This window comes from Bipolaris maydis, assembly GCF_028858645.1.
Source record: "Bipolaris maydis strain C4 unplaced genomic scaffold PSV08scaffold_4, whole genome shotgun sequence".
NCBI lineage: Eukaryota > Fungi > Ascomycota > Dothideomycetes > Pleosporales > Pleosporaceae > Bipolaris > Bipolaris maydis.
The window spans coordinates 1,465,757-1,605,660 of record NW_027093860.1 but is presented as its reverse complement, the minus strand read 5'-3'; the positions used below and the strand labels follow the sequence as shown (position 1 = coordinate 1,605,660).

The following is a 139,904-nucleotide window of genomic DNA, read 5'->3' as shown; positions in this document are numbered from 1 at the left end:
TTATCTAGTAATAGACTTAGAGGTAACTTTATTAAAGTAGAAGAATAAAGAGTATAGAGAAAGAGAATAGAAAGTAATTATATTATAGTTAACTCTTAATAAAGTACGTTACTTTCTCTTATTTTTCCTTAGTAGGTTTTTCTCTTATCTTTCTTCTACCTAGCTACTCTACTACTATATATATTTATTATTATAGGTTCTAGTTTACTTTAGAGTAGGTTATTAGATTAATTTAAAGTAAGATCGTTAAGTTATTAGAATAATAGTTAATTTAGGTTTAGGTTAATTAAATAGTAATAATTTAGTTTAGAGCAACGTTTATTAAGTAAGGTTAGAGAATAACTAAATAGCTTATCTCTAATAGATTTACTATAGAGAAAAAGAAATAGCTTTCTATTATAAGCGCTATAAGAAGAAGAATCTTTAATACTTTATAGATACTATATCTAGATAGTATACTAGTTATATTACTATAAAGGCTAAGTATAGCTTATTTATAACTAAGAAAAAGTAGAAAATAATTAAGGCTAAGAAGTATTAAAAGTATCTTAACCTTACTTATTTTAAAGAGTAAACTACGCGACTTTATTATAAGCTCTTAGAGTTTAAGAAGTAAAAGAAAGTATATACTTATTATAATTACGCCTTTCTAAGTCTATAGAATTATAAAAAAAAGAAGGCTAAGAGAAATTCTATCTCTAGTATAGGTTTTTAAATAACTAAATTATTACTACTTATATAGTTAACTAACCTAGGCTAGTTATAAGCTAATTATTTCTTCTTCTATAACTCTTTCTTATCTCTTAATTATTATCTTCTCTTTAAGAATCTAGTTTTTACTTTCTTAGATATTTCTAGTAAAAATTATATACTAGTAATTTAATATTTATTAGATTTTCTTTAAGTTTCTAAATATTATAGCTCTTAGGCTATTTTTACTACTTAACTAAGTACTTCTACTAACTACTAATTTTCTATAAGTTCTTAACTTCTTTAATTTTATACTTATTATCTTTAAGTATTATATCTATTACTAGCTTAGTATCTAAAAGTACCTACTCTAAGAGTTTCTTATAAAAGATAGAGTAGATTTATATACTTTATAGAATTTTAACTTATAGTTTACTTTTTTTTATTTTCTCTAGAATATTAAATAGTTCTACCTTAAGGTTATTTAATTTTCTATATAGTTATTTAGTTTCTAAGTTTTATTATAATAAGAAAACTTTATTTCTCTTCTTAAAGATTAGTCTCTTAATTTTTTATTTATTTACTATTTTAAATATTATAAGATTTTATTAAGCTATATCTTACTTAATTCTTTAAATAAATCTTATATAGGCTTTACTTTATTATCTATCTCTACTATAATACTCTTAATATCTTTTAAATTTTAATAAGCTACTAGCTTATATCTATAGTTTGCGTAGTATAGTAAATACTTTATTATTATAAATCTTATACTAATATATACTAATTATATTATTAGTAGTAACTCTACTTAGTTATTATATAATTTATTAGTATATATCTATAAGTATTATTCTAATATCTAGTTTATTCTTTTTATCTAGCTATCCATTTTAAGCAAAAGCTTATTAAAAGCTTCTTTTTAATACTTAACTTCGCTAGAAATATATTTTAGTATTTAAATATAAATAGTTTATTATAATTAGTAATAAACTCTTTAAGTATTCTATACTCTAATACTAATACTAAAGTAACTTTATATATATATATCTTTATTATAATAGTCTCTTTTATAAGTATAAACTTTATTACTTTAGTTAATTAGTTTATTACTACTAATATTATATTATAAAATTAAGCTAATCTTAGTTTTAATAATCTTAGAAGTTTTACTATAAAGTTTATTATTTTATTTATTTATAGTTTAGATAGTAGCTATAAGAGTTATAATAGGCTATAGAGCTTAAATCTCTTAGGCTTAGTTTAGTAATATACTTAATAGTTACTTAATATTTTCTATATCTTTATATATATACGTAGTATTATAAATATTATAAATAGTTATTTAACTATTTCTTTAATTTCTATATATCTATATTGTATAAACTTATATAATTTCTATATAAAACTTAATCTTATATATAGAAGTATATATATTTAATTCTTTAAAACTATATCTTAGTACTCTTACTTATAATTAAATAGTTTATTAGAGCTAACTTTATTAGCCTTAAACTACTAGCTAGCTACTTACTACTACTATTCTTACTATAACGTTTTTACCTACTTAGCTACCTTAGCTACCTTAGCTAGTTCTAGCTAGTTATACTTTAGACTACTATTAAGTATTATCTTATATTAGGCGTTATATAGTTCTTTATAACTCTCTTAATATAAATTAAACTTTTTACTTAAAGTATTTATAGCTTTATTAAGTATTTCTATATAGTATATAATGTTAAAGTTAAAATATATAAAAATCTTAGCTTATTAAACTTATTATTAGTTAAGTTTCTAGTTATTATAAAACTTATTAGGTTCTAATAATTAGAAAAACTCTTAATTATATTAGAGAATTTTAATAAAGATACTTTCTATTATTTAAAAGTATTAATTACTTTAAGTAATTTCTTATTATAAATATTATAGTTAAGTTTTACTTTTAAGAACTTCTATAAATAGTAGAATACTAATCTCTATTTTCTATCTTTATACTACTATAATAATATAGCTGTAAGTATATAGTTAGACGCGTTAGTCTTAACTTTAGTAGGTTAGTAAGAGCTATATATTTTAAGTATAGATACCTCTTAGAATATCTACTTAATTTAATTATAAGCTTCTTAATATTTCTATTCTTATTTCAAACTTATTTCTTTCTTTATTATCTTTATAAGAGGTGCTATAATCTTTAAGTAGTCTTTAATAAACTTTTAATAATAGTTTATAAATTCTAAAAAGAATTAAATATTCTTAACTATATTAGCTTTTAGCTATTTTTATATAGTCTATATCTTCTTTAGATTTATTTTTTCTTCTTTAGTTAAGAAAATAAATTTAAAGAATTTTATTTCTTATATATAAAACTTATACTTTTCTAATTAAAGATATAGCTTATATTTCTTAAGCTTTTATAAAATCTTCTTAATATACTTAATATATTCTTAATCTATATTATTAGAGTATACTAGTATATTATATAGATACGTAGTAATAAACATTCTAAAGTATTTATAGAGTGCGTTATTAATAACTAATTAAAAAGTTACTAGTATATTTATTAACCTAAATAGTATAACTATATACTTAAAGAGTCTATACTTTGTTTTAAATACTATTATCTTATTATTATTAGAGATAAGCTATTTAGTTATTCTCTAACCTTACTTAATAAACGTTACTCTAAACTAAATTATTACTTTTTAACTAACCCTAAACTAAATTAACTGTTATTCTAATATCTTAATAATCTTACTCTAAACTAATCTAATAACCTACTCTAAACTAAACTAGAACCTATAATATTAAATATATATATAGTAGTTAAGTAGCTAGGTCGAAGAAGAATAAGAGAAAAACCTACTAAGGAAAAATAAGAGAAAACAACGCACCTTATTAAGAGTTAATTATAACATAATTACTTTCTATTCTCTTCCTCTATACTTTTTATTTTTTTACTTTAATAAAGTTACCTCTAAGTCTATTACTATATAAGTAGAAAGTAAAGACCTCTACCACTAAGCTACTAGTAGAATAAGTAACTACTTCTACTATCTTCTTTATTTAATTTTAATAAGTTATAAGCCTAAATTATATAATCTATTAAAGATAAGTTTATTTATAAGAGTTAGAGTAATAAGAGTTAAAAGAATAACTATAGTAATAAGCTAAGAAACTCTACTATCTAAAGTTAGATTAGCTAACTTAAATCTATCTACTAAGTAACTAGACAATCTAGTGATTAATTATTTTATTAATTAATTAGCCTATTAACCTATTAGCCTATTAAGTTACTAATTTATTAAATAAATAATTAATCTATTAGTCTATTAAAATAGCTAATAGTATTTTTAAAGTACTAAAGCTTAAAGGAAACTTAAAGGAAGCTTAAACTATAATATATAAGTAATAAGAATTTAATTAATTCTAATCTAATAAGACTGCGGTAATATAGTTATAATAGTAGACTTTCTAGTAAAGAAACGTCTAGAATTATTTAAAAATAATAAGATAAAGGTACTATCTATTTTAAGACTTATTCTTAAAGAAAGACCTCTCTTATAAATAAAAGAAATTAATACTCTAGTTAAGCTATAGAATAATTTTAAAGTGTTATATTTGTAAGAAGGTTTTAGCTTAGATTTTCTTATTTATAAAGATCTTATTAATACTACGCTTTTAAACTACTAAAATAACGTTAAAAACTATCTTTAAAAGCTATTAAGGCTTGCTTTAAACTTAAAAGCTTATAAAATTAAATTACTAAGTAGGTTTATTACTACTCTTATCCTTAATAACCTAAGTTTAGATTTTAACTATCTTATTACCGTGATTACTTAAGATTTTAGATTATTAAATAAAGAAATTAATCTTAAATTAATAAGTAGTTAGATTATTAACGAGACTTAATAGCTTAAATTAATTAAAAATAGTTCTAATAGCTTAATTTAAAGGAATAATATTAAGCCTTACTAAAAGTACTAAAACAATTAAACCTATTAATAAAACTATTGTTTTAACTATTAAGTTACTTATTAGTTAGACTATAAATAAGATTATTAATCTAATTAGTACTATTAATTAAATTAATCTAATTAGTCTAAGGATATTAAAATAATATTACTAACGTAGTAATCTAAAAGCTTAAAATACTATAGTTACTATAAAAGAAATAGGTATCTAGAAGATTAATATTAATAAAAAGATTTAAATAAATACTTAAAATAAAGCTTAACTTCATCTTAAACAGCTCTATTAATAATAGTATTAGTTAACTAAAATATACTAATATTAATACTACTTAATTAGTTAATTTAAGCTTATTAAATAAATCTATTAAATAGATACTAGATAGTAGAGCTAGCGCGCATATCTATTCTAACTAAATACTATTTAGATATATTAGCAGCATTTCTAATACCTATATAAAAAAAGGTAATATAGAAATGCTTTTACTAGTAATTAGAAAAATAGAAGTACTAATTACTTTTACTAGCACTAATTAATTAGTTATACTTAAAGAAGTACTTCTTATACTAGAGTTTTATATTAATCTACTTAGTCTCTATTAAGTAGTCTAAAAAGAAGCTAAATTCTAATTTATTAAAGACTATAATTTTATTACCTAATATAGTTAAGTACTAGCTAAAGGCTACTATAATTAAAAAATTGTAATCTTTTATATAATAAGCGATACTTATCTAAATAATTAGATCTATACTAAAATTAATAACTTAATACTACTAATAGAATAGTCTATACTATCTAAATAATTATTAAATTGTAAGTTATAGAATAATTTTTATATTATTTTATTTATTATAATAGCTATAATAGGTATAGCGTTATATAAATAACTTAGTAATTACTTCTATAACTTATTCATTATTTATTATTTTAAAGCTATTTCTTACTAGCTGTTTTAAGCTCATTATTAATTACTAATAAGCTACTTAATAACTCTCCTTAACTGCTGTTAACCTTGTTCAACGGCAGTTAACTACTAATAACCTTATTGTTAATGAAAGATAACTACTAAGAAATTAATTAGTAGAAGTTAACTACCAATTTCTTAGTATTAACACTGGATTGCTGATAGTTATCTTATTGGTAGTAGTTAACTACCGATAAACTAAGTTGTTAAGAGGGGTTAACAACTGATTAACTGCTAGATAGTTGATTGGTAGTTGGTAACTACCGACAAATAAGCTAGTAGTAGTAGTTAACTACTTAATAGTTGATTGGTAGTAGTTAACTACCGGTAAGTTAGCTGTTAACGGCAGTTAACTACTTGTTATTTCATTGGTAGGAGTAGTTAACGGTAGATAACTGCCGATTATATTAAGTTTTTGTTATATCGGACGAAATTGAAAGTTTTAGTCCGTAAGCTTTCTATAAAAGAAGCTTAAGTTCTATAGTTATATCGTTACCTAGCTACAATTATATCTTCTTATACCTATTATTATCTTTATTAATTAGCAATTACAAGTCTAATTACTAAGCACTTACTAAGCTTGATTACTAAGCTATTACTAATCGATTTTCTATAATCGTTAGTAAGCAATTACGTAATTGCTATATTAGTAATATATTACGTAACCTTATTCTTATAAAATTCTTATATAAGGTATTCTTTATTTTAATAAAGAAAGTATTATATCCTCCCTACAATACTTTCTTTACAAATATATTACTATTAAACCTTATTACTAGTAAACTTCTTTAGATAGTGCTCAGTAAGAATAGAGTCCTTTATCTAAATAGTAACCCTCTTAGTATAAATAGCGTTTAAGTTATAGTCTATTAAGGTTAGATTCTATAATAATATAATAAATATTTATAATAAATACCTTTAAAGTAACTAATAAAAAATACTTTACCTAATTCTTAAAGTATATTAAGAGCCTACTATTAAAAATATAGTTTTAGTTTAAGATTTTTAGTAATCTCTTATATAAGGTATAAAAATAGTAGCTTTAGTTATAATAGGTTACCCTTTATCTACTACCTTTTAATTTTATATAGTATAATAGCTACTATCTATAAGTTAAGTGCTATAATAAGATACTATAATAACTTACTACTAGGTTTCTAGCGTTGCTTCTTACGTGTAGGTTCTACTAAATCTTTACTAGCTTTTTTATTACCTAGTACTATCTTCCTTATAGTACTTTTTATACGTTAATATTTAGCTTATTTTTTAATACGCGCTATAATAAAATATAATAAAGTAAAGTAGTAGTAGTTAGCTAGGTTATAAGTTAGATAGATAGATAGTTAGTTAGGTTATTTATATATTTTAAAAAGGTTAAAGCTCTAGGCTATAGTATAGTAAAAATTAAAGTCTAGTAAGACTCTACTAATAAATACCTTAATAACTAGCCTAATCTATAATAAAAAACTATAATACTCTATAGTTAGATACTACTTAAATTACTAATTTAAATAGTACTAGTTACTTCTATACCTTCTTAATAGAATAATAATTAAACTTAACTTTAAGTTTCTACGCTAGCTCTAGCGCTAGTAGCTTAGTAGAGTCTATAGTTTAGAGCGTACTATAAAGATTTCTCTAATTATACTTCTAGTCTACTATAATAAAGCTATAATAAAAAGCTATAATAATCTACTCTAAGATAGCCCTTAATAAGTATTATTAGCTAATACTAAAATTATAAATTTTAGACTTTTTTTAAAACTAAAAATAAAAGTATAAGCTAATATACTAGCTAGACGCTAGCTACTATACTAGCGTGCACTAAGTATAAGAAAATATTATAAAGTATCTAACTATAACCTACTCTACCTAACTATAGTACTAGTTTTAAATACTTTTTATAAACTATTATTATAGTAAGCTATAGAGTAGATTAAGCTAGAGCCTAATAATAATAAAATACTAAAAGAGTTAGTTATACTCTACTTTATTAAACTACCTAATAGCTTTACGTAAGAAGAGTAGAAGGTTCTTACTAAAGTATTTACTATATTCTATTATTATAGTAGCTATTAACTAGTATAAGGTTTTAACTATAAGTAAGAAAAGATTAATAATATTATTATAGAACGCAGCTCTAGTAGCTTATAAAAAGAACACTTTGCTAATTTTAGCACTTTATATAAGGGCTAGCTAAGTAGTAGTTTACGCGCTACTATATAAAGAGATTATACTACTATAAGAACTTAAGAAAAAGTAGCTCTTAAGAAAGCTAATAATTTAAACTATAGTATAAAATACTATTTATATAAGAAGGTTAAAGTATCTAAAAACTATAATAAGCTTCTAAAGATAGCTAAAGCTTAGTATCTAGTTAATAAAAAAAAGAAACTTTTTTAATAGCGCTTTAATAATAAGCGTAGTAGTTAGTTATTATAAGAATTTATTATAGGCTTATACTAATAATACTTAGCTAAGTAGCTTAAATAAGCTCTTTAGGTAGCCTATAAGAAGTAGTCTAAGATTAAAAATAAGATTAATAAAAAATAGTATAAAGATATCTTTAGCTGCGCTTAAGAGGCTAGTAAGAGCTCTTTAGCTAAACTATCCTAGTCTTATTCTTCTACCTACCTATTCTTATTATATAGTATTTTAAAGAAGCTTCTTTATAATAAATACTAAAGTAGATTAAAAGAGCTTAAAAATAACTTATTTAAAAGTAAATAAGAGAAGAATAAGTAGTATAAGTTTATTAAAGGTCTATCTCTAAATAAGCTAGCTCTTATTACTAATACTAAATAAGAGTAAGTTATAATAGATAATTATTACGTTTTATTACTAATAGCGCTAGAAAATGCGAGCCTATACTAATCTATAACTAGTTTAACCTAGATATAATACTAAATAATAATAAGCTCTATATTAAGAGCTATAATAGCGATAAGTATAAAGAGAAAGTAAATAATAAAGATAATAAGGATATTAATAACACTAGTAATTATATTACTAATAAGTAGTATAAAACTACTAAAGCTTAAGAACTTAATAGACAAGGTAGTAAAGATAATAATAATAGGTTTTAGAATTAGGACGACCTTAAGTCTAAGTTTAAGAGATTTACTAATAATAATAAGGTATAAGCTATAGTATAACTAGCTAATAGAGGATTAGTAGTTTATTAAGTTCTTATTATAGCTAATTATTACGTAGAAGGCCTATCTAGTCTATTTTATAATCTACTTAGTATACTAATCTAATCTTATTATAATAAAACTTTAAACTACTCTATTTAATAGTATTAACTTAATTCTTTAAAGTATCTAGTTCTTTACTACTCTTTCTATTAATTATAAATATTTTAAGTTACTAAATATTAATAAAATAAGAATGCTTTATTCTTAATAAATTTTATATTTTTTTTATATTTTAGACTTATTATAAATCTTTATTATATTTTATAATTTTTATAAATATTATAATAGCTAAATAATAACCTAGTATCTTAGAGATTATCTAGCTATTTTAGATAATTACCTATTAGATATTTAAAAGTAGTAGCTATATAATAATAATACTTTTAAAGTATCTAGTCTTTACTAAGAGACTAAGTAACTAAGAGAAAGAGATTATCTTAGCGTAGAAAGACTAGTAAAGGGGAATAGCCTAGGCTAAGTCTTTACTAAGTAAATAGCTATAGTAGAGATCTACTTATTATACTAGCTAAATTTAGAATAGTTTTAGTAAGATAGTAGTTATTATTAGAATATTACTACTTAGGTAGCGAAAGTAGCTACTTATTCTACTAGTAGCTTAGAGGTAGAGGTCTCTACCTTCTACTTATTTAGTAATAGACTTAGAGGCAGCTTATTAAAGGTTCTAGTAAAGAGAGATAAATAAGAGATATAGAGATATTACTAGAGGAGAGAGAATAGTTAAATTACCTTCTTAAGGTAGTCTATAGGATTCGCTTTACTCTTCTCTACTTTTTATTTACTAACTCTTCTACTACTTATATATTTATTGTCTTAGATTTTAGAAAAGTCTTCTTAGTAGTAGCTTACGTAATCTATAGCGTAATAGATAGATATTACTAAATAATAGTATAATAGCTTCTAGTAATAGATTAATTAACGTGTCTTAATTAAAGGTTAAGTACTTAGTTTTATTAGAGATTAGCTAGTAAGCTTATATCTCTAACACACCCCCTTAAGCTAGATAGCTAAGATCTAATAGATCTACTAGTTTTAATTAGCTTACTTATTTCGATAAGCTTAGGCTAATACATTTAATTAATCTAATAGGTTAGATTGTTTTAATAGATTAGTTTAATGGATTAGTTTAATAGATTAGTTAATTAGACTATAGTCTCTTATAAACTTAAATTTAGCTCCTTTTTTAACTACTTAATAGAGACTAAGTAGGTTAACGCGAAACTCTAGTATAAGAAGTACTTCTTTTAGCACAACTAATTAATTAGTGCTAGTAAAAGTAATTAGTACTTCTCCTTTACTAATTACTAGTAATAGTGTTCCTATATTACTCTATTTAATATAGGTGTTAGAAATACTACTAATATTTCTAAACAGCGTTTAGTTAGAACAGATATACGCACTAGCTCTACTATCTAGTATCTATTTAATAGATTTATTTATTTTAACTAAATAAGTTATATTAATATTAGCAATAGTTTAGTTAAATAATACTATTATTAATAGAGCTATTTTAGATCTATTAGATCCTTAGTTAGGGCGTTTACTTAGATCTTTCTACTAATATTAATTAATTATATGCTAATTTTTTCTATAGAAGCTATAAGTTTTTAAGCTTTTATATTATTAGGTTAGTAAGGTTATTTTAATATTCTTTAGCTACTAGTTTTAATAGGATTAATTAGATCGATAGTATTAATTAGATTAATAGGTTAGATCTAATTAATAATTAGATTAATAATTAAATTAATAATCTAGTTAATAATCAGATTAATAAGCTAGTTAATAGATTTAATTCCTTTAGTAAGGTTTTGTATCGCTCCTTTAAATTAAGCTATTAGAGCTATTTTTAATTAATTTAAGCTATTAAGCTTTATTAATTATCTAACTACTTATTATTTTAAGATTAATTTCTTTATTTAATCTAAAGTCTTAAGTAATTATAGTAACTAAATAGTAAAAATCTAAACTTAAGTTATTAAGTATCAGCGCAGCAATAAACCTACTTAGTAGTTTAATACTTTAAGCTTTAAGGCTAAAAGTAAGCCTTAATAGCTTTTAAAGATAGTTTTTAACATTGTTTTAGCAGTTTATAATAATAGTGTTAATAAGCTCTTTATAAATAAGAAAGTCTAAGCTAAAACCTTCTTATATATATAGAGCTTTAAGGTTATTCTATAGCTCTACTAGAGTATTAATTTCTTTTATTTATAGAAGAGGTCTATCTTTAAAACTAAGTCTTATAGTAGATAATACTTTTATCTTATTATTTTTAAACAATTCTAGACGTTTTTCTAGTATAAGGTTAGCTATTACAGCTATATCGCTGCAATCTTATTAAATTAGAATTAATTTAATCCTTATAGCTTATATATTATAATTTAAGCTTCCTTTAAGCTTTAGTACTTTAAAAATACTATTAGCTATTTTAATAGACTAATAGATTAATTACTTAGATTAAGCTTATACTAATACTATTATAGTTACTATCCTTACTATAAAGAACTCTAGCTATAGAATATTAGCTTAATAAATTAAAAAAACTAATTATTTAATCAATTTATTAATAAATTAATAGGTTAAAAAATTAATAGATTAATAGATTAATAGATTAGTAGGTTTAGTAGGCTAATAAGTTAATTAATTAATAGATTAATTAATCGCTAGATTGTTTAATTAATTAATAGATACTTCTAGTCAGCTAATCTAACTTTAGATAATAGAGTTTCTTAGCTCTTTGCCGTAGTTATCCTCTTAACCCTTATTACTCTAGCTCTTACTAAGAATCTAACCTAGATAAGTATAGTTCTTATATTAATAGCGCTCATTATAATAAATTATAATAAACGTATAATACTAAAAGCTTTAATAGATCGCGAAGTCTAGGCTTATAACGTATTAGAATATTACTACTTAAGTAGCGAAAGTAGCTACTTATTCTACTAGTAGCTTAGAGGTAAAGGTCTCTACCTTCTACTTATCTAGTAATAGACTTAGAGGTAGCTTATTAAAAGTTCTAGTAAAGAGAGATAAATAAGAAATAAAGAGATATTACTATAGGAGAGAGAATAATTAAATTGCCTTTCTAAAGTAGTCTGTAGGATTTACTCTACTCTTCTCTACTTTCTATTTACTAACTCTTCTACTACTTATATATTTGTTATCTTAGATTCTAGAAGTGTCTTCTTAGTAGTATTTTATATAATCTATAGTGTAATAGATAGATATTACTAGATAATAGTATAATAGGTTCTAGTAATAGATTAATTAACGTGTCTTAGTTAAAGGTTAAGTACTTAGTTTTATTAGAGATTAGCTAGTGAGCTTATATCTCTAACAGTTATATATAGTAGAGACCTAGTTATTTTCTTTCTTAACTATAGTCTAGTCCTCTAGTATCTAACGTAAGGTAATATTAGCACTACTTATCTCTATAACTATCTCTAAATCTAGACTTATTAATCTATAATATCTCTATTATATAAATAAGACTCTTCTATACTAATTATACTACCCTAGCGTTAACTCTAAGCTTTAAATAGCTTAGTCTAGTTATACTCTACTTAGGCCTTTAAATAGGAACTTATATATATAGTAATTAATAATAACTAGTTATTTTTAGCAATTAAGTAGCTATTATTTTAGCATTTTATCTACTTTCTCTAGCCTAATGCTATAATAACTAACTATTATAAATTTAGGAAATTATTCTAAAAGTAATACTCTAAGGCTATAGAGAATCTATTATTAGATTTAAGTAAAAATACTAAGCTATCTATTACTCTTAATATATAGTTAGTAACTAACTACCTTTTTTTTCTTGCAATTAAAGAATACTATATTAATACTTAATAAAAGCTCTAAGAGAAACTTCTAAATTTTATCCCTATTCGTAGTAGCTATACTAGAAAATCTATAGTAAAAGAAGTACTTAGAGTTCTTTCTAAAACTAATACTATATAAAGATTACTATATATTACTTATAATAATATAAGTAATAATAGTACTCTTACTTAGTTAATTAAATAGAGCTATGCTAGAGGTAGACTAAGTAGAGCTAAAATAAGAAATTAATCTCTTATCTAGCCTATATTATTAACCTTATTATTTAGGATATTATCTAATACCTTAAACTATTAAGTCTAGAAAATAATAGTAATAAGAGGGTATTATAATAATACTATATCTAAAATATTACTTAGTAGACCTCTATACTAAATTTACTATAAAAAGTATTATTAATTATTATAGATATTTATTATATACTTACTTTATACTAGTTATAAGCTATCTATATTACTTTTAATATATTACTATAGCGTTTTAAGTAATTTCTTACTACTTAATAATACTTTTTACTAAAGGAACGTCTATCTATAATCTAGGACGTTAAAACTTAATAGAACTCTACCTTTAATATATATAAGCGTGCGATTAAGCTTTAATTATATATTAATAATTAGCTAAAATAAGAGATTACGCTCTAAGTACTAGTTAACTAAGAAAGTATCTTAAATAAGATAGAAGTATTATTTTAAGATTTTAAATAACTCTAACTTAGTTTAGCTAAATAGTATTATCTTAAGATACTTATATAAATATTATATTATTTTAAAACTACTATAAACTATCTAAGTAAAAAAAAGCTATAGATCTAATATATCTAGTTAATATATAATAGACTTTTTAATTTTCTAGATTAAATAACTAATAACTTTAGTAAGAATATAAATAATTAAGAGAATATTAACTAGCTAGTAATTATAAGAGATATAGTAAAGAAAGGTTAAGTAAAGTTAAATAAATACTACTCTAAGACTAATTATAAAAGAGAGTATATTTTTAACTATATAAGTATACTTAATCTTATATAAAAACTTATAGTCTATAAGGTACTTTTATTATAGTTATTTATTATAGTAAGATATTAACTAAATAACTAGGATAATATATAAGATTAGAATAATAAGTATATTTACTAAGAATAGTTTCTTAACTATATTAGCTACTATAATAGCTAAGAGCGCTAATAGTTAAGTATAAGCTCTTAAACTTAGAGGTTATAAAGCTTTAAGTAGTTTTATAAACTCTCTATATTTTAACTATAATCTAGTAGCTTATCTAGCTCTAGCTAAAACTCTATTACTTAGAAAATAAATAAAGAGAAAGGTCTAACCTACTAAGAGAGTAAACTATATCTTAGTAATCTATATATTAGAGAAGATAAAAGTTTTAATCTTTTAGACTAGTAGAGAGTAAACTTATTAACTTATTCTAACCTTACTAAGGTTACTTATAATATCTTTACTATACCTATTACTTAAGTTAGTATAAAGTAAGTTTTTAATATTATAAAGAATATTATTAGAGATTAAAGACATCGTCTTAGCGCTTAAATAATCTAGTAGATAATAGTTTTAAAGCTAGCTATTACTAAAGAATCTAATTAGTCTCTTAATATATCTTATTAGAATAAGCTACTACTAGATAAGGTTAGTAATCTTTTTACTCTTCTAGCTAATATAGAAGAGGTAGAAAGTAAGAATAAAGTAGTTATAGATAATATTATAGAGAATTACATAGAGGACTCTAAAATAGTATAGCTAGCTTAAAAGCGTCTTTGCTTAGCGCGTAACTATAATTAATAAATATAATAAACTCTACCTCTTAGTTATTACGAACCTAAGAAAGGGATAGCTAGAAGATAAAGAAAAAATAAAGAAGGAAGCCTATATTAAGGCTCTATAAAGTAATAAGAATATATAGACTAAAAATATATAAGCGCCCCGCGTCTTATAGTCTTAGTAGAACACTACTATAAAATAAGTTATATATATCTTATAGATTCTATAATATCTTATAAAGTACTATATATAGGATAATATAATATATATAGAATAATATAGAATATAGAATATTCCCTTAGTATATAGTATAGGTATTTGTTATACGGGGTTTGGTGCTAATACTTCTCTAAGCTCGATCTAGGTTAGAGCGAGTAAGATAGTGTAAAAAACGCCATAAGGTATTTGTCTAGCGATATAGTGGAGTAGGCGTGCTTAGGTAGAAAGTAATAATAGGTTAATAATTCCTAATCTATATTAAATAGACTAATAAGTATTAATCTTATAAAGTTAAGTAACTAGTAAGAAAGTATAATTTAAGTTAACTATAATAAGAGTAAATAATAAAATCTATCTATCCTTATATCCTTATTGCTTCTAGTCCTGCTATTAGAATATTAACTTACTATTACTAATAGTTATCTTTACTTCTAATGGCTGCCATTATATATAGGTCCTGCTATTACTAATAGTACTATCTTAGCGTAATAGTATATTACGTAACTTAGCCCTATAATGTCTATCCTTCCTATTAGGATCCTAAGTAGTTTCTTAACTAACTATCATTATACCTAGAGAGTGAATCCTTCTATTTATTACTTATAATATTACCTCCCCCCTTAAGGCTATTATCTTAATACCTTAAGTTAACGTTTTCTTATACTGCGTGTTGAAGCGCCGGCTATATATAAGGTCTTAGTACGCCTATTGTATTATACGCTCGTTTTCTCTTATACTTTCCTAACTATACCTAAGGTTCTATCCTCTTATTATATTTATATCTAGGGTCTAACTTTTAAGCGCTACGCTCGTGTTAACTATATAAAAAAGTAAGGGAATAAAATAACTTTCTATTATAAGCGTTATAAGGAGAAGAATCTTCGTTATTTTATAGATACTACTACTAGGCGTTATACTAGTTATATTTTTATTACTATATTATATAGTCTTTTTATATCTAAAGATAAGTAAGAGAAAGTTTAGGCTAAAAAGCGCGTAAAGCGTCTAGAGGTTACGTAGTTAAAGGCTTAGCTAGCTTAAAGTAAATTAGAACTTCTAGAGGCTAAGGCGCGAGAGCAAGAATTTACTAATTAAGATCTTACTATCTTAAATCTTTAAGATCACGCGAAAGAGCAGGCTAAGGGGAACTCCGCCCCTAGTACGGACCTTCCTATTACTATATTATCGCTATCTAGACTAACAGCTAATCTAGGCTAGTTATAGGCTAACTTCTTTAATCCTTTATCTCTTAATTACTTCCTTTCTCTTAAGGACCTAGTCCTCTCTTCTCTAGGTATTACTAATAATACGCTTATATTAATTCCTTATAGTTTGTTAAATTTTCTTCTAGTTCCTAAGTATTCTAGCTATCTAGCTATCCTTACTATTTAACTAAGTATTTCTACTAATAACTAATTTTCTATAAGTCCTTAACCGCTTTAACTATATACTTATCGTTCTTAAGTTTAATATCTTCTACTAGTTTAGCGTTCTAGGGTACTAGTTCTAAAAGCTTCTTATAGAATATAGGGTGTACTTTTATACCTAGTAGTAGCTATAGTTTATAGTTTACTAGCCCTATTTTCTCTAAGATCTTAAATAGTTCTACTTAGAGATTATCTAGTTTCTTATATAGTCTTTTAGTTTTTAGGTTCTATCTTAATAGGAAAACTTTATTCCCTTTCTTAAAAGTTAGTCCCTTAATCTTTAGCCTATTTACTACTTTAGATATCGTAAGGTTCCTCTAAGTAATATACTTACTTAGTTCTTTATATAATTCTTATAAAAGGCGTGCCTTCTCGTTTATATTATTAGTAATACTTTTAATATCCTTTAGATCTTAATAAGCTACTAGCTTATATCTATAGTTTATATAGTATAGTAACTACCTTATTATTACTAATTTCATGCTATTATAAGCTAGTTGCGCTGCTAGTAAGTACTTAACCTAGTTATTCTATAACTTATTAATATATATCTATAGATACTGCTCTAATATCTAATTTATTTATTCTATCTAGCTATCTATTTCTAGGTAGAAGCTCGTCGAAAGCTTCTTCTTTATACCTAATTTTACTAGGAATATTGTCTAATATAGAGACGTAAATAGCTTATCTCTATCTATAATAAATTCTTTAGGTATTCTATACTTTAATACTAGTGCCTTATAAACCTTATACGCGTATTCTTTTACTATAATTATTTCTTTTATAGGTATAAACTTTACTCCTTTAGTTAATTAATATATAATAACTAAGACTATATTATATAATTATTTAGATCCTAGTTCTTATAATTTTAGGAGCTTTATTATAAAGTCTATTATTATACTTATCTATAGTCTAGATAGTGGCTATAAGAGCTATAATAGGCTATAGGGCTTATATCTCTTAGGCTTATTCTAGTAATATATTAAATAGTTACTTAGTATTTCCTATATCTTCGTACATATACGTAGTATAGCGAATATCTTTAATAATTATCTAACTATTTCTTTAATTCCTATATATCTATACTTAGGGGACTTATATAATTCCTTAATAAAATCTAGTCTTATATATAGAGGTATATATATTTAATCTTTTAAAACTATATATTAGTACTCTTATTTATCTCGTAATAGTCTATTAGAGCTCTTAGGCTCGAACTACTAGCTATTAGCTTTCTCTTACTACTACTATTAAAGCGTTATTACTTAGTAAACTACTATAGTTACTATCTTAGCTAGCTCTAGCTAATTATATTTAAGACTGCTATTAGGTATCTATATTAGCATTACTTTATAGAGTTCCTTATAATCTTCTTCTTATAAGTTATTTTATTAACTAAGGGTATTTACTACTCTATTAAGCGTTCTAGCCCTATAAGTAATTTTAAAGTTAAACTAGGCTAGTATCTCTACCTATTATACTTATTATTAATTAAGTTTCTTTATCGTTATAAAACTTATTAAATTCTAGTAATTAGTAAAAACTTTAATTATATTAGAGAGTTCTAATAAGTATATCTTCTATTATTTAAAGGTATTAACTACTCCTAGTAGTTTCTTATTATAAATATTGTAATTAAGTTCTACTCTTAAAAACTTTTATAAATAGTAGAACACTAGTCTCTATTTCTTATCTATATACTACTATAATAATATAGCTCTAAGTGCGTAGTTAGATATATTAGTCTTAACTCTAGTAGGTCGCTAAAGGCTATATATCTTAAGTACTAGCGCCTTTAGGAATATCTACTTAATTTAATTAAAAGCCTCCTAATATTCCTATTTCTATTTAAAACCTATTTTCTTCTTTATTATCTCTATAAGGGGTGCTATAATCTTTAAGTAATCTTTAATAAACTTTTAATAATAGTTTATAAATCCTAGAAAAGATTTAATATCCTTAACTATATTAGGTTTTAGCTATTCTTATATAGTTTATATCTTCTTAAGGTTTATTTTTACTCCTTTAGTTAAGATAATAAATCTAAGGAATTCTATTTCTTATATATAAAACTTATACTTTCCTAGTTAAAGGTATAGCTTATATTTCTTAAGCTTTTATAAAACCTTCTTAATATACTTAATATATTCTTCGCGTATACTACTAGAGTATACTAGTATATTATTTAGATACGTAGTAATAAAGATTCTAAGGTATTTATAGAGCGCGTTATTAATAGCTAATTAAAAGGTTGCTAGCGTATTTATTAATCTAAATAGTATAACTATATACTTAAAGAGTCTATACTTTGTCTTAAATGCTATTATCTACTTATAACCTTCCTTAATTCTAATTTAGTAAAATCTTTTCTAAACGTTAAACTTTATAAACTACTTTACTTCTTAGAGTTAGTTTATAAGCTCTATAATTAGTAGTAAGAGATATTAATTTTTCTAAATAATGCTATTTAACCTTCTATAGTTAACGTATAGTTACTACTTTTTATTAGGCTTCTTTATAAATAATATAGGCGAGGCTATTAGGCCTAATCCTAGTTAGATAAATCTCTTTTTTAAGTTCTTCTAGAGGTAATCCTATAGCTTAGTATTATACTTAGGCGCTATAAGGTATATTTCTTCTAGGCTTAACTTTGCTCTCTCCTCTAAGATAATCTTATAATCTTAATTCTAGTATTCTACTAAGTCTATTACTTTATTTTCCTTAAATAGTTTCTTAAACTCTAATATTTAGTATTCTACTAGAATTACTAGTAGTAGTTTGTTATAAATAGATATAACTTATAGTACTAGGCCTTTTTTTATAGTCGCGATCTACTATATCTAGATAACTTCTACTTTCTAAGGGTTCTTTATATAGATTCTTGCAATCTTATATAGTAAAATTACACTAAATCTTCTATCTAGGTACGTACGTTAATTTATTAAGTGTATTTCTTATTATATACTAGCAACTTTATATATAGGTTCTTAGCTATATATTAATTTCTTTTACTAGTTAATAGTAGAGTTATACTCTAATAACTAGTTATAGCTAATTATTATCTTAGTCTTACTAAGATCTATAATACTAATCTTTATTTAGCTCTCTTAACTAGCTAGGCGTAATAATACTACCTTAGTCTTAAGTTAAATCTAGCTATTCCTATATATTATAGAACTATTATTAGCTAATACTACTTATATTAGCACCTTCTTAGTCTAATAAGATATATTATTCTTCTCTACTACTTAGAGTAAGATAATAGTTTGTGCAGCCCTACTATCTATAAGCGCCGTTACCTTATATCTATCTATAAGTACTATAGCCTATAGCTATAAATTTTACGCTCTTAGTTCGCGTACTTCCTTAAAAGTTATTTTAGAACTACTTTTACTAGCGTAACCTTATCTTTAGTAGTATCCTAGTTTTTTACCTACTTATCTTTCCTCTACTTAGGAAAGTAGCCTTCGCTATTCTTAGTAGAATAGTATATTATATACTAATTGTTATAATAGGAGCTCTAATAGGTATTCTAGTATAGTATATTTTCCTTTATAAACCTCTTTATTAGACTTAGCTTCTTTATTTTATAAATTAGGTATCTATCTACCTTATAGATATTTACTAATAGGGTACTATAGAGATAATTATTTATTTCTTAAGTATTTTTAAACTATTATTAGTAAAAAGTATATCCCTTTCTATAATACGTCTATAAGAGTTATTTATAGCTCTTTTCTTTATTAGACTTTCCTAGTTCTTACCTATATACTCTAGTCGTCGCGACTCTTAGTCTTATAGCTCTATATATCCTATAGTTCTTTATATTATACTTCTTAGCGGATATTATACTATAGTAGTAGTTATCTACCTTTTAAGTATTCCGTTATTATTCCTTATAGAACTAGTAATTAGTTATATAATTAATCTAGTATAGCTCTTTATAAGCTTCTTTTTCTTCTAGCTAGTATATCTAATAATACTATACTTAACACTTATTATACTATAAGTTGATATAGTAGTAATTATCCTTATTATTCCTAGTTTCTTCTCGCTTTCTTAAGTAATATTTATATTATCTTAGGTAGTTAACCTAACGTAGGCGCTTATATTACTTTATCTATTTCTTAAATATTTAAGGCGTCTCCTTATTATTAGATTCTTTAAATCTAGGTTATTCTTAGGCAGCCCTATAGGCAATCTTATCTACTTAAGGTCTTATAATTATAATTTATCCTTTAATATTATAATTATTAGCTTAGTACCTAGTATTTTTATAAATCTAGCACTGTTAGTTTCTTAGGCGGCGTAGTACTTCTACCCCTTTAACCTACTAATCTATTAGTAGTAGTTCGTCCTACTTAAAGTCTTAGAGTCTTATTACCCTCTATACTAGCTTAAAGGCCTTATTAGTAGCTTATCTTACTTTATTATATAGGTTTAAGTCGCTAAGAGTCTTATTTAGCTTCTTAGTTAAGTAGAGTATTACTATCTATAGTATCCTAATCTTAACTACTCCTTACTTAACTTTATTCTTTAGGTAATTTCTATAGAAGTATCCTACTTTACTATAGTAGAGGTATACCTTACTATTATAACGCTTTTAGTGTTCTTCCTTAGAAAGACTATTATTAAACTTTCCTCTAGCTTTATTCTTATTCTTAAACTTATCTTATACTTTACTAGTTATATATATATCTTTATTATAATCTTTATTACTCTAATACCTTTAGGTATTAGTAAAGGGTAGCCCTAGTCTATATCCTTTCTAGACTTCTTTTCGTTCCTATAGTTACGTATTAATTCTTATTACTAACTTAATTAATAAGTATAAATCCTTTAGCTTATTATAGTATATAAGTTTGTTCTTAATATTTTCCTTTAGACCTACTTTATATACTATTTAGAGTGCTAAATCGTTCTAATTAATTCGCGCTTATAGTTGCTTAAACTCCACTATATAAGCTAATATAGCTTTAGTCTACTTTAGGTAAGATATTACTTTCTCCGCCTAGCTTTCCGCGTCTACTTCTCTAAAGATACAACCTATTTCTTTCTTAAAGTTAGCCTAACTACTAAATAAGATACGCGTCTTATTCTTAGTTCCTTTATTATTAATATCTACTAAGAAATCCTCTATATAGGGTTGTATCTAACTAGCTGCTTTACCCTTTAGGTATATATTTACTATAAGGATCTTTTCTTTATTATTTAGTATATTATTATAGCTATAGTATAATTTAATAGTAGTAAGGAATATTTATAACCCTTCTTAGTTACTATTATATTTATTTAGAGTTGCTATCTTAGGTTTCTTAATAGGCCTTTTATTTAGTATAGCTATTAGCTAACTTATAAGCTAATTAATTATTACTTATATCTTAGCTATCTATTATATATAGATCTTAGCCTATCGCCTAAGACTATAAATTACTTATCTAGGGTTATCTATTATCTCCTCCTTATTATTACTAGAAGTTAATATCTTATTATTAATTGCTAGGTTGTGTACTAGTCTAGAACTCTAGACTAGTTCACTAGTACTAGCCTATAACTAAGAGTAATTATAAAATATTATAAGTCTTAATTAGGCGTTCTAATATTAATCTTTCTAAGTCTACTAAATCTATAGGTAGTTAAAGTATTATATAGGGTTTAGTGCTAATACTTCTCTAAGCTTAATCTAGGTTAGGGTAAGTAAGATAGTGTAAAAAGCGCTATAAGGTATTTATCTAGTAATATAGTAGAGTAGGCGTGCTTAGGTAGAAAGTAATAATAGGTTAATAATTCCTAATCTATATTAAATAGACTAATAAGTATTAATCTTATAAAGTTAAGTAACTAGTAAGAAAGTATAATTTAAGTTAACTACAACGAGAGTAAATAATAAAATCTATTTATTCTTATATCCTTATTGCTTCTAGTCCTGCTATTAGAATATTAACCTGCTATTACTAATAGTCGTCTCTACTTCTAATAGCTGCTATTATATATAGGTCCTACTATTACTAATAGCACTATCTTAGCGTAATAGTATATTACGTGACTTAACCCTGCGATGTCTATCCTTCCTATTAGGATCCTAAGTGGTTTCCTAACTAACCGTTGTTATACCTAGGGAGTGAATCCTTCTATTTGTTGCTTGTAATAGTATTAAGCCTTTATAGCTTAATATATTTAACTTAAGTTTTAAGTATAAGTATAATATAGAGAGTTATTCTACTTATATATTACTATATACTATATTATACTCTACTACTCTATCTATAAAAACTAACTAATAAGAAGCTTAATACTAGAAGTCTTATATTACTTCTACTTAAGCTATACTCTTAATACTTTAAACACTCTTATAATAAGCGATATTATAATAAATACTTTAGCTACTTCCTAGACTAGAGGAACTATAGCTAATATCTATAAGCCTAACCTTTACTATAGCAACTATAATAAACTTAAAGCCTAGCTCCTCTAGGTTAACTATTACTTCTACTTAGCTAGTAATAAGATTAATAAAAAAGATAAAGTTATCTTAGCTACTAGTTACTACTAAGGTAATATAAAGAAATAGTTTAACTTTATTATAAAATAATATATAGATAACTCTATCAATAATAATAAAAATACTAATCTAGTTAAAGACTAAGATGCTTTTAAAACTAAGATATAATAAAACTTTTTACTTTTTAAAGAATCTTTAATTATAAAATAAAAGATTTAGACCTTACGCTAAACTAGGTCTACTACTAATTATATAACTTAATTTTAGTAGTATATAATAAATATTAAATAGGACGATAACGCTCTTATATATATATACTAATAAGGCCTTAAGCTAATAGTACGTAGAGAACTTATAAGAAGTAGAGCTAACGTTACTAACCTTAATAAACTTATAGTAGAAGCTATTTAACTTAATAATAAGCTATATAAGCTTATATTAGAAGAATAAATATTTAACTAAGGAACGTGTAACTATAATAATAAGAATAATTAGCTTTAATAATAGTATTACTAATATTTATAGCCTAACTAGAGATAATAAAAGAGCTATTAGCTTAGAATATCTAGTATATACGCGACTAATAGATACGAACCTATATACCTTAATAATATAAATTAAGGAAAGGGACCTAGTAAGCCTTACTATAAGAAGAATAAGAATAATAAGAAAAAGATTAACTACTATATATATAGTAAGGAAGGCTATATAGTATATAACTACTTAAGTAAGAATAAGGTTAAATAATACCTTAACGTCCTATACTATAAATTAGAGCTAGATAATAATAAATTATAGAATATTATTACTTAATTAGGGATTATATACTCTCTAGATAATATAGAAGTTATTAGTAAATTAGATAACTTAACTCTAACTATATCTAAGAATATATCTAAAGCTAAACTAGTTAGTAATAAAAAATATAAAACACTAAATAAAGAAGAATAACTCTTCGCGTCTAAATAAAAGAAGATAGTATAATTTTAAAAAGAGAATAGACTATTAATACTTAATATAAAAAGGTAAGATAGTGTAATACTAGATTTACTTAAGACCTATCTAAGAGATAACTTAGTAAAAGTAGATAGATAAATTATTATACTATCTACACTATTTAGATAACCTAATAAAGCTTATAATAATAATAAGATACTACTTAATAAATATAATACGCTATAGTACCTATAATTAGATATTAACTTCTATAAGATTATAATAACCTAATAATTACTAACGTACGTATATATTATAGCTAATATTAAGAGATTAAAATAGAGACTTATACTTTAAGAAGTAATATAAGTATAGAAAATATAAAGATAAAATAACTTCTATAAATTTATATAGTACTAGTATAATATAAGAAATAGAAACTATATAAGTATATAATAAACTATATATATATATTACTACTATCTAACTTACTACTTAGATAAGAGAGAAGCTAGATAGAGCCTATAGTATACTAAGAGTATACTTAAGTATAAATAGCTATAGTATAAATATAAGAATAATAGCTACTTAAGATACTTATAGAATAAGTAAGAAAGAATATACTTTTTAGAATAAGAAGACTCTTAGAATATTATATAGATATAAATAGTATATAAAGTATAGTATCTAGATAGCCTCTTAATAGAATATAGAGAAGACTAATAGTATATATACTTTAGTAATAAATATAAAAAGTATATAGTAGTAATAGACTACTATAAATATTAATAAGAAGAGTCTTTTTTAAGCTAATAATAGGGTAATAAGGCCTCTTTAGAGAACTTAACGTACTAGAACCTTTAGAATTAATAAAGCTTAAAACGAAGCTTAATAGAATATTAATATAAGTACTAGTAGATTTAAGATTATAAGTAAACTATATTTTAGCATACGTAGTAGCCTAAGCTAGACTTAAAGTATAATAGAAATAATAGCTTTACTTACTATACGTAGCTAATAGTAAGCTAATACTAAATAAAAATAAGATTATATATAAAGTTAGAAAAGTAATACTTAGTATTTAAGAGTATATAGAGGAGATTAACCTAGACGTTATTAAACTAGTTTAGGCTGGTAAATCGGGTCTCCACCTCGGGATCGTTTTTCTTCATTATCTCTCTCAATACTTACCCAATTAGGAAGGTTAGTAGCTCATTTTATAGCCATTAATTAGAGCTACATTTTCACCTCATATAGTATTAGACTAACTCTAATAGGTAAGAAGATATTAAAGATCGGAGTAAAATGTGGAGACCCAACTCTTGGCACGACGGGTTGCTAAATATCTTCTTACTTATTAGAGTTAGCCTATTACTATATAAGGTGAAAATATAGCTCTAATTAAGGGCTATAAAATGAGCTACTAACCTTCCTAATTGGGTAAGTATTGGGAGAGATAATGAAGAAAAACGATCCCGAGGTGGAGACCCGATTTACCAGCCTAAACTAGTTACTTATAATATTATTTTAAGACTTTTATAGCTTAGGAAATATAACTTATAAATTAACTAAAAGTTAAAAGTATTTTAATTTAAGTACTATAGAATAGACGTAATTATAAGCTAGCCTACGTATTAGTAGAGTTTAATAGTAAATAAAAGTAATATTACTAAGTAGTATAATAACGTTAAGAAAAGAGTGTACTTAAAAAGTAGTTCTTAGAATAAGAAGCTATACTCTATAGATACTAAAACTAAGCTAATAGATTATAAAGTAAGAAGAAGAGAGAATAGTATAACTTTAGAGTTCCTTAAATAGTATAAGAAATATAAACTTCTATTTTAAAAAGTAGTAAATAAAATAGCGTTACTAGAGTATAAACTCTAGAACTATAAGATAGTTTTATAGAAAGGAAAGATACTAACTTTTAGGCCTATATATTAATTATTAAAAAGAGAGCTTAAGGTACTAAGAAAGTATATTAATAAGAGTCTAGCTAAGAGATATATATAACTATTAAAGTTACTAGTAGAATATCTAATTATATTTATATTAAAGAAAAATAGTATAAATTAACTATATATTAATTATTAGCGACTTAATAATATTATAGTAAAGAATTAATATCTACTACTAAATATTATAGAGCTTAGAGATTAATTATCTTATATAAAGATTTTTATAGCGCTAGATTTCTAAGATAAATACTACTTTATTATAATAAAGAAAGGTAAAAAATAAAAAATAGTATTTAGAACTTAATATAGATATTATAAGTATCTAGTTATACTATTTAGGCTTATAAACGCTCTAGTAATATTTTAGAAACTTATTAATAACGTACTTAGGCTATACTTAAATATATTTATTATTACCTACTTAAATAATATTTTTATTTATTTAAAAAATAAGAAGGATTATATAAGATATATAAAGATAGTACTTAAGACTTTAAGTAAATATAGCCTTAGACTTAAGCTAAAGAAGTATAAATTCTATAAGACTAAGGTTAACTTCTTAGGCTATATAGTAGAAGTTAATAAAGTATAGATAAGTAAAGAGAAGATTTAAGTTATTAAGAACTAGCTAATACTAACTATAGTTATAAAGATCTAATTATTCTTAGAATTTATAAACTTTAACTAATAATTTATTTAGAACTTCTTAAAAATTATAATACTAATAATATAACTTACGCGTAAGAATATACTATTTATATAGAGTAAGAAAGTAAATAAAGCTTTTAATAAGCTTAAGATAGTATATATTATACTACTATACTTTAAGATATTTACTCTAAGCGTACTAATAAAGATTAAAATAAATATATTAGACCTAGCCTTAGAAGGCTATACTAGTATATTTATTAATAATAAATAGCACCTAGTAGTATATTACTTAAGAAAGTTCTTAGAACTAAAAGAATAATATAACGTATATAATAAAGAACTACTAGCTATTATAGTATATATATAGCACTAGAGAGTATATATAAAAAGCTACTTATAACCTATAATCTATATAAATCATAAGAACTTAATATACTTTATAATAATAAAGGTTCTTAACTAAAGATAGTCTAGATAGGCTAAACTACTAGGATAATATAAGTTTAAGATTATCTATACACTAAGAAAAAAAAATAAAAGAGCTAACGCTCTTAGCTAATAGTATAATATTAAAGGAACTAAGATAATAGTTAATAAACTTATACTTAGAACTAATAAAGATAGGACACTAAAACTTATATATAAACTTAATATTATTATAAAAATTAAGAATAATATACCTAAAGAAGTATAATAAATTATTATTAAAGAATATTATAATAATTTTATATATAGATACTTAGAAATTGCTAAAATAATAGAACTTATTTAATAAAATTACTAATTTAAAAGTATAAAAGATAAGGTTATAGTATATATTACTAAATACGTATAATACTAAAGAAATAAGTATAATATATATATACTATATATAGAGATATAAGCTTTAGAACTACTATAAGAACTATAGGTAGATATCTCTATAGACTTTATTATAAGATTACTAGCTTTAAAGGATCTAATAACTAAAGTTACCTATAATATAATACTTATTATAGTAGATTACTTTATAAAGTAAGTAGAGTATATACTATTTAGAAATAACTATATAGTAGTAAACTTAGTATATATTATCTATAACTAAATTATTTAATATTATAGAATACTAAAGTTAATTCTTAGTAATAGAGATAGACTATTTATATCTAACTTTTAAATAATACTACTTATAGTAATTAAAACTAAGAGAAAGCTATTAATAGCTTACTATTTATAAACTAATAGACAGATAGAATAAATAAATTAAATAATAAAGATATATCTTAAGATTTACGCTAATTATTAGTAAGATAATTAGATATAACTATTACTTATAGTATAGATAGTATATAATAATAAAATATTAGAAGTAATAAGTAAAATACTATTTTTTACTAACTATAGATAATATCTAAATCTCTTTACTAAAATATATCTAAGTTTGAAGATAGAAGTAGCTATTATAATAGATAAATAAGTTAGGAAAATTTATAAAGAACTATAAGAGTTACTTAAATAGGCTTAATATAAATATATTTCCTATAAAAATAAAAAAAGAAAAATAGTACCTTAGCTAAAAAAGAGAGATAGAGTATATCTACTTATAAAGAACCTTTGTACTTAATGTCTAAGTAAGAGACTAGACTATATTAAAGTTAGACTATTTTTAATTTTAAAGTAAAATAGACTACTTACTTATATACTTAACTTACTAACTAATATAAAGATACACCTATAATTCTATATATAACTATTAGAACTAGTAGACCTTAAATCGCTACTATAGAAAATATTCTATTATAAACTTAAAGAAGAAAATAAATTTAAAGTTAAAAGAATTATATCTTACTAAATTAAAAATAATAAAACTAAATACTTAGTTAAATAGTTAAGATACCTAGATAGTAAAAATATATAAGAACTAGAGACTAACCTTATAAACTACTACTAGCGCCTAGTATAGTATTACTAATTACCTTTATAAACCTTAGATTACCCTCTAAGAAAGTAGGTATAAAAACACTCTTATCTAAGGTAGAAGTACCTAGTATTAAGCTACCCTCTAAGGTAGATACCTTTTAATTTACCTACTCTATAGCCTCTAAAGCCTTAATATTCTTAATATATTTTCCTAACTTATTAACCTACTATTATTTATAATATTTTAGAATTTTCTTTTATTTATAAAAATAATTTTTCTTTATATATATTACTATTAGCGCTTCTAGAGCTATAGACTCTACTATATTAATCTTAGCCTCTTATTATTTAAGACGCGCTAACTCTTAATCTAACTTTTTAAAATTTAAAACTAGAACCTCTACTAGAATATATAACTTTATATTATTCTAATTATAATTCCTATACTTCTTCTTTAATAATAATATTTAATACTCTAAACCCTACTTAATATAATATTAATAAGAAACTATTATAAGTTCTCTAGTATAGTTAATTTAATTACTAATAGAATAATAATATATAGTACTTTTAGAGACTATAATAAGTTAGGTTATAAAAATATAAAGCTAGAAAGAGGAGAATAGTGTTATAAACCTAAGAAAGAGATAGCTAAAAGATAAAGAAAGAATAAAGAAAGAAGCCTATATTAAGGCCTTATAAGGTAATAAGAATATATAGACTAATAATATATAAGCGCCCCGCGTTCTATAGTCTTAGTAGAACGCTACTATAAGATAAGTTATATAGATTCTATAAATTCTATAATATCCTATAAAGTACTATATATAGAATAATATAATATATATAGGATAATATAGAATATAAAATATTCTCTTAGTATATAGTATAAGTATTAAGCTTTTATAGCTTAATATATTTAACTTAAGTTTTAAGTATAAGTATAATATAGAGAGTTATTCTACTTACACGTTACTATCTACTATATTGCACCCTACCGCTCTATCTACAAAAACTAACTAATAAGAAGCTTAATACTAGAAGTCTTATATTACTTCTACTTAAGCTATACTCTTAACATTAGTATATTAAAATAACTATAACCTAGCTCTAACCCTAAGCCTATATAACTTAACCCTAACCTATATCTATAGTCTATATAACCTAACCCTAATCTACACCTATAGCTTATATAACTTAATTCTAACTTATACTTATAGCCTATGCGACTTAACTCTAACTTATACTTATAGCCTATACAATCTAACTCTAACCTATACTTATAGCCTATATAACCTAACTCTAACTTATACCTATAGCCTATACAACTATAATCTAACCTCTACTTAATACTATAGTAGAGTATACCTATTTACTAGTCTAGTTTTAGTAGAATACTAAATACTAGAGTTAAAGAAACTATTTAAAGAAAACGAAGTAATAGACTTAGTAAAATACTAGGATTAAGATTATAAGATTATCTTAGAGAAAGAAGTAAAGTTAAGTTTAGAAGAAATATACTTTATAGCGCCTAAGTATAATACTAAGCTATAAAATTACCTCTAAAAGAACTTAAAAAAAAATTTATCTAACTAGAATTAGGCCTAATAGCCTCGCTTATATTATTTATAAAGAAGCCTAATAGAAAGTAGTAGCTATTTATTAACTATAAAAGGTTAAATAGTATTATTTAGAAGAATTAATATTCTTTACTACTAATTATAGAGCTTATAAATTAACTTTAAAGAGCTAAGTAGTTTATAAAGTTTAATATTTAAAAAGAATTTTATTAAATTAGAATTAAAGAAAGTTATAAGTAGATAATAGCGTTTAAGACAAAGTATAGACTATTTAAGTATATATTTATACGATTTAGGTTAATAAATACGCTAGTAACCTTTTAATTAGTTATTAATAACGCTGTTATAAGTAATAAGAAGGATTCTCTCCTTAACGCGGAATAACGAGGTTAAAGACTAATTACGTCTACGTTAGAAGGTAACAACTATCGTAGGGCAAGAGGTTACGTAATATATATACTTCTACTAAGAGCTCTACTTCTAGAGTATAGGGGGCCTTAGAAGAATTATACTCCTAATACTTCTATAAAGAAGGGAGAATAGAGAGCACTAGAATAGAAGTAATAAGGATATAAGGATAGATAAATTTTATTATTTACTCTCGTTATAGTCAATTTAAATTATACTTTCTTACTAGTATCTTTACTTAATAAGATTATTACCTATTAGTCTATAGTAATATAGATTAAGTTATCTAACCTTTTATTATCTTTCTATCTAAGTACCTTACTCTACTATCCTGCTAGATAAACTTTATAGAACACTAATGTAAAGCTTATTAGCTATAGTAGTAGACCTAACTAGAGTAGTATAGACCTAAACTTTATATAACACTTTAACTACCTATAGATTTAGTAGACTTAGGAAGACTAATATTAGGACACTTAATTAAGATTTAAAGATATCTTATAACTAGGCTTAGTTATAGGTAGATACTAGTAGACTAGTTTAGAGTCTTAGACTAGTGCCTACTCTAGTAATTAATAATAAGATACTAACTCTAAGTAATAACGAGGTAGATAATAATATATATAACTTATAAGAGTTATAGAATCTTAGATACTAGGCTATAATTTATATATAGTAGATAGCTAAGATATAAGTAATAATTAATTAGCTTATAAGTTAGCTAATAGCTACACTAAATAAAAAGCCTATTAAGAAACCTAAGATAGTAACCCTAGATAAATATAATAGTAACTAAGAAGAGTTATAGACATTCCTTACTAATATTAAGTTATACTATAGCTATAATAATATACTAAATAATAAAGAAAAGATACTTATAGCTAATACTTATATAAAGGGAAAAGTAGTAAGCTAGATATAACCTTATATAGAAGACTTTCTAATAGACATTAATAATAAAGGAATAAAGGACAAGACGCGTATCTTATTTAGTAGTTAGGCTAACTTTAAGGAGGAATTAGAATATATCTTTAGAGAGGTAGATACTAAAAGCTAGGTAGAGAAGGCTATATCTCGCCTAAAGTAGACTAAAGTAGTTTTAGCTTATATAGTAGAGTTTAAGCAGCTATAGGCGTAAATTAATTAGAATAATTTAGCACTCTAGATAGTATATAAAGTAGGTCTAAAGGAAAATATTAAAGATAAACTTATATACTATAATAAGCTAAAGGATTTATACTTATTAATTAAGTTAATAATAAGAATTAATACGTGATTATAGGAATAAAAGGAAGCTTAAAAAGAATATAGACTAGGGCTACTCTTTACTAATACTTAAAGGTATTAGAGTAATAAGAATTATAATAGAGATACGTATATAACTAGTAAAGTATAAAATAAGTATAAGAATAAAAATAAGACTTAAAGAAAGTTTAATAATAGTCTTTTTAAAGAAGAACGCTAGAAGCGTTATAATAGTAAGGTATACCTCTACTATAGTAAAGTAGAATACTTCTATAGAGACTACTTAAAAAATAAAGTTAAGTAAGGAGTAGTTAAGATTAGGATGCTATAGATAGTAATACTATACTTAACTAAGGAGCTAGATGAGACTCTTAGCAACCTAGACCTATATAATAAAGTAAGATAAGCTATTAATAAGACCTTTAAGCTAGTATAGAAGGTAATAAAACTTTAAGACTTTAAGTAAGATAAACTACTACTAATAAATTAGTAGGTTAAAGAGGTAGAGGTACTACGCCGCTTAAGAAACCTATAGTACTAGATTTATAGAAATACTAAGCACTAAGCTAATAATTATAATATTAAAAAATAAATTATAATTATAGGACCTTGCGTAGAGGAAATTACTTATAGGGCTACTTAGGAATAACTTAGATTTAAGGAATCTAATAATAAGGAGACGCCTTAAATATTTAGAGAATAAATAGAGTAATATAAGTACTTACGTTAAGTTAACTACCTAAGATAGTATAATTATTACTTAAAGAAGTAAGAAGAAACTAGAGATAATAAGGATAATTACTACTATATTAACTTATAGCGTAACGAGTATTAAGTATAGTACTACTAAGTATACTAGCTAGAAGAAAAGGAAGCTTATAAAGAGCTATACTAGATTAACTATATAACTAACTACTAGTTCTATAAGGAATAATAATAGAATACTTAAAAGGTAGATAACTACTACTATAGTATAATATCTACTAAGAAATATAATATAAAGAACTATAAAATATATAGAGCTATAAAACTAAAAGTTATAATAACTAAGGTACCTAAGTAGAGTTAGGAAAAGTCTAAGAAAGAAAAGAGCTATAAATAACTCTTATAGATATATTATAAGAAGAGATACGCCTTTTACTAATAATAGTTTAAAGATACTTATAGAGTAAATAATTACCTCTATAGCACTTTATTAGTAAATATCTATAAGGTAGATAGATACTTAATTTATAGAATAAAGAAGCTAGAACTAATAAAGAGGTTTACGAAAGAAGATATACTATATAAAAATACTTATTAGAGCTTCTACTATAATAATTAGTATAAGATATACTATTCTACTAAGAATAGCGAAGGCTACTTTTCTAAGAAGAAGAAAAGTAAGTAGATAAAAAACTAGGATACTACTAAGGATAAAGTTACGCTAATAAAAGTAGTCCTAAAATAACTCTTAAGGAAGTATATAAACTAGAAGTGTAAGATTTATAGCTATAGGCTATAGTACTTATAAATAAATATAAGATAATAGCGCTTATAGATAGTAGAGCTATATAAACTATTATCTTACTCTAAGTAGTAAAGAAGAATAATATACTCTATTAAACTAAGAAGGTGCTAATATAAGTAGTATTAGCTAACAATAGTTCTATAATATATAAGAATAGCTAGATTTAACTTAAAACTAAGGCTATATTATTACGCCTAGCTAGTTAAGAAAGCTAAATAAAGATTAGTATTATAGATCTTAGTAAGACTAAGATAATAATTAGCTATAACTAGTTATTAAAATATAACCTTACTATTAACTAGTAAAAAAAATTAATATATAGCTAAGAACTTATATATAAGGTTACTAGTATATAATAAGAAATATACCTAATAGATTAACGCGTGAACCTAAATAAGAGATTTAGTATAATTTTACTATATAAGATTATAAGAATCTATACAAAGGACTCTTAGAGAGTAAGAGTTATTTAGATATAGTAGGTTATAACTATAAAAGAAGGACTAGTACTATAAGTTACGTCTATTTATAATAAACTATTACTAGTAATTTTAGTAGAATACTAAATACTAGAGTTTAAGGAACTATTTAAGGAAAATAAAGTAATAAACTTAGTAGAATACTAAGATTAGGATTATAAGATTATCTTAGAAGAGGGAGTAAAGTTAAGCCTAGAAAGAATATACCTTATAGCGTCTAAGTATAATACTAAGCTATAAGATTACCTCTAGAAGAACTTAAAAAAGAGATTTATTTAACTAGGATTAGGCTTAATAGCCTTACCTATATTATTTATAAAGAAGCCTAATAGAAAGTAGCAACTATATATTAATTTTAGAAGGTTAAATAGCATTATTTAGAAGAATTAATATTCTTTACTACTAATTATAGAGCTTATAGATTAACTCTAAGGAGCTAAGTAGTTTATAAAGTTTAACATTTAGGAAGGATTTTACTAAATTAAAATTAAAGAAAGTTATAAGTAGATAATAGCGTTTAAGATAAAGTATAGACTATTTAAGTATATAGTTATACTATTTAGGTTAATAAATACGCTAGTAATCTTTTAATTAGTTATTAATAACGCGCTCTATAAATACTTTAGAATCTTTATTATTATATATCTAGATAATATACTAGTATACTCTAGTAGTATACGTAAAGAATATATTAAGTATATTAAGAAAGTCTTATAGAAGCTTAAGGAATATAAGCTATATCTTTAACTAAGGAAGTATAAGTTTTATATATAAAAAATAGAGTTCTTTAAATTTATTATCTTAATTAAAGAAGTAAAAATAAACTCTAAGAAGATATAGACTATATAGAAATAGCTAAAACCTAATATAGTTAAGAATATTTAATCCTTTCTAAGATTTATAAATTATTATTAAAAGTTTATTAAAGATTACTTAAAGATTATAGCACCCCTTATAAAAATAATAAAAAAAGAAATAAGTTTTAAATAGGAATAGAAATATTAAGAGGCTTTTAATTAAATTAAGTAGATATTCCTAGAGGCGCTAGTACTTAAGATATATAGCCCTTAGTAACCTACTAAAGTTAAGACTAACGCGTCTAACTACGCACTTAGAGCTATATTATTATAGTAGTATATAAATAAGAAATAAAGACTAATATTCTACTATTTATAGAAGTTCTTAGGAGTAGAACTTAACTATAATATTTATAATAAGAAACTACTTAAAGTAGTTAATACCTTTAAATAATAGGAGGTATACCTATTAGGACTTCTTAATATAATTAAAGTTTTTACTAATTACTAAAATTTAATAAGTTTTATAATAATAAAGAAACTTAACTAATAATAAGTCTAATAGGCTAAGATACTTACTTAGTTTAACTTTAAGATTACGCACTATATAGAAACGCTTAATAGAGTAGTAGACGCTTTAAGTAGAAAGTCTAATTTACGTAAAGAGGGTTATAAGGAACTATATAACGCCTTACTTAAGATAATACCTAATAGTAGTCTAAAGTATAACTAGCTAGAACTAGCTAAGGTAGCTAAGGTAGCTAAGTAGGTAGAAACGCTATAGTAATAATAGTAGTAGTAGGTAGTTAGCTAGTAGTTTAAGCCTAATAAAGCAGGCTCTAACAAACTATTAAATAATAAGTAAGAGTACTAAGATATAGTTTTAAAGAATTAAATATATATACCCCTATATATAAGATTAAGTCTTATATAGGAACTATATAAGTTTATAAAATATAGATATATAGGAATTAAAGAAATAGTTAGATAACTATCTGTTACAAGTAACAGCAGGAAGGATCCTTTCCCTGGGTATGACGACGAGTAGTTGGGAAGCCACTCGGGATCCCAATGAACAGGATGACCATTGCGGGGCTCGAGGTCACGTGATGTGCCATCCCGCCAAGGCTGGCCATCCGGGATGGCAGTGCATGATGGGATGGCAGCGCCATCACAACCATCCCGCCAAGATGGGATGGACGGGATGGCAGGACTGGAAGCAATAAGGATATAAGGATAGACGGATTTCATTATTTACTCTCGTTGTGGTCAACTTAAATTGTACTTTCTTACTAGTATCTTTACTTAATAAGATTGTTACCTGTTAGTCTATAGCAATATAGATTAAGTTGTCTAACCTTTTGTTACTTTCCTATCCAAGCACACCACTCCACTATCTCGCCAGACAAACTTCACGGAACACTAACGTAAGGCTCATCGGCCATAGTGGCGGACCCGACCAGAGCAGTATAGATCCAAACCCTGTGTAACACTTTAACCACCTACGGATTCAGTGGACTTAGGAAGATTAACATTAGGACGCCCGATCAAGACTTACGATGTCTCACAATCACTCTTAGTCACAGGCTAGTACCGGTGGACCAGTCCAGAGTCCCGGACCAGTACACAACCTAGCAACCGACGACGAGATGTTGACTCCTAGCGACGACGAGGAGAAGACAATGGATAACCCTAGACAAGTGGTTCATAGTCTTAGGCGACAGGCCGAGATCCATGCACGGCAGATGGCCGAGATGCAAGCGATAATCAATCAGCTCACGAGTCAGCTGATGGCCACACCAAACGAAAGGCCTATCAAGAAACCTAAGATGGCAACCCCGGACAAATATGATGGTAACCGAGAAGGGTTACGGACGTTCCTCACCACTATTGAATTATACTGCGGCTACAATGATGTGCTAAACGACGAAGAAAAGATCCTTATGGCAAACACACACCTAAAGGGTAAAGCAGCCAGTTGGATGCAACCCTATGTGGAGGATTTCTTAGTGGATATTAACAACAAAGGAACTAAGGACGAGACGCGTACCTTATTCAGTAGTTGGGCCAACTTCAAGGAAGAAATGGGTCGCATCTTTGGGGAGGTAGACGCGGAAAGCCAGGCGGAGAAAGCGATATCTCGCCTGAAGCAGACCAAAGCTGTATCAGCTTATACGGCGGAGTTCAAGTAACTACAAGCGCGAATTAATTGGGACGATTCGGCACTCCGAACGGTATACGAAGCAGGTCTGAAGGAAAACATTAAGGACGAACTTGTACACTACGACAAGCCGAAGGATTTGTACTCGTTAATCAAGTTGGCAACAAGAATCGACACGCGACTATGGGAACGAAAAGAAGCCCAGAAAGGATATAGACCAGGGCCACCCTTTGCCAACACCCGAAGGTATCGGAGCAACAAGGATCACGACGGAGATACGTACATGACCGGCAAAGTACAAGACAAGTCTAAGGATAAGAACAAAGCTAGAGGAAAGTTTAACGACGGTCTTTCTAAGGAAGAACGCCAGAAGCGTTATGACAGTAAGGCATGCCTCCGCTGCGGCGAAGTAGGACACTTCCGCAGGGATTGCCCGAAGAATGAAGTCAAGCAAGGAGTAGTTAAGATCGGGATGCTACGGATAGCGACACCCTACCCGACTGAGGAGCCAGACGAGACTCTCAGCGACCTAAACCTGTACGACGAAGCAAGACAAGCCACCGACGAGGCCTTCGAGCTAGTACAGAGGGCAATAGGACTCCAAGACTTCAAGTGGGACGAACCACTACCAACGGATTGGCAGGTTGAAGGGGCAGAGGTACTACGCCGCCTAAGAAACCAACAGTGCTGGATTTGCGGAAACACTAAGCACCAAGCCAACGACTGCGATATCGAAGGACGAATTACAGTCACGGGACCCCGCGCAGAGGAAATTGCCTGCAGGGCTGCCCAGGAACAACCCAGATTCAAGGAATCTGATGACGAGGAGACGCCTCGGACATTCAAGGAACGGATGAAGCAACACGAGTGCCTACGTTGGGTTGACTGCCTAAGACAGTGCGAATATCACTTGAGGAAGCGAGAAGAAACCAGGAACAACGAGGACGATTGCTGCCACATCAACTTGTGGCATAACGAGTGTCGAGTACAGCATTGCCAGATGCACCAGCCAGGAGAAAAGGAAGCTCACGAAGAGCTATGCTGGATCAATTGTACGACCAATTGCCAGTTCCACAGGGAACAACGACGGAATGCTCGAAAGGTAGACGACTACTACTATAGCACGATATCCGCTGAGGAGTGCAATGCAAAGAACTGCAGGATGCACAGAGCTGCAAGACCAAGAGTCGCGACGACCAGGGTACATAGGCAGGAACTAGGGAAGTCCAACAAAGAAAAGAGCCACGAACGACTCTTATGGACGCATTGCAGGAAGGGATGCACCTTCCACCGACAACAGTTTGAGGATGCTCGAGGAATAAACGATTATCTCCATAGCACCCTGTCAGCAAATATCTGTGAGGCAGACGGATGCCCGATTCACAGAACGAAGAAGCCGAGTCCAACGAAGGGGTTTGCGAAGGAAGACATACCGCACCAGAATACCCATTGGAGCTCCTGTTACGACGATCAGTGTACGATACACTATTCCGCTAAGGACGGCGAAGGCTACTTTCCTAAGCAGAGGAAAGATAAGCAGGCAAAAAACTAGGATGCCGCCAGGGACAGGGTCACGCTGGTAAAGGCAGTCCTAAAACGACCCTCAAGGAAGTACGCGAACTGGGAGCGTAAGATTTGCGGCTGCAGGCTACGGTACTTATAGACGGACACAAGGTGACGGCGCTCATAGACAGTGGGGCCGCACGAACCGTTATCTCACCCCGAGTGGTGGAGAAGAACAACATACCCTATCGGACCAAGAAGGTGCCGATGCGAGTGGTATTAGCCGATGATAGTCCCACGACATACGGGAACGGCTGGATTTGACTTGAGACCGAGGCAGTATCGTTACGCCTGGCTGGTTAAGAGAGCTGAACAAAGATTAGTATTATGGATCTTGGTGAGACCGAGATGATAATTGGCTACGACTGGTTGTTAGAGTACAACCCTGCCATTGACTGGCAAAAGAAATCGATACACAGCTGAGAACCTGTGCATAAGGTTGCTGGTGTACGACGAGAAATACGCCCGACGGATCAACGCGCGCACCTAGATGGGAGATTTGGTGTGATTTCGCCGCATAAGATCGCGAGAATCTATGCGAAGGACCCTTAGAAAGTAGGAGTCATCTGGATACGGTAGGTCGCGACCACGAAGGAAGGACCGGTACCACAGGTTGCGTCCGTTTATGACGAACTACTGCTGGCGATTCTAGTAGAATACCGAACATCAGAGTTTAAGGAACTGTTCGAGGAAAATGAAGCAACAGACTTAGTAGAACACTAGGATTGGGATTACGAGATCATCTTGGAGGAGGGAGCGAAGTTGAGCCTAGGAGGAATGTACCCTATAGCGCCCGAGCACGATGCTGAGCTGCGGGATTACCTCCAGAAGAACTTGAAAAAGGGATTTATCCGACTAGGATTAGGCCTGATGGCCTCGCCTATATTGTTCGTAAAGAAGCCTAACGGGAAGTGGCGACTGTGCGTCGACTATAGGAGGTTGAACAGCGTTACTCGGAAAAATCGATATCCCTTACCACTGATTACAGAGCTTATGGACCGACTCTAGGGAGCAAAGTGGTTCACGAAGTTCGACGTTCGGGAAGGATTTTACCGAATTAGGATTAAGGAAGGTCACGAGTGGATGACGGCGTTTAAGACGAAGTATGGACTCTTTGAGTATACGGTTATGCTATTCGGGTTGACGAATGCGCCGGCAACCTTTTAATTAGTCATTAATAACGCGCTCTACGAATACCTCGGAATCTTTGTTACCGCGTATTTGGACGATGTACTAGTGTACTCCAGCGGCACACGCGAAGAACATGTCGAGTATGTTAAGAAGGTTTTACGAAAGCTTAAGGAATATAAGCTATACCTTTAACTAGGAAAGTGTGAGTTTCACACGCAGGAAACGGAATTCCTTGGATTTATCATCTCAACCGAAGGAGTGAAAATGAACCCTAAGAAGATACAGACTGTATAGGAATGGCTAAAACCTAACACAGTTAAGGATGTTCAATCCTTTCTAGGATTTGCGAACTATTATTGAAAGTTTATCAAAGATTACTTGAAGATTACGGCACCTCTTACGGAGATAACGAAGAAGGAAATAGGTTTTAAATGGGAACAGGAACATCAGGAGGCTTTTGATCGAATTAAGCAGATATTCCTGGAGGCGCTAGTACTCGAGATGTACAGCCCTTAGCGACCTACTAGAGTCGAGACCGATGCGTCTGACTACGCACTTGGAGCTGTATTGTCATAGCAGTGCATGGATAAGAAATGGAGACTGGTGTTCTACTATTCACGGAAGTTCTTAGGAGCAGAACTTAACTACGATGTTTACGATAAGGAACTACTTGGAGTAGTTGATGCCTTTGAACAATGGGAGGTGTACCTACTAGGACTACCTAACACGATTGAAGTTTTTACCGATTACTAGAATCTGACGAGTTTCATGACGATAAAGAAACTCAATCGACGACAAGTACGATGGGCAGAGATGCTAGCCCAGTTCGACCTTAAGATCACCCACAGGGCCGGAACGCTCAACGGAGCAGCAGATGCCCTTAGTCGACGAAGCGACTTATGAGAAGAAGGTCACAAGGAACTCCACGAAGCAATGCTGAGACGGATGCCCGATGGCAGTCTTAAGTATAATTAGCCGGAACTAGCTAAGATAGTAACCACGGTGGTTCATCAGGTTATGACGCTTCAACAGCAGTGGCAAGAGAAAGCTAATAGCTGGCAGTTCGAGCCCGAGAGCTCCGATGGACTGTTACGAGACGAACAGGAGTACTGATGTATGGTTTCGAAGGATCGAACATATGTACCCCCACACATGAGACCGGATCTCATCAAGGAACTGCATGAGTCCCCAGAGTATGGACATGCAGGAATTGAAGAAATGGTTAGACGACTGTCGAAGGTGTTCGCTATACCACGTATGCGTACGAAGGTGCAGGAAATACTAGGCAACTGTTTGGCATGTCACTAGAACAAGCCTAAGAGACATAAGCCCTACGGCCTGTTGCAACCCTTACAGCCACCATCTAGACTATGGACAAGTGTAACGATGGACTTCATAGTGAAGCTCCCGAGATCGTTGGAACTAGGATCAGCTCGATTTTGCGACACAATACTAGTAATCGTGGACCGATTGACTAAGGCAGCAAAGTTTGTGCCAACGGAAGAGACTATTACGGCAGAAGAATGCGCGTACGAAGTCTAGAAGGCACTGGTGTCAGAGCATGGGATACCTGAAGAATTTATTACGGACAGAGACAAGCTGTTCACGTCCTTGTACTGGACAACATTCCTGGCAAAATTAGGTGTGAAAAAGAAGCTTTCAACAAGCTTTTACCTAGAAATAGATGGCCAGACGGAACGAACAAATCAGACATTGGAGTAGTATCTGCGGATATACGTCAACAAGTTATAGGATAACTGGGTTGAGTACTTGCCGGCAGCGCAACTGGCTTACAATAGCATGAAATCCGCAACGACAAGGCAGTCACCACACTATGCGAACTACGGATATGAGCTGGTAGCTCATCGGGATCTAAAGGATATTGAAAGTTTCGCCGATAGTGTAGATAAGAAAGCACGCCTTTTGCGAGAATTACATGAAGAACTGAGCAAGCGCATCGCTTAGAGGAACCTCACGACATCTAAGGCAGCGAATAGGCTAAGGATTGAGGGACCGACCTTTAAGGAAGGGGACAAAGTTTTCCTGTCGAGACAGAACCTGAAAACTAAAAGACTATGCAAGAAACTGGACAATCTCCGAGTAGGACTATTTGAAATCCTAGAGAAAATAGGGCTGGTAAACTACAAACTACGGCTACCACCAGGCATGAAAGTACACCCTATATTCTATAAGAAGCTTTTGGAACCAGCACCCCAAGACGCCGAACTAGCAGAAGATATCGAACTTGAGAACGACGAGTATATGGTCGAAGCGGTCAAGGACCTACAGAAAATCGGTCGTCAGTGGAAATACTTGGTCAAGTGGCAAGGATGGCCGGATAGCTAGAACACTTGGGAACTAGAAGGAAATTTAACGAACTGCAAGGAATTGATACGAGCGTATCACAGACAGCATCCAGAGAAGAGAGGACCGGGTCCTTGAGGGAAAGGAAGTAGTCAAGGGACAAGGGATCGGAAGAATCAGCCTGTAACCAGCCCGGGTCAGTCGACGGTCCGGATAGCGATGGTCCGGTTAACGGAGGGTCCGTACCAGGGGCTGAGCTCCCCTCGGCCTTCTCTTTCGCACGATCCTGGAACGCAAGAACAGCTAAGTCACGACGAGCAAACGAACGCTCGCGAGATTTCACCTCGAGAAGTTCACGGCGAAGACGCGCGGCGTTCTCTTCAGCCCGAGCAACTTCAAGCTCCTTTTGTTCACGCTCTTGCTGAATACGCTCCCACTCTTCCTCAGAAACAAACAGACTACACTTAGCTTTCACGGAAATACAACCAGCGCAACGGCCAGTTGCAGTGTCCACGAAACAGCGAAGGTTCTTCTCCTCACAACGAGAACAACGATAAGAAGTCATCTCGTTCCCCTGCTCTATTACACGATCAGCACGGGAATAACGCTCTTCGTTCGACTTCTGAGCGCGAACACGGGTACGGGAGGACGGGACCTTGGGCATGGTTAGGAAGGCTGGAGTTGGGAAGGAACGGTTATAATGGCTCGAGGCCTACCGACCTTATATGCAGCCGACGCTTTAACACGCGGCATAGGAAAACGATAACCTAGGGTATCGAGACGATAGCCCTAAAGGGGGAGGTAATGTTACAAGTAACAGCAGGAAGGATCCTTTCCCTGGGTATGACGACGAGTAGTTGGGAAGCCACTCGGGATCCCAATGAACAGGATGACCATTGCGGGGCTCGAGGTCACGTGATGTGCCATCCCGCCAAGGCTGGCCATCCGGGATGGCAGTGCATGATGGGATGGCAGCGCCATCACAACCATCCCGCCAAGATGGGATGGACGGGATGGCAGGACTGGAAGCAATGAGGATATAAGGATGGATGGATTTTATTATTTACTCTCGTTGTGGTCAACTTAAATTGTACTTTCTTACTAGTATCTTTACTTAACAAGATTGTTACCTGTTAGTCTATAGCAATATAGATTAAGTTGTCTAACCTTTTGTTACTTTCCTATCTAAGCACACCACTCCACTGTCTCGCCAGACAAACTTCACGGAACACTAACGTAAGGCTCATCGGCTATAGTGGCGGACCCAACCAGAGCAGTATAGATCCAAACCCCGTGTAACACTATCTAAGGTATTTATAATACTACGTATATATACGAAGGTATAAGAAATACTAGATAACTATTTAGTATATTACTAGAATAAGCCTAAGAGATATAAGCTCTATAGCCTATTACAACCCTTATAGCTACTATCTAAACTATAGATAAGTATAATAATAGACTTTATAGTAAAGTTCCTAAGATTATTAAAACTAAGATTAGCCTAATTTTATAATATAATCCTAGTAATTATAGACTAATTAACTAAAGTAGTAAAGTTTATACCTATAGAAGAGACTATTATAGTAGAAGAGTACGCGTATAAAGTTACTAAAGTATTAGTATTAGAATATAAGATACCTAAAAAGTTTATTACTAATTATAATAAACTATTTATATCTAAGTACTAGAATATATTCCTAGTAAAGTTAGGTATTAAGAAGAAGCTTTTAATAAGCTTTTACCTAGAATTAAATAGCTAAATAGAATAAATAAACTAGATATTAGAATAATACTTATAGATATATACTAATAAATTATAAGATAACTAAGTAGAGTTACTACTAATAGCGTAATTAGCCTATAATAGTATAAAATTTATAATAATAAAGTATTTACTATACTACGCGAACTATAAATATAAGCTAGTAGCTTATTAAGATTTAAAAGATATTAAAAGTATTATAGTAGAGGTAGATAATAAAGTAAAGCTTATATAAGATTTATATAATAAATTAAGTAGGAATATAGCTTAATAAAACTTTATAATATCTAAAGTAGTAAATAAATAAAGAATTAAAAGACTAACCTTTAAGAAGAGAGATAAAGTTTTCTTATTATAATAAAACCTAAAAACTAAATAATTATATAGAAAATTAGATAACCTCTAAGTAAAACTATTTAAGATCCTAGAGAAAATAAAAAAAGTAAACTATAAGTTAAAACTCCTATAAAGTATATAAATCTACTCTATCTTTTATAAGAAACTTCTAGAACTAGTACCTTTAGATACTAAGCTAGTAATAAAAATAAAGCTTAAAGATAATAAGTATAAAGTTAAAGAAGTTAAGGACCTATAGAAAATTAGTAGTTAGTAAAAGTACTTAGTTAAATAGTAAGGATAGCTTAAGAGCTATAATACTTAGGAACTTAAAGAAAATCTAATAAACTATAAGTTACTAATATATAATTTTTACTAGAAATATCTAAAGAAGCGAGAACTAGATTCTTAAAGAGAAGATAATAATTAAGAGATAAGAAAGAGTTAAAAGAAGAGGAATAATTAGCTTATAACTAGCCTAAGTTAGTTAACTATATAAGTAGCGATAGTTTAGTTATTAGAAAAACTATATTAGAGGTAGAGTTCCTCTTAGCCTCCTTTTTCTTATAATTCTAAAGATATAGAAGAGTATAGTTATAATTAGTATATACTTACTCTTATTTCTTAACCTCTAAGAGCTTATAATAAAGTTATATAGTTTATTTCTTAGAATAAGTAAGCTTAAAACGCTTTTAACGCTTTTTAGCTTTAATCTTTTTCTACTCTTCTTTAGTTATAAATAAACTACACTTAGCCTTTATAGTAATATAACTAGCGTACTACTTAGATATAGTATCTATAAAGTAATAAAGGTTCTTCTTCTTATAGCGCTTATAGTAGAAAGATATCTTTTTTCTCTAATAATAGATCTTATTAGACTAAGCCTAGTAATATTAAGTTAAGGTTATTATAGAAGCCTAATAAGAGGAAGATAGGACCTTAAGTATAGTTAGAAAGGCTAGAGTTAGGAAGAGATAGTTATAATAGCTTAAGGCCTACTAATCTTATATATAGCTAATAATTTAATATATAGTATAGTAAAATAATAATCTAAAGTATTAAGATAATACACTTAAGAGGGGGGATAATATTATAAGTAATAAGAAGGATTCTCTCCTTAACGCGGAATAATAAGGTTAAAAACTAACTACGTCTACGTTAGAAGGTAATAACTATCGTGGGGTAAGAGGTTACGTGATATATATACTCCTACTAAAAGCTCTACTCTTAGAGCACGGGGGGCCTTAGAAGAATTATACTCCTAATACTCCTATAAGGAAGGGAGAATAGAGAGTACTAGAACAGAAGTAATAAGGATATAAGAATAGATAGATTTTATTATTTACTCTTATTATAGTTAACTTAAATTGTACTTTCTTACTAGTATCTTTACTTAATAAGATTTTTACCTATTAGTCTATAGCAATATAGATTAAGTTGTTAAACCTTTTATTACCTTTTTATCTAAGCACTCTACTCTACTATCTCGCTAGATAAACTTCACGGAACACTAGCGTAAAGCTTATTAGCTATAGTAGCGGACCTGACTAGAGTAGTATAGACCCAAACCCCGTGTAACATATAGTAGAATATCTAAGTAGACTTTTAAGTAATAAGCTCTATCTCTCTTTATCTAAATTACGTTCTATTATCACTTATAGTAATTAAAATACCATCTCTACTATAAATAACTATAGATAATAACGCTATAGCGTAGGTAGTAATATAGATAGGGATATTATATATAGTAGTAGAGCTTTAGTAGTAGGTATACTATCTCTAAGAGTAACTATATTAGTAGCTAAAGAGTCTAATAAGTATTATAATACGCTAGCTTACGAAAAGCGCTTAGCTTATAATATAATTAGTAATAATATTTATAGAGGAGAATAAGAAGCTAAGTATAGAAATTTAGCACTAGTAATAAAAGTAAAACTAGCCACGTTAATATATTACTTCTAGTAGAGTACTCTAGGTATAGTAGGCTTAGCAGCTCGTAGTAGAGGCAGAAAGGTCACTTATAAGGGGTAGCTAGAACTAGGCTAGTAAGCGACGTCGGCGCGCGCCGCTAACGTGCACGAAGTGCCACGTTAAAGGACATACTCGCACTTCATATAAAGCTAGATAATAAATAATATATTTTAATTTTATATTATTTTATTGCGTTATTGTGGCTCAATTGCGTAAAACGTTACGTCAGGTTGGGTGGGGTGGCCCACTAACTGATCCGGCCCACTTACTGATCCCGCACGTTACTCGGACTTTATGCAGAGCTAAATAAGCAATTACATCTCTAAGTTTTATTTAATTTAATTACGTCGTTATAGCTTAATAGTGCTGAGCGTCGGGTTGAGTTTGGTGGGGTGCGCAGCTCACTGGTGGAGCACGTTAGTAAATATGGTTTATCATCCGAAGAAGTGCCTGATCTTCATTTTACCGCCCCCCCCCCACACACACACACACACATAACTTGTGCCATGTAGCGTTGTAAAACGAGGTGCTGCACAGGAGAGTCCAAGCGGCGCTTGTGGGTGATCGGCACAGGAAATACGGGATGGCAGAACTCCTATTGGCAGCCACATCTTTTGTGTTCCCCACTTTGGCGTTGTATTTTTTTGGTTGGTTGGTGAATAGTATAAATGATGTAAAAAAAACCACACTTTGGGATGGGTGGGAGGGGGCGATTGGGCGTGGAAACATATGTTTCAAATCTTGTGGTTTATACGAGGAAAGCAAGTGTACACTAGGACCAAAAAAAACAGGGTTGGATTGTACCTGACGGGTGGGCTGCAGAACAGGAACGAGCGGTCCGTCTGACGGGCGAGAAATACGGAGGTATATGGGGGAATTGGGGGAAATGTACTCTGCACGTGTGGTATGCAAAACTTTACTCAAGAATGCCGGACTGAAGAGGAAATGAATTAAAAAAAAATCAAACAAAGCCACGATGTGCTAGCATTCACTGTGCCATTCAGGCAGATCATACCATGTGGACCCAAAGGGGACAATACTTCCCTCTTTTTTTCCCTACTCGCACTCGTCTCTGCTCAAACCAATTAGGGGTTTTGTGCCTCCACTAAATTCTCGCCTATCGACATGCCGCGTGCCGGTGTGGATTCCGCTAGGAGCAGCATCAGCCTACTACCAAATCGGAGTAAACAAACTAAGAGTCGGGGTAAGGCAAAAAAAGCCAATGCTTGGGTTCGTCGCTTGAGGCTTATTTAGTTACCATTTAGGTTTGACATGGAGCGATTCATGACATGTCGGCAGTTTATCAGGCCAATCATAGTAGAGTTTTTGTACCGACCAACCATGCGGTGTTCTTCGTTGAGTGTTCCAATAGAAGCCCATGAGCGGCTATTGTCTACCGAGGACTAGATCTGCAGCTAGGCAACAGAGTTTCCAGATGCACAAGGCTAGCCTGTAGCAACTGACCAGCAAACGACTGCACATGACGGGAGGTAACTTTGATGGTTTCTTTGGGTTCATCTATCAGAAGTAAATAAGCTCGATGCTAGAGTACGCTACAAAGGTATCTGCGGACAAAAACGGTAAGGAAAGAGTAGTACAGGAGACGGGAGAGGTATATGCGTATGTACAGACGGCACGACTCTCTTCATGCGCGGGCGACAAAATTGCAGTAACTGCTTTAGAAAGCCATGACAATTTGCAAAACTTTCAGACATCATCTTCACCGATGAACAGATGGACTAGATGTGCGATTTATCCATGCCATCGTCTACACGGTCTCGACATAGTTACTTTTGGAAGTCAGCAAACATACAAGGTTGTAGCGAGCAAAGCCAAGACGTACCTTGGGAAGATGCCTTCCCTATTCCCTATGCGACCTGTCCACCAATCGGTTTCGTTGTCGGTGCGCTTGATAATAGTGATGACTTCACCCTTCTTGAAGCCGAGATCGCCCGGTTGATCAGCATCAAAGGTGAATTTTGCTATGGCTTGGTCGGATTGCAGGTTCGCCTTCTTCTGTCCAGTGGTCTGGCCAAAGACCGGCTTCGGGGCAGAGGGCCTTCCCGGTTTGCGATCACTGTACGAATAGTAGTCATCGCCAAACGTCGAGGCGCGGTTCCGTGAGTCGATGCGATCAAAGGTCTCGGTAGGGTTTGCTCGAGTAGAGTATGAGCGGTTGAGACCACCAGGTGCGGATGATGGCTGTCGGTCGTAGACATCGTCTGCCCAAGAAGAGGTTTGCTGGTGATCTCTGTACTGGTAGTTGTCATGGTGTGAGCCCATTGAGCCAGTACGATCTCGTCGTACACCTTCACCCATGGCAGAGCCGCGGCGGCCCTGCCAAACCACATTGTCGTGTGCATCATCATAAACAGGAATATCGTTGTACATGGCATCATTGGTGACGTTCTGCGCTCCTCCTACACCGGAAAATACCCTGGAGTTGAGGACGCGCAAGAGCGGCTCAGCAGCTGGTGGCGGAGGGACTTGGCCGCTCAGGATTTCCCTGGCAGTCCACCGGCGTCCGTACAGCTTCTCATTGGCGTCTCTACGCTCGATTATACCACTACCCTCAAGACTAACTCCCGCAAACAAGCCTTTTGTCTTGCTGTAGCTGAAAATGCCTGCCACGCCCTTCAAGCTGGCTGCGCCGGCAGCTTCGGCATTGCGACCAACCGGTCCCGCGGCAATGGAGACGTTGCCTCCCAATGTAAGCGAACCAGCCTGAGCAAATGTTCGCACGGCGGAGGCATCGTTGAGGATAAAGACGAAGTCAGTGAGCTCAAAGCCGATCTGTCCGCCAAAGCCGCCTCCAATAGTTCCGATAGCTGTAGGCGCCGACCATGATCCGTCGGCGAGACGTGCGACGACGACGCCGGAACCGAATCGCGCAGTGCCGAGAAAGCCAGCCTTGAAAACGGTGAGGATGGCGAGGCCCTACGGAGCATATTCAGTCAGTACGAGGGGTTGTGCAGCCCAAGCGGCCAAGCGGATCGCATAGCACAGGCGAAACTAGTAGAAGACTTTACCTTTGCATTTGCAAGCACGTTTGGCGGGATGATCTTGTCGGGCCCAAAGGCCTGTCGCGGGTCGACAAAAGAGGCCAGGATCTTTCCCGTCTTGCGACATTCGCCTGTAGAGAAGATTGTATCAGCGACGTCACTAGCCGAAACAGCAACAGAGCCCATGACTTACTGGCCATGGACGATGGCAGCGGGTTGTTGAGACTAAAGCCCATGGCGGCGGTAGTGTGCTCTCTGCGGAGCGGCAGTCAGGAAAAGAGGCGCTGCTAGCGGTGAATGGAGGGTATGTGTGGAAGAGTAGAAGAGAGCGCGCAGTTGATGCGGTGCTGGAGCAGGCGGCAGGAACATGGCGGGTCAGCGCGGGGGACCATGTCATAGTAGTGTGGCTGAGTCGCCATCGTCCGATCCGACATCCGACGCGTCCTCTCTCTGCCTTTGCTTGGCCTGCATCTTCTTCGCCCAATCCATCCTGTCCACCCAACCACCTGAACACTGCGCACACCCAAAAGCCACATGTTTGTATACAGCAGGATGCGCGACGCGCCTCGCTCTAGTTATGCATCCCGTTGCTACCTCGTGGCACCCTGACCTGCATCCCCACCACGCTACCCGCCGATCAACGACGGAGGAGCGCCTTTCGGTAGCATCGCGCGACTATGTCCTCGCCTCTACCACCAAGCAGCCCGCCGACCAGTGCCCGAAATAGTACTACCACCCAGTTGTATTGTGTAGAACCGCCAGCCTGCTGTCCGTGACCATTCTGGAGCTCGAAGAAACCTACTGTAATGCATTGATTTCAGACAACCACCCACTAACAAGCACCACCACTGTCGTCCGTCAGATTCGGCATTCAGCCAGTAGATACAAATGACAGCCGGTCGTTGGGAAAACGCTCCGAGTGCGACTATGAAGCGCCTCTCAACAAAGGCTTCCCGCCCCTGTTGCGCGTAAATATTCCTAGTGGTCCCTTGCAGCCCGACCCGCACGCCACAGTTCACTAGTCTCATCAACTCGCCATGCCATCCTGTCTACTAACCATGTCCATTGTCGCACCAGCATGGCGCGGCACCAGCGTAGAAGACTGGTGCTTTCAAATTGACTCTGGGCTACTGCTAGTGTTTTTGCTCTTCACCTAGACTATGTATATGGCTGGTCACTGTCGCCATGGCCTGCTTTCGACTCGGACATCATCTTTCTCAAACAGCATTCTTTGCCTCTCCCCGACGGCACAGCTATCATTGTCACTATGGAACTGCTGGAAATGCTTGTCAAGTGCCTAGGCGCGGAGCGGCCTGATCCCGCCTGTCCAGCCCTCATGCCGCCAACAGGCGAAATGCCACTCGATCCCAATGCCCCTACCATCTGGCCCTGGGGACTGCCAATTTTCATCGTTTGCTTCGCCCTCACCGGAATCGCCATGATGATCCGCATCTTCACCAGAGCCTATCTCACCAGACTCTTCATCTTCGACGACGCGGTCATGATTGCCGCAGCAGTCACGTACTTTGCTTTTGTTTCCGTCACCCTGGACAGCATCAGTATGGGCTTTGGCAAGCATCAATGGAATGTCACTGTCGGCGAGGCTATGCGTGCTCTACGCCGCGCCTACTGGGTCCAAATCGTCTACTGCATCGCCATGTACACCACAAAGCTGGGTGTGCTTCTTCAGATCAAGTCCACCTTCGACAGCAAGTCGTGAGACTTCATGTTCTGGTCAACTTGGGCTTGCATCGCCTCCTTCAGCTGCGTCTATACCGCAAGCCTGTTCACCTGGATCTTCCCCTGTAATCCCATAAAGAAGAAGTGGGACCCATTCATCCCAGGAACGTGCCTCCCTACTCATGCTGGCCCGAGTCTCCTGAGCGGTATCATCAACCTAGTGACTGACGTTGCTCTTTTGTTCCTTCCCATCTACGCCGTCTCACGCCTACAAATGAGCATCAAGAAGAAGATTGCCGTCTCTGGCATCTTTGGAGCTGCGCTTCTGTAAGTCATTTTCGTCATATGTGAGGAAGTAGTAAAACTAACCATCGCACTAGCGCATGCGTAAGCAGTGCAGTCCGACTCCACTACACCATCCTCCACCTCGACAGCAAAGACAATACATACTGGCTTGCCATTGTCGCAGTCTGCGCCATCATTGAGATTTCCGCACTTCTCCTCTGCGGCGCTTTCCCAACCTTTCCGCATTTCGCAAAATGGCTTGGCTATGGCTTCAAATGGCAGTCGACGGGATATACCGTCACGAACTCTGGAAAAGACTCTCGATCAAATCAATCCGACACGATCAACTTGACAGATCGTCAACAAAAGTCTGTAGACGATCCAGTGTAATCCTTGTTATTCGGCAATGCCGGAAATATACCATATACTTTATCATCATCATTAACGGTCCGACAACACAAATGCTCGTTTCAGATATCCTGCCAACTGTGCGGTCCGCTCTCCCACCTGTCTTCTCTAAAGATTAAACACTTGCGACTTCCATTCTCCTCCGTCCAGGCGCGGAACATGCCGCCGCAATTGTAGTCCTGGACGACTTGTACTCTATTCCCAACAAGCTCGATACCTATGATTCCGCCGACACCTTCGTGGACTCCGTCCCATCGGTTGCCGGCACTTTTTTGGAGTTCACCACCGCGGCCGGCCATCCATGTGGTTGCGTCGCTGAGAGATTGCGAAGAAAAGCGAGATTTGGCCGCTGTTGTTCGAGCGGCAGATGTGCGGAGGAAGGAGTCGCCATTGCCGGTCCCTGAAAGAGCCACGGCATGGCGGATGGGAGTAGGTTCTTTATTGTCTTGACTTGGCATTGGTGCAGTTTGTCTTGAAGAAGACGAGCCAAGTATTGGCAGACAGCCGTCGAGCGCACCGTGCAGGTCGCCTCTGGAGAGCTTGTCTATCGGTGCCACGGCCTGCGAGACAGGCTGATACAGCATCTTTGCAGCAGCAGCAGCAGCAGCAGCATCTTCATACCACTCTTCAGCCCAGAACCCAGCTCCTATGGTTGGTGTGTCGCCAACGCGCCCATCAACCTTGTTTGTCAAGCCCCCTGTAGACGTAGCAGTACAAATAGTCCCATAGCTGTCCACAACAACCGCACCGCAAGTCCCCAGCGGAACATAATGACTCTTCTCCCACTCGCTCGTCCCTTGCACCCCTACACCCCCTGCCATCTTCCCCTCCTTCTCCTCCTCCAACCCCCTCAAATGCTCATCCCACCTCCTCTGCGTAAAAAACCAACTCGGCTCCACCATGTCCAATCCCCATTTCCTTGCCAGCCCCTCGGCCACCTCGCCACTATAAAAACAATGATCCCCCGCTCCACCGCCCCCATCCACCTCCTCCCCACGCACCAGCAGTTTCCGCGCCAGCTTAATCGGATTCCTCACCCGGGTCAACAACGTACATCCCACGCCCTTCTTCCTATACCCATCCGACACCATCACACTAGCCTCAAGTTCGTTCTTGCCTCCGCGCGTAAACACGGCGCCGTGAGCAGAATTATACAACGCATCTTCTTCCAGCAGCGCAACCGCATACGTCGCGACGTCGAGCGCCGTGGCCCCCGGTTCCGCCAGCTTGCGCGCGGCAGCATCTACAATGCGCAGCAGCGAACTGCGGTACTCGTCGTACGCACCGCGTGGCAGGGATGCACGCGTGATGTTTCCTGCGCCGCCGTGCAGAATGATGCGCGGAGGGATTGGTCCGGTAGTGTGGGCCTGTCGCTTCTTTCCTTCCATAGTAGTAGTGGATTGATATAGTAGTAGTGCGAGTTTGGGGAAGGGGGACGAGCGTCGTCTGCGCTGAAAAGCGTCGGGGGCATTGTAGTCGGGATCGTATCGGCGAGCGAAAGCACAAAGATACGCACTCGGCTGCTGATTGGGTGGAGATGGCGCGGGGAAGAAGGGAGAGTCAGGGGTGGGTTCGAGTAAAGTAAGTAAGCGGGCTCCACCGTTTCTTTTTCCGACTATGGCGGGGTGGTGGTGCGCTTAGTGGCGTTTATCAACGTCGCCATTTTGACGTGAGGCTGGGATATGCTTGGTTGCGGGTTCGAAGATGCTGGCTTCCCCGCGTCGATTTTGAGATTTGTTTTGCTGTCTGGCTTATCCTGGTCTGCGAATGACATGCATTGGTGCTCTCTGTTTGCACATGGTAATTTTAGCGGGTTAGAGGGAAGGTCCCGGGAAGGTGGTTCAAGGGCTTGGGATACGATGGCGCGGCGGAGATCGAAAAAATAATATACCCGAGGGGTATTGCACGCGTGGTACCTGCGTTTTTTTGGTCTCCGATGAAGTGACGCATGGACTTGGGGTGATTGAAGGGGTTTGCGGGGTAGAGAAGGGGCAAAAAGCAATATGAGATTGATTTGCCTTGGCGCTTTGGTCTGAACTGTACTTGCTGTGGTGTTTGCTAGGTCATGATGGAGTAAGGTAAACGTCACATGACGTGGGAGATCACCATCGATACAGGCAAAACAACCTGGTACTCATCACAAAGGTAACCGATAATCTCCCCCTTTCAATCTAGTGGTATTGACAGTAGCCCAAATCCTAACTTTTACACTCATCCTCTCACGTTAACGTGTGCCCATTTCCCACCCCAGCACCCGCAGCCGTCTCTTATTTCTCCACGACAGGCTCCTGCTTCTCCTGCCTCACCTCGTCGACTTCCTTTGCCGCCCCCTGATATCCAATCGCCTTGGCCCACTCCGGATCAATATTCTCCAGCTGCAAATACGGACTAACATCGCTGTTGGGAAACCGGGCATTGCACATCGCATACCCCATTCCCAAATGCGCCCAGGGATTCTTATGCAGATACTCAATGTCAAAGTCTTCATACCGCGGCGTCTCGATGACTTCGATGTAGTGATTCGATGAACCGGGCCACACGGCGTTGACGCGGCCAGTGTCGTTGTTCTTGTACCAAGAGCGACACTCGCCTTTCCAGACTGTATGCTTGATCCATTCCTGCGCGTGGTCGTTGAACTGGTCGCTGATGTCTTGACGAGGCACCCATGACTTGATATGTTCGCGCTGCATCTTCTTGATGATTTTCACTGTGTACTCTGTGACGGCGAGTAACGGACCAGTCACTGATCCATTCTCTACAGGCCACGTGGGTCCGATATACATGAGCCAATTGGGCATGTCTGGACATGCGAGGCCGAGGTAGCCTTTTGGTTCGTCTTTCCATTTTTCGGCCAGGTCCACGCCGTTTTTGCCGATGATGGGGAAGCGCGGGCGGTAGGTCACATCAAAGCCTGTTGCGCAGACTATCGTGTCGACTTCTCGCTTGATGCCGTCAGCCCCAATGACACCCTTTTCGGTTATCTCGTCGACGGCTGTGAAGTGTACGTCGACGTTGGGTTCTTGGATGGCTTTCATGTATGGGTCGCCTGGCGTGATTCTGCGGCCTGAAAATTATATTAGCATTCATACGATTCTGTAGGTATCCACCGAGTAACTTACATCCCACCTCGAATTTTGGCGTAAAACCCTTCAACAACCGCTCGTCTTTGATATGCTCCTTCATTCGTTCCCGGAGCATATCCTGCACCTGCTTCTGCAGCTCGTGGCCCGTATAAAAAGTGCCCCAAAGCCCATTGATTTGGTCTTCAATATCCTTAGCATGCGCCACCAGTTTACGTGGGTCCCGGCGAAACTCTTCGCGTTCTTCCTCTGAGTACTCCTTATTCTGACCGAAGTTGTTCGCAATCTGGACGAACCACACGCCTGTGCGGACGAAAACATCCATGTGCTTGACGTGCGGTTGCATGGTGGGTACAGTCTGGACTGACAAAGCACCAGAGCCTATAACAGCCACGCGATCGTTTTTCTATTGTTCGGCCTGGTAGTCCTGCGGCCAAGCCGCCGTATGTGCTATGCGTCCCTTGAAGCTATTGATACCCTTGATACCCGGCCACTTATAGTTATTCAGAATTCCCGAGGCGTACAGCAGGAGATCGCATTCGTCTTCGAATTCTCGCTCCTCGCCCGAAGGGCTCTTCTGTCGCAATCTGACTTTCCACTTTCCAGCTTCGTCCTGCCACTCTGCTCGCACCACTTCGGTATTGAACGTCATATACTTGCGTAGACCGAATACATCACAGACTTTCTCGAGGTACTTGAGGATATCGGGAGCGTAGGAGAAGAAGCGGGGCCAGTCCGTGTTCAGTGCAAAGTTGAGGGTGTAGGCGTGTGAGGGGATGTCGCATGCGCATCCTGCCACAATAATTACTTCCCTGTATACGAGCATTCTCTTCGTGAAGCGTACCTGGATATCTGTTCTCGAGCCATGTGCCTCCAATGCCTGCATTCTTCTCGTAAATTACGTGTTCTACATTTTGCGTCGACTTCTGCAAATGGTACGCCAATTGTATGCCGGCCAGTCCAGCACCAACGGTCAAGACTCTTAACTTGCGCGTTGAGGGGTCCTATTTGCCATCAATATCTTAGTCATTTTGTATGGAAATACACGTTAGACTTACATTGTAGACAATGTCCGGAACGTTGTATCCACTTGATCCCGGGGTTGAGTAGTCCCACCGCGCGCCGTTGGCTACACCATTGAGATCTGGTGCCATTTTCAAATAGTAAGTATGATAAAGCCGCTTCCAGTTTATAAAGGTAATTCTATGTGTCTAAAAACGAATCGGGTGTCTTTTACGTCGGAGATAGGAACGATTCGGTACACCCGAAGCGGAATATAAACTTGATATTCAAATGATACAAAGCACCGGCTACGTAGACCTGCCACTTCCGTGTAATCCGCATTTCAACATGATTTAGGGCAGTATTTATAATGTCCCCTTATCCGATCGACAAGGCACCATCGTCTGGAACATCCGTTAGCCGCACAAATCCCCATACGTATTCCCCGCCTCAGCATCACCACCACGCCGAATTCGGTTCATGCAGTGGGCTAAGTGGATTTTCGGCTTGTAAATGGAGACGCATTGCGTATGGGAAGCGTGAGTTGCCCAATCACGAGGTTTGTAGATCGTGGTACTGCTTGCGGGGTTACTGCGGGGTAGTATTCTTTTCTGAGGGCGCATAGTTTGGACGCCGAGGTTACGCTTGTGTCTGGTGCTGACCACCCATTATCGTAGGGATCAAAATGTAAAAAGAGATGAGTCAGTATTACTATGTCAGGATCGGTTGAATGGAGCTTGTTTCATCTCCATAGGGTCATTGTTTGCTTCCTCGGCATGACGACGTTGTAGGGTCTTGTCGAGATAGGCGCTGGTTCTCATGCTTTATCTAGCATGTGTAGTAAGCACGAGGCCATGTTTTTGATTACTGTAGCTGATATCGAAAGTGGAGATGGACTCATGATTTTCCGCCTGTTTACTTCCCAATAGAGATAACAGCTGCGATGTCGTCTTAAGGATCATGCATCTCTTGTTTCGTCTAGAAAAGAGAATGCGATGAGATGGCCTGTGTACATTTATGTGGGAAAGTTACTTTTATTGAAGAAAAAAGTGATAAATCGGCACTAATAAGTCCAACGACCCGACCCGATACGTGCCGGTCGAATTTGTTATTTCCGGCAGCAAACAGGAAGCCAAGAATGCAAAGATGACTGAGTTACACTGCGTTTAAACGCATTTGCTTTCATCGAAAATCTAGCGATCCAGTGCGATGTGCACGGATCGGATCTGCGCTTTCACGCACTGACTAAGTTACACTACATTTTAAACAAATTTGCTTCCACTTTACACTACATTTTAACTACGTTTTCTTCCATCAAAAACCCGACGAGGACAGTTGTACAAGCAAAAGAAACTCTAGGACATGGTGAAATGCAAACGGGAAAAATCCACATCTCTGTAAACTATGTATCAAAACTGTCAACTTGAAAAAAACCGCCACGACCAGCCACCATAAACCTACCTATTACGTAAGCTGGGTAAGCAGACTATTTGAGTTCGTCCGCGCTCCCAGTTTGACCAAAGTTTGTCACATCTTGCAGATGGATAGCGCAATCTCATGCGTGGGGGTGCGGGAGGACGATACACATATTGTTTTGACTTCACGTGTCCAAGTAAACTAATCCAGTTGAAAAAAAAACTTATTTTTCTTCTAGAAAGCGAATATCACGAATTCAAAGTTCTCTAACTATCGTCAAAGATGCAAACACCCCTCTATGCAAAAAAATGATGATCAATCTTACTCCCCCTCCTTCCTCTCCCCTTCAAGCAAAATCTCATGCCCATCCCCCTCCCTCACCCCCTGCGCAAGCACCCATCCACCCACAGCCACAAGCCCCATACACCACCACGCCAACCCAACCATCCCCCTCTCCAATCCCTTTCCAAACAACCAACTAAAGAAAACCGGCCCAAACGTCCGCGTAAGACTCGACACTGACTGCCCAATCCCATGTACCGTCCCCAACACTGATGGATGCGGACTCGCATTATTAATCAAAATCGCCGTGCATGGCAGCGCAAACGTGCGAGCTAAGACCTGAATCGACAACGCGGCTGTAATCGCGATCCAAATCCACGGTCCGGAGACACCAAGTGGCGGCGGCGTCCAGCTAGGCACCAGACTCAAAAAAGGGGTGACAAAGTACATGAGTGGGAAAAAAGCGGTAAAGATGCGGAACGAGTTTGTAGTGCCAAGCCTGTGGGCGATTTTCGGGTAGACGAAGATTTGAAGGGGGAGACCGATGATGCCGATGATGGCGAGGGCAAGGCCGATGCGCGAGGGAGGCATACCAAGGCCGCCGGTGAAGAAGAGGCCGTGGGGTTTGAAAGATGGGGGGTAAGGATGCTCGGAGTCGAAGCGTGAGGTGGAGAGGTGCAGGGTCCAGAGGCCGTTGAAGGTGCTTACATGCATGGCGAGAGCGCCGTGGGCGAGCATTGTCATGATGAGGTTGGGGGTCCAGATGCGACGGAAGGGAAGTTGCTGGCGAACCTGCTTGCTTGGTTCATCAATTTGATGAACAGTAGGCGATGTAGGTGTTTGCTGTAGTTCCAGGTCATGGCTGGGGATAATGCTGTAGCCTCGCTCAGAAGCGATGTCCTGACGGAATATTGTCCGGCGTATCCAGCGTCCCATTCGAAGCCCAAAATCAGGTCGGTCTTTGCAGAGCTCGCCGGTTTCCTCAAGGAAGAATAGAACTGCTAATGATGAAAAAAATAAAAACATGGCGCTAACAAGATTGGGCAGTGCATACGGATACCGCATCATCCATTGCACGCCATGCTTGCCACCAAACGTAGATTCTGGTCCGAACAGAGATGGATAGTTGGCCACGGGGTCTGCAAGTATACCACCTACTCATGTTAGCAGTGCCATGAAACCCCATTTACACTTCACCTACCCAACACGGGTCCGATCAACACTCCAACATTAAACGTCATAGGCATGAGCAAAAACGCCCTACTCTGAAACTTCTTCTCCTTGATAATCTCACTAATCATGGTCCTCATGACCCCAATATTCCCATTAACTATCCCTCCCAGACTCCGGAAGAACACCGCCATGGCAAAATTATGCGAGAATCCAAAGCCAATGGTACTCAGCATGGTGCCTACTAGACCAAGGTAAATGGTCCGCTTGCGACCGCCATACTCGGAGTCGGAAAAGCGACCCCATAAAATTGCAGTCAAGAACTGAGTGGCGGGAAACGTCGCGCCGATGATTCCTGCTTGGTACGAGAGCGTTGACTCCGAGAGAGAAGGATCAAAGGATTGCAATTGGTAGTAGAGGTATGCACCCAGTGATGTTTGCGTCAAGGGCTCGGAAAATCGTGCCAGGACCAATACGAAAAGCTGATCTTTGCGCGGAAGTGCACTCCATGATACCGGCCTGTTCGCTGATTCGGTTTTGCCTGTGTCGTCGCCATTCTGAGTATCTGTGTCGGTGACGTTTGTGTTGATAGAAAGGTCGTGTGGCCTATTTCTTTGCTTGCTAGAAAGGCCTGCGGCACCTTCCGTGTTGTTCTCTATCGACCTCGATGTGTTTCTGGTGTCTGCTGAGCGGGCAGTTTCCGAGTTGCATCGTGACTCTTGCTCGCCTGAGTCATTTCTGAAACCTGTGCGAGTGGAGCCGTAGCCAGACGCCACTCGAGAGGTGGATGCCCCATTTGAATCTCGAGAGCTAGGTATCATCAGCTCAGCGGGTGTGCTAACAAGACCAGGCACAAACTGTCAGCCAAAAAGAGAAGAAAAGAAAGTCCGGCATTGCAGTGTGGATATCCGGTACCAAGATCGGGTGTCTCGGCCGCGCATAGTAGCGCGCCATCGACAATATCAACATGGACATTTCATTGGTGAAAATTTGACTGATACGTAGTGGTGGGCGCTTCGAGAGCAATCGAGGTTGCCACTCGGCCATTTATTATTTCCGGGCGCCTAAGTCCGGCGTGACTATTATACAAGAGACACGCACTGAATCGCAGTTTCCAAATCGGGAGAAGCGTCAGGGAGGCTAAATGAAAACTGAATCCAAGTATTGCTGCTAGTAAACTGCTCTCTTCATTTCCAGATTCGCATGACTGCAAGTAGATGCACCAAATTCCGCCTTTGATCTAATATCATAAAGACCTAGGCAGCAGATGCCCAAAATGCCATGTCGGCCCTTTCCCTACGCATCAGCAGCTAAAAATAGGCAATCAAAGGACCCAAGCTTGTCGTATCCAGATCGACTGCAATCAAAGGATCATCAGAATCCTTAGCATCAGTATCATCGTAATCATCTGGGTCTGTCACTGTACTGTACTTGTATCCATGACCCACATACCCCCCTCGCCAGCGATGCGCTTCGGGGCCAAGAAGATATAAAAGGCACCAATTAACTACCTGAAAGTTGCCAAACATGTTGCCATCGTGCTGAACTACGATCATGGTCTTGTACTCGCGCTCCGGAGTAATCCCGTAATGCGACGAGGTGCAAATGCCCCCAGATTGGTTTCCAGATACATACTGCGATAGGTCCTCATCGTCCACAACATGAGAGCCGCGTGTGCCCATCATGCGCAGCCAGATGAAGCGTGGATTGAGTTCGTCGACTGGGAAGTAGATGGAACGGAAGTGATTGGGGCTGGGGCGTTCTTGGAAGTCCTGGAAAGTGCTGCAGAGCATGCTGTGCTGCGCGGCATCACGTTGTTGACAGGTGACCGAGCAATACTTCATATTGTCGCATCCAGAGCAAGTGATTGTAGCTCCGTTGGGACAAATCCCGCACAGAGGTGGATCTGTCGCAGTGGCTGAAGCTCGATCAGGCACCGTAGGCATCCTATTGAATCAAGGCAAATTATCCGACGAGTGATGCTGCGGCTCTGAGTGTTGTCGCTGCTGTCGAATAGAGGACCTGTGTGTGGGAAGCAGAAGCAATGTCAGCGTAGTAGTTAGGTGCTTATTATACTCATTTTTGTTATATGGTTTGACAGGGTCTAGTTTTCACTTGTAAGTTCTATCAGAGTGTTTTACCAATCAATATCGTCACATGATGGGCACAACGTAAAGGCACGTGGTGATAGAATGATCTGAAACAGATACGCAGACCAGGTGAGGTGGAAGTAAGTCGCTGAAATAATCCTCTCATTTCGATATCAGCGGCACACATATCTTTACAGCCTCTCTTTCCCATCGGCTTTTCTCCTGGCTTCAGCTCTTATCCTCAGGGCTAAAGTTGATGCTAATACTGTTAACACAATGTCTTTCGTCCTTGGGATTGCCGAATCGCTCGCCCTTGAAAATGTGTCCCAGGTGACCTCCGCAATTGTTGCAGACAATCTCAGTCCGCATCATGCCTAGACTAGGATCCGACTTCTGTCCCACAGCGCCGGGTATGGCGTCCCAGAAGGCGGGCCATCCGCAACCAGAGTCGAATTTGTGGTTTGCTTTGTAAAGAGGCGCGTCGCATCCACCGCAGGTGTAGACGCCGGCGTCGGGGTAGTGCTTGTCGTATTTTCCGGAGCCGGGTGGCTCAGTGCCTTTCTTTCGGAGGATACGAAATTGCTCTGGGAAACGTCAGCATCGTCTAAGCTGTAGTGGAAAGAACCGGGAGCCATACCAGGCGATAGCTGTGCCTGCCATTCGCCCTCAGGCTTCTGCACTGGATAGTTCGTGTTATCGGACATGCTGCTAGAAGATCCGAAAAGAGCGCCCAGGAAGGGAATGTTTGGCATCGAACGGTAGAGAACTACGCGCTGGGGAGTGTTATAAATGGAACGGCCAATACCAGTCGTGGGGCTGGATCGAAGAAAGGCGGTTGTTGTATTTGTTACGGTGTGTATCGTGCGGAGAAATGTAGGAAAGGATGGGAAGCGCATGTAGGGAGAGAATGTGTGAGTAGTTGTCTTGGTGATTTGGGATTGTGTTCCGTCTAACCGCGAGTTGATGACTGAGGGGTGGCGGAGAGCTTCGGCGCCACTGGGGAGCTTCGAGAGTCGCCAATTGCGTCATGAGTTTCGCGCACCATCAACACAATCGCATCACCATCTTGACAGCCATTTCTCACTCAGCTGAACAGAATCATGAACACATATCCTCATGAGGCTACACTGTCTCCAGCTCATGCGTACATACTGTCTTGAGGCTATTATTCCAGCTCTTCGCTTTTCTTCCCCTCATGGTGAAACGAGGTATTCTGAACTGAGCGGGGGCTTGCTTCGAGGCAATGCAGTGATGCCGAACTAGTTAAAATAATGAAAGGTAAACGACATATATGTTTCTCGGATATGAAACAAGGTCAATGTGAATGAAGAAGATGTATGGTGCGTCTGGTGCTGCTCCTATAAACGAAGAAAAGTGCTTGAGCATTAGTGTCAGAACCTTGTTGGACAACCCCAACTCTATTATGCATCCTACCGGCACTCCATCCCCTTGATTTCCATGACCTCGATTTGTATGAATTAGCACTCTTCTCAACTTATTCGTTCCCCTAATAACTGCCCACCACGTTCTCAATCTCAATACTGGGCTGAATATACGGCTTGATCGTCTTCCGAACCATAGTCCTTTGCTCAAACGCATACGCAAAACCAATCAAACTCTCCTCACTCCACAGATTCCCCGCGAAGGATATTCCGAATGGCACATTCGGGGCTGTAGCATTCAAGTCGCCACGCGAGTTTTTGATCACCGTGGTATTGGCGGGGTAGGCTCCTAGAGGGACGGTAACCACTGGACCACCAATAATGGCAGAGATACCAGATGCGACAAGCGAGGGAAGTACAACAGCGTCGAGATTGTAGGTTACCAGTGCGCCGAGGAGACCGCCTTCGCCGCCGAGGTAGAGGTCTTCTTGGTATGCAGCCCAGAACTGTGCATCCGTGTTGCTAAAGTTCTGAGACTGGGCAATGGAGCTGTCAAACTGCGCGGTGTTTCTATTTGGGTAGGCTTCTGCGGGGAAAGTTTGGGTGAAGCTTCTCACCTCTTCCAGGGTCGTGACGTTGTTGGGGTTGTATGTGAGTTGGGAAAGGTAGCTGGCAAGATTGGGCGAGAAATCGCCGTCGAGTACGATGCCTTCGGCGTTGGATTGGAGGTACTGGTCCCATGCGGTGTAGTTTGTTCCTTCTACGACGATGGCGCCGGCAGAACGCAGAACATCAAGAGCGGCTTCAAAAGCGGCATATACTGGTGCGGTAGAGACATCAGGTGTACCGATGGCATTTCGTGGAACACCGATGCGCTTTCCTTCCAAGGCATCCAGTCTACAGGCAGAGACATAATCAGGCACTGTGACATTGGTTGCATTTTTCGCCCAAGGAATCGCTGAAGTATAGTTGTCATACTGATCGGGACCAACAATCGCTTGTAGAATATACGCTGCGTCCTTGACCGTACGAGCGATAGGTCCAACCGTGTCTTGATGTTCTGAAATTGGAATCACAAGTGACCTGCTGGTAAGGCCAACACTGGGCTTTATGCCGACAATGTTGTTCACTTGGCTCGGCGAAATAATTGATCCATCGGTTTCAGTGCCCAATGTCCCAAATGCCAGCCCTATGCTGGCAGCGACACCACTCCCGCTGCTGCTACCGCTGGGGTCTTGTCCAGGGAAATATGCGCCGTATGTCTGACCACCCTGAGCAGACCAGCCATTCGAAGAATTGGATGATCGGTAATTAGCCCATTGAGAAAGATTGGTTTTGCCGAGGATGATAGCGCCTGCTTTGCGGAGCTTTGCGGCAACAGTGGCATCACGTGGGACTTTAGCCCCGATAAGAGACCAAGAGCCAGCCGTGTTGTTCATTTCATCCGCAGTGGCAATATTGTTCTTGATGAGCACTGGGAGGCCATGAAGGGGTCTGTTTGTTATCAACAACGTACAGCGATGTTAGTTGGATTGGAGATGACGAACCCTCTGGACTTGCCTAAAGCGCGTTCTTCATCCAGCTGCTTCGCGATAGACCAAGCATCTGGGTTGATCTCAACGACCATATGAAGTGTTTTGTTGACTTCAATGATCCGTCCCACGTAAGCCTTGCTTCATGTCAGCATCAAGTCCGGTAATGAGCTACAGCAAGTCAGTTCACGAAAACTTACCTGTACAAGATCCAAACTCGTAAACGCTCCAGCATTCAGACCAGCAGCCAAATCATCTGCTGTAGCATCCAGAAGAGAAGGGAAGCCGGCCGTGCCGTTATACTGTGCATATACACTCGGGAGTGGCGGAAAGGCCAGAAAGACCTTGGCCAAGAACCAAGCTGAGACCATGATGCTGGTTGCAACAACTACAGTCTTGGAGGAGAGCTGTACAAGAGGAGATGGTCGAGAGTGTGAATTTACATGATAAGGGGCAGTCTCATGTCTGTTATTATAACCATGTGTATTACAACGACCCGAGGTCGGCTCTTGTGCGGTCCCCATGTCGGACAAGGATCAGCCTGCAAGCGCGTTTCCGGCAGGGCAGGTTCAACACTGATGTACTGTACCTACGTAGTTTCCATGATAAGCACATGGAAATGTCACGGCATGGCTTTGCCACAGGGTATCGTGGGCTTAACAGTAACGGTTTACATGCGCGTATTTCCAAATGGGTTCATAATCGGTCACACTCTGCTCCTTTCAGCCAGTGTTGTACACTTGTGTCACCTGAGCAGAGAATTTTCTGCTCATACTCTGTTTGTGATGTTGCTACGCGAGGCTAGCAAGCGACATAGTAGGATATGTGTCGTGGACGTTTAACAAATGCATCTGCGATTGCGGAAGGTGTTGGCGGCGATCGTTGTCTAACTAGGAAGGTGCTAAGTAGGGCAAACTGAGGAATCAAAAGCTTGATGCCGCGGAAAAAGGAAGAAGCTACCGGTCGCGGGTAGTTATCGATACACTCTACCTAGTGAGCGGTTTTGGTTTGTATGTATGATGCAAGCACGGGATCTTGGGTGCGTTGTAGATGCTGCCGACCTTCCGCATGGGGGCATTTGCATGTCGCTCACACCCATGTTTTCAGATTCGCCGCTCGGTTGAAGACGTTGCCAGTGCTGCGCGTGTGGACTGCATCACTCTAGACTTCAGACCCGGCCAGATATCTATGTATGTACGTGAGTCGGTTGCATGCTGATGAGTGCTTTAGTCTAGTCGAAGTAGCCTGGGAACAACCATTGCAGCTTCTTCTCCGCTTCCTGTCCTCGTCCTTCCTTCTTGGTCATGGCGCCTGCAAACCTCATCTGTCCATCCAGGTGCTTTGCGAGAACTTGGTCAACATGCTCTTCCTTGCTTAGCTCGTTCAGCACGGCGCCCACAAAGCGTCTTGCATTTTCTGCATTTGCCTTCATGTGGGCCATGACCATCTCTACATTGACATCTTCCTCGCCATCACCCCGCCAGCAATCGTAGTCGGTGGCCATGCAGATCATTTGGTAGCCAATCTCGGCCTCGCGCGCAAGCTTAGCTTCGGGGAGAGCAGACATGTTGATGACACTGCCACCCCATGATCTGTAGAGGTTGGACTCTGCGCGAGTGCTGAACTGTGGTCCCTCCATGCAGATGAGGGTGCCATTGTCGTGTAGCGTCACGCCCTCACCCTCGAGCGCATGTCCGCACTGTCTAACAATAGCGGCTAGGCGCTTGTCGAAGGGGTCGCCAAAGCCTACGTGGCCTACCATGCCACCCTCGAAGAAGGTGAATGGGCGGATGCCTTTTGTGCGGTCAATGATCTGGTCGGGCACCAAAAAGTCGCGAGGTCGCACGTGTTCCTGCAGCGAGCCGACAGCAGAAAAAGCAATAATGGTGCGGACGCCGATGTGGCGCAGTGCAGCAATGTTGGCCTGGTTCTTGACTTCATGAGGGGCGAGCTCATGGTATAGGCCGTGCCGTGAAAGAAAGGCTACAGGAATGGGCTTGCCAGTCGTGGGCGACGGATGCTGCAGGATAGAGATTGGCGACGATGGCTTTCCCCATGGCGTGTCGATGTCAAGGGTTGCAGCAAGAGTGAAGCCAGGTAGCGATGAAATGCCAGTACCGCCTATGACGGCGATGTGGACGGGTGCTGCAGAAAAAGTCAGTACGAGGCCAGCCAACGGGAGTGGTGGGAAATGCGCACCGTCATACGTGCTTGGAACGCCAGCCATTCTGCGATAGGGAATTGAGATGTTCCTTGTCCAGATCCTGGTTATGTTATAGAGTTTGAAGGCACCTGGAGCAAGACTGACGCGTGAAAGCATTCAATGAGGGGCAGCCAACACGGGCGCGATAACAATTTCTGCCATGGCGGGGTAGCTCTTGCCGTTGAACCCTGTCAGCACGAACGGTAGACGCCAATCACGTGATCAGCGCTCCGTGGTAATCATCGCCTTCTGATAGAGACCTCTGCGATCTACCGGCTCTTACTCGGCCTTTTATATTTCCCTATTGAGTGTCAGGGAAGAAGTTCTTCCTGTTATATGCAACCGTAGACTTTTGAAGCTTCATATTGCGGCACGATACGCGATTGAGATAGCACAAAGCTGAGATCTAATCGCTACCAAAGAATTGATTGACAAAATTAGCTGTTCATGTGTGAAAGGAAATCACAATATCGACCTGCAGTCTAATCACGTGATGGTTTACCACAATCATCGCCGGTCTCCTTTCGGCCCTTCCTCTAGCCAGTAATTAGTTAAAGTCCTCTTCCGCTGCTGATGACTATTTCTCTGTGACAGATATGGGATGGGTCACTATTGAGAACAATGCTGGATATGTCGATTTTCTATACCGAAAATCTCCTTTCAACCTTTATTACTACGAGTTTACGACGAGCATCTCTGGTTCTTTTAATATTGAGCCATTTTTGATGCCAACACATCTTTTCCAGTGACACCAGGTTGTTTTATGAGCATTTATCAAGGATGTAAGCGAAGTAAGCAAGTAAAAGGTATTGCAACAAAAGCGATGAAGAGGAAGAAATGACTCTTTATACTTGGCAGCAAAGCAGCAGTAAACTTGGACTAGTATATCTTAAGCTAGCCCTAAAAAAAGTAGTCAATGTACCTGGCTCAGACCCGTGCACGTTCGGTCGTATGTGCCGACCCGTAGTAATCATGGCACATCAGGTGACAGCTCCTTGCGCATATAGCCCTCGAAATATTGCTCGCTTCATCATCTGGATTAGGGATCTGACTTATTGGTATTACACGGATATTTCCACTCAATCACCGATGGCCTTCCCCGAAGGATTTACATGCGGTACTGGCATATGACAGTTTCGACTAGTCTTGACTGGTCTCTCGTGTTCGTGATCTTATGTCTAACATGAGAATTTCTCTTGATCTGGAGCTCAATGGATCAAGCCACCAAGGTAATCCTAGAGCAAAGTTTTGTACCGTTCTGCTGATATTCTAAGCGACGACTTTAGTGGGAACTTTATTTGGGGGTTTCGCATACTCGACTTCTTGTACTTAAATATCCAATCTTCACCTGCTGCAGATAATTTCTTTTCAAGCAAAGATTTCTCCGTTTGAGTTGAAAATCTAGTTTTTGTTAGCGATCCTCCGTCTAACCCTGCACTTTCAAGTTAATCATAACTATGAAATGACTGTTCGTGCTCGCTACATCCCTTGGAATGGCCGTGGCATTGCCAGCAGATGCAGTGATACATACGGATCCGTCCCCACATCCGATAGCCACATCGCTGCCACCGGGGACTTGTCCATTTCCTGGTCATAGCACACGAAATTGTCATAAAGGCTGTGGACGTCAGTATACCTCATGCTACTTAAAAAAAAATGTTTTCTAACTTGCACAGAGCCTTGTAATTCTCCTTACGAGTGCGAGAGCGGCGTCTGCATGGCTGGCGACAATGGTGATCTGACTTGCTGCGTGCGAGCGGTAAGTCGCATTTTGAAAGATACCAAAGTGTTGACTACTAAAATCGAAATAGAAGAAGGGCTAAACCCCATAGAGGGGCAATCCAGAAAGGAAAGTTTATGGTTCGTAGTTTAGTACTATACGTACGAATTGGTATTTTGTCGGTAAATAACCTACTGTTGGTGTACAGCTCAAACTCAATGTCATAACCAATCAGGTAGTTAGACACTGTCTTTGACTGTCTGAAACATAGTCTGATAACATATTGCAATCTGGGAAACAATTCAAACGTTCAATAAAAACGGCCTCTTTCGCATTCAGCGCCCTGATGCAGTGCACACTAACACCAGCAGTACGTAGCGCAGCTCTCACATTGGGTTTCGACATTCCATCTTACCATGCTTTCGCTTCTATACATCTATGCGCCAAATGACTCCATGTTTCAGCTAAGCTTGGTGTTTGGGTGAGCAAGTTTTGCGAAATGCGACAGGTCAGTTTGTTTATCCCACATACTTCCCATCTCACTCCCGGTTTAGCCGTGGATGTCCATCCACTCATGTCGCATAGCCTCTCCCACTTTCCAAACTCTCACGTCATCCACTACAAACTTAACCTTGTACTTCTTCATCTTCTCTCTCTGCGCCTCGTTAAAAAGCGTCTCCATCGCCCCCCTGCAATGCTCGTCTCTCTCCTCTTGTGTCTTGGCCTCAGTCACAAATCTAATCACCGCCCGAGCTCCCGTCTTGAGCTCGAAGAGCCCCTCCACTGCCTCCCGCATCCGCTCTGGACTTTTTGGTACTCCGAACATGTATGCACGGAAAGATCCTCGATCATGTGATACGGCGTTGAGGCCTATCTCCACCTTTGCGACCAAGTCTTTGGGAAGTAGCCCCAGGCGCATCTCATCTGTCGTCAGGAACCGTTTCATGACGCCCGGATCGTCGCTGAAGACAAAAGTAGATGTGCGATAGTAGTTTTCCACCAGCTCATTGTATAATGGCTTTGACACGTATTCAGGATTCCAGTAATGCTCCTGGAAATGTTGCTTCTTCCATCGCTCGAAATTATACGAGTACAATCGCGTCAAGGGGTCTAGTGTGGTGCGGAAGTGTTCGCGCTCGATGATTTCGACGTCTCGTGTGCTGAGATGAAGGTAAATCATGTCGCGCACCTCGCGTGGCAATCTGCTCATGATCTGGTTGCTGAGTTCAAGACATTCTCGTCTTGCCAACTGCTCGACCATGTCCTGTGTACTGGGTGCGATGCTGGCAAGATCTGACTCCAGCACAGCAAGCTCTTTTCTCAAAGCCGCTACGCGTGCTTTGCGAGTGATTTCCTCAGATAAAGCTCTGGACCGCTATGTCAGCAGTGGTACCTGCAAGGTCACAGGTATGAGTACCTTAAAGTATGCTTCCGCAGTTGCCCGTCTGCAACACTACCATCACGATGAAAACTTTCCCATGCTTTGGTTACTGACAAATTCAGGTTCATTTTGATAGTGATTTAGAAAACCGAAAAGTCGCATTTCTTGCTCCTACACGCCCCATAATGCTGTTTATCAAGGTGCTGCCGGTTGCTTACTCGGGTGCTCACTCCACACTAATATCTCGACTGTTGATCGGAAAATTACCCTGTTGGGTTATCCCACAACTCAGCGTCGATAACACACCGGCATACTGACCTTGTGTCAACTCTACTTGTCCTCACTGATTGGCTTCCTGCCAGACAGAGAATATTTCCTCTCTGGGCCCTTGAAACAAGGGGCTCTAAGAAAGAAAAAGAAGAGCTCAACCCGTCTTCTCTGCCCCGATTTGGGCTATTTCTAGCCAAGCATCCCCCAACTTCCTTTACATATCGACCAACGGGTGCAGCCAAGGAGACAATCACTGTACGGACGGAGGAGTTTGGATCAATGCCAGACATCACCATCTCCTCGTACCATGACACCTGTAGGTGTCGACATGTGGTCACTGAAAACTTGGGAAATAGACCGTTGATGAAAAGATACTATTCAATCTTATCAGCTCATAAAAGGGGTGCGTGGTTCCCACGGCGATGGTTGTCATTTTAGCGGGGTTGCCTGTCAGGCAACCACCCCCCAAAACGCCAAGTCTCGTCCCGTCACACGTAAGTATAACAACAGCCATGCAACCACCTGTTTGTGTGTACTCCTGTCCTCTCATTGGCAAAATTTCACCAAACAGAATTTTAAGAAATCAAACTAATCAATCACTACGTGCCACCATGGATTCGGACTCGGAATCAGAATTGATGGAGAACCCTCTGGACCTTCCGCAAGTCCTGCAGCAGTGCGCATCTTCCTTTCGATACATTGACACATGAACCTCTCTAACATGCACAGCCTTCTTATGCAACAAATTCAAGAGTACCAAGAAATTCAAGCTAGACAATCAAAGGAACCCGCTCCAGCGGTAAAGGAAAAAACCCCGGCATTTCGTCCGGTGTCACCACGCGAATGTCAATCCCTCTGCACTAGCGTGCATCAGGCCCTGCCTCGCGAGATTAGAGACATGATATACGAATATATACATGCTCACGAAACCATCTACGTTGGACCCGAGTACTTTGGAAAAACAACGGTGCCCTGCGAATCAGACGTAAAAGCACATTACTGGAGTGCCCAGTACATGGGAGCCGAGGTGCAGAGAGAAATGATTGAAAGCTGGTACCGCACAACACTATTTTATTTCTACGACAAGAGAAACAATAACAGAGTCATTGAGAAATTTCTTGTTACCGATAGATGGGGCCACGGCATCAAGCCGCGGGATCTCATCTGCCGTGCTCGTGTCGAACTGAGCGTGGAGGAGCGCTTGCATACCAAGTACAAGGAAAGGCCATGCTGCGTTGTCAAAGATGCAGGAGAGAAACTCACAAGCGTGTTCAAACTTTTCCATCAATTGCCAAATCATGTCGAGTTTTTCATCCGCGTTCAGACGTACGACGCACCCCATACTGGATGCATGAGTGCGTCCGAGTTGCGCGGCGCTATTCATGCTCTAGTCGAGGAACTGGGGACTTTGCATTCTATGGGACATCGAGTTGTTGTTCAATGGCCAGACCTGAACAATGTCGAGCTTTCGTGGAAGAATGGTGCATTCAAGGCGAGTGAGTGGACGAAGCAGCTGGTGCAGGCGGCACCTATGAAACTAAATTGTTAGTAAGAGATGCCGGAATCGAGCACTGGGTATGTGTCGCAGACTACTGAATGATTCGAAAGTCTTGAGATAAGGGTCAGTTGGCAGGGCAACGGGTAGAATTTTAGTACCGGTGAAAGCAAGCACAATCTGACTATGCGTGATCATCATATCCAGTGAATGCCTATTTGATACTAGCGTCATTGGTATGTCATAAGCAGTTAGGTGAAGTGAAGTCTTGCACCACTTACAGAGTGACTCGAACAATCACGACTCCTTTTGCAGCGACTTCAGCAACGGGACAGTATTTTCCATTGATTGTGTGGTTTGAAGTTTTCTTATTGAATCGAGGATCAAATATAAGGTTGACAACATCTCCCACATTCTTCTACAATAACTAACTCCGTATGCCTCAGTCACTCAGAATAAACATCAAACTCGGCACACTGGGTGCAGCTATATTCACCAAGCGTTACCATCTGCTGCTCATCACACAACTGCAACCTTGCCGGCTTGCACTTGATAGAAAACTTTTTTGAGTCAGTTGGTGAAGAAATCAATGTCTCCACCGCGGCACAGTGTCCATCAAAACATAGTTACAGGATACTGACTTCTAGCAGCGTCATGGATATCGACCTAGAAGAAGAATATTCATCCTACCCTATTATTCGCAAGTCAGGCGGCCCGACGGTCATAAATTTCGAGAACAAGCTTGCCACCCAGCAAACCACCGGCACACCCACGCAACGCACTGTCACCTACCGCGATGTAGCAGTGCAAACTGTGCCCCCGAGCAACGCCGAAACATTCCGAAAGATATATAATCGTGAGCCCACGCAAAAGGAGCTATTCAGTGATATCGGCACTGCAGCCATCGGCCGCTACACAGTTGGCGATGCATCCAACCCCTACGAGACCATCATTGGCACGCCAGTTCCTGCCCCAGTTTCTCTAGCAACTGGAAATACGTACTCGAACGCTTCGTTTCAGACCCTCAGTGTCACTGATTGCAAAGTCTCCATAGTACGAGCAAAAGCAAAAGCTTCAGTGTTAGTCGTCAAGCAGCGCCATGCGGCCCAAGCAGCAGGATACAAGATCTGGTGCGAGAAAAAGGACGAGCTGATTGTACATGCGGAGCAGTGTCCTATCCGCATTCGGTTCGATGAAGATGGGAAGGCTACCAATACCGATGTGGATGGAGTCATGTTGCCGAACATCTGCGGTGAAGAGATCGATCCGACTGCCGCGTTGTCGGGGAATGAAAGTGCAGTGCTGTGGGGTAGTAGGACACATCCTGGTGACCGCGCTAACGCATATGCTTCTACAGTAACACCCTTTTCCAAAATCACTGAGCAAGAGGCTGATTTCAGCAACAGCACCACAACCGTATCCCAGAATTAGAGCCGTCCCCAGAACCAACACCACCGGCGCGCAATCGTTGGGATACAGTACCAGCACCTTCGATTCCTATGCCAAAGCAGTACAAAGCTCCAGAACACACCGTGACTACTCATCCTCTAACCTATAGCCAGTGTATGAATCAAGATCTGACTAAAGTACAGAACACCACTCTGCCAATGGACATTGATCCGTCTTTTGAAGTGTCTGGCTTCAACACCTACAACCGTACTAACATGGATGAAGTGCCGTCTCGAACATTCTCGCCGCGTCGAACCTCCAAGAACGAAAACCCTCATCCGTCTGCTCCCAAACACGAGCACAACCGCAACCGGGTCTTCAAGCAGCCAAAAGGCAATCTAACTAGAGCCACAGATACTAGCTTCCAAGACTACGTCTCGCGTATTCGTAACGACGCAGCCGCCAACGCCGCAGCCAGAGACATGTATCAAGACCTACCCAGCGAGAACGAGACATCAGCATGGAACGAAGGGCAAGATTTCGACCCCTATGCCCACGACCGCGCAACCGAAGACGTCCGCCGTGAGACTGCCGCCCAGCAACGCTCCTCGGTATCCTCGCCCGAGTTCTTGTTTTCGGTATACGACAAGTACCGCCCAGGAAAGGGGGCACAAAACTAGTTCTACTGCTAGTTTCTTTGCTGAGCAGGAGAAGGAGGGGAAAGAAAGGAACTGTACGATTCCAGGAAGACACCAGGGAGTCGGAACTAGGTATCAGGGTCGGAGAATAGGGGGAAAGGGGGGTGGTGGTTCAGCTCGAGGGATATTGAAGTATGGGAAATTGTGAATGGAAGCAAAGAAAACAGGGGATGAGCGAATGTTAAAAAAAAGGTGTACGATGTGTAAGGCGGGGAGTTAGGTAATAACTCCAGCGGGAGATATAAAGGGTTCGTGAGAACACACATCAGTCTAATAGGCATAAATCCACTCCCCTCAGATGTTCCATAGTAGAAAAAAGGAAATCCCCCTCCCCCCCAAAAAACGCCATTGACCTCCTCCAAGAAAACAAAAAGGAGAGAGACACCCACGGGGTATCACCATATATCTAATCATAATCAGCCTCGTGAAAATCGAAGAAAAAACGACGTAAAAAGACCCAAAATCACAAATTGCCGATAACAACCATGAACCGCAACTTCCCATCCGTCTTCTTAACCACCGGCGGCGGATTCATCCCACCACCCAACGCATCTTCCCCCTCGCCACTCAGCGTAATCTCATCCAGCATGAGCGTGCTACTCTTCCATCCCCAACTCTGACTAAAATTAAACCGATCGGGCGCACTCTCGTATATACTCAGCATCCTGCCTCCCTTGGAAGGACTATAAATCTTAAAGTATGTTTTGATAGTAGGACGAGCGTCGACGTAAGGGGGCAGAGCGGGTATGAGGGAGCGAGTTTTGCGCTGGGAGCGGGACAAGAGGGAGGGATTTGTATAGGCTGCTGTGTCCGAGTCTTGGTCGGAGTCTGATGTGTCGGATTCGTGTTCGGAGGGCGAGTAAGGGGCGTGGGCGCAGGAGGGGGAGTCGGTTGAGTCGCTGGATTGTGGGAGAGAGGTGTTCATGTTGTGGAAGCCCCATTGGGGAAGGCCGCGCGAGGGGATACGCGACATGTTGCCGCGTGACATGTTGCTGCGTCGTGAGCTGAGCGTGTTGCCAGAGAAGATGGAGTTGTGGAGACCTGGAGAGCCGAGTGCTGGGTCGGGGTCACCGCCGCTGCCAGATGTGTCGTCCTCGGCGGTCGAGTCTACAAAGGGAACGCGGGTGCTGCGTCTCCGGTCGCGTGGATCGCTACGCATGAGCATTTCCCTCTCCAAACGTCCAATACGCTCGTCAACAGTGCCATCATTTTGCTGACTGAGAACACTGGCTTGTACAGTCTCATCTACCTCACGCTCCTTTGCACGATGGAGATACACACCCAGTTGCACATTCTTGGCAGACCGAACCTTTTGAATGTAAATGTTCCAGAGAGATCCAGCGTATGATACCGTGCGAGAGTATACTCGCTTCTTCTCCTTGAGAAAACGCGGATTGGGGAATTCGGCGGAGAAACGGAAAGGAGGGAACTCGGTGTAAGCAATCGGCCTTGGCTGCCCAGCGTTTCCACCGCCGGCGGATATCGGGCGTCGTGGAAAGTCCATGCGTGTATTTGGGTTAGTTAGCGTTGCTGGAGTTGACGCAAAGTCCGTTGCCCATTGAGCATCTTCGGGCTGTAAAGTGGCCGACAGACGCGAGGCATGGCGTTGGAAGGAGCTCGAGGTCGTAACAACAGGTTCAGCTCCATTGCCGAGTACGATATTGCAGTCTGAGCTTGGGATCCAAAATTTGCGCGGTTTCCCATTACCGTCCCAGCTATCTGACTCAGGTATACCATTGTCCGCCGCATTCTCTACCTGCTGGCCCTTTGAGGTCAACTCGCTTCCACTCTTGGTAGCCACATTGAATGCTTCGGGCCCAGGTAGTGACTGCGATAGACCTAGTTCTTGTGCGTTTTCATCCGTGTTGAGTACCCTTTGGCGAAGAGCCAGCTGCTGCCAGAGCGAGCTTGAAATCACACTGTCAGGCATGACAGGGAGACCAAAGACATCGCGGGCACTCTTGATGAACTCGAGCTGCTCAAACTCCATATGAATGTAATGGATGCCTTCATCCAGCAGCACAAGTATGCGTTCAATGTCTGGTAATGTGTACAGTGCCAGCCATTCAGCGTGGGCGTCGGATGATGAGTGAGCGGCAGTTAGAGCATTCTGCCGATAGACGCCGTCGAAACGAACAGCCATGAAGCGCAGGGAGTTGGGAGCTTGCGGTACAGGCTTCTGTCCTCGTTGTATTAATCCAGCATCGATAGCTGCCAGTCGCAGCCGGCGATCAAGCAGGCGCTTTGCGAGCACCCACCGATCCCACTCGCTGTCTACGAAGAAACCATCAGAGCCCACAAGCTCGCGAATAATATCACCCGGCATGTCGTCCCAGTACTTGAGCGGCATCTCCCAGCCGTTCCTACTCAACATAGCCTTGGCCGACTCGAGGATGCGATCGCCGGAGCGGCCGTAGTAATTGGAGGTGACGAGCCGGATGAGGTAGGCAAGCGTTTCGGGAGCCATCTGACGCAGGATGGACTCAATGGCCGAGTCTATGAGATCCTGCATTTCCAGCCAACATCCTGTTGCAAAAAGACCGACGGCTTCGGCATCCATGTCTTTCGAGATGTCGACGCCATAAAGCTTCCGTATGGCAAGCTCAAAGGCTGCTTGGGTGATACTAGAGTCGATCTCTTCGGGGTGCAGAGTGACTTCTTTGGACTGGCTTTCGAGCCATGGCTCAGAAAGGGCAGTGGTGAAGAATGGTGCGCGATCGAGGATCAGTCGGTGCAGAGAATAGCGCTGGCCAAAGGCTATGACAGTAATGTCTGAATGGCGGCCTTCAAGCAGTCCACGGGAATAGAGGTGATCTGGTAGGGGGATTGCTTCGCCAGAGGCTGCCAAGATTAGTTTCACACTGCAGCAGATATAGACGGGCATTACCTCGCAGATACAGGGGGCCCGTTGCGTTGTTGTAGGATGGAGCACGTGAGGCTGAGGCTGCAGCGCTTTCGCTGAAAAGGGTACTTATTTCTGTACGAAAGGCATGCTCTGAACGCATGAGATCCAGGGTGGTGCGTCTTTTACCCGAGTCCTCGAGGGGTGTGTTTGGGTCATCGGCGCTCTTTTGTGCCTGCTCAATCTCCGTCTGCAACTGGACTATGGGCGGGCGCTCTTCTGGGGCCAGTGGTCTTGCCGGCCGCTTTGGCATGCTGGGATGGTTTGCGAGGGAGGGCATGGAGCTGGAGTGACTGAGGATTCTCCTGTGGGCTGTACGGGGCCTTGAGCCTTCACCAACTGAGGCAGATTGGTCAGAAGGAGGGACTGAAGTTATATGGGGCGAAAAGAGGCTGGCGGGTGGAGTGCTACGTAAGCCTGAGCCATTGTCTGTACCCTCAGCATCGCCGGGTGTGCACACCGAGCCATCAACGAGGGTTTGGGCGTCATGATCGTGGATGGTGCTCCCTTGGCCGGCAGGCGGCTGGTGGGCGTTGTCCATTCTAGGTCTGGTACAGGTTGTATATGGAGCACATTGGTTGGCGAGGCTTTGACGGCCGGACACGCGGTGAAGAACAGGCGGGGTAGCAGCAGCAACACGCGGCGTCTGACACGACAGCAGTGTCCAGGACGCTCGAGGAAGAAAAAGAAAACGAAGAGGCACGACAGATTTACAGCGAGGGCGGCGGGGAGGAGAGGACAAGTCACGGGGCCACCAGACCGACTAGGCACATCACGCATCCGCTGGCGAGTGCTGGCAAACGGCGATCTTCGCTGGCTAGGGTCCGGTGATGCAGTTGCGACGGTGCCGAGTGGGGCGCGCCTTCCGCCTGTCAACGCCGCATGCAGGGGTCCAATGCTTGGCGCCGCTTCCGGACCCTTGTACCGCCGAAAATCCGCAGTCGATGACATGACGACCGCCTCTTCCTCTTCTGCTTCTCTCTTGTGGGTTGCCCATTGTCTGTCGCCCGCAATGGCCTCCGTCTTCCAGGCTCTCCCGCAGCTGCGCACCGCTGCTCCCCGTCTGTCCCGCCGACTCTTTTCCTGCAGACAATGCCTCAATTCGCCCATTCGCTCCGCCGTCCCCGCATCCACTCGTTCGACCCGCCCGTCGGTCTTGCAATCGGTCAGATGGAAGTCGACCCAGCCACTTCGCAGCAGCGCCACTATTCAGTCATCGAACCCGAGTACTGCATCGCTTGCTGAAGCTGCAGCTGCAGCAGAGGGAAAGTCGAGCAGCTTCCCCAAGACGACATCCAAAAGTGTCGCATACTGGCTGTTGGGCAGTGCCGCCAGCGTCTTCGGCATAGTCGTCTTTGGTGGGCTGACCCGCCTTACAGAGTCAGGGTAGGCACGACCCTTGTGGCGCCAATTGCACCTGCTAAGTCGCACAGGCTGAGCATCACCGAATGGCGCCCTGTTACCGGCTCCTTGTGGCCCATGAGCGAGGAGGAATGGGCGAGCGAGTTTAACAAGTACAAGGCCTCGCCCGAGTTTGCCCTACTTAACTCTTCCATGGACCTTGCCGACTTTAAGCAAATCTACTTTATGGAGTGGGCCCATCGTCTCTGGGGTCGCGTCATCGGTGTTACCATGGTCTTGCCGACTGCCTACTTCATTGCCCGCCGCAGAGTTACGCCCTCAATGGCTTGGAAGCTTGTCGGCATCTGCGGCATGATCGGCTTCCAGGGTGCCATTGGATGGTGGATGGTCAAGAGCGGCCTCAAGGACGACCTCTTTGAGCCGGGCAGCCACCCCCGCGTTTCCCAGTACCGTCTGACTGCCCATCTTGGCACCGCCTTTGCTGTCTACTGCTCCATGATCCTTACCGGCCTTTCCATTCTGAAGGAACACCGCATGCTCGCAGATCCTGCAAAGGCTGCCGAGACCATTAAGGCACTACAACACCCGGCTCTCCGTGTGTTCAGGGGTTCCGTCGTTGGGCTCACTCTCCTTGTCTTTACCACTGCTATGTCGGGTGCCCTGGTTGCTGGTCTTGATGCGGGGCTGATCTACAATGAATTTCCCTGGATGGGTCTGGGGCTTGCCCCACCTAAGAAGGAGCTCTTTGATCCCTTCTACAGCCACGTCCCAGACCACTCGGATCTCTGGTGGCGCAACATGCTGGAAAACCCTTCGCTGGTCCAACTCGACCACCGCATCCTCGCCACCACCACCTTTACTGCGGTCATGAGTCTTTTTGCCTACACTCGCTTCTCCAAGGGAGTCCGTAGTACGTTGCCCAAGGAGGCCCATAAGGGTGTCCAGGGTCTGGTCCATCTCGTCTCTCTACAGGTTACCCTTGGAATCAGCACTCTTATCTATATGGTACCCACCTGGTTGGCGTCTGCTCACCAAGCTGGAGCGCTGGCCTTGTTGACAGGAGCTGTCGTTCTTTTCAGTAGGATATCCATGCCACGCCGCGCTGTCCTTGGCCAGATTATGAAACCCCAAGTCCCTAGGACAACTGCTACACCTCACATTGCTTCCCGTTTGGAAGCAGCCAAGGTTGCGGACAAGTCATTATAGTTCATGACGCAGTTCCACTTGTAGATCCCTTGTATAGTATCACTGTACACACTCAGCATAGACCAGCTTGTACGATATGTAGGTTACACCACTGTGTGCATAGCACTGTTACTCTCCTCAGATTATTTCCTTATTCCATCTATGCGATCACGCCACCGTTTCACAAATGAATCTGTATCGAACGCCATGTCATGCATGCTTTGAGGTACCGTGCAAATGTTGATATCAATAGTTTGATTTCCATCACGTGCATTCATCACTCATTCTAACCTATCTCTGTAGTACGTACGTAATCTTTTCCATTCTCTGTCCGACGCACGATTACATAATCCCCGACTACCTACATCCACAGGTCTTGGCCGCATAGTACTACAATCCACTCTGTTCCTGCATCCACACGTGCCCGGGTCATGCATAACCCAGCATATCCGTGCACTCCCCCATCTCCAATTTTAGTCCGAAGCCTCAATCCTACCAAGCACAAAAAGCAAAAAAAGAGGGGGCCAAAACACCCTAGGTATCTTTAAACGTCTGGAAAAGGTCAACATGAAAAAAAAAACAAAAAGAGAAACATTAAAACGAAGTCTCCTCCACCCAAAACGCCTTGAGACTGTTGATTAGGTAAAGTGAAATACACTTCAACCGGCGTCTCTGCTCCTCATAAAGCCGACTCAGCGTCTCTGCCGAAAAAGACAAACCACTCGCAAACACACTGCACGAAGCCGGTGCCACTGCGGCAATCTTGGCGCCCAAAAGATCCATAGAAGCGCGCACGTGATACAACTCATCGAGCAACTGCTGAACCGCTTTGGGGTCGCCCTGCAGGACGACCGGCGGCGACACACTCCCGCTGCTACGGTTACTGCGTGCGGAATCCGGGCGGGCCGGGGACGAAAGCACAGAAGGAGAGGAAGAAGAAGAAGAAGCAGATGAGGAGCGCGACTTGCGTCTGTCGTAGTCGGCCGTGCTGGTGGTGGTGGTGGTTGGTGTACCGAGGGTACGGGACGCAGTGACGTATGCGTCTAGGACTTTTGACATTGTGAGGCAGACGACGGCGAGGAAGTAGGCGTCGTGGGAGCTGTCGCCGTGCAGGATGGCGCTGATGGTTGCCGTGGCTTTGCTGCATTTGTCCATGAGACTGCGGAGGCGGAGCGGCGGCGGGCGGGGTGCCCCTCCCATGACCGGCATGGAGTTGGCACTGCTCGTATCGGTCAGACAGCAGAGGTGCTGCATTAGCTGCAGAGCCATGGTGAGGCCCTCGTGCTGCTGCTGCGAGGCTGCGGCGTGGTCCATGGCGGTTTGGTAGTAGGGCGTCTGCATCTCAGAGAGCAGTTGGCCGGTTTGCTCGCCGGTTTGGGTCGGTCCTCCCGGCAGACATGCTGCATCGAGGAGCATACCTAGGTCGGGCTGCTGCGGCGGGTCCCTGGATGAGTGCCCGGCCGCTGCTAGGTTGTTGCCCTGCGTGTATGCTGCATATGCTGCTGTGCCGTGAGGCATGCCGCTGCTGGTGCCGAGCAGCGGTTGGGCCAGCACGTCGGATGCCGCGGCGTCTGTGGCACTGCTTGTATCGTATACCTGGTCCAGTGCCAACGTGTCAACGTCTGGGACGAGAAGCGAGAAGTAGTCGTCGTGGACTGTACTCATCTCAGGAAGCATGCTACCAGCAGTGTCTGCATCAAATGTCTCGAGCCCCGGCTCTATCATGTACATGTCTGCTGCTCCGTCTTGCGCCTCTACACATCCCGACATGTGAATGTCTGGTGTGTCGTACATGCTTGACGACGACGTTGTTGTTGTGGTGGTGGTGTTTGTTGCTGTCGTCGTTGAGCGGCTCAAGCTCTTGCGTCGAACACCCGCATCACTGCTCTGCTCTTTGGCATCGCTGTCTCGCCGCGCCAGGGCCTTCCTGCCCGTCCGCTGTGTGACGAGATATTCACACTTGGTACCCCTCTTGGCGCACCGAGCGCACTGCGGCTTGTCCTTGGAGCACTTGGTTTTGGATGCGGCGCACGATTGGCAGCTATCTCGCAGCCGGATGCCGGTTGGCGGCGGCATGGGTGGTGGGGGAAAATGGGGGAAAGGGTGGTGTGATAGAGTTTAGACTGTGGAGGGGGGGACTCTAACCCGACGAGCAGGTTTGACCAACAGGTGCTGTGCAACCTCTGAGAGGGATGGGTGTCGTCGATCAGATTGTGTTGGGTTGAAGATCCTGTTTGCGCAACGAAAAGAATAAAAAAAGATATAAAGATGCCTGGAGTTTAAAGTATGCAACTCGGTTTCGGGTCTTTCGTAGCCTTTGTACCTCTAGATGCATGGACGTGGGCGTTGGTTTTCTGGGGGATGCTATTGCCAAGTTGGACTTACAGCGGAGGCGGCCCTTTCTCGCAGCGCGAATTGCTCCTATCTATCATTTGCCAAGATACCCTGTGGCCTTATCCCCCGAAGGCTGTAAGAGCTTAATTGTACCCACGTTCTTTGACACCTGTGCATGTTTTTTTTTACCTTTAACCCAGTTTGACTTTTTTGGAAGTCGAGGAAAAGAACTATCACAGTTATGGGATGCAAGCCACATGTGGAGTCTTCGTGAGGGACCAATCATTGCTATTTCTCTGGTTCCAGATGGAATCTTTTCGAAAAAACCTGTCTTTTTTTGTGCGGAATTATGTGTGAGTATCACGTTGCGAAGCGGTGGATTCCGTGTAACAATGGGGTATTGTTTGCCCGTTGGAAAGGATCATGCCGTGTAACGGCGCCTAGTGCCTGTCCCGGTAAACGGTTGCTGAGGGTGCGTCGCGGAGGCGGAAAGGAAAATTCCGCTGACGGTGGTCATTCACATGCAGAAGGCTTGTCGCTTGCCCGGTCGAGGCCATCTCGATCTCAGACGCCAATGGCTTGATCGAGTACGTATGTTCGGATTGCAGATTCCGATGCCGTACAGATCGCCAAGTTATCACAACATATGGGTTGTGTGAAACACGGAGGACAATGACGTTACAATGTCACAATGTTGAGTTTGAAGCACAGGATTCTGATTTTGTGATGCAATTATACATGCGTTGGAGGCCTTAAAGTGCTGGTATCATCACTCCAAGTCTGCTGGCCCTAAAGACACCCCAATCGTGTCACTAACAGGAACGATTTGGCTATGTTTCTTATGGTACTTTGGACATACAATCGAAAGCTAGGGTTCATGCCCGGTGGAATGCTAGGTACGCAAGGCGCTTGTAGGGGTGAACAGTGGGCCGCCGGGGCAACGTAGGCGAACTTTTCCGATCGACGATTGCCAAGAAAACGTCTCTTAATGTGCCAGTGTTCGTCATGCAGTAAAGGGAAAGTCTCGGTGAACTGTATCTGACTGAGAACTATACAGGGTCTACAGACATCTTGGCAAGTAAAAAACCAGCCTCTACTAGCACAGCCTTCCGAAACCAAGCTCAGGGTGTCGCTGTTCTGCAACGGAGCGTGCTGGAAGTCAAAGAAAGTATAGGTTCCCGCGGAACAGTTGCGGGCTAGAAGCACGTAAGTTAAGGTTGGACAAATCGGGCCAGCATGCTCCCATCGAGCTCATGGAGGGAGATCGAGACATTAAGTGCAGAGAGGTATGCAAGGCTTCCCTGCCACTGGCGTGAGGGGACAGGTATATCTGCAGCCTTGTTAATGAACACACAATAAACCGGAGTCAGATACAGCGTTTCTGTTGAGTTACTTCTAGATCAACTGAGTAGGGGTTTTCAAGCCTAGACCATGGGGAGATGCTACTATATGTTGATCCATGGTTGGTGCTCTCAGCGGCCGCATTCGGTTCCAAAAATTAGAGACAACTTTCCTGGCTAGGCAGGTCCAGTCGGGTCGGCTTGCAACGGCACTGTATTAAAATGTTGGTAAATTGCCGTTTACGGAGCACGGGGTTGAGGCTGGTGGCTGAGAGGATCCGTGATGAAAAATCTGCAAGGCCCCCCTTCTCTTATTCTCCCAACCGCTTCCACCTCGAACTACTAGATGCTTCTGCCATGTTCCCCCGGACAGGAGGCTCGTCGCACGGCACGGGCCCCTAGCGTGCTCCGGGTCGGGCCATGTCACCGTGCCGGGGGATGCCAATGCGTAGTAGGTAAATTACACGCATGTCGAATGTCAGTTGACGTAAGCGGCAAGCTGGGCATTGGGGGCCTTGTCCGCGCACTGTCAGCCAGGTGCGTCGTTCAGGTAGTCGTAATTCAACGCACATCACGTCATTTGGGTGCTTTGTAACAGTGTGGGATGATGTGCGGTATTTGGAAATGTGTGCAAGGTAAAGTGGAGCCAGAGTGTCGTCCAGTTGCATTACCATAGCGTGATCGCGAAATAGCGCCGACCAGATGTCAGCGACCTGCAGCACCACGTGTCGCTTACCCAGCCAATCACGCGCTACCATTCATTCACGCGTAGAGGAATGATTGCCTATTTCGGCTTAGATTCATAGCACTAGACCCAGATAGTAGTTGCCCAGGTAGCTCTGCAACAATAAAGAACTTCCTGGACGTTTGCCATAGCCCAAGCCCTCCAAATCTGGGCCTGTCAAACAATCCGTCAGGAACTGCCAAGCGTGTTGCATACTCTCACCACAACCTTCGTCCAGTCAACACATAAACGGAGGGCCTCTCGTTGAGAAAAAGGACACTCCATCGATCCTGAACCTTCTCCAGCTTCCCTGTGCAACATCAGAACACCACATCATGGCCAAAAAACTCATCACTATCCTGGGCATTACTGGAACACAGGTGCGTATGTCAAAATACACACGTCGCAGCTCGTAAACACACTAACGTCACGGGGCTCAGGGTGGTTCTGTAGCCTATCGATTTCTCTCCCACACCGACTGGCGTATACGCGGACTCACGCGCAACCCTGGCTCCCAAAAGGCCAAGGAATGGGCCAACAAGGGTGTCGAAATCGTCAAAGGAGATCACGATGACTTGGACTCCCTCAAAGCTGCCTTCCAAGGTGCTCACGCCATCTTCGCCGTCACAGATTGGGCCGGTTGCTACTCGCGCGTGGCCGGGGACAAGATCCTTCAGAGTGAGGCAGCCAAGGCCGGCCTATCCCTCGAGGAATATGCCGGTCACCTGGAGACACTACAGGGTATCAACCTGGCAACAGCCGCTAGCGACCCCAGCGTCCTTTCCACCCTCGAACGATATGTCTTTTCCACCTTAGCGCCGGTGAAGCAGATCAGCGGCGGCAAGTACAAGCACTCGTACGAGTTTGATTCAAAAGCCGCGACTGAACAGCACATCCGAGACAAGCTTCCGGAACTACGTGCCCGCCTTAGCACCGTCAACATGGGCATCTTCCAGGAAACGTGGAGAGAAATTCCCGCATTCAGGCCCCACAAGAAACCGGACGGCACTTTTGAATATGTCCGTCTCAATTGCGACGGCCCGCACAAGGAAAACCCAGAGGTCGTTGCGTCTCGTGATACTGGTGCATTTGTCGAAGCCCTGGTTCTTCACCACCCGCCCGGCACAGACGTCCTGGGTGCCAGTCAAATCATTTCCAAGCCCGATTACGCTGCTCTCTGGGCTCGTACGCAGGGAGTAGAAGCCACAGTGAGAGATGTCGACGAGGAAGAGTATGTCAAGTATCTTCCAGAGGGGTTCGACAAGACTGTCCTCGACGACTTCCGGTTTTTCGCAGAATACGGGTACGCGGGCGGCAACCCAAAGGTCAAGACACCAGCCGAGCTAGGTATCAAGACGACATCTTTGGAGGATTATTTCCGAAGCGAAGATTGGAGTGCCGTGATGAAAGGAGAGATGTGATGTTGCTCGTCGGCTGGTGTGATTTGATAATTTCCAACTGTTACACTCACAAGACTGCACATCAACTTTCGAAAAATTGACCTAATTATTGATAATGAATACTGACGAACCTGCCTTCCCAGACCAAACATGATAGTAATAATTCATACGTACTTCCTGCGCCCTCGTAATGAAACAATCTTGCTCAAACATCTTGTTGCGCCGTTTTTTAATCCCCATCTTCCAACTCCTCCACGATAAACCCCGGTGTCGGCAGCGGCTTCTCCCCTCTCAAACGCCGCCATCGATTAGTTGAATCAAGAATTTCCGGGCAACCGATCATAAGCCAGGCCCATCTTTCCAAAAACGGCTTACTAACTTCCCAATTCTGCGGGTCCCACGGTTCACCCCAGACCACGAGGCCCGTCCACTCGTGCTTGCCTCGCCCCGAATCCATAATGTCGTCAAACAGCTCTTGCTCTTCTTCTGGCGACAGAAAGTTTTTAGTCGCCAGCAGCAAGTTGTCTCGCATGCGAGGGAGGGGGAACAAATCGAGCCACGGATGGTGCCTAATCGACAGCTGTACCATGGTCGGAACCAGATTAGTCGGCACAGTACCACTTTCCAGCGGCGGCGTCACAGACCTAGCATCGCGTACTGGGCCGTCACGTCCAAACGGCGAGACAGCGGCGCACACGAGCCAGTCGAACTGGTAACCTAGCACGGCAGCGTTTCGGGTGAGACCATTGATGATGTTGAACTGGATGAGCCGGAGCTTGTGGTCCGCACACGGGTCGCCCGTCATGTAACTTCTTAGCGCTTGCTCGGCAAACTGCTCCAGCACCGCGCGCTCCCGGACGACATCTTCTTCTGAGCAGTGGCTGAATGTCGAGGGCACAATCGTGGTAGTGCTGCTGCTTCTGCTGTTGCACAGTAAAGTCCAAGTGTCCGAGACGGTGGTGTCGGGTGTCGTACTAGCCGCTCTGGACGCGGCATCTGACGAGTCGTCTTCATCATGACTTATTTTCCGCTTTTTCCGCTGCCTTGCTGTATGCCGATACAAAAGCCGAGAATTAGACTTGGGTTGAGCAGGTAAACCAGAGTTGTTACATCTGGGTTTGGGTGTCACTCACAAATACGTTTGTTAAGCCTGTTCTGGAGCCTCTTGCGTTCCTTTGGGTTCGTTATGCCCGCCCAGTCTTCGCCCGGTCGCCGTATGTATGCTACATGTGGCATGCGCTGCAACTCAACACAGGGCGCGTATGCCACGGTCATAGTACTGTCATGCTCCATGGTGTGCAGTTGGTGTTTAATGGGTGGGCCTGGGTTCAGACTACGAAGTGGTTGTAGCCCGAACTTCACGTTCCAGCTGGATGTAACCAATCTCACGTGATCAGAGTACTTGGCTGCCTTGGCTGACGGAATTCAATGCACGCCAGCTGAATAAGACCACGCCAAGATCTAGCACGCGATCGAAGGTTCTACCTCAATGGTACATTCACTTCCCATTATGGTCGATAGCGAGATCGGCTTCCGCCTGCACTCTAGCGCAAACGCATCTTTCTATATATTCAGTCTGATCACGTGATATCATACCTTGATATGATTTGGTAGGAGTGGCTATGAGACAATCTCTAAGGCAAATATGGTTGAGCGACAATCAAAGCTACTGTATTGTATATTTCTTTAGGTTGCGCCGCTATAGGGAATATGAAAATTATTTCTACGCCGACTAGGTTCTGCTCACTGTAAGTACTAGTGCTGACAGGGATCAAACCACCAACTTTGGAGATTTTGTCAAAGCAATAGTTTTCTAAGTAAAAATAGCTTTAAATGGATTCTACAAATGAGTATAGGAGGAACCTAGGTACATAGTAAGGTGTCAGGCGCTGACTGTATATACTATCCTGTGCAGAGTATCAGCAAGAATGCTGATTATTCGTACCCTTTTGGTTGTAGTAGCCCAGTGGCACAGGGCTGAGCTTCTAACATAAAGTAGCAAATAGCAAGGAGCAATACTTTAACCCTCCTTTTACACATTGCATAGATCAAAGGAAACAACTTAGATAGTGTAATAGCGCTATGAAAGTGTCTTTTCGTGCGTAGTGCTAGTTATGTTAGGCTGTGGCTGCAGAGTTAGTATCTCGCAATTATGCATAAGAGTCATGAAAATGATAAGCTATTCCATGCTTGATTGCAGCAACTTGACAATGGCCTCATTACCTGCCTTGGCTGCCAATGAGAGCGGCGTTTAATTATCTTCATCCGCCCAGTTGATGTCGACTTTGCCTATGGTCTAGTAGTAGCTTGACTACGTTCTTGTGCCTGTTCTCCCTTGCCAAAAAGAGTGGTGTCCGACCCCAGAAATCCTTTGAGTCAACATCGACTTTGCCCATCTCAAGTAGCAGTAGCTTGACTACAGCAACGTGCCCTGTCTCAGCTGCCCTCGAGAGTGGGGCCCTCTCAAACATATCCTTCGAGTTCACCTCGACCTTGCCTGTCTCAAGTAGCAGCTTGACTACAGCAACGTGCCCTGTCTCAGCTGCCCTCGAGAGTGGGGCCCTCTCAAACATATCCTTCGAGTTCACCTCGACCTTGCCTGTCTCAAGTAGCAGCTTGACTACAGTCTCGTGCCCTCTCTCAGCTGCCCACCAGAGTGGTGTCCGACCCCATACATCCTTTGAGTCGACCTCAACCTTGCCCGTATCGAGTAGTAGCTTAACTGCAGTCTCATGCCCTTTCTCGGCTGCCCAAGAAAGTGACGTTCGATTCGATTGGCCATCTTTCATGTTCGGATCGACGCCATCTTTTGCAAGCAGTAGTTGTAATACAATATCATGCCCATTCTTTGAGGCCCATGATAGCGGCGTCAAATCGTATTCATTTTCCAATTCTTGCGAAGGCTGTATCCCAAATACTGTCTCATAGCGCTTGATTGCCTCTGGAAGTACTTTTAGCGCCTCTTCGGACGCTCTTGCTTCTCCTAATACTCGTGCAACGTTCCATATTCTGGTTGCCCTCTCCAAAGAGCCTCTAAGCTCCGTCGAACATCCGAACATCTCATCGCATCTTTCTGGGTATTGCAACCTGTCTAAAGAAATTTCCCAGTCCCAGATAAGTATCAAGTCGTGGATGAAGGGTATTCCTGATTTTAAAAATGTTGGCCAGTCGGTAGGTCCACTTGACACTAGAATTCTCTCTAGAGGTCTAGCTGCAATAGCTATAACTTCAAAATGATCTTGACGTTGTCTGATGATCGTTGGGTTTGAAGCGCCTTGGAGAAGGCAAATGACGTCTTCATTTTGGACGGATGTTGTTGATGTCTGAAGAGGTAGCCAAGTGCAGATATCTCCATTCTTGAAAATGACATCCACAAACTCTGTCCCATCTTGAATGGTGTCGCTTTAAGAGTTCTTCCCATGAGCCGCTGTAATCAGGTAATAACTTTGCTTTGCTAAGATCATCAGAGCTCATGCCTATCAAAGCAAATACCTTGTCGTGGCGCCGTGTGGCCTCGTGAGTACGATACAGATCTACCAGTTCCCCTAACGGGCATATATCCAGAGAAGATCTGCCTGATCTACTCATTGAGAAGTCAGACCTAAAGATGGATCCCTTTATCAGGTAGGTTACCGAACGGGTTGCACTCTGCAAATCTACACGAGCATCGTCAAACCCTTCAAATAGATCTACGCCCAGGGAGAAGGCGTATCCATCAATCTCCGTAGTTCCACACATGATTAGGATATGACGAGCGGCTGCAACCTCCTGAAGCACCTAGGCCAGCCTGTTAGTAATCTGTAAAATTGAAAGAAAAACACCGTTTTCCCATACCCAGACGCGTCGAAACCACGGTCGTTGAAGTAGCGCAACAATTGCCTGCTGGACCGTTTCGTTGCTTAAAGGAATTTTTGACCTGATACCTCCAGCAACACGTATCCAATGGAGCGCTTCATCGCTGTCTTCTGCTGCCTCCCCAAGCCAAACAATTACACGACTTGCTAACGCGTAGATCTTTGCCATGAACTGAATCTGTTGTTCTTTCTCTCGATCATCTTTTTGATTCATGCAAACAGCGTCAACCCATATGATTCGTTCAAAAAGGGGGTATCGCAGATGTGTCAATGCTGCATGAAGGTTTTCCGTCACGGGTAGGTCGTTCCCGCTCGTGAATCCGTGTCCACTTTTGGATCTATGTTCGCGTATGAAGATAGATTGAGGATTGCCTGAGTGACCCCATACGTAGGATAAAGCTTCATATGGATGCGTTCGTCTGCCTGATTCCTGCAGAGAGTAGTGGAAGAGCTCACATTGAATGGGCGCCGTTTCGTCTTCATTAGGAAGTAGGCGAAGTAAGCGAATGCTGTCTGGCAGCAAAGGTTCGCGATAACAATCAAGATATGAACAGGCAGACATCGTGCTCTAGAATGTGGACCGTATGTACAGTGAATAGTCCTGGTGGGGAGTGTGGTGAACCTAATAAGGCAGCCACCCCCGCTCAATCACGTGAGATACGACCAATGAGTTTAGAGATAAAAATGGCCAGTTGAATGTGCAGGGCTGAGGCTGAATTCGGTATCAACTAGAGCTACATCTGTGCTCTGATACTGGACTTAGAGGAAGGGTAACTTTGAAGGAAATGTCTCGTCGGTAAATCTTAGACCATAGCAACTCACTAATAGTAAACACACTCGCTTACACAATCGGTTTCTAGGCCATGCATCATACAAGGCGCTTTGCCTATGGAATTCCCTGCTTCTCTTTATATTTTTGTTCTCGTTAAAAGTAGCTCCTACAAAGGTACTACTGATGTTCTAAAAGGCCCAAAGCTCACTAACATCTAGATATCCGTATCATGATATTGAACAGAAATGTATACATAGTATATTGTCAAATATAGAAGCAAAGATAGATAGAGCGCTGTTACTGTGAATAATTTCTCACACTAAACATTCCTCTTGTTCAAAAGTGTTCGCCGAATTGTTATTATAATTGGGCTATGCTCCACCCTGGACACCGCTCCTGCATCTAATAGCAGCTGCTTTACCCTCATGGTTATTTCCGCTTATTCAGTTCAACACTGTGAACCCATCCTTGTCTATCGCGCTGACGTTCGCTCCTTTATCTGTCAGTAGCTGTAACATCGCTTCGTACCCTGTCAGGGCTACAGTGTGCAGCACCATCATCCCAGTCTTGCCCTTCGCCTTAAAGGCCGCTCTTCTGTCTAATAGCAGCCGCACTACTACCTCACTCCCTTGATCAACTGCTCTGTGTAGCGCTGTCTTCCCAAACTTGTCCTTCGCCTTGAGGTCCGCTCTTCTGTCTAATAGCAGCCGCACTACTACCTCATTCCCTAGATCAACCGCCCTGTCTAGCGCCGTCCTCCCAATCTTGTCCTTCGCCTCGAGGTCTGCTCCTTTATCTAACAGTAGCCGTACTATTACCTCATTCCCTTGATTAACCGCCCTATGTAGCGCCGTTTTTCCACTTCTATCCTTCATGTTCACTGAAAAGTAGCGAAAAGGTCTCAAGGGTTTTTTTGCCAGCTCCGCCTCTACCCATGGTATAATTTCCAGAGAGCACGCCATATGCAGAAATGGTGGGGCCTCATTTTCGTATTCTCCTATTTCATGAGAATAGTGCCTCCACCAATGATCGTGCAAAAGAGATATTTTTTGGACGAAAAATTCGGACAAGTTCAAGAGAGTTGCTGCCAGTGCGTGACAGCTCTTCGCGTGCTTAGGCCAGTGGAGCGCTGCATATCGCAAGAGTGGAGACACTTGAGAATCTAGCTCAAAGTTTAGGTCAATCATTCTGCATCGCAAGTCGCTCTGCGAGATACAGTCAAGACACTTTTGTGCTAGCTCTAGGTGTGCAATTTCTGAGTTGAATCGAAATGTCTCAAGTACTGGGTTACTATCGCACTCTACGCGGAGCAGGTAGTCTCTCGCTGACTGGTGGACGAGGCTGATAATCTGCTCCTGTGTTTTTAGTAAAGGTCCGCACAGATCAACGGCGTCGCGTGCTACATGTTCCACAGTCATTTGAGAATTAGCCTGAATGCCTACTGCCGCGGCTAGCTCTTTCAGCTGTAGAGGGCGATCGGCCATAGTTACCCACTGCAAGATTGCCCGGCTCAGTTTTATATGTTTTCCTGGGATTCGCAGCAGCATACGACTGTATATCGCCGGAAGGCCGCTTGGCAGATCCTCAAGCGTCTCCAAAATCTCAGTACATGTCTGTTTCTGCAACAGCTCGTAAATTGCGAAGCCTACCCATAGAAATGTTCCTTCGGTGCGTTGGAGAAGAGCATCGTGTACAAACTTGCGAAAATTGTCGTTGAAGCCCTTGATGCTGGACAGCTCCTCTACTCGGGCAGACACAAACCGCTGAATATCACTAGCCACCCTCTCATCGTTATCAGGATCTATCCTCACCCTTGCCGTGCAGCCTTGCAGGCCAGGCAGGTCTCGGCTAAGGATTGCTAGCTTGAAGACACCATTCGTCGAAGATGGCGTTGGATGTGCAAGTAGGCCTACGAGTCCAGGTAACAGTAGTCTCAGCGTGCTGTTCTCGCACTCATCGAGTCCATCAAGCACGCAGAATATAGTCCCGATTTCGATGTTAGTGATGATATTGCTGAAGATAATCCAGAGTGTCTCAAAAGACAACAGCGTCTCCTGTATCCTCTCTGGTGGCTCAAAGTACGGCAGCGCATACTTGACTAATAATGGGCGCTTAACAATGATCTGGTGTACTAGCCCACGCAGTACTCCTGCGGCTGTGTTGCGCCTCTTATCTTCAGCGCTGCAGAAAAAGAACACGAGGTCTGTGTTTTCCATGCGCGCAGTATGTTCCTTTAATTGCTCCGTCAGAAAGACAGACATCATCGTTTTGCCCTTGCCAGGCCCGCCAGAGATCCAAAGCAGGCGCGTATCGCCATTGTAATCTGCATCATTGCTTCTGTCGCTATCGCTCTTGAGCCAGGCGCGATAGGTCTCGTTCTGCGTGATCCACTCGCATGTACCCGCGACTCTCGTTCCTTTCGCGTTAATCACACTCTCGCGGTCGATGTCAGGATCAGTGAGATACAGCGCGTCGCGACATGCGGCGGCCTTTTCCTTCTCGGCGTCTATCGAGTAATCGTATTAGCTACAGGCACCCGAGAAAGTGAAAGTGTGCAAAATCAGTTTCAACTATTCAGGTCGGAAGCGAGACGGATTGACTACCTTTTGAGGTGGAAATGCTCGGTACCTGTAAATCGCCTCGTACATAGGCATTGATTTGCACCCCATTGCCACCTACTTGTCCGCCCGTAATGTCGATCTTTTTTGGGTCGCTTCTCATTGGGATTTTGATCGATGTATCAACGTGCTAGTAACAAGAGTATAGGTAGAAATGTTGTGCAATAGCAATTCTGGGAGAATAAAAAATTATGCGTTAGTAGTGTACAAGTACATGCAGCCCACCGTGGTGGCGGTTGCAGCTTCTTTATATTCACCTCATGTATCGTACTATTCTCAAAGAGTCTACATAGCCTTCGCTAGATGTAAGTAAAAGTGCTCGCAATCCGTAACGCCAGCTAATGCTTGACAGGGAATATACACATGCAGATAGGCGGTTCCAACCAGTATAAGGCTGGGTTGATGGGCCAGACCGTCTTGCATACTGCGGGGAACGCCATGCTACTCACAGCCACGATCTTGGGCAATTATAGCTTGCACCTGGAAGGCCACTAAAACATCACTCACAGATCATCTACATCTGTTTTTGAATGAGCTCCGGAGATACTCAATATTGCACGTATGATTTTTCACAACATCAGCAGTTTAGAAGCGCGTGCGAGAGCGGAGAATATGATCGAGTACTATCAATTGTCTTTTGGGCAAGGATGAGGCAGAAAAAAGGAAGTATAGCATAGCCCGCAAGTACACCTCAATAACGCCACATGCAGGCACTAAGTCTCAGCTTGTGAGTCTCAGCTCCTTGTTAGACTCAGCCCCTCGTTAGTCTGTCACCACACCCGGCGTCTCCATGCTGTACATAATAACAGGTTAGAAGAAGTGTGATAGTAAATGGTTCTCATGTCGATTCTACAAGCCAGTTACTCGCCGAAGAACGGATTTCTTTCACGTCATGGCGGATCCCCTCAGCATGACTGCCAGCGTACTAGCAGTTGTTACTGCTACGATTCAGAGCGTCCAGTTCGTCGTTACAACAATTGATAACATCGAAAGCGTCCCAGAAACGGTTAAGGAAATCAGGAACGAGCTGACAGCTCTTAAGCTGATCCTCCAACATCTACAGCAGCGCCCAGTATCAGCTGCGCAAAATACAGCTCAAGGTCTACTAGCCAGTCCAATTATTACGCGTAGCCTCGAAAACTGCGAAGGCGCATGCAAACGCTTCGGTGAATGGCTCAACCGGACTATGCGACACTCGACTGAGGATAAGATTTCCAAGGTGGACAGGTCAAAGATCGCAATCTTCGGCCGAAGGAAGATCGATGCCTTCAGGGGCCAACTGGATAACTATAAAGCCACACTTCAACTTGCGCTCACGACTGTCGTAATGTAAGTATTGCAAAATCCATTAGTGACACTATTTCATTGTGCAGCTGACTAATGCAAACATGCTAGGCTCTCCAATCCAGCGTTTACGCCAGAAACAATTTCGGAGAAGGCCAAACAGCTAGAAAAACATGAAAAGGATATCGGACAAAAGATTGCTGTGACAAAAGGAATTGAGACCAAGATTGAGGAGGAGATACGACAGCTAAACATAGCTTCAGACATCACAAGCAGCAATGTAGACCAAGCCCAACAAAAGCCCATTCCAGCCTTGGTCGACAACGAGTCCAACGAAGCAATGAAGGAGCTAATCAGCGAGCTGCAGCATCTAAAGTCTTCGAGCCAGACATACTGTCAGCTTAGCGAGGAGGCCCTCAGCGAAACAATGTCCCAGCGTACTGGAACAAATGTGTCGATAAGAGGCGTTACAGTGACAGACCAGGGGCTCACAATCAACGGCGTCATATCAGAAACAGGTGAAGAGTTGAAGATTCAGTTGGACATCTCAGATGTCACTGTTAAAGACCAGGGGATTGCGGTAAACGTGGTTGCAGACAAACTGGACCTCAGTGCAATTCTTGCTGCGCGCAATGAAGCTGTAAGGCTTCATGCAGGAGACAAGAAACCTGTCGAAGGCAAGATGAATGGGCACATTCTTGGTCCTGAAACAACTATAGAAAGGGCTGGAGTGGCTGAGGTCCAGTCGCCTACTGGACAGGTCAGGACTAGCCGCATACTACGCTTCTCTTAGACATGGTAGTTCCTCGGGGTGGGGGGGAAGCAGTGTGCATTCCTTGTTCGAAGCCCAGATGCTGAATTGAATCTATGCCCATATTCCATATTCACATGTGTACATGATGGGAAAAACGAAGTATTACGCACTTTTCTAATTAGTGATGGAAAACACATAGAAGAGCTACTTGGATTGCGATTAACAATACAAAACACCCAAACAAAGGAAAGATAAGCAGCCCCGATCTCTGGTCATTTACCGCCAATAGCCTTGGCCAATCCACCTGCAGCCTGCTTGCCCAGCTCCTCCAACGTACCAAAGCCCAAAAGCTGCAGCACACTAATGTCAAAGCCAAATGTCTGTCTCCACCAGTTACGCAGCTCAATGCCGACGAGCGAGTCGAGACCAAGTTGCTGCACGGGCATCGTGATGTCGAGCTCCTCGTCGTCGGGTCGCAGCAGCAATCGCATGAGCTGCTTTCCGATCTCAGCGCCAAAGTAGGCGGCCGTCTCAGGCTTGGCGAGCACCTCGGCATCGTTCTTGGCCGCGGAGAGGAACGTCTTGAAGCCGTCGTTGCCACTGCCTCTCTTGGCCTCGTCGCCGTCGCTGATGTTGTACCACACGCCCGTGCGGAGGTCTTTCTTCCAAAAGGTGCGGTTTTCGGGGTGGCTGAACGACTTGTCGGAGCCGAAACCAGTGGCGAATGTGTTCTTGTGGGCAAAGGGGCTCTTCTTTGTGTTGATGTTGAGCGAGGGCACGGGGTATGACGCTGCTGCACGGAATGCCTCGATCATCTCAGACTCTGTGACGCCCGAGTAGCCGTTCTTGATGAGTCTCTGCAGCAGCTGCTGATCACGGGCGGCGTAGCCCATGTCGGCGACGGCACCAATGTCGATGGAAGATGCTGGAAGCCCGTTGCTGTTGCGCCACAATGCAAAGGCGTCCAGGAAAGTGTTGGCGCCTGCATAGTTGGCCTGACCAGGCTGGCCGATGATGCCAGACATGGATGACAGGAACACGAAGAAGTCGAGTTCGATACCGGCTCCGACTGTAGCCTCGTGGAGGTACCAAGCACCCTTGACCTTGGGACTGGTAGCTTTGATCCACTGCTCCAGCGTCATGTTGCGGAATGCCTCATCCTGAAGGAACATGGGTGAGTGAAGAATGCCCTTGAGGTTGGGCGATTGCTTGACAGCGCGGAAGACGTCTTCTTTGTTGCTTATGTCGCCCTTGACAAGAACGACTTCGCAGCCCATACTCTCAAGCTCCCGGATAGTGTCAATGTCTTCGGGGCGTGTTCCAGGGTTTCGTGAGAAGCAGACGATACGGCGGGCTCCGTTCTCCACCAGGTGCCTGGCAATGACGGTGCCGATACCACCCAAACCTCCCGCGAGCAGGTATGAGGCTGACTTGTCAACCGTGAACAAGTCATCAGAGACCTTAATCGTGTTGGCGTTAACTTTGAGCTCGCCGTTTGCGTCCCTGAGCTGAAGAATGACCTGGCTCAGTTCCTTTTCCTCTTGTACGTGCTTGATGGCATCCTCGACGCCCGCAGCCCCATATACTGCTCGAGAGCTTAGTGGAGCAATACTGCCTTCTTTCAAGTATTTGACGGTAGACTGGAGAAGTCTGCAAAGAAAACATATCGTTAGCTGTAAAGATCAATGGCACAAAGGTGTGTCGGTATATTCACTCACCCCTTGACAACAGCCGGCTTCTTGGTTACCAGAGCCTCCAAGTTGACACCAGTGTAGCTTCTACCTCCCAAGAAGGCGTTCAGCTCCAACTTACCCGCACCAACAAGATCCGTAGTACCAATTTCAATCATCTTTCCGAACTCAGCAACACACTTCCAAGTGGCGTGCAAGAGGTCGCCAGATAGCGAGTTCAGAGCTAGGTCAACACCCTCTCCACCGGTTGCTTCTAGAACAGCTTGCAAGAAGCTGTCATCCGTGGATGAGAAGATATGTCTCTTTGAAATCCCAAAGTTGTCAACGAGGTATTTGGCTTCGTCCTCAGTCTTGACAGTTGCATATACATCTGCCTTGGACGCCTTCGCGAGTTGCAATGCAGCGAGGCCAACATTGCCAGTGGCGTTGTGGATGAGTACAGACTATTGATTATGTTAGCTCAATCGTTCTCATCTTGCTCCAGTTTGTAAGCAGGGAGAGAGGGGGGTTTTACCTGTCTAATTTGTAGGTTTCCGGTGCTGTGTAGAGCTGCAAGCGCCATTCCGAACGCAGCAGGAAGAGTTGCTGCTTCTTCGAACGAGATGCTATCAGGAATCTTCTCAATCAGTTTCTCCGATACACGCAGATGTGAAGAGAAGCTTCCAGAGCCAAGACCAATTACACGGTCGCCCACGGCGAAACCCTTGACGTTGGGTCCGATGGCACAGATTCTACCAGCGGCGCTCCTGCCGAGACCTCCAGCAGGGTAAGGGCTGTTGCCCATGACTTCGGCGACATCCTGCAAAAGAATTAAGTTTTGTTCGTTGCATAGGTTGAGTATGATAAAGGAAAAGAAAACGTACCTTGGGCGTGAGTTCAGAGTAGAAGACCTCGACGTCGACCTGGTCTCCAACCAGAGGCTCAGTTCGACGCGACACCCAACTTAGAGTGTTTAGACGACCAGGCCTCTCGGCCACCAGAGATACGCGATCATTAGCGGCACGGCTAGAGGTACGCTCGTCACCAAAAGTGAAGGGGTAGAAGCGAGGTACATTGATAGTGTCGTCGATAATCGCGTACTCGTAGTTGGGCCTGAAGAAGTCATCTTCCTTCTGCTTCTGGAAGTGGGTGAAAGCATCGGCGACCAGATCTAGTGATGCGCTCACATCATGAACCTCGCAGGTAGCAAGGTCGATGGTGTCTTCGTGGCGAATTGAGCGGAGGGCACCAACCACGGTCGCATATCGCGGGTCTGCAGACTGCATTTGAGATGGGCGGGTGATCCAGAAGAAGCCCCGGTCACCGATATTGGCAACGAACTTTTGCAAAGTCTGAAAACGATGCTGGTCAATGTCCTCGAAGAAGGGGCTTTCCTCGTCAAGGAGACTGATCACGTATTGAGACTCTTGTGGCAGCTCGTCCCCGAAACTACACTTGCTGACCTTGTAGCCTCGACTCTGGAGCTTCTGGCTGACAGCGTCGACATTCTTGCCATCGTGCTTGTATGCTAGCACAGCTACATGCTTGTTCTCGGCTGGCTTGGTATCTTCTGCAGGTCTAGCGATGATGACAGCGTGTGATTGGTATGGAGCTGGCGAGTCTAGCGCAATGGCTGGAGCAGCGAAGCCAGCGCGCTTCAACTCGGCCTCCCAGCGGTCTGGAGAAACGTAGGGCTCATCGGTGCGCCCGTCGTTTTCGCCAATCCACCATTCATCAAGGAAGCCAAGAACGCAGTTGACCCATTTCATTTGTGTGTTAAGCTCTTGTAAGAGGAGTCTGCCTCCGGGCGCCAAAAGCTTACGGATATTGGTCAGAGAATCGGACAAGCTTGGAGTGGCGTGGACACAGTTTGTTGCGACGATGAGATCATACTTGTCATCTTCCTTGAATCCCTGCTGGACCGGATCCTTGGAGATGTCCAATGTGCGGAAGTCCATGTTTTCGACATCCTGGAACTGCTTCTTGAGTCCTGCGAGAGTGCTTGACTGAGGATCGGTTAACGTGTATCTGTAGTAGAGGGAGACACCATCGGGAAGAGTCAGATCCTTGATGATAGACGAGGCCAATTCTCCCGTGCTGCCACCAAGTTCTAAAACACGAAGACTAGGCCTTGCGTGAGCCAGGCTCCTGAGGAAAGCCGAAATGTCAGTAGTGTTGGCTGCATTGTAGAGTTTTGTGAGTAGATCATCATGTGAGAGGACTTCGAAGATGGTCTTTTCACCGGTCAACAACTCAACAATGTTACCACCGACTTCCAAGATACAGTCAGCGGCGGGAGCAAGCGGTGATCCAGCCAAGCTCTCTCCGATAGCATGGGCTCTTTCAACAATTTTTTCCATACTGAGGGCTTGTGCTGGATGGTTCTTATCCAGTGTCTGGTATTGACGGCGAACCCAGGCTGCGAACCGCTGGATTGTGGGGTTCTCTACCAATTTGACATCGTCGATGCATCTCTGGAAAAAGACGTAGCAGAGCTCGGTCAGCTCTTGGAAGGGAGGTGCCAACTTTGCACCGTCAACCTTGGGTTCGATGAGAGAAGCTACATCGACAAAGTCCACGTGAGGCTGCCAGCTGAGACGTGCGCTGATGGGAAGCTTGTGCATGACATCCTTGTCGCCCTGTTCGATAGGTGTGAATGCTGCCTTGGGCATGTCCATTACTGCCTTGCCGTCTGCAAGGACTTGGAAGCGACCTCGGATTTCACCACTGCCAGGCTGAACATGTGTTAATGCTGATGCAAACATTCCTGCCTCCGGGTTGCTACGGAAGATTGTCACCTCCTCGATCAACGTAGGCATTGCGGCGCAGTTGCTTGCATCAAGCTTGCCAGATCTAGCAGCGACAAGTCCCATTTGGAGAGCGGCATCGATGACTGTCGGGTGAAGGTGATACTTGTTCTCGTCTCCGTTCAAGTTCTTAGTAAGACTGCTCACAGCCCTGGTCTCTAGAGGATCTGCGCTGATCTGGTCCAGACGCTGGAATGCTGGACCGTATTGCATTCCAGATTTTGCGAGAGTGTTAAAGACCTTGAAGGTATCTAACTTCCGAGGAAGCGACTTGACCTCTTCAGCCTGCTTTGGCCCAGTAGATGGAACAGCCGACACTCGGCCGACACAGTGCTTCACCCATGCGTTGCCATTGTAGGAGGCAATTGAAAACTCCCACCACTGGCTGTCTGCAGTATCAGTCAGACGGATAGGGCGGAGATTCGTAACGATCTCGGTATCGACACCCTCCTGCAACATCAGGGCCTGGCTGAGCACCATGTGTGAAAGGCTATAAGCCTCTTCGATGCCGGTGAGTTGTCGAATCGCTTCGCCCGCCATTGCAAAGTAGCCTGCGGCAGGGAATACGATAGCACTCTGAACTTGGTGGTCTCGTAGCCAAGGAGCGTCTTCAATGTTAATGACGTTCCTCCAGCTGGGCTCAAGGCTGGTGCTCTCCAGTTGTTGACGTCCTAGGAGCGGGTGCCTCGGGAACTTGGGGAATCTCCATTCTTTGGACATGCGAGACTCAACCCAGAACTCGCCATCGTAGTGCCATGGGTAACGGGGAAGATCTGGAAGCGTCTCTCCGGCGGGGGCAATGGCCTCATAGTTGAGTGGGACATTTAGCTCAAAGAGCTTGCCGAGAGTTGTCAAATACGATTGTACGCAATCTTCGTTACGAGTCATTACAGAAAGGTATGGAGGAGAAGCGGATGCCTTGGCAAAGATCTGCCGTGCTGGACCGGCCAGAGCTCCATGTGGACCGACTTCAAGGAAGGCTGGGTTCTTGACATGCTTCAGCAGACCTGCCACAGCAGGACTGAAGAGCACAGGGGATTCAAGGTTCTGCTGCCAATATTTGGCATCCAGCTTGCGTTGCTCTGGCTCTCCCGTACCAGTGACGCTAGAGAAGAAGGGCTTGGTGGCCTGCTTGCCCACGAGGTGCGGCTCAATCATAGCATAGTATTCGGCTCCAATCTCACGCATGTGGTATGAGTGGTACGCCTTTTCTACCTTGAGAAGTCGAGCTGTGATGTCTGGGTGTGCTTCTTTGATACGGTTGACAGTGTCTTGTACCGCTTCGGCATCACCCGAGAGGGTGACGCTCTGAGGGGAGTTCTCGCACGCAACGACAACATGAGGTGCATTCAAATACGGCTCGACTTCGTCCCAGCCGAGACCTATAGCTGCCATGGCACCCTTTCTTTTCTGGAGCTTGGCAGCCTGTCCACGTTGGTAGGCTCCAATGATGGCTTCCTTTGCAGTAAGCGCCCCAGCCGCGTACGCACCAGCGAGTTCACCGCTGCTATGACCAACGACTGCTGTGGGCTCGACTCCGACGCTTGCCAAGAGATCAACCAAGCCAATCTGAACGGCAGTACACAGTGGCTGCGAGAGCTCTGCCTTCTGGACTTGCGAAATCTTGGCAGACTTCAAGAGCTCTTGTTCGATCGTCCACTCCGGAGGTTGGGAGATGGATCGAAGGTGCTTGTCTAGAGCCCTGATAGTCTTTTGGAAGACTGAATCATCGCGCAGGAGTAACTCACGACCCATGCGGGGCCATTGTGCTCCCTGGCCCGTGAAAACCATGACGAGGTTGACGGGCTGACCAGGAATCTTCCTACCCTGAGAAGCTGGAGTCTCATTAGCACCCACAACCTTGAAGGACCGATGAGCGAGGTGCTCACGCCTGTTAGCGAGAGTGTAGCTAAGGTCGCTAATCTTTTCGGGTTCATCTGCGTGCTTCTGGACCCAGTCTTCGTAGCGAGTGATAGTCGACTTCAGTGAAGGAGCAGAACCTGCTGAGAACAGAAGCAACTGGGCATCTGGCTCCAAGTCTGCGTCTCGGATCGCCCTCTTGGGAATGTTGAAGCTCCTTGCTGAGTCGACAATGACATGCGCGTTCGACCCACCAAGACCGAAACTGTTTACACTGACACGCTCACAGCGATCCTCGGGGAAAGGTGTTGGCTCAACGGGAACAGTGAGTTTGGCTTCCTTGAAAGGAATCTTCGGGTTTGGAGTAGTGAACTTGATATTTGGTGGGATTGTGCGGTTCTCCAGGGACATGACAGCCTTGATCAACGAGACGAGACCAGAGGCACCCTCGGTGTGACCGACATTGGGCTTCACAGAGGTGATGTGAATACCATTTTCCCCGAACACCCTGGCAACTGCTCCGGTTTCGATAGGATCACCGACGCTTGTGCCAGTTCCATGGCATTCGAAGTATGCCGTCTTGGAGAAGTCCTAAGAAATAATTGTTAGTCACGCTCTCCTGGTGTTATTATAACCTTGCCAGCAGCAACCCAGGACTAATGCCCGTGATGTGATGGCAAGAAGAGTTACTTGAGGATATTTGCTTACCGTAATACCAGCCTGCTTGTATGCCAGTCGAATCATAGCCTCGTGCGCATATCCATTGGGCTGCGTGATACCCTGCGTCTTGCCATCTGAGTTTGCCACTGCTGCTCTAATAACCGCGCGGATTGGGTTTCCATCGCGAATAGCAGCATCTAGGGGCTTTACGAATACTGCAGTGAATGCTTCACCACGTGCATATCCGTCCGCGTCAGCAGAGAAAGTCTTGCAAGAGCCGTTAGGTGACAGAATGCCCTTCTCAGTCATCTGCTGGGTCATTCCAGGTGCCAGGATTAGATTACTACCAGCTACAATGGCGCCCTCACAAATTCCTCGTTGGATGGCGGCAAATGCCTCAGCAAGGCCTGTCAGTGCAGATGAGCAAGCAGTGCGGATAGTCATGCTATACAAAGTCAGTCGCTTCATACACACGAAACTGGGGTGGTGGGGCAAACCTTGGTCCAGTCAATCCGAATTCATAAGAGATACGGTTCGCAAGCATCCAATCTTGGTAACCATCAATCTTATTCGCACCGTGCCAGAGCGGGTCGCGGTTCATCATCTCTCCCCAGTCTTCGCACATGTTGCCGAAGTAGCAACCAATCTTTTTGCCCTAGAATTAATGTTAGCAGGAGTGTATATATTTCTGAGATGAACTCGAATGAGCATACTCTAAAGTTGGCTTCTCCAGCGTCCTCAAGTGCCTCCATAACCACTTCCAATAGGTGTCGCTGCTGAGGGTCAGAAAACTCAACATCGGCACGGCTCATGGAAAACCGACTGGTATCCATGGCACCGAGCTTGACATCTTCGTCAAGGAAGTATCCGTATTCAGTGGCTACAGTCGTAGGCCGCTTTGTAGTTTCGTGGTAGGCTGACACGTTGTAGCGTGACATTGGAACTCGGACCCTTCCGTCACCTTTGTTGATGAGGAACTCCCAGAATTCCTGAGGAGTGGTGTTTCCTCCGGGGAGTCGGAGACCCATACCGCAGATTGCGATGGGGATGGTCTTCTTGTCGGCATCATCCACGTGCAAACCATTCGTGCCGTTGGCATGCGATCCACCATTGATACCGTTCTCGTGCGAACCACCATTGACATAGCCGTTGGTGCCATTGGTACCGCTAACATGACCATTAGTACCATTAGTGTGTCCATTGGTGTGAGAGACACCGTTGCCATTGGTGACGTTCGTTCCGTTTGTGATCGACATTTTTACTGCTGGATAAAGGTTCTTGACGGAAAGATGTCACGAGATTCCCTGTGGATGACTTCTGGGGAGAGATTGTTTGCTGAAAAAGCGTGATGATGATCGCGAATTGCCTGACTTCTAACCTGAGGGACTTTGCATTCTAATTATCCTGCTACAACTCCTCGACATCTTCGGACCATGAAGCCATGAAGGCAACATCGGTTGTCGGAGTGAACGCCAACGGAACTGAGCAAGCAGCATCCATTCTCCCCGGTTGTTGAATCTCGGATTCTAGACCTCATACGAGACTCTATCGGTGCTTGGTAGCAAACGTCACTAGCACTCCGAATCACGATTCAGGCACAACAATCGGTGCGTACGCAGCAGGGCTTGTAGTCAAACTTGAAAGAAACATCAAGCGGTGCGCCCCGAAGGAGCTCATTTTCTGCCACCCCCGATTGGACTGAACGGGCTGCATCATGCGCTTGGCTGACCGTTGTAAGGGTTGCGGCTGAGCACAAAACCCACTCCGATGCATCACGCCAAGATCCCGTAAATCACGTGACTAGCTTGGCCCATGTCAAGAATATTCGTTACTCTAGAAGGTTCTCACTTTCAAAAAAATAAGCCTTTGCCTACGTTAATCTCATACCGGAATATCGGGGTTTTCATTATAGTAAGATATGGCGCTCAGATGAGATTCTGCTGATTTCTAGGTGGTTGTTCAAGATGTGACACAAAACTTGTTAGTGTTTCGCTAGGCCGACACTTCACTGAGATTTTGCGACTCTCGGACACGGTAGAAAATTTCGGCATCCAGCATATTTCGAAATCGTTTGGTGCCCGAGAGGGATCGTCCCGGATCAGGGTCTCATGCACGCGTTTCTCGTGCACCATCGGCCATGAGGTCTATAGGAACTTTCCGTTCATGTTGAGTAGAAGGGCCGTGAAACGGATAGAGGAGTCTCTTTCCCTAAATGGTAACTGCTTTTGCATTTGCCTGGACATACAGCAATATATAAACATAAATTTACATCCCCAATAATACTCAATGATCACAACACAGAATCCTGCCACTCTTTGCGAAGAACTTGGCTACTTCCACGTCAAAGACATCATCCACCAGATCCTTCTTCAACTTCGACAGCTCACTAATCTACTCCCTCGCCATCATGGTAGCCAAGACCGCTGAGGGCACGAAAGATCTCGGGGCCCAGTGGAGAGAAGAATGGGCTGCTGCACAGAAAGTCAAGGCACCGAGCATGAAAAACAGCTCAGTCTTCTACCGCAACATTGAGGAGGAGCTCGACATCCCCCGAAAGCAGGGTCTATCATTCCCCATCCATCTCCCGAGTCACACCGTTGATTTCTCCACTTGCGATGTTCTCGGGATGACCCATACTGGCGCACTGAGGGAAGAGTTCCTCAAAGAACTTGACGCCAACCCGAACTTCTACATGGGTGCAGGTGGCTCGCGGTTGTTGGACGGAACTACGACGTACCAAGATAACTTCGAGAAGGAGTTGGCAGAACTGATGGGTGTCGAGTCGGCGCTGGTAGTTCACTCTGGATACACCGCCAACCAGGCTATCTTCTCGACGGTCCCGCGATCTGGCGACGTGATTGTCTACGACGAGTTGATGCACGCTACGGCTCTTTCCGGCATGAAAATCGCTTTGGCATTAGATCAGAGACCCTTCCGCCACAATGATGTGGATCACTTTATTGAAGTCATGGAAGGCGTCAAAGAGTCAAACCCTCTGGTCAAATCCGGCAAGCGTTGTGTCATTGTCGGTGTCGAGAGCTACTATAGCATGGATGGCGATATTTGCCCTCTGAAGGAGCTCATTGAAGCCGCCAAGGACATTTTCCCTCATGGCAACGCCCAATTCATCGTGGATGAGGCCCACAGCTTCGGTGTTTGTGGCCCCGAAGGAACTGGTTTTGTGAGAGAACAAGGCCTCACCGATGAAGTTGCTGTCACCATGGTCACGTTCACCAAAGCTCTCGGCGGATGTGGCGGTAGGTACACTCGAGATCCTAACTCCATGACTGATGCTAACATCTATCCAAGCGGCCATCTTATCCAACAATACGATTCGCGCACTCCTCACCACTCAAGCTAAAATGTTCATTTGCTCGGTTGCACCTCCGTTCACTCTGGTAGCGTCTTGCCGTGCCGGAATTCGACTCATGCGGTCCCAGAAGTTCCAAGAGGTAAAGTACACATCGTCATGATTGTCTCGTGGTGTTTTCGACTAACTTCCTTCAGGCTCGCGAGTATCTTCACGACCTCACTATATTCTACTTGGATACACTGACCTCGCATCCCATTTACAAGAAGGCCAAGAAGAAGGGTTTGGTCGATATGCCAGTTCATGAGGATGGTGCCTGGCACGAAGTACCAATCACCCACATCGTGCCTCTCTGGGTTCTTCGTAACAAGGCTGCGCTTTACCTTGCCTTCCATCTCACTAGAGACGGGTTTAATGGGTGCAACATCATGTTCCCCATTGTTCCCAAGGGCGAGGACCGAGTGCGCTTGTTCCTTCATGCGCACAACACCAAGGAAGAAGTCAAGGCGTTGATCGACTCCATCACTACCTGGCTCCAGGAAATGATGGACATTGAAGCCAGTGGTGATAAGAACAGGCTTCCGAGTGCAGCACGCCTTGCGTATGATCTCCTCGAAAATGACAAGGAGGCTACCAAGGAGGCTACTGAAGCCGACAAGAATGGTGCTCCTAAGAATACGAAGCCAATGAGCAAGGATAATAGCGGGACCAAGAACCTCATGAACGGTATTAGTTCCTTCAAGAACAGTCAGTTGGTTAGTGGTTTGAAACTTGGGGAGCTACCCACGCGCATGTTCTAGAACGGATGTTTTTATTACATAGTAGAGATCTAGATTACTGCAATTTTGATATTTTACATTCTATCTTTCCTTTCGAATTTTTTACCACGCACTTCCTTTCGATCCCTATGATTTCTTGCTTTCTGAGATGAACTCGACATGATTTGTAAAACAATCTCCTCCCTTTTTCAGGTATTTCTTAGAAAATATGTTTTAGTAAATGAATGAGATTTTTCTTTGGAAGATTACCTGGGATAAATCTTGCGGCCAGCAAGTTATGTTCAGGTCCAGCTGTGCGAAATTAAAGTTTCCGGTATCCGAATCGTGACCGAATTGTGCAGATAAGCATGTTCTCTTGATTGAAATCCTTTTTTCTATTGATTAAAAAGTGGTTCACTGAGAATAATACGCATCTATGAATAGGGAAAATCTCTTCTTTACATTGAATTCTGATGCTTTGTCAGGTTTTCTCTGTTCTAACACCAACTGGCCTCAGTTAGCTTAAACCTTTCACGAGTACTGCAGTTTTTAGTAAACCACCTATCTCCATCCTACTTTGGATAACTACCTCAGCACCTGATACGGAACAATTAAAAATATCTTTTTCTTTTCTTGATATGTCATGGTTATAAATTAGAAAAGAAAAATGATACTGAGATACGAACGTACTTTTATAAGACTATCTTCAAGCGGCGACTAAGACTACGAATTCGAAATTTGTAAGCAGCAAATAGCCATATAATATTCTGCCTTTGATTTTGTTTTGTTTTTGTTTTTCGCCAAAAGACTTATTGTCCGCTTCGAGCAAACCTAAAGGCGAGATATCAAAAGCACAGTTAACATCTTTTGGAGTCAACTCGTGAGGCTAAGGTAACGTAGTAATGCAATAAAGTTACTACCTGATCTATACAGTCGCATATATCAGATAATGCAGTTCTCAGCACATGAAGAAGCCATCACCTAGATGATGGAGGCTCTTAGGTATAGGTTCGCGCAACAGTACATAGTTTCAATCTCCCATAGACTCCAACCCATCAATCTTACCAACCGCTTTCCAATAACACTGCTTTACAATCCCATCAAAGGGTCCCTCTTCTCAATACTACCTCTTTCCTGCCACAAACTAAAGCGTTGTCCATCTCACCAATACGTCTTACCAGCACATCTTTCTTACTTGTTGGGAGTCCACTTATCTCCGTCAGCCCATCGATCCAAGACCAGTCCCGCACTGCCAGGGTTACGATAACCAGCCTCGACCTGCTTCTCGTAACTGATTTGACGAAGTCTTTCTGTTTCTCTGGGCGTCATTCGCAAATACAACTCCACGCCGATCATGTGAAGAAACAGGCAAATCCACAGCTAAATCAAAATCCGTCAGTGGCATGAAGCTCATATCTCAAGTATCACCAGCAGTATCCCGGGTCAAACTCACCATAGTGCTAAAGGGCGCCACAGCACTCGCACCAAACTGCTCCAAGTGATTCGGATCCTCCCTCGCCGCAACCGCAACCCTCTTCCAGCGATTCAGCGATCCATCCGGCAAAATACACTCCGGATAAGTCTCCTTTGGAAACTCCATGCCCAAATTCATATACAGGAAGTTAATCTCATCACACATCCACACAGCCCAGTAATTTCCAATCCTGGTGATAATATCTCTAGCCGCAAAATTAATGACGCGCGCCGTAATTGTAACAGCCATGTAAAACATGGTCCTGAGCATCCACGCACGGTGCTGCTCAATCTGCTTCCGGCGGATATTCCACCAGCCCATGAAAATCCCAATCGTGGTGATGATGCCCATGAGCGTCTCGACGGCGTGGCTGCTAATCCGGTTGCCGCCTTGCTTGTGCCGGATGACGACGAACGCGGCGGCGTTGCTGATCAGACACAGCAGCAAGACGACGTAGCCGTTGAGGCGGTGGAACAGGATCCATTTGTGGCGGATAATCGGCGTGAATTGAAAGGTCATGAGGATTCCTGCCGGGAGGATGGCAGCGAGGTGGATCAGCATGCCGTAGCGGTAGGAGCCGCTGCGGAAGTAGTACCAGTACCCTGGGACGAGGGCGAAGTTGCGCTTGAAGTAGCCGTCGTAGTCGAGGTCGCCGAGGCGGGAGAGGGAGAAACCGAGCATACCGCCTGCGAAGATCACCCCTGGGATGGCATTGTTGGTTTTTTTGTTCTTTCTTGGACAAAGGGGGAAGGGTTCAGAGGGCAGACTTACATAATGGGAAGTTGTATCCTTTGTTGAATCCGAAGAAGCGATATACCTTTCGATATGCAAGTGCATATTTATTCATGTGCTCTTTTGTCTCGGATGCAGAGCTGGTCTCACTGGGGTTCTGGGCGTCTTCTGATTTGGTCATGGCGACGGAATGGGAGAAAGTGAAGGACTTGGGATACCAAACTTGATATTGACAGTGAAACAGAAGAAGATCTTCGAGTACAGGATTGCGTACTTTCAAAGTGAAAAAGAATATTTTAAGTATCGTCGGGGCTCATATACAACAACTACATGGCCATAGCACGAGAAACTTTCCGCTCCAGTACCCGTACCCGCCCTGACCGTCACTGCGTGACACTGCAGCCGCCGATTTCCGACGCTCAGTTAGTAATATTCCAAATATCACTCCATCGGAGACTTGGGGGTCGCTCGAGCCAAGGTTTTGTTCGTGCAGAGATGGGTAGCTTCAGTAATCCGAGATGGTTGTTGCAGCAATGGGAGACCATGCCCACGGGATCCGACTACTCTGCCCGAATACCTCCACCCCGATAGGGGTGCATGCACTTGATGTATTTGAAACTTAAAATCTTTCTGGGAGTGAGGCAATTTGCAAATGTTGCATAACGTCATTGCTCCGATTCCTGCTGCATCACCCGCTGCCCCTCTGCATGCATCCCAAGAAATGCCAAGACCCCGATGGTGGTCGGTGTAACCTGGGATCAAGCTTTCCCATTGGCATATATTCACAAAGGTCGTGGTTCTTCTCCGTCTTGATATTGTATTAGCAATACATAGAGACTATCGCTGTCGCTGACATTTGTCAATGGGAAGAACGTAACATGTAGGGCTGCTGTTCAGTGGCCACGGCTTTGATTGCCGAGCTGTTTCTTAAGAAATCTCAATGAAGGTCAAATAGCTTGTATTTTATGTAATTCAGAAGCATAGAAAGTTTTCTGAGTCATAGAAATCTCAGATAGTGCAGCTTATTCGGACGTCGAATTCATTAAATATCTAAGTTTGACATCCCCGAGAATGGATAGGAGGCCCTTACATGAAATACCCGGCAACAAGGCCTAATTCTGTTATGAATTGATGTCAATATACTGCCTGGGTTGGTTTTTGGAGTGATTTAGATTCAGTCGGTGGATTCTGGATGTGCAACAGTCAAACGGGAGAAATTTCAAGGAAACGTCTCTCGTACCAGAATTCTAGAAACCTTAGCTTGAGTCATGGAAAAATTGTAGAAAGTTTTTTCCTCGATAGGGATGATAGGGAAATCCCTCTCGCTTGTATAGTAAAGTGCCCTGATAGGATGCCACTGAGAATCGAAGGTACTGGATTTGTAAATTTTTAGTCAAGATGTGCATAACTATACTGAATCATATAGCGTATACTATATATCTGAATTGTCACCATTTATTTAAATACTCTCAACTGAATCCTTTTTCTCACATCTCTGACTAACCATATGCCGTAAGCGGCAGTAATTATCGAATTGAAAGGCTGTGGAAACCCCATACAAAACGCTAAGTTCACATGTAGAAAACATCAAACGATTGTTCAAATCAAGCGGAAAAAAGTGAAACTATGCCTTTTCGCCCACCAACCGGCTCAATTCCATTCTCATGTGGGCCTCGTCGCCCAGATTTGACTGCCAATGCATCCTCTTTAGTCGTCTCAAGCCATGGCTGCGACTTGACCACCACCCACTTTGCGGAACTAGAGATATGTCAGCAAACTGTGCTCGATTCAATATCCACGGAGAGTACTTACACCAAGGAATGGCGAGAGAAGAGCTGTGATACCACTGGCAATAATGGTCATAATGTAAACGTTGCTCATTGCATCGTTGATGACGTTCGCAAGGCGAAATTGCACATCTGGGGAGAAACTCTTCCACTCTGGGCTGCTCGAGCCGGCAAGAATGGCACGTGGGTTGCCAGTGAAGTCGGATGGCAGGTACGGAAGGATGACCTGGCGGCCCACATTCTGGAATACGTTGCCGCTGAGAGCGGGGAAGAGGGTAATTCCAATACACTGCATGAGGCTGATGACACCGATGGCGTTGAAAACGTCCTTGGGCTCAACAACGTCCGAGATGCAACCAAAGGCGGCGATCATGTAGCAACCTCCGCCAATACCTAACACGACGCTGTATCCATAGATTGCCGAGACGCTTGTGCCAACGTCGACCGTGTACATGAGTGCACCTCCAACAACGGCCAGAAGCGAGCCAACGAGGAACCAAGGCATGTAGTAGCCCCATTTGGACATGAAGAAACCGTTCATGATGGCCATGAAGGAAACCATGAAGACGAAAGGAAGGAGTTTGACAGCAGCGTCCACGGGAGACTCGCCTTTGGCAAACTGGAAGAAGAGCGGGATGTAGTAGATGGGGATGTACACAGCTGCGGCGGCAGCGAAAGTGGCGAACTGCAGAATTCCCAGCTTGAAATTTCGCAGTAGGTGGCTAGGGTAGAGTCGGTTTTCCACGTCGATGAAGGGGTGGAACCTGTGGGTCAGATAGAAGGCGATTGCGAGAACGCCGACAAAAACCCAAAGGATGATCATGCTGTAAGAGTCCCATTCGAAAAGGGTACCGCCATACGTGACGGCCATGAAGAAGGAAACGCACCAGCCTGTCCATACAAGCAACCCAAGCCAGTCAACCTGGTCTAGCCTCTGCTTGGCGGACTGGCCCTTTGCGAAATCGATGGAAGGCAAGATGAAGACTAGGACAGGTCCAGCCAGTGCGAAAATCAAGAGGTTGATGTAGAAGCCCCATCGCCATCCGAGGCTACTTTCGGCAAATCCTCCGCCGACCTTTGCACATGTAAAGTCAGTCGTGCACATGCGATACATAGCAGGCAAAGTGGAGGTAAATACTTACAATCGGGCCCAGGGCGGTTCCAATTCCCCAAGTTGGAGAGATGAGAGAAATGTAGAGAGGACGCTCCTTGGGCGTAGTCACAACACTGAAGAAGGTCAAGGAGCCAACGTAGATACCGCAGCCGCCAATGCCAGCAATCATGCGCCCAACGATGAGAGAGTTCATGGTTGGAGAAGCCGCAGAAATGGCACTGCCGACCTCGAAGCAGACGACATAGCCAAAGTAGAGCCATTTGATGTCGAAAGCCCCGTACATCTTGGACTGAATGAGGGCAAATGCAGTGGCTGGAAGGGCGTAGGCCGTGGCAAGCCATGGATACTTTTCAAATTCTCCTAGCGATGCAATGACGTTGGGCTGTATGTCTGCCACGACGGTGGTGTCGAGAGCGAAGAGGAAGACGCAGGACAGAACAGCTGCGACGGTCATGACCCACTTGATGCCATGGATCTTACGCTCATACTCTGGTCCTCCGTCCCCTGTTGGCTCGGTCGTCTCTGGCGGCTTCTCATCAAGGACTGGGCTCTGAGAGCGTCTTGGTTGTGTGTCGTTCATTTGAGCGCCGTTGTCAAGCGAACGTTTTGGCGAAGGCGATGTATCGGGACTAGAGGAGGAAGCGTATTTTTCCGATGATGCCGACATGGTCAAAAATGAGTTGATGTCTTTCCCTTGTTTGAGTGCAGTGTCTTTGCGGATGTGTTATTAGAGGCGGCTACTGCCCGCCGCTACACAAACAGGCTTGTAAGTGAAGTCGTTTGTCGTGCTTGCTACTTGGGTGTTTGTCCCGTATGAGGGGTGGAGTGTCGGTAAGTTGCACAGTTGGTAGAATTGGAAGAGGGTTGATGACACAAAATATTGTAGAGTTTTGGGACGTTGAAATGAAGTTTTAATGCTGTAGCTGGGAAGGGAATGGCTTTTGTATGTTGGGTGTGAAACGAACAGGCACGGCCCAGTTGATGTTTGTGAAATAACATGATTGAGGTAGCACGACGAGTGAGTGCCAAGATATGCAGCTGGGTGACCATTGCCAGAAATAAAGGGGGATTGCCTCGAAAACAGTATACATAGTAAGAAGATGAAAAGCAATCAAGAAATGTCAGCCAACAGCGTGAGCACAACAGCCTTGGCTAGAAGATTCCAGCTCAGGAACCGGTGCGGCACAGACTTGGGGATTAGGCAGCCAAGAGAAGTCCAGCGCGGGCCCGAGAGTGAATTGCTCGATCGTATGCGTCGATGCAGTTCTCTAATGGGCGTTCAAGAGCATCCACTCATTATTCAGCAACGTCCGACGACGAGATGCCATGAGACAACACCCCTGCCACGCTAATGCAGCTGGCTGACCCTTTCGCTTGACACCATCACGTGACTGTCTGGCCACTCGGCAGGTACCTGATTGGCTACACCGTCCCCCTCTTACAGGCCAAGGCCTCTACGCTTTCAATCTCCTGACACGCTAATCATGCAGCTGGCTGACCATCTATACCCAAACCACAACATTGTACTACCCTTCTCCCAAACTGTATGGCCCCGCTCGCGCTCTATGAAAGCCCTGCAGGAAACGGCATCTTGGCCTTCTCGCTTTACATGCGGCCCCGAGAGAAGCCAGCCTCATCGGCCTCCGAGCGTGCTTTCTCTCTTCGGTCTGTTTTGGTCTCCGCCTTCAGGAAACATAGTCCCTTTGCACCGAGAAGCGGATGATGCCTGCTACAAGATGACTGCGATACAGTGCGGCATGTCGCCATTACTTATATTTAGCGAGCATAGCTCTACCAGCGTCTTCATGACAACGGATAATCAAGATCATCGCATACTTCCAAGCTGCCTATCGTTAAGAATCATTTCATAGAATATTCTCTTTTATTTCATTTCTCCAAGGCATCTCAGGATCCGCTTCCCTAATCGCAAAAAAATGGCACCCTCACTAGTAGCCTCCTCTTTGCTTTCCGTCAAGAAGTGGGTTGTGGTTGGTGAGTGGCAGAAGCGCCGGATATGGCTGAAGAATCCTCCTCCTAACTGATATGCGTAACCAGTAACTGGTGGAGGCACTGGAATTGGACTGAGTACGGCCACCTCACATAAAGCGCTGCTACCCTTTCGGCGAGGCTTCACCTGCACAGCGCAGCGCCCTCCAATGAATCGGAGTCATTTGCCTACTAACTTATGTGACAAGTGTACGCAAAAGCCTTGGCCACCAACGGAGCGAAAGTTTACATCACCGGAAGACGTCAAGAAGTCTTGGAAAAAAGTGCCAGCATCCACGGATCTACAGACGAGGTTGGCGCTGCTGGGGGTCAAATTGTTCCCCTTGTCATGGATGTAACCAACAAGGATAGCATCAAGCATGCTGTCCAACACATCGAAGAAGCTCACGGCTATATCAATCTGTAAGACCGTCATTCACCCACTTGACGCATACTCAGAAGAGCAGTCCAGCTACTCATGAGTCGATCGCTCCCAGAAACAGGCTAATGCTACAAATAGGCTCGTGAACAATGCTGGTGTGTGGACTACAAAGCCCGAGGCAGGGCCTGAGGACGGACCTGAGAAGTTTGGTAGCTCCATGTTTGACCAGTCTATTGATCTCTGGCAAAAAGGTATGCTATCGCAATAATCCTAGTAGGACTAAACATGAGCTCCACGATACTAAGCATCTTACCTTAGCATTCCTCGTCAATGCTACCTCCGTCTACTTTGTGACAGCAGCTTTTCTACCTCTACTAGCAAAGTCCATCTCTAGCCCTACCGGTAAAATGGGCAGTGTAATCAACACTACCTCCAACAGCGGCCAACTTAGGATGTAAGTTCTCACCTCGCATTCCTCCATTACCAAAAATCAATGCTAAACGTTCCAAGGTCCGAAGCCTCGCAACTAGCCTACAACGTAAGTCCCAACTCACTAGCTACTTCTCTACACCCCTTCTTCAGGCGCTAACCCCCACACCCAGGTCAGCAAAGCCGCAGCCGTCCACATGACCCGCCAACTCGCCTTTGACTTTAGCCACGAAAACATCAAGATCCGCGTCAACGGCATCGCACCAGGTAATACATTCACTCACCGCGCCCCCCCCCCCCTTTCCCCCAATCCTATGCATGCTTTCTGAGTAAACAAAACAAACATCTAACCATGAGTGTGTAACCAGGCTGGTTCCCCTCGGAAATGACCACCGGCGGCTCCGACGACAAAAACGAAAGCACCGCACAGGACGATGCGGCGTTCCAGCAGGAAATGCGGAATGTCGGGGCGCGTGTGCCTCCTGGCCGCATGGGCAAGGCTGAGGACTTGGCTAGTGTACGTTTTACTTACATCCAAGTTGGCTTGTATTGATCTTTGCTGACTGGTTTGGATGATAGGGTCTTCTTACACTCGCTACGAATGATTATATCTGGGGCATGAATCTCGTTGTTGACGGGGGTATCTTGCAGAGTGTTGCTGGAAATATTTAGGGTGGGCTTAATGGGTTGTCTTGCGAGGCGGTTCTTTTGGGTCGGGGAAATAGATGTCTTGGGTTTTTTGGGAGTTAATGCAATGGTTTTTTTTTTAATTTCTCTATTGGACTTGGTTTGTGGAATGGTAAGAAGGGATGAGGTGAGAAATGGGGATCATGCAGATTCGCTTAGGATATGGCGTTAATAAGATTAAGTGAACATCCTAGAGCCTCTTCGGACGTTCCGGGTGAAATCTTTGTTCAAAACAACGGTGCTTTTGCCGCTTTGTATCATTCCCACATTGCCATTACAGAAAGTGTGAGACATGTGGGGCGGGTGGGTCACGTGAGAATGTCGGGGTAAATGTCCTTGAGCTTTGATGTGTGGGGAACTATACAAAAGATGTCGTGCATTTCACACGAACAATCACACACGAAGCAGTCTATGATGTAATCAATTAGAGTACCTGAGAAATGAAAGAACGTTTGTTCAATAATACTACTATTCGCCTATAGTACATCACGCAGCAGCGCTATTCTCAGCCAACACCCCGTTACTCGCTTTCATCTCATCCATGCCCTTTCCTTGGCTCTTCTGTTTGCTCTTAAAGTACTGCGTAAAGTCATGTCGAATGTTGTGGATACTCTCCGCAACACTCTTGCCCCAGACGGGATCGTCGGCAACCTTTTCGCACATCTTCCAGAACTCCTTTCGCTTCTCTTCGTACGCAGGGTCCCAGAGGCGGTGGAAGTTTTCGCGTGACATGGGATCAATCATTTCGCGCCATAACTTGATGCGGATTTCGGAGTAGAGGTCAAGGATGGATTCGTCGAGCTCATCCAGGTGGATCCCGGTGAAGCAGTCGTAGAGAGAGCCGACGTCGGCGAAGCCACCGGTCAGGCCCAGGCCGCCGCTGAGGAGAATTGATTAATGACTTTTCTCTAAGATAGTAGTTGGGCAAACTTACAAGGGGTTGCAGAGATGCGCTGCGTCGGCGACTAACAGGATTCTGCCAACTCGGAAGCTGGGAGCACATCTTTGCTGGAGCTTGTACGGGCTCATGCTAATGAGCTTGTACTCATTGGGCTTTGGATGTCCAATCAGAATCTGCTCAAACCGGGCGGGCTGGCGCTTGACCAATTCGTCTTTTGAAAGGCCCTCCAAGTCACCGTATGTAACTCGCCAAAGGCCATCTGGTGTGATTTTGGCGGCCATGTACCAATCAGTCGGGTGAACCACGAAATTTGAGTCCCACCAGCCATGACGCTCGTCAAAGGGAAGGTAGACCTGGGAACTCAGTGACATGTCTCTCCGTATATCGGTAGTAGACGTACATTGGTAGCAATAATCTGCGCTGGCAGTGTCTCTCCTGGGTATTCTTTCCCAAACAGCGCAGTGCGCACACCACTTGAGGCACCGTCCGCACCAACAAGGTAGTCACCAGAGATCTTCTTTTTTTCTCCCTCAGTCGTCTCTACCACTGCTGTCGCGCTCTTATCATCCTGCTCCACGCCTACGAGCTTATGGCCCCATAGAATCTTGGTGTTGGGATAGCTTTCGAAATGCTGCACGAGTAGGGGACCAAGCTTATCTAGTGGCAAAACGACCATGGCATATTTTGAATCTTCTGGTTCACGGCCCATACCGCCTAGAAAGGTCCCGTCCGGCTCACGCCAACATACACCTTTGGGCGTGAATCCTCTCGCACGGACATCGTCAATGATGCCGGCACGATGGAAGTCGTATACCGCAGAGGGAGCGTAATGAGCGGCCCGGGGATTTCCATTGATCTGGGTGTCAGCATCGAGGATGGTAACCTTGATGCCGAGGTTTTTCGCTAGTAGTATACCTAGTAAAAGACCAGAAGGGCCGGCGCCCACAATAACGACCTGCACTAGTCATTACTAAACACAAAGAGCGCAGAGGGTCGGCAAAACATACGTGGTTAAGCTTCGGCATGGTGGTTACTTGATAACTGGCTGCTGCAAGAGCTGCAGGAGCACATGTTAGAAAACGTGCATTTTTCAATTACACGTCCCTCATGGTGGGGCAAGCAATTCCCCGCGCCCCAGCCCTCTCCATGACTTTCTCCTCGATGTCCCAGTCGTATCGCGGTGCGGGGAAGATCTGAACAGGGCCCCACACACGGACATTCGGCAGCGGTGCATCATGCAGCCGGGTTGCCCAAAGCCACGTGATCTCTTGAGTCAGGGCAGGCCGGCGAGTGGGCCTCGGTGGAGTCAAGAGGCAGGATCGGACATGACGTACGATGGTCACATGACTTGCCTTACATAACACAAGCACAGGCCTTGTCGTCGCAAAACCGCGCGTCATTGTTCGCTGCTATGACTTGGGAACGCGCCCAACCGCTGATGGTCTTGGATTGTCGTTGCTATTCCAAGAACATGTGACAAATGCGTTGACGAAAGATAGCGCCAACGCGTAAGACTGATGCGACGTCAACAGCCGCAACCACAGTGGAGATTGACCCAGAGTCCCAGCAGCCAGCGGCCGCACCGTCACCAAGCCAACATCATCACCGCTCGTCTTATCACGCCTCCTTGACAAGTCGTATCGTCCTCTTCAGCATGTGATGATTATCATCATCGGAGCGAACCCGAAACATCCGCTCAGATCTTCTCGCGTGTGTCGAAATGGTTGGGATACGCAGGGGCTCCCGGCGCCGCCTCGCACAATTAAGCTTTACCGGCCCTTCTAGGGTTTTCAGCCTCTTGTTCGCCACCCTCCGACGCCACCATTAACAGCTCGGCGCCAAAGAACTAATCGTGCAGAGTTCTCCATCCGCTCTCAACACATTCCTGCTCTTCTGGCTGTTGCCGCTCCGGACTCAGAATAAAACAGCAGTGCGGTTCCGCATGTTCTCGACTGATGACACGGCACCACCGCTCCACTGATGTTCTCTGACGGCGCTTTAAAGCCCACTCCCGCGCTGCCCCTAGATTTGTAGCCATTGGGCGGAAGTGCACAGCCAGGCTTAGGCAGACCCAGTTATACCCACTCTCTCCTTATCTCGGTTTTCCTCATTAGACCTTTCCCAAGCTTTGGCACATCGAGTCCACTTTTTTGCTACCACCCTTGGAATGCGTGCATGAAAATCCTGGACATTGCGGTATCTGCGCTCCGTCCGGTGTCGTCAGTCAAGAGGGGTTTATCAAACATTGAGCAATCCTATGCTGGGCACAGTTATTCCTTTTCGCAATGCCCATAGTAAATTGTCTTTGAATGATCTACTAGATTACTTTTCACTCGGCAAATCCGCCAAGAACATACTCTGAGTACTCTTTTTCGCCGACACTGTCATCGTCATTTCCGGACCTCGCGTCGGTTTCCCCTAAAATAAATCCGACGCCAGTGCTGGCCGCTCCCGCTGCAGTACTCAGGGATCCTGGCCTTTGCTTATTGTACAGTTTTGGTGCCTGTCAACATCTTGGTGCTACTGCTCCCGAAGTGCAAGGTCCCCTGTAGCGCTGGCTCCACCCAGCTTTTGTCATGTTGCTGAGCCCAACACCGAACATTCTGGCCACTGTGTTTCGACAAGAAAAAATGGGTCTGTCCGCCACTACACAACTTGAGAAGTTTCTAACTTGTCGGCTTGACGTTCGTATGCTTGCAGCACGCCCCCGCGCTAGCGGCTCTTATCAATCCCACACACCTCTGAAGGGGTACTTTGCCAGTCACATTGTCATGATATCCCAGTCCTGCATTCATTTTTCTCATTGATCATTACCGAGCATATCCCTAGTATTCCAAGTGCAAACGTCTGTACTTGCCTGCTAAGTTACCCACTGATACCCGCACATCAGTTGGAACCACGCACTATTCATTGGAGATCCACCGCTAAGTGCGTGAACGGTTCTGGACCACAGACTGGCTTCTGAGAATCGCCGAAAATATATCTTATGCGCACAAATCGACAGGTGCAACGTTATCAGCGCCTAATAACGGAACTCGGCGCGTTACAGATTACTGCGAGTCGAGTGGTCCGTCCTGAAGTGCCCAACTAGTCTCACAGCAGTGCCCAAACCATACAAAACACCATGAACCCCTTTCACGATGCTAGCTCCTCTCGCCAGAACCACCCCGAAGCAGAAGAACAAATGTCTGCCACACCTGGTAGGAAGCGTGTAGGCTGGAGCTCAGAACCCTCTGCTAGTCGCTCAGTCCAATCGCCCGAAGACACTGGCTCTGCGGGGCACAACACGCCCCTCGAACGCTCAGATGTATCACATGACGACCTCCAAAAGATCCGGGCTTCGCTACGACTAGCCCTTGGAAACGAAAACCTCCCTGAAGAAGTCATCCAGGAACCCGTTACATCAAAGGATGTACAGAAACCTCGTCCAGCTATACGGAAACCTGGTCCTCGAACACCTCCACCAGAGTTCTACCTCAATGACCAGCCCAATCCTTTTGAGGATAATGTCCCATCAAGGCAGTCCTCGATAGGGCAAGACCTCAAAGAGCGGTCTGGCCTTGCAGCTCAACGCCGTGCAGCAAGACTATCCAAGTCGGTCGGTACATACTCTGCTCCTGCATCACGACGTAACTCCAACGAGCTCGCCTCACCACCGGTTGAGCTCCAGAGCATGTCACAGCGGCATGAGTCAGTGGGGGAAACAACGGATGATGAGGAAGATGATCCTCGCTTCATGAAGCGCGCTTCCATGATCCTTCGACAACATACCATTCGAGAAGCCAACAACCAACCTCCACTGATCCCAGAAGACCTCTACCACAACGTCAAAACTCCACTTCAATCCGGCCAGGTTACACCAGATGCGTTGGAAATTGAGGATGAGCGTGTGAATCGACCTGCCAAATACCGCACAGGGGTGCTTGGTACCTTGATGAAGATGTCGAGTAGCGCAGCAGCCCCTCCGGCTCGCAAAAACACACTTCACAGAAGTCTCAGTACCGGCACATTCAGCGGTGCTTCGACTGCAGCCAACTCCCCGAATCCTTCACCGCCCGTCTCCGGATACTCAACTCCACGTGGAGGTCGCTCTTGGTTCCGAAACCATCATCACAATCAATCAGTTGCGTCCGTCTCTCAGTTGGTTGGGGCATCAACCCACAGCTTTGCTACCCCTGCGCAGAAAGAGCTCGGCCAGGAGTTGGATGAACAATATAAGAAGACCCGCCCTGGCATGGGAAAGCGGTCCAAATCGGACGATTCCATATTGCCGTTCAAGAGGAATAGGAGAAAGGAAGAAGAGATCAGGATCAAGATCCATCTCGCTGGCACCTTGGCGCGCCAGAATTATCTCCGCAAGCTTTGCAAGGCGCTCATGATGTATGGTGCGCCCACACATCGTCTGGAAGAATACTTGAGCATGTCTGCTCGTGTCTTGGAGATTGAGGCACAGTTCTTGTACATGCCTGGCTGCATGATCATCGCCTTCGATGACTCCTCTGTCCATACCAGTGAAGTCAAACTCGTTCGTACCAGTCAGGGTGTCGACCTTGGCAAGCTTCGCGATGTGCATGAAATCTATAAAGATGTCGTTCACGACCGCATCAATGTTGAAGAAGCTACACCGCGTCTTGATGCTATCATAAATCGCAAGCCCAAGTTCAACAAGTTGCTTAGGGTACTGCTGTATGGATTGGCATCTGCTACCGTCGGTCCATTTGCCTTCCAGGCTCGGTTCATCGATCTTCCCTTTTGCTTTCTGCTTGGTTGCATAATTGGATGGTTGCAACTCGTTGTCGCCCCAGGCAATGACCTCATCAGCAACGTCTTCGAAATCGGCGCATCAGTCATTACCAGTTTCGCGGCGCGAGCCCTTGGGTCTATCCGACACGATGGCAAGGAGATCTTTTGCTTCAGTGCCATGGCGCAGTCCAGTATCGCTCTTATCCTACCTGGCTTCATGGTTCTCTGTGCCTCGCTCGAGTTGCAGAGTAAGCACATTGTCGCTGGCTCAGTTCGTATGGTATACGCAATCATCTACTCCCTCTTCTTGGGATTTGGCATCACCATTGGCACAGTCTTGTATGGAATGATGGACAAGAACGCAACCTCGCGCACGACATGCCACGACCCCATGTCTACAAACTTCTACTATCTTTTTGTTCCTGCATTCGCGATTTGCCTTCAGATTGTCAACCAAGCCAAGTACAAGCAGATGCCTTCCATGACCATCATTGCGTTTATTGGATGGATTGTCAACTTCCAGAGCTCCAAGTACTTCAAGAACAACGCGCAAGTTAGCAACACCCTAGGCGCTCTTGCTATCGGTATTGCGGCCAATGTGCATGCTCGCTTTGGTCGTCATATCGAGAACTGGTGTCTTGATACATGGGAGATCAAGATGCGGCCTCACTTTGTCAAGTTTCGCAAGATGTACCTCAGGAAGAGTCACGGACCGCTTCGCACACACAAGGTTGAGCGTTCGGCTTACGACCCTACACACACCAGCAGTGGTCACACTTCAAGAGCCAGCTCCATTAGCGAGTTCACGCCTCACACTCGCAAGATTGGCTACGGGTTGGCTGCTGCTGCCATGTTGCCAGCCATTTTTGTTCAAGTCCCCTCTGGTCTCAGTGTTCAAGGATCGCTAGTATCTGGTCTTATATCGGCGGATCAAATCGTGCGCAACAGTACTGGAAACGCAACGACAATCAGCGGTGCCGATGTTGGCACGGGCAGTTCTATCAATTCTATCGCACTTGACGTTGGTTTCTCGGTCGTGCAAATTGCCATTGGTATCACCGTTGGCCTTTTCCTTGCCGCGCTCATTGTGTATCCGCTTGGCAAGAGGAGGTCGGGTCTATTCAGTTTCTAGAGGAGTTGAGTTGATTGGAAGAGTTTCTTTAAGGCGTAGATTTATCTACATTGGCCATAGTATGTAGAGACTCACTCTACCATTTTTGTTTAAAAAGCAAGCGAGTCAAGCATTTACATGGAGTTTGGAGTTGCTTTCCTTGTTGTCAACCTACAACAACGCAATGAATGAAGAATAGAACTAGATGATATGATTCAACACACATTTCTCAACTACGCACTATGCATGCATCTTTTCTGCACAAAGCCTTTTGCTCACCGCACTTTTCTGTCGCTCCAAGCCTGCGCTTTTGCCACTCTGATGATGACATCACCAGGCATGTCTTGGCATTTGGCTTGAAAGGATGCATTTCCGAATTCGGGTTAGCAAATCCCGCGGCTTTCGCGCAAACGCATTCTGCCTATGTTGAGAATTCCCGTGTCTCCACCACGAACTTATGCAACAGCGGGATGGGAATGTACGAGATGTGCTCATGCGACGTGTCACATGTGGGAACGCTCCGCAATGTCGCTTGCAGCGGGTCATTGTTGTATGGGGATGAGCAGCCGCTTGCCGTTTGTCATGTTAGTGTGAAGCGATGACCATGTATAGTTTCTTGTAGGAAAACGCGCATAGCATAACGTGGCTGGATCTGAGGACGTAAGTATACAAAGCTGCTTATGCGAATCAACTGCATTATCAGAGTTTCTCGACGATGTAAAGACAGAGAAATACGCAGCTATCATCTGTGTCATGTCTTCATACTCTTGGCTATGGAGCTGAATAATGTCGATTACCAAGCTCGCTGCCCACAAACCCCGAATTCATCACTATGACTTTCGAGAATATCATAAAAAACCCCAGAATTTGTATATAAAACCAACGCAGAGATGTGACATCAACTCCTCCCGACAAAAACAAGACAAAACCCATTTCACCCACTGCCACAATCCCAACTCCTCACCTTCACCCTCGCATTCCCCACCCCCCAAGATGCCCTCCTCGCCCTCAAAAACACAAAGACACCACCAAACTACTCCCTCGGCACCCACCTCCAAGCCCCAAACACCCTTCAACTAACCTCCGAACACCCTGACATCCACTCCGCCACCTCCTCGCTCACAAACACCCCCTACCTACCCAACATGCTCTCCACTCTCAGCCAACCCCCAAAAACAACCCACATCGCCTTCTCCCACGGCGTCCCGATATTCAGCTCCCAAGGCGCAATGGCCTCGCCCCTGCTCGAATTCGTCAAAGTTTCCTTTCCAGCTGCGCGCGCCACGCCCGACTTCCGCACGGGCATCGAGCGCGAATTCCGGGTTTTCGACGAGAAATGCTTAGCGGTTGCGAGGGGGAACGGGGGTGTGGCGTTTGGGTGGGGGGTTGAAGAGGAAGAGCACGAGGGTGGTGAGGGGGGCAAGGTGGTGGGGTTTTTTGTGGTGAGGGGGTGGGAGGGGATGGGGTGTTTTGAGGAACTGGTTACTATGAATGAGTTTAAGGGGGCAATCGAGGGGTTGAAGGGGTGGGGGGCGCCGACGGAGATGTGGTTTGTGCAGAGGGAGGGGTAGAGTGGGAGATGTGGAATGGGTAGACTGATGTGCTTCTTACCTCAGATATTTGATTTTATTCGGATCTTGATGTTTGTTCTAGGCCAAGGTGGAAGTGATCCTCTATTGATACAAATGCCCCTCGATCGGAGGCTCAACTGGAAAACTCGTAAAACAGCAATGCCCGACATTCTCATCTCGAGTAAATTCCCCGTCATTTTCATGACTAACCGCGCCCCATTGCACAGGCAGGACACTGGCATCGCTATCTTCCTTTGGCGGATGGCACGCAGCACTGATCGCCGCCGAGTTGCTAGCCGCCAGAGGCATGCCTGATGGGAAACTTATCCTACTGATAGCAATGCCAGATCCCCCAACAACAGTCGCAACCGCCATTGTCAGCATGATAGGAACGGGCGAGTATCCACATGTCGAGATATGATCCTTGACCTGTCGTGTGAACATGTCAGTAACGGAAATCTGTACCTTGAACAGACTTTGCGAGGCGAGCCAGTGGAAGAGTCCAGACACCAGCGTCACTGGTATTGCGTAGCGGTACGGCACGCCGAGCCAGTATGTATGGCGCTGCTGGCCCACAGGCGATGTGACGCGCAAGGGCTTGCGCTGAACACTGTAACTCGCCCATTCCGACGAGATGAACATGGTTGTGTAGAGCGCGTTGAAAGCGAGATACATGTAAGAAAGGAGCGCTTGGGGCGTATTGGCGAGGAGCACGCCGCCCATGAGCGATGTGTCAAAGTTGAGTAGGTTGTTGCCCTGTATGGTGCCAAATCCAGTTTCCCACAATTTTTTCGGGTCCCGGGGCATGTTTTTCAATGCTAGCACTGTTAGGGGAATGCCCGCTATGAACAAGACGCTGTAACTGTAGAGGGACTGAAATAAGTTTGTTTGTTTCAAGAGGGCGAAGAGTAGACTTACGACCAGTACGTAGCAACCCATCTCCTTTCGCTAGGCGCCATTGCCCATTTACGTCTTCTTGACCTGAACCTTCTGCGATCTCTTTTCATTGCAATATCTGAGTTGCCCATGGCCCATTCGTTCCAATCCCACCACAACTCAACATGACGCCGGGTTTGCAGACAGCGTCCGCTCGTCGAGGGATCCGGGTTGTCAAGAAAACTGGCAATGGCATCCCCAATGGTTACGAATGCGCCATGGCCTCCACATTTCCAGAGGGCAATGGCCATGCAAGTGGCTTTGACCAGGTTGGATATGATTACCAGAATCGCAATCGCGAAGCTGAATTGTAGCTCGCAGAACTCTTCGACCTGTTCAACTAGACAGTATGATAGATCGCTTCCGTACGGCTTCCATTGCGACCTATCTCGTGGGATCTCGCTTTCGTCATCCGGATCACCTAAACAATACAGTTTCATTAGCATTATTCTTGGATTCATATACGCATGTGGTATCGCTTACATCCAGTTGATGTGTGCGACTGACACCGCCATAAATTAGATGGGTATCTGCGCGGTGAGCTTGGAAAGGGGAGGGTAGCATTGAAGTCCACTCGGTGGTACGTGCCATTCCGGTCGTCAAGGATCGATGAATCGTTTGTGATTTGTGCCCATTCAAACCCTCCCCCTTCTAATCGGCGGAGTTCCGATTTTCCGGGGTTTTTCCATACTGTTGGCTGTGCTTGGACCAGGTAGACATTACCAACGTCTGAAACGTAGTGATTACCGTACTTGCTGAAGCACTCCGCTGCAGTCATGTTCTGGTACTTGGGTACAGTAGTCCCATTGCTCAGTTTCACTGTATCGTCAAGCTGGACGCGATACTGTTCGAACTCTCTTATCCAGATTTTGTTCTGCAAACTACTCTCGAGCGCTAAATCGTCGAAATTTTCAAGATTATACTCTCCCCCTTGAATCCAGTCTTCCATAGTAGGGACAACAGAATATTCATTTGCCTGGAGCTGTGTGAAAACGACCGAGTTGAACAGGAGATGCAATGGTACCGATGATAGGAATAGAAACATGTAGATGATGACGCGTTCTCGCCGGATATACCGCAAATTGCGGAAATTCGGGACACCAATATGCAGCCAACGACGCTGAGCGTGGGCGCGATCGACGTCTTCTCTGTTCGGGGCTGCGAGGACTTGCATAACGTAGTTGCTACCGCACAGTAGCATGGTACTGAGAACCTTGCTGCATCGTAAGCAAGATAGTCTCAGATGCGAACAGATAGCTTACATTGACAAGCAGGTGTATCCTGACATTCAGGTTTCGGACAACCGTACAGTTTCCGCGATACATTGTGCCGATAGCACCATTGGCCTGAAAACTAGGATTTGCCCAAACCCAGATGGTGATGCCGAGGTTGAAGACGAAGACAACGACGGCTCCGATCAATGAGATGAGTGCGCCGGTACGCCATCCGGAGAGAAGAAATTTCTTTTCAGGCAACTTTTCGCGATGACCGCTGTGTTTTTGAAGGAGATTGTCGCTATCATCTGATTGGTCGGTGGTCTTCGCAGAATGGAGTAACTCTATGAGAGATGGGCTGCGTTGACTGTCAATAGTATAGTCATCGCTGCTTCGGATACTCGAAGACCCTTGTCTGAATTATTGTTTAGAGAGCGCTGAGACTGTGAGGCAACATTCAAAGCCTTACCGATGCCCATGAGGCTGGAGTAGCTCGATTTCATTAGAATCTCTACCACCATCAGTTGCGCGACGTAGCGATTCGTACATTACCACTTTGTGACGCAGAGCAAGACCAAGTTCATTGATGGACGTCTGACTATGGTCGGGATGTCTGGGGTAGGTAATACTAAAGCGAAAGTTTGTCAAGTCAAGCTGGGCTACTTGTGAATCAGGCCACCAGTGGGGGCCGATACCCAGCATGATCTGCGTCATGCTTCGAAGTTGCACAGCCAGTCGTGTGCGAGGGTGTCAAATCTGGAGGGTTGAGTACGCCTTGCCTAGGTAGAATATCGCCACCAAGCCCCTCAGTGGCTGATTGGGTAAAGTCATCATTGGCAGTGTCAGAAGGCGTCCACCGCAGCGAATCGTGCAACAACGATAGGTCACATTTTTCAACCACCCTCAACATCCTATCCGATCATCCTGAAGGCTGTACATGATTGACTTGATGAACCTAGTATAGAACCCTAAGCCATACATTTAAGCCACTCCCAGCATTTCATCTGAACATGTCCTATATCTGCAACGGTCAAAATACGCGCGAAAGCAATCAGTTAAAATCCAGTTTCTTGAGAATAGAAGAAAACATTGTTCTTAAAACAATGCACAGAATAGAAAGTAAAAAGTGAAATGTTAGAGCAAAAAATCGCCAGAAAATTGTGCGAAATAGTTGTAGACTCGCCTGCATCAGTGCAGACGAGGACATATCGATGTAGTTCGGCCCCATGTATAAAGTACCACCCCTACTTGCCTGTACTCTACCCACATCTACCTGTAGGCAATCTTGAAGGAAGACGTCTCAGCAACGTCATAATCCTGTGGTTGGTCTGGATCACCAAAGATATGCAGCGCTGAAACACGGAACTTGTAGGTACCTGCTGGTACAAATGATTTATCATCAAGCTGGCCGTTCCACGTGTAGGGAAAAAAATCACGGCTAGTGTAATTGAACGGTGAGTCCACGGCGTGACCAAGATTGACTTGCTGTTTGCTGGTTGACACGATTTGAATGTTAAGTAGCGGGGATCCAAAAACAAAGTCAACAGCAGCAACTGGAAGGTCATCGGTGATGAGATTGATATCTGCGATATCCACCTGTGGGAACATGAAAGTCGAGTTGGTATTATTGAAGGGCGGATAGTCGGGACCACTATTGGCGTTTGATAGGTACGTTCCGTTCATAACAGTTACAGCACTAAGGTCCCCCGCAATGCCTTGGTAAGGGATAGATAGCTTCTCGCCGTTTGTACCGTTAATCCGGATGTACCCTCCGTACACTGGGAGTTGAGAGATAGAAACTGCCGGAGGTGTAACCTTAACAGAGACTGTAGCTTTTCCACCTGCAGGGATAGTAACGTGATAGTCGCTTAGGTCCACTTTTGCGAAGGAGTTGTCGAGCTTGGGGGACGTAGCTGGCCTGATACTATCATTGAACGTGTAAGCAGTAGCGGCGTTCATAACGTCTAGCTCATAGGTGACTTCCTTATCCTCAGTATTAGAAATAGTAAAGGTTTTACTCGTTAAGCGAATGGTATCGTTAAAAGCAAGACTCGGGCGGCTTAATACTGTGGTTGCATAGGCTGCATCATAAGCTTGAACCAGTCCAGCTCCTTGTTGCGCGGGAGGCGCAATTAAAGAGCTTCCATTGGATGGAACAGGCTTAGCTGTACTAGCAAGTAAATTTTGAAGCTCAACTGGGTCGAAGGTGTTCCGTACGTTTGATAGAAGGGCGTAGATACCAGCAACAAGTGGGCAGGCCATGGAGGTACCAGACAAAACGGCGTAAGAACCCAAGGCAACAGGCCACGTTGATAGGATTAACCCACCTGGGGCACCAAATGAAGGCGTTAGCTCGCTTTCAAAAGAAGGTCCCCAAGAAGTATAGGAGCTTAGAAGTCCGCCAAGTATGTCATTAGGTGGCTGTTCAAGCGTGACTGGGCTAGTGGCGAAATCGGTGAGATCTAAAGTGACAACCGATCCGGCGGCCAGAGCCGCGAACCACTTGGCGCCTACCGTGGAAGAGACTGTACCCACACCTAGGAAGCCTGGATATGGCCCAAAACTGGGGTTTAGTAAGTTAGTACCCGGTTTTGCTGAAAGCATGATGTAATGGGCCCCGAGACCAATAGCGGAATACGCATTTTGGCCAATACACCCATCGTAAGGGAGAAGAACAACTTTTCCAGAAAGGTCCGTCGTGTTATCAGCAAAAGGTCCGCAACCATCCGTAGTCTTATTGGGGCTGAATGATGGAGTCCAGAGCGGTATCACACCGGCACCTGTCCAATTGCCTGGGTCGCCTACAGCCCATTGAAGGCCCTGCTTTGTGTCGTTCGAAATCGAATAAGAGGACTGCGTCAACAATACAGGCGACAAAGTATTCTCATAAGAAGCAATAGCAGCAACACCCTTTGCTCCAGCCGGGGAACTTGCGTAAAACAATCCTTGGTCACCGTCGTTCCCAGCGGCGGCGGTAATAATGACCCCCTTGGCAACGATTCGGGAGGCAATTACTTCAAGCAAAGTCTCGCTCCATCCGCTACTTTCTCCAAGAGAAGCAGTAATGATATTAGCTCCATCTTGCTGTGCGCGCAGGAAGGCAGCTGAGAGAATGTCATCAGTAGTGGAACCTTCGCAACCGAAGACCCGGTATGCTGCTAGTTTGACGCCCTAAGATAGATCCATTAGAAGACTTGTCTCATAGTCCATTGAGAAGCCCTTACAGGTGCAGCCCCTATGAAACCATATTTATTTTCTTGGGCGGCGATGATACCAGCCACGTGTGTACCATGTCCCTAATTGAAGTTCAGCCTATGAACGCAGCTCTCGAGGAAAGGGCATATACAAAACAATCCATTGGATCGTCATCGGGAGCAGGGGTGTTAGTGCCGTTATACGCATCACCGACAAAATCATAACCGCCGATAACTAAGCAATCGGGTCCAAGGCATTTACCGAGGGCTGGGTGGGAATAGTCAATCTAGGTTAAAGTTAGTAGTTGTATATTGAGCACGTACAGTAGAGTCTTGAGCATCCCGATCCATTGGCAAGGGATCAACGCCAGCCTGGCCGAGGCACGAGGTTAAGATGATCTTTGAGACATTGGAAACACTTGTACGGCGGGGCTGGGCCTCTTCAGTTGAAAGAGCCTGCTCATACTGCTGGCTCTAACTATAGCACTTACTCCAGTGTCAACAACTGCGATTTGAACTCCTTTACCAGTGATGCCCTTTGCGTGTAACTTGTCGACTTGGGTCATAACGTGGGGCGAGTATGTCTGATTGCCTTGGAAGTTTCTGGCCACGAGTCGGGATGAGTCTGCTAACTCAGGTGATCCAACGCTTCCGATCTCTGGGTTATGCAAAGAATAAATCGTGTTGCGCCAGACGTTCTTGATGGCTGAATGCGAAAGCAAAGTAGACATGTGTTCATCAGAGGATTTATCGTTGTTGAACCTGACAGTAGCGCCCTTGAACAGATCGTAGTCCAAGTCAAGCACCTTGACAACGTCAAGTTTCTGGAGCACGGATGAAAGTAGCTGGGAACATTTAGCATGATTCATTCATTTTTCTGATTGAGCATTACCCCGACGCTGGAATCTTGGTATTCAATAATAAAAGAACCTGGCACAACTTGTTGCTGTTGTAATCCAGCAACAGTGCCCAGCAGCAGTGGTAAAAGGTATGATTTCCAACCCATGATGAACACTATGAGAAAACAAGTAAGAAATTAGATAAGAATGAGCGGGCACACACCAAAGGCGTGTAGAACAAAAGAGCGTTAGTAGTTCAAAACCATGTGGCCTGTGAAGTAAGGGCAACTGGGGACATATGTACTCGATCAAATAAATCCCTTGAAAAAACTCTACCGGGTTATATTGAACGATCCTTCACGGCAATAAGACGGAAATTTGTAGGTGATCTCCTGGGGACATAGTGCTGATGTAGCATGTGCCATATTGTATATATCTTATATCTTCCCGGGCCTTGAAACATTGATTTTGGGGAGAAGATTTGCATCAACACTATGCATTAAGGAAACTGAAGTTGTTGAGGTAGGCTTGGCCTGCTTGAATTGAAAAAGGGGCCCCAGATATACGACTACATGTAAGCGCTAGCACTGATGTGTTGGATCATACTGTGTGATATATGGCAAAATTGGTTTATGTGGGTCCGCTAGCAAGGGGGCGATACAGACTGGGGTAGAGAGTAAGAGCTATACTACTTAGAATCGTCATTATGAAGAATAGGGTGATATCTTTCTGTAACCAATGACCTGAAGAAGAGCGTAATCATCATATCAGCGTCCAAACATGTAGCACGATAACTAATGGTAACAACATGCTGCTTACTGTTCGCAATTGTTGCATGCCTTGTTAGGTCCGATAGCGAAAGTCAGTCTGCGTGCCGCGCATCTCCAAGAGGAAATTCCCGATGTTGATCTCCTGGACGCATGACTGTAACTCCTAGCGTAAAAAGAGGAACAACAACGCATTTTGTAAAGGTATATGTGTAATGTCCATATGAACAACAGATAATCATAAGAAGGAACAGCAGCCAAACTTGATGTATCAACGTACAAAAATCTCTTCCAACAATCTATAAGAGGGCAGCTTGTAGTTTCGCTTAGGGTCAGGGTGCATAAGATATCATCAAGACGTAGCCCTTGCAATTGATCAGCTGAATCAAGTTCTGTAATCCGCCCAGCCGTAATCAGAGGCCTACCAACCAGGGTCCCCGGAAATAATGATCTCCGGATCGTTTCAGCCGCGAAAGAGTGAGAAGAGGAAGAGAAAAGTCTTGAAGCGCTGGTCTTACTTCTACCATATTTGTTCTCCGCCCTGTTTCACTCAAAAACAAAGTCGAGTTCTTTTAAATTACCTATAAGACAAGGCTAACAACGGTCTTACCGTTCGTAGTGAGGATAAGAATAAGGTTATCTTGATTTAGCGAGCCCGATAAAATAAATATCACGTCAGAATCTCTCGCGACAAACTTTGTACACGAGATGTAGCAGCTAAAACGAGTCAGGCTTTGCCAAGATGTTCTGGCCAAGTAACTGGGTGTGAAGGAGGTAATATCAGATAGACAAAAGGAGAGAGAAGGAGCAAAACGGGAAGAACAACAATTATAACGTGTTCCACGGGCGAGCGCCGCACACGGGCGAGCGCCGCACCCCACCAAACTTATACACCTCTACAAGCGCGTAGCTCCACCATGAATTAAATATTCTATTATGTATTAAGACAGTAGATTAAGTACTATCTAAAGTATCTTTCTTACATGTACGTGCATTATAACCAGTCTCTCTACACCTACTATAGCGCGCCAGAGCCTAACGGCTAACACCTAATCGCTCTCCTCCTTAACGCTCTTCATAAGCAATCTGCTAATCAGCCTTACGCTAAGCGAGTAGATCCTCGCTAGCTCCCTTTGTAAGGACTCTACACTTCTGTATCCGCTTTTTCTTACATTTTCTACGCTCTAATACTGCTATATTAGCTCTCTTAAGGCTAGCAATTCGATCGCGCATTAGCTCAGCCGAGAGTATTATTACCTTAGCCCCCTTTTTAAGCTATATAATTAATCGCCGTAATAATTAAAGCTAGTAATAAGCTCTAGTGCTTTCAAACGCGGTCGCTTATTAATGTTAATTAAGCCTCTAGCTCACGTACGTTACTTAGTGTATAAGCTTACTAGAGGGCCTCTATAAGAGCAGCTAGAGAACTAAGCGTACGTAGCTATACGTTAAGCTTTAATAGAATAGCGTCTAGCTAGAGAGAGATAAGGCCTGCGCCTTAAAAAGCTAAGTAGATATTAGCTAGCGTAAAGGATTGATTAAAGGCTATCTTAAACGTTAGTAGAAACTTAAGCTTAGTAATGTAGTTAATATAATAGTAGATTAGGCTCTCTACCTCGCGACTGTACGCGCGCTTTAATAGCGAGAAGTAGCTAACGTTAAGAGGCTAGAGTAGGTAAGACGAGTAAGGCGGTATATAGAGAGTGTATATATTGTTCTTCTAGTAGAACTCTTAGAACTAAAGAGACTAGTAGCTCTCGTGGCTATTAAGAATAAGTAGACGACGTGTACTAATAACGCGAGTCTTTATATAAGCGTTGAAGTGCTTTATCTATATAACGCCTAGCTTATTATTCGTCTAGCTATTATTGTTAACTACGATCACCTAGTCGCGCGGGACTTCTGCCTCCTCATACTAGGTAGATAGGTGGTGCTTACTAGTAAAGATAAGAAATAGTAGGATAGCCTAGCTAGCCGCGTTAATCCTAGCGATAAATGTTACCTACTTATAACTACTTAGCTAAATAGCTTTTAGCTGTATTCTTCTCTCTAACGCTATAATAATAAGCTAAGTTATAATCTTACCTATTATAAAGCTAGCTTCGTTAAAGTTGTAGACGTCTGTTAAGAGTATAGCTCGAGTAGAAGTAATATAAGACTTCCAGTGTCAAGCTTCTTATTGGTTAGTTTTCGCAGATAGAGCGGCAGGGTGCAATATTAAACGTAACGTGCAAGTAGAATAACTCTCTATATTATACTTATACTTAAAACTTAAGTTAAATACATTAAGCTATAAGGGCTTAATGCCTATACTATATACTAAGGAGTAGAAGTAATCGTATACGATCAATATAGTAATTATAGACGATTAAGTAGAAGGCGTAGTTCTAATTAGCTATTAAAGTAATTATATACAATTAATAAAGTAATCGTTAACAATCGCGCCTTAATTAGCTAGATACATCTAATTATATACAATTAGTTATATAACTATAGCACAGTTAAAGGATTACAGTACAGCCTATCCTTTAGATCCTCTAAACTAATTACTTATGAGTAGCTTGCCTTAGATTATAACACTACCTCCTCCCTTCCTAGATTTGTCCTTAAATTACGTAGTTCTACCTAAAGTATATATTAATAACTAAGAGGTTGCCCTATATTATATAGTAAGTAGTAACTATATTATCCTCTTCTTCTTTCTCTTACTAGCGTTGCTTACGTTTAAGCTCTAAAATTTTCTATATAAACTATCTAGCTAAAGTCCCTTATAATTATTATTTTCTATAAGGTATCGTTTACTATGTTATACCTAATTCTTATCTTTATTATACTAAGTATACTTATCTAAGGTAGAAGTATATAAATATATCTTAGAAGTTATTAGACTATACTTATAAAGAGTATTAAAAGAAAGTTAATAATAATAAAAAGTTATTAACTAAAGTTATTTTATAGCTATTATAAAATAAGAAGATATTAAAGTAAACTAAAGAGCGTACGCGTAAGAAGGCGTTATATCTTATATCTAAAATAGAAGAGTTAGGAGAAACTAAGGCAGTAGATAATAGTAATTATCTAGTAGTATTAATTAGTACTACGTTTTCTCTTATAATATAGGCGACGTTAGAGATATTAGATAAGTCTATTACGACCTTAGGCGTCGTAAGCTTAAGTCCTATTTAAAGTGCGTAGTATAATTTTCCTTAGTATATATAGTATTTTATTTATTATTTATTATAAATAATAATTTATCTAGATTAATAGTCTAAGTAAAGTGTTATTTAGTTTTTACTTATAGGTACTTAGTTTAATTCCTACTATTATTGTTATTAATATTTTTAGATTTTTTATTTATAGTTAGATAGGTTAGATTTTAGTTCTTATATATTCTTACTATTAAGGTACCCTAACTATTTAACTAAGTATTTAGTTTTATTTCTTTTTATTTAGTATAAGACAATTCTTTTAACTTTAAATTTATCTTCCTCTTTAAGTTTATAATAGAATATTTTCTATAATAGTGTTTTAGAGTTTACTAGTTCTAATAGTTATATATAAAATTATAAGTATATCTTTATATTAGCTAGTAAGTTAAGCGTATAAGTAACTAGTCTATTTTACTTTAAAATTAAAAATAGTCTAACTTTAACGTAGTCTAGTCTCTTACTTAGACGTTAGGTGCAAAGGTTCTTTATAAGTAAATATACTCTATCCCTCTTTTTTAGCTAAGGTACTATTTTTCTTTTCTTATTCTAATAAAAAATACTTTAGCGTTAAGCCTATTTAAGTAACTCTTATAGTTCTTTATAAATTTTCTTAAGTTATTTAGCTATTATAATAGCTACTTCTATCTTTAAACTTAAATATATTTTAGTAAAGAGATTTAGATATTATCTATAGTTAGCGAAAAATAGTATTTTACTTATTACTTCTAATATTTTATTATTATATACTATTTATACTATAAATAGTAGTTATACTTAATTATCTTACTAATAATTAGCGTAAATCCTAAGGTATATCTTTATTATTTAGTTTATTTATTCTATTTATCTATTAGTTTATAGGTAGTAAGCTATTAATAGCTTTCTCTTAGTCTTTATTATTATAAGTAATATTATCTAAAAGTTAGATATAAATAGTTTATCTCTATTACTAATAATTAACTTTAGTATTTTATAATATTAAATAATCTAGTTATAGATAATATATACTAGGTCTACTACTATATAGTTATTCTTAAATAATATATACTTTACTTACTTTATAAAGTAATCTACTATAATAAGTATTATATTATAGGTAACTTTAGTTATTAGATCCTTTAAAGCTAATAATTCTATAATAAAATTTATAGAAATATCTATCTATAGTTCTTATAATAGTTCTAAAGTTTATATCTTTCTATATAGTATATATATACTATACTTATTTTTTTAGTATTCTACGTATTTAGTAATATATACTATAACTTTATCTTTTATACTCTTAAATTAGTAATTATATTAAATAAGTTTTATTATTTTAGTAATTCTTAAATATCTATATATAAGATTATTATAATATTCTTTAATAATAGTTTATTATACTTCTTTAAGTATATTATTCTTAATTTTTATAATAATGCTAAGTTTATATATAAGTTTTAGTATTCTATCTTTATTAGTCCTAAGTATAAGTCTATTAACTATTATCTTAGTTCCTATAATATTATATTATTAACTAAGAGTGTTAGCTCTTCTATTTTCTTTTCTTAGTATATAGATAATCTTAAACTTATATTATCCTAGTAGTTTAGTTTATCTAGTCTATCTTTAGTTAAGTACCTTTATTATTATAAAGTATACTAGGTTCTTATAGTCTATATAGATTATAAGTTCTAAGTAGCTTTTTATATATACTCTTTAGTACTATAAATATACTATAATAGCTAGTAGTTCCTTATTATATATATTATATTATTCTTTTAGTTCTAAGAACTTTCTTAAATAGTATATTACTAGGTACTATTTATTATTAATAAGTATACTAGTATAGCCTCCTAGAGCTAAATCTAATATATTTATTTTAATCTTTATTAGTATGCTTAAGGTAAATATTCTAAAGTATAGTAGTATAATATATATTATTTTAAGCTTATTAAAGACTTTATCTACTTCTTTACTTTATATAAATAGCGTATTCTTACGCGTAAGTTATATTATTAGTATTATAATCTTTAAGAAGTCTTAAATAAATTACTAGTTAAAGTTTATAAATTTTAAGAATAATTAGATCTCTATAACTATAGTTAGTATTAGCTAGTTCTTAATAACTTAAATCTTCTCTTTACTTATTTATACTTTATTAACTCCTACTATATAGCTTAAGAAGTTAACTTTAGTCTTATAGAATTTATACTTCTTTAGCTTAAGTTTAAGGCTATATTTATTTAAAGCCTTAAGTACTATCTTTATATATCTTATATAATCCTTCTTATCTTCTAAATAAATAAGAATATTATTTAAGTAGGTAATAATAAATATATCTAAGTATAGCCTAAGTATATTATTAATAAGTTCTTAGAATATTACTAAAGTATTTATAAGCCTAAATAGTATAACTATATACTTATAATATTTATATTAAGTTTTAAATACTATTTTCTATTCTTTACTTTTCTTTATTCTAATAAAGTAGTATTTATTTTAGAGATCTAATACTATAAAGATCTTTATATAAGATAATTAATCTCTAAGCTCTATAATATTTAGTAATAAATATTAATTCTTTACTATAATATTATTAAGTTACTAATAATTAATATATAGTTAATCTATATTATCCTTCTTTAGTATAAATATAATTAAATATTCTACTAGTAACTTTAATAGTTATATATATCTCTTAGCTAGACTCTTATTAATACACTCTTTTAGTACTTTAAGCTCTCTTTCTAATAGTTAATATATAAGCCTAAAAGTTAGTATCTTTTCTTCTTATAGAACTATCTTATAATTCTAAGATTTATACTTTAGTAATACTATTTTATCTACTACTTTCTAAAATAAATATTTATATTCTTTATATTATTTAAGGAACTCTAGAGTTATATTATTCTCTCTTTCTCTTACTTTATAATCTATTAGCTTAGTTTTAGTATTTATAGAGTATAGCTTTCTATTTTAAAAACTACCTTTTAAGTACGCTCTCTTTTTAGCGTTATTATACTACTTAGTAATATTACTCTTATTTACTATTAAATTCTACTAATATATAAGCTAGCTTATAGTTACGTTTATTTTATAGTACTTAAATTAAAATACTTTTAACTTTTAGTTAATTTATAAGTTATATTTCTTAAGCTATAAAAGTTCTAAAATAATATTATAAGTAGCTAGTCTAATAATGTCTAGGTTAATCTCCTCTATATACTCTTAGATACTAAGTGTTACTTTTCTAACTTTATATATAATCTTATTTTTATTTAATATTAGCTTACTATTAGCTATATATAGTAGATATAGCTATTATTTCTATTATACCTTAAGTCTAGCTTAGGCTATTATATATACTAAAATATAGTTTACCTATAATTCTAAATCTACTAGTACCTATATCTATATTTTATTAAGCTTTATCTTAAGCTTTATTAATTCTAGAAGTTTTAGTACGTTAATTTCTCTAAAGAGACTTTATTATCTTATTATTAGCTTAAAAAAAACTCTTCTTATTAATATCTATAATAGTCCTTTACTACTATATACTTCTTATATTTATTACTAAGATATATATACTATTAGTCTTTCTTATATTCTATTAAGAGGCTATTTAAATACTATACTTTATATACTATCTATATCTATATAATATTCTAAAAGTCTTCTTATCTTAAAAAGTATATTCTTTCTTACTTATCCTATAGGTATCTTAGATAGCTATTGTTCTTATATTTATACTATAGTTATTTATACTTAAGTATACTTTTAGTATACTATAGGCTTTATCTAGCTTCTCTCTTATTTAAGTAGTAAGTTAGGTAGTAGTTATATATATATATAGTCTATAATATACTTATATAGTTTTTATTTTTTATATTATACTAGTACTATATAAGTTTATAAGAGTTATTCTATCTTTATATCTTCTATACTTAAGTTACCTCTTAGAGTATAAGTCTCTATTTTAACCTCTTAATATTAGCTATAATATATATATATATTAATAATTATTAAGTTATTATAATCTTATAGAAGTTAATATCTAATTATAAGTACTATAGCGTATTATATTTATTAAGTAGTATCTTATTATTATTATAGGCCTTACTAGGTTATCTAAATAGTATAAATAATATATTAATCTATCTATTTACTTCTACTAAGTTATCTCTTAAATAGGTCTTAAGTAAGTCTAGTATTATACTATCTTACTTCTTTATATAAGGCGTTAATAGTCTATTCTCTTCTTAGAATTATACTATCTTCTTATATTTAGATATAAGGGGTTATCCTTTCTTATCTAATATCTTATATTCCTTATTACTAACTAGTTTAGCTTTAAATATATTCTTAGATATAGTTAAAGTTAAGTTATCTAATTTACTAATAACTTCTATATTATCTAAGTAATATTTAATCTCTAGTTAAGTAATAATATTCTATAATTTATTATTATCTAGCTTTAACTTATAGTATAGGACGTTAAGCTATTATTTAACCTTATTCTTACTTATATAGTTATATACTATATAGCCTTTCTTACTATATATATAGTAGTTAATTTTCTTCTTATTATCTTTATTCCTTTTATAGTAAGGCTTACTAGGTCCCTTTCTTTAGTTAATATTATTAAAGTATATAGGTTTATATCTATTAGTTATATATATACTAAGTATCTTAGGCTAATAGCTCTTCTATTACCTCTAGTTAGGCTATAAACGTTAGTAGTATTATTATTAAGGCTAATTATTCCTATTATTATAGTTACGCGTTCTCTAGTTAAATAATTATTCTTTTAATATAAGCTTATATAGCTTATTATTAAGTTAAATAGCTTCTACTATAAGTTTATTAAAAGTAGTAATATTAGCTCTACTTCTTATAAGTTCTCTATATACTATTAGCTTAAGGCCCTATTAGTATATATATATAAGAGTATTATTATCTTATTTAATATTTATTATATACTACTAGAATTAAGTTATATAATTAGTAGTAGACCTAGTCTAGCGTAAGGTCTAAATCTTTTATTCTATAATTAGAGATTCCTTAAAGAGTAAAAAGTTTTATTATATTTTAGCTTTAAAAGTATCCTAGTCTTTAACTAAGTTAGTATTCTTATTATTATTAATAGAGTTATCTATATATTGTTTAATAATAGGGTTAAACTATTTCTTTATATTACTTTAGTAGTAACTAGTAGCTAAGATAACTTTATCTTTTTTATTAATCTTATTACTAGCTTAGTAGAAGTAATAGTTAACTTAGAGAAGCTAGGCTTTAAGTTTATTATAGTCGCTATAGTAAAGGTTAGGCTTATAGGCGTTAGCTATAGTTCCTCTAGTTTAGGAAGTAGCTAAAGTATCTATTATAATATCGCTTATTATAAGAGTATTTAAAGTATTAAGAGTATAGCTTAAGTAGAAGTAATATAAGACTTCTATATTATAAGTAATAAGAAGGATTCTCTTCTTAACGCGGAATAATAAGGTTAAAGACTAACTATATCTACGTTAGAAAGTAACGACTATCGTAGGGTAAGAAGTTACGTAATATATATACTCTCGCTAAGAGCTCTACTCTTAGAGTATAGGGGGCCTTAGGAGAATTATACTTCTAATACTCTTATAAGGAAGAGAGAATAGAGAGTACTAGAATAGAAGTAATAAGGATATAAGAATAGATAGATTTTATTATTTACTCTTATTATAGTTAACTTAAATTATACTTTCTTACTAGTATCTTTACTTAATAAGATTATTACCTATTAGTCTATAGTAATATAGATTAAGTTATCTAACCTTTTATTACTTTTCTATCTAAGTACCTTACTCTACTATCTCGCTAGACAAACTTTATAGAATACTAACGTAAGGCTTATTAGCTATAGTAGTAAACCTAACTAGAGTAGTATAGACCTAAACTCTATATAATACTTTAACTACTTATAGATTTAGTAGACTTAGAAAAACTAATATTAAAACGCCTAATTAAGATTTAAAGATAGCTTATAACTAGGCTTAGTTATAGGTAGGTACTAGTAGACTAGTCTAGAGTTCTAGACTAGTACCTACTCTAGTAATTAATAATAAGATACTAACTCTAAGTAATAATAAGGTAGATAACAACGTATATAACTTATAAGAGTTATAGAATCTTAGGCACTAGGCTATAATCTATATATAGTAGATAGCTAAAATATAAGTAATAATTAATTAGCTTATAAGTTAGCTAATAGCTATACTAAATAAAAAGCCTATTAAGAAACCTAAGATAGTAACCCTAGATAAATATAATAGTAACTAAGAAGAGTTATAAACGTTTCTTACTAATATTAAGTTATACTATAGCTATAATAATATACTAAACAATAAAGAAAAAATACTTATAGCTAATACTTATATAAAGAGAAAAGTAGTAAGCTAGATATAACCTTATATAGAGGACTTTCTAATAGATATTAATAATAAAGGAATAAAGGATAAGACGCGTACTTTATTTAGTAGTTAGGCTAACTTTAAGAAGGAATTAGAACGTATCTTTAAGGAGGTAAATACTAAAAGCTAGGTAGAGAAGGCTATATCTTATCTAAAGTAGACTAAAGTAGTTTTAGCTTATATAGTAGAGTTTAAGTAGCTATAAGCGCGAATTAATTAGAATAATTTAGTACTCTAGATAGTATATAAAGTAGGTCTAAAGGAAAATATTAAGGATAAACTTATACACTATAATAAGCTAAAGAATTTATACTTATTAATTAAGTTAGTAATAAGAATTAATATATAATTATAGAAATAAAAGGAAGTCTAGAAAGAATATAGACTAAGGCTACCCTTTACTAATACTTAAAGGTATTAGAGTAATAAGAATTATAATAGAGATATATATATAACTAGTAAAGTATAAGATAAGTCTAAGGATAAAAATAAGACCTAAGGAAAGTTTAATAATAGTCTTTCTAAGAAAGAACGCTAGAAGCGTTATAATAGTAAGGTATACCTCTACTATAGTATAGTAGGACACTTTTATAAGGACTACCTAAAGAATAAAGTTAAGTAAGAAGTAGTTAAGATTAGGATACTATAGATAGTAATACTATACTTAACTAAGGAGCTAGATAAGACCCTTAGTAACCTAGACTTATATAATAAAGTAAGATAAGCTACTAATAAGGCCTTTAAGCTAGTATAGAAGGTAATAAGACTCTAAGACTTTAAGTAGGATAAACTACTACTAATAGATTAGTAGGTTAAAGAGATAGAGGTACTACGCTGCCTAAGAAACCTATAGTGCTAGATTTATAGAAATACTAAGTACTAAGCTAATAATTATAATATTAAAGGATAAATTATAATTATAGGACCTCGCGTAGAGAAAATTACTTATAGAGCTACTTAGGAATAACCTAAATTTAAGGAATCTAATAATAAAGAGACATCTTAAACGTTTAAGGAATAAATAGAGTAATATAAGCGCCTATATTAGGTTAACTACTTAAGATAGTATAATTATTACTTAAGGAAGTAAGAAGAAACTAAAGATAATAAGAATAATTACTACTATATTAACTTATAGCGTAATAAGTATTAAGTATAGTACTACTAGGTATACTAGCTAGGAGAAAAGGAAGCTTATAAGGAGCTATACTAGATTAACTATATAACTAACTACTAGTTCTATAAGGAATAATAACAGAATGCTTAAAAAGTAGATAACTACTACTATAGTATAATATCTACTAAGAAATATAATATAAAGAACTATAAGATATATAGAGCTATAAGACTAAAAGTTATAATAACTAGAGTACTTAGGTAGGGTTAGAAAAAGTTTAAGAAAGAAAAGAGCTATAAACGACTCTTATAGACGTATTATAGGAAGAGATATACTTTCTACTAATAATAGTTTAAGAATACTTATAGAGTAAATAATTACCTCTATAGTACTCTATTAGTAAATATCTATAAGGTAGATAGTTGCCTAATTTATAGAATAAAGAAGCTAGAGCTAATAAGAGAGGTTATAAAGGAAGATATACTATACTAGAATATCTATTAGAGCTTCTATTATAACGACTAGTATATAATATACTATTCTACTAAGAAAGGCGAAGGCTACTTTCTTAAAAAGAGAAAAGGTAAGTAGATAAAAAACTAAAATACTACTAGAGATAGAGTTATACTAGTAAAGGTAGTCCTAAAATAACTCTTAAGAAAGTATATAAACTAAGAGTGTAAGATTTATAGCTATAGGCTATAGTACTTATAAATAAATATAAGGTAATAGCGCTTATAGATAGTAAGGCTATATAAACTATTATCTTACTCTAAGTAGTAGAAAGGAATAATATACTCTATTAGACTAAGAAGGTGCTAATACGAGTAGTATTAGCTAATAATAGTTCTATAATATATAAGAACGGCTAGATTTAACTTAAGACTAAGGTAGTATTATTACGCCTAGCTAGTTAAGAAAGCTAAATAAAGATTAGTATTATAGATCTTAGTAAGACTAAGATAATAATTAGCTATAACTAGTTATTAGAATATAACTCTACTATTAATTAGTAAAAGAAATTAATATATAGCTAAAAACCTATATATAAGGTTACTAGTATATAATAAGAAATATATCTAATAGATTAACGCGTGAACCTAAATAGGAGATTTAGTATAATTTTACTATATAAGTGTTACACGGGGTTGGGTGCTAATACTTCTCTAGGCTCGATCCGGGTTAGGGCGAGTGAGATGGGGTGAAGAGCTCCGTGAGGTTTGTCTGGCGAGACAGTGGATTGGGGTGCTTTAGTAGAAGGTAACAAAGGTTCGACAAATACCTAATCTATATTGCTATAGACTAACAGGTAGCAATCTTGTTAAGTAAAGTAACTAGTTAAAGTAACTAGTAAGAAAGTACAATTTGAGTTGACCACAACGAGAGTAATAATGAAATCCATCCATCCTTATATCCTCATTGCTTCCAGTCCTGCCATCCCGTCCATCCCATCTTTTCCACTCTTGGCGGGATGTCTGGGATGGACTGCCATCCCAAGGCCCACTGCCATCCCAAGCTTGGCGGGATGTCTTGTCTTGGCGGGATGGCACATCACGTGACTCTGAGCCCCGCAATGCCCATTACCTTTTGACGTGGACGTCCCTAGGCCTTCAGCCATCTCGTCATTTGTTAAGGAGAGGATCCTTCCTGTTACTTGTAACAATAAGATTGCGAGAATTTATATGAAGGACCCTTAAAGAGTAGAAATTATTTAAATATAGTAGGTCGCGACTATAAAAGAAGGACTAGTACTATAGGTTATATTCGTCTATAACGAACTATTACTAGCGATTTTAGTAGAATACTAAATACTAGAGTTTAAGAAACTATTTAAAGAAAATAAAGTAATAGACTTAGTAGAATACTAGAATTAGGATTACGAGATTATCCTAGAAAA

At 41.0% G+C, this 139,904-nt stretch overlaps 26 protein-coding genes across 26 annotated transcripts; 8 read left to right on the top strand and 18 right to left on the bottom strand.

Moving 5' to 3' along the window:
- Positions 1-46,788: 46,788 nt before the first annotated feature.
- PSV08DRAFT_199074 (uncharacterized protein) lies at positions 46,789-48,600 on the bottom strand. The gene is made up of 4 exons (XM_014217286.2): positions 48,500-48,600; positions 48,334-48,437; positions 47,148-48,241; positions 46,789-47,094 (listed from the first exon to the last, which is right to left on the bottom strand). Exons 1-4 carry the CDS (start codon positions 48,540-48,542, stop codon positions 47,073-47,075), a joined length of 1,263 nt encoding a protein of 420 aa, XP_014072761.1. The 5' UTR covers positions 48,543-48,600; the 3' UTR covers positions 46,789-47,072.
- Positions 48,601-49,783: 1,183 nt separating this feature from the next.
- PSV08DRAFT_283737 (uncharacterized protein) lies at positions 49,784-50,674 on the top strand. The gene is made up of 3 exons (XM_014217258.1): positions 49,784-50,022; positions 50,071-50,313; positions 50,367-50,674. Exons 1-3 carry the CDS (start codon positions 49,808-49,810, stop codon positions 50,659-50,661), a joined length of 753 nt encoding a protein of 250 aa, XP_014072733.1. The 5' UTR covers positions 49,784-49,807; the 3' UTR covers positions 50,662-50,674.
- PSV08DRAFT_400576 (nucleophile aminohydrolase) lies at positions 50,655-52,067 on the bottom strand (the record flags this gene model as incomplete). Its single annotated transcript, XM_066093596.1, has 2 exons — positions 50,655-51,922; positions 51,965-52,067. 2 exons carry the CDS (start codon positions 52,065-52,067, stop codon positions 50,742-50,744), a joined length of 1,284 nt encoding a protein of 427 aa, XP_065949462.1. The 3' UTR covers positions 50,655-50,741.
- Positions 52,068-52,946: 879 nt separating this feature from the next.
- PSV08DRAFT_369775 (uncharacterized protein) lies at positions 52,947-54,913 on the bottom strand (the record flags this gene model as incomplete). Its single annotated transcript, XM_014217264.1, has 5 exons — positions 52,947-53,743; positions 53,799-54,140; positions 54,237-54,551; positions 54,604-54,763; positions 54,818-54,913. The coding sequence occupies 5 exons, from the start codon at positions 54,911-54,913 to the stop codon at positions 52,947-52,949; spliced, it is 1,710 nt and encodes a 569-aa protein (XP_014072739.1).
- A 1,476-nt stretch (positions 54,914-56,389) lies between these two features.
- PSV08DRAFT_408621 (MFS general substrate transporter) lies at positions 56,390-60,916 on the bottom strand (the record flags this gene model as incomplete). The annotated part of the gene is made up of 7 exons (XM_066093808.1): positions 56,390-57,613; positions 57,661-58,486; positions 59,078-59,576; positions 59,905-59,908; positions 60,055-60,303; positions 60,357-60,723; positions 60,872-60,916. The coding sequence occupies 7 exons, from the start codon at positions 60,914-60,916 to the stop codon at positions 56,499-56,501; spliced, it is 3,105 nt and encodes a 1,034-aa protein (XP_065949461.1). The 3' UTR covers positions 56,390-56,498.
- A 310-nt stretch (positions 60,917-61,226) lies between these two features.
- On the bottom strand, positions 61,227-63,004 carry PSV08DRAFT_219803 (amidase signature domain-containing protein; the record flags this gene model as incomplete). The annotated part of the gene is made up of 3 exons (XM_014217282.1): positions 61,227-62,595; positions 62,649-62,770; positions 62,834-63,004. The coding sequence occupies 3 exons, from the start codon at positions 63,002-63,004 to the stop codon at positions 61,227-61,229; spliced, it is 1,662 nt and encodes a 553-aa protein (XP_014072757.1).
- Positions 63,005-63,468: 464 nt separating this feature from the next.
- On the bottom strand, positions 63,469-64,958 carry PSV08DRAFT_360802 (nucleoside phosphorylase domain-containing protein). Its single transcript, XM_014217281.2, has 2 exons — positions 64,833-64,958; positions 63,469-64,778 (listed from the first exon to the last, which is right to left on the bottom strand). The coding sequence occupies exons 1-2, from the start codon at positions 64,951-64,953 to the stop codon at positions 63,865-63,867; spliced, it is 1,035 nt and encodes a 344-aa protein (XP_014072756.2). The 5' UTR covers positions 64,954-64,958; the 3' UTR covers positions 63,469-63,864.
- A 1,279-nt stretch (positions 64,959-66,237) lies between these two features.
- Positions 66,238-68,065, bottom strand: PSV08DRAFT_387622 (uncharacterized protein; the record flags this gene model as incomplete). The annotated part of the gene is made up of 6 exons (XM_014217263.1): positions 66,238-66,268; positions 66,368-66,454; positions 66,533-66,632; positions 66,722-66,812; positions 67,167-67,923; positions 67,974-68,065. 6 exons carry the CDS (start codon positions 68,063-68,065, stop codon positions 66,238-66,240), a joined length of 1,158 nt encoding a protein of 385 aa, XP_014072738.1.
- Positions 68,066-68,741: 676 nt separating this feature from the next.
- On the top strand, positions 68,742-69,868 carry PSV08DRAFT_283673 (uncharacterized protein). The gene is made up of 2 exons (XM_014217280.2): positions 68,742-68,883; positions 68,937-69,868. The coding sequence occupies exons 1-2, from the start codon at positions 68,819-68,821 to the stop codon at positions 69,754-69,756; spliced, it is 885 nt and encodes a 294-aa protein (XP_014072755.1). The 5' UTR covers positions 68,742-68,818; the 3' UTR covers positions 69,757-69,868.
- A 2,359-nt stretch (positions 69,869-72,227) lies between these two features.
- Positions 72,228-75,232, bottom strand: PSV08DRAFT_408616 (uncharacterized protein; the record flags this gene model as incomplete). The annotated part of the gene is made up of 2 exons (XM_014217279.1): positions 72,228-74,630; positions 74,677-75,232. The coding sequence occupies 2 exons, from the start codon at positions 75,230-75,232 to the stop codon at positions 72,253-72,255; spliced, it is 2,934 nt and encodes a 977-aa protein (XP_014072754.1). The 3' UTR covers positions 72,228-72,252.
- Positions 75,233-75,649: 417 nt separating this feature from the next.
- PSV08DRAFT_283648 (cytochrome oxidase assembly protein-domain-containing protein) lies at positions 75,650-77,446 on the top strand. Its single transcript, XM_014217278.2, has 2 exons — positions 75,650-76,077; positions 76,125-77,446. The coding sequence occupies exons 1-2, from the start codon at positions 75,704-75,706 to the stop codon at positions 77,257-77,259; spliced, it is 1,509 nt and encodes a 502-aa protein (XP_014072753.1). The 5' UTR covers positions 75,650-75,703; the 3' UTR covers positions 77,260-77,446.
- A 386-nt stretch (positions 77,447-77,832) lies between these two features.
- On the bottom strand, positions 77,833-79,314 carry PSV08DRAFT_387618 (uncharacterized protein; the record flags this gene model as incomplete). Its single annotated transcript, XM_014217277.1, has 1 exon — positions 77,833-79,314. The coding sequence occupies one exon, from the start codon at positions 79,312-79,314 to the stop codon at positions 77,833-77,835; it is 1,482 nt and encodes a 493-aa protein (XP_014072752.1).
- A 2,657-nt stretch (positions 79,315-81,971) lies between these two features.
- Positions 81,972-83,057, top strand: PSV08DRAFT_408614 (uncharacterized protein; the record flags this gene model as incomplete). Its single annotated transcript, XM_014217275.1, has 2 exons — positions 81,972-82,016; positions 82,077-83,057. The coding sequence occupies 2 exons, from the start codon at positions 81,972-81,974 to the stop codon at positions 83,055-83,057; spliced, it is 1,026 nt and encodes a 341-aa protein (XP_014072750.1).
- On the bottom strand, positions 83,037-84,382 carry PSV08DRAFT_219782 (uncharacterized protein). The gene is made up of 2 exons (XM_014217274.2): positions 84,170-84,382; positions 83,037-84,083 (listed from the first exon to the last, which is right to left on the bottom strand). Exons 1-2 carry the CDS (start codon positions 84,327-84,329, stop codon positions 83,266-83,268), a joined length of 978 nt encoding a protein of 325 aa, XP_014072749.2. The 5' UTR covers positions 84,330-84,382; the 3' UTR covers positions 83,037-83,265.
- Positions 84,383-84,833: 451 nt separating this feature from the next.
- PSV08DRAFT_219780 (uncharacterized protein) lies at positions 84,834-87,483 on the bottom strand (the record flags this gene model as incomplete). The annotated part of the gene is made up of 5 exons (XM_066092156.1): positions 86,871-87,483; positions 86,415-86,813; positions 85,631-86,359; positions 85,352-85,528; positions 84,834-84,863 (listed from the first exon to the last, which is right to left on the bottom strand). Exons 1-5 carry the CDS (start codon positions 87,450-87,452, stop codon positions 84,834-84,836), a joined length of 1,917 nt encoding a protein of 638 aa, XP_065949460.1. The 5' UTR covers positions 87,453-87,483.
- A 573-nt stretch (positions 87,484-88,056) lies between these two features.
- On the bottom strand, positions 88,057-90,383 carry PSV08DRAFT_408611 (uncharacterized protein; the record flags this gene model as incomplete). Its single annotated transcript, XM_014217273.2, has 2 exons — positions 88,057-90,168; positions 90,266-90,383. The coding sequence occupies 2 exons, from the start codon at positions 90,381-90,383 to the stop codon at positions 88,106-88,108; spliced, it is 2,181 nt and encodes a 726-aa protein (XP_014072748.2). The 3' UTR covers positions 88,057-88,105.
- A 789-nt stretch (positions 90,384-91,172) lies between these two features.
- PSV08DRAFT_369762 (uncharacterized protein) lies at positions 91,173-92,357 on the top strand (the record flags this gene model as incomplete). Its single annotated transcript, XM_014217255.1, has 2 exons — positions 91,173-91,609; positions 91,676-92,357. 2 exons carry the CDS (start codon positions 91,173-91,175, stop codon positions 92,355-92,357), a joined length of 1,119 nt encoding a protein of 372 aa, XP_014072730.1.
- A 220-nt stretch (positions 92,358-92,577) lies between these two features.
- Positions 92,578-100,571, bottom strand: PSV08DRAFT_387612 (uncharacterized protein; the record flags this gene model as incomplete). The annotated part of the gene is made up of 7 exons (XM_014217272.2): positions 92,578-93,968; positions 94,037-94,452; positions 94,524-94,808; positions 94,873-99,234; positions 99,346-99,760; positions 99,813-99,970; positions 100,029-100,571. The coding sequence occupies 7 exons, from the start codon at positions 100,569-100,571 to the stop codon at positions 92,591-92,593; spliced, it is 7,557 nt and encodes a 2,518-aa protein (XP_014072747.1). The 3' UTR covers positions 92,578-92,590.
- A 1,151-nt stretch (positions 100,572-101,722) lies between these two features.
- On the top strand, positions 101,723-103,425 carry PSV08DRAFT_175003 (pyridoxal phosphate-dependent transferase; the record flags this gene model as incomplete). Its single annotated transcript, XM_014217262.1, has 3 exons — positions 101,723-102,572; positions 102,625-102,767; positions 102,823-103,425. 3 exons carry the CDS (start codon positions 101,723-101,725, stop codon positions 103,423-103,425), a joined length of 1,596 nt encoding a protein of 531 aa, XP_014072737.1.
- A 1,149-nt stretch (positions 103,426-104,574) lies between these two features.
- PSV08DRAFT_387607 (uncharacterized protein) lies at positions 104,575-105,770 on the bottom strand (the record flags this gene model as incomplete). The annotated part of the gene is made up of 3 exons (XM_014217271.2): positions 104,575-104,763; positions 104,837-105,558; positions 105,629-105,770. 3 exons carry the CDS (start codon positions 105,768-105,770, stop codon positions 104,575-104,577), a joined length of 1,053 nt encoding a protein of 350 aa, XP_014072746.2.
- A 1,535-nt stretch (positions 105,771-107,305) lies between these two features.
- PSV08DRAFT_175913 (major facilitator superfamily domain-containing protein) lies at positions 107,306-109,157 on the bottom strand (the record flags this gene model as incomplete). The annotated part of the gene is made up of 3 exons (XM_014217261.2): positions 107,306-107,347; positions 107,402-108,451; positions 108,519-109,157. The coding sequence occupies 3 exons, from the start codon at positions 109,155-109,157 to the stop codon at positions 107,306-107,308; spliced, it is 1,731 nt and encodes a 576-aa protein (XP_014072736.2).
- A 1,267-nt stretch (positions 109,158-110,424) lies between these two features.
- PSV08DRAFT_349683 (uncharacterized protein) lies at positions 110,425-111,959 on the top strand (the record flags this gene model as incomplete). The annotated part of the gene is made up of 9 exons (XM_014217260.1): positions 110,425-110,482; positions 110,546-110,575; positions 110,686-110,899; positions 110,997-111,109; positions 111,177-111,312; positions 111,369-111,396; positions 111,461-111,554; positions 111,656-111,804; positions 111,867-111,959. 9 exons carry the CDS (start codon positions 110,425-110,427, stop codon positions 111,957-111,959), a joined length of 915 nt encoding a protein of 304 aa, XP_014072735.1.
- A 458-nt stretch (positions 111,960-112,417) lies between these two features.
- On the bottom strand, positions 112,418-113,900 carry PSV08DRAFT_199037 (uncharacterized protein; the record flags this gene model as incomplete). The annotated part of the gene is made up of 4 exons (XM_014217270.2): positions 112,418-112,854; positions 112,909-113,228; positions 113,276-113,830; positions 113,883-113,900. 4 exons carry the CDS (start codon positions 113,898-113,900, stop codon positions 112,461-112,463), a joined length of 1,287 nt encoding a protein of 428 aa, XP_014072745.1. The 3' UTR covers positions 112,418-112,460.
- A 2,099-nt stretch (positions 113,901-115,999) lies between these two features.
- Positions 116,000-118,756, top strand: PSV08DRAFT_387599 (uncharacterized protein; the record flags this gene model as incomplete). The annotated part of the gene is made up of 1 exon (XM_014217269.2): positions 116,000-118,756. One exon carries the CDS (start codon positions 116,000-116,002, stop codon positions 118,748-118,750), a length of 2,751 nt encoding a protein of 916 aa, XP_014072744.1. The 3' UTR covers positions 118,751-118,756.
- Positions 118,757-120,328: 1,572 nt separating this feature from the next.
- Positions 120,329-122,971, bottom strand: PSV08DRAFT_408608 (uncharacterized protein; the record flags this gene model as incomplete). Its single annotated transcript, XM_014217265.2, has 5 exons — positions 120,329-121,162; positions 121,219-121,657; positions 121,720-122,449; positions 122,499-122,865; positions 122,895-122,971. The coding sequence occupies 5 exons, from the start codon at positions 122,969-122,971 to the stop codon at positions 120,403-120,405; spliced, it is 2,373 nt and encodes a 790-aa protein (XP_014072740.2). The 3' UTR covers positions 120,329-120,402.
- A 748-nt stretch (positions 122,972-123,719) lies between these two features.
- On the bottom strand, positions 123,720-126,650 carry PSV08DRAFT_175952 (peptidase S8/S53 domain-containing protein; the record flags this gene model as incomplete). Its single annotated transcript, XM_014217259.1, has 5 exons — positions 123,720-125,621; positions 125,675-125,746; positions 125,797-125,931; positions 126,136-126,450; positions 126,537-126,650. The coding sequence occupies 5 exons, from the start codon at positions 126,648-126,650 to the stop codon at positions 123,720-123,722; spliced, it is 2,538 nt and encodes an 845-aa protein (XP_014072734.1).
- Between the last annotated feature and the right edge of the window lie 13,254 nt (positions 126,651-139,904).

Coding starts and splice junctions, on each gene's coding strand:
- PSV08DRAFT_199074 (XM_014217286.2), bottom strand. CDS start 48,542: ATGGGCTTTAGTCTCAACAACCCGCTGCCATCGTCCATGGCCA. Junction 48,438..48,499: donor GCTGCCATCGTCCATGGCCA/GTAAGTCATGGG, acceptor TCTTCTCTACAG/GCGAATGTCGCAAGACGGGA. Junction 47,095..47,147: donor AGGGAAGGCATCTTCCCAAG/GTACGTCTTGGC, acceptor GACTTCCAAAAG/TAACTATGTCGAGACCGTGT.
- PSV08DRAFT_283737 (XM_014217258.1), top strand. CDS start 49,808: ATGATTGCCGCAGCAGTCACGTACTTTGCTTTTGTTTCCGTCACCCTG. Junction 50,023..50,070: donor TCCACCTTCGACAGCAAGTC/GTGAGACTTCAT, acceptor CGCCTCCTTCAG/CTGCGTCTATACCGCAAGCC. Junction 50,314..50,366: donor ATCTTTGGAGCTGCGCTTCT/GTAAGTCATTTT, acceptor CCATCGCACTAG/CGCATGCGTAAGCAGTGCAG.
- PSV08DRAFT_360802 (XM_014217281.2), bottom strand. CDS start 64,953: ATGCTTTCACGCGTCAGTCTTGCTCCAGGTGCCTTCAAACTCTATAAC. Junction 64,779..64,832: donor CGTTCCAAGCACGTATGACG/GTGCGCATTTCC, acceptor CTTTTTCTGCAG/CACCCGTCCACATCGCCGTC.
- PSV08DRAFT_283673 (XM_014217280.2), top strand. CDS start 68,819: ATGGATTCGGACTCGGAATCAGAATTGATGGAGAACCCTCTGGACCTT. Junction 68,884..68,936: donor CTTCCGCAAGTCCTGCAGCA/GTGCGCATCTTC, acceptor TAACATGCACAG/CCTTCTTATGCAACAAATTC.
- PSV08DRAFT_283648 (XM_014217278.2), top strand. CDS start 75,704: ATGGCCTCCGTCTTCCAGGCTCTCCCGCAGCTGCGCACCGCTGCTCCC. Junction 76,078..76,124: donor ACCCGCCTTACAGAGTCAGG/GTAGGCACGACC, acceptor TAAGTCGCACAG/GCTGAGCATCACCGAATGGC.
- PSV08DRAFT_219782 (XM_014217274.2), bottom strand. CDS start 84,329: ATGGAGCATGACAGTACTATGACCGTGGCATACGCGCCCTGTGTTGAG. Junction 84,084..84,169: donor CAGGCTTAACAAACGTATTT/GTGAGTGACACC, acceptor ATCGGCATACAG/CAAGGCAGCGGAAAAAGCGG.